The 121,581-nt window shown below is 41.7% G+C and overlaps 8 protein-coding genes across 10 annotated transcripts; all 8 read right to left on the bottom strand.

Moving 5' to 3' along the window:
- Positions 1-9,573: 9,573 nt before the first annotated feature.
- On the bottom strand, positions 9,574-13,931 carry nrarpa (NOTCH regulated ankyrin repeat protein a). Its single transcript, XM_068574266.1, has 2 exons — positions 13,787-13,931; positions 9,574-13,539 (listed from the first exon to the last, which is right to left on the bottom strand). Exon 2 carries the CDS (start codon positions 13,029-13,031, stop codon positions 12,693-12,695), a length of 339 nt encoding a protein of 112 aa, XP_068430367.1. The 5' UTR covers positions 13,032-13,539; positions 13,787-13,931; the 3' UTR covers positions 9,574-12,692.
- A 5,703-nt stretch (positions 13,932-19,634) lies between these two features.
- On the bottom strand, positions 19,635-56,972 carry exd3 (exonuclease 3'-5' domain containing 3). Of its 2 annotated transcripts, XM_068574127.1 has the most exons (22): positions 56,861-56,972; positions 55,343-55,402; positions 52,094-52,158; positions 50,980-51,141; positions 50,205-50,390; positions 50,051-50,104; positions 49,759-49,898; positions 49,560-49,666; positions 49,394-49,467; positions 48,385-48,423; positions 48,097-48,263; positions 47,697-47,850; positions 47,378-47,576; positions 47,167-47,276; positions 46,422-46,605; positions 46,114-46,268; positions 45,395-45,613; positions 45,219-45,272; positions 44,972-45,103; positions 20,751-20,817; positions 20,542-20,641; positions 19,635-20,345 (listed from the first exon to the last, which is right to left on the bottom strand). In XM_068574127.1, exons 2-22 carry the CDS (start codon positions 55,368-55,370, stop codon positions 20,219-20,221), a joined length of 2,523 nt encoding a protein of 840 aa, XP_068430228.1. In that variant the 5' UTR covers positions 55,371-55,402; positions 56,861-56,972; the 3' UTR covers positions 19,635-20,218. The 2 variants fall into 2 exon arrangements, with proteins under 2 accessions (XP_068430228.1, XP_068430227.1); XM_068574126.1 differs by having other exon boundaries at positions 19,635-20,641.
- An 831-nt stretch (positions 56,973-57,803) lies between these two features.
- On the bottom strand, positions 57,804-62,088 carry LOC137784054 (protein AMBP-like). The gene is made up of 10 exons (XM_068574476.1): positions 61,969-62,088; positions 61,063-61,205; positions 60,259-60,335; positions 60,038-60,154; positions 59,730-59,831; positions 59,523-59,578; positions 58,944-59,028; positions 58,429-58,596; positions 58,062-58,235; positions 57,804-57,963 (listed from the first exon to the last, which is right to left on the bottom strand). The coding sequence occupies exons 1-10, from the start codon at positions 62,086-62,088 to the stop codon at positions 57,938-57,940; spliced, it is 1,068 nt and encodes a 355-aa protein (XP_068430577.1). The 3' UTR covers positions 57,804-57,937.
- A 1,099-nt stretch (positions 62,089-63,187) lies between these two features.
- Positions 63,188-64,621, bottom strand: LOC137783838 (protein AMBP-like). Its single transcript, XM_068574175.1, has 7 exons — positions 64,502-64,621; positions 64,221-64,366; positions 64,057-64,133; positions 63,802-63,921; positions 63,624-63,725; positions 63,414-63,466; positions 63,188-63,298 (listed from the first exon to the last, which is right to left on the bottom strand). Exons 1-7 carry the CDS (start codon positions 64,619-64,621, stop codon positions 63,188-63,190), a joined length of 729 nt encoding a protein of 242 aa, XP_068430276.1.
- Positions 64,622-65,239: 618 nt separating this feature from the next.
- ptgdsa (prostaglandin D2 synthase a) lies at positions 65,240-68,295 on the bottom strand. Its single transcript, XM_068574677.1, has 7 exons — positions 68,133-68,295; positions 67,455-67,594; positions 67,237-67,313; positions 65,958-66,068; positions 65,770-65,871; positions 65,653-65,684; positions 65,240-65,561 (listed from the first exon to the last, which is right to left on the bottom strand). The coding sequence occupies exons 1-6, from the start codon at positions 68,226-68,228 to the stop codon at positions 65,653-65,655; spliced, it is 558 nt and encodes a 185-aa protein (XP_068430778.1). The 5' UTR covers positions 68,229-68,295; the 3' UTR covers positions 65,240-65,561.
- A 1,069-nt stretch (positions 68,296-69,364) lies between these two features.
- On the bottom strand, positions 69,365-87,672 carry slc27a4 (solute carrier family 27 member 4). Of its 2 annotated transcripts, none has more exons than XM_068574115.1 (14): positions 87,540-87,672; positions 83,433-83,594; positions 81,165-81,375; positions 80,814-80,997; positions 79,242-79,400; positions 77,944-78,013; positions 77,701-77,792; positions 77,394-77,503; positions 76,953-77,162; positions 76,507-76,633; positions 75,853-75,990; positions 75,558-75,722; positions 74,472-74,618; positions 69,365-73,837 (listed from the first exon to the last, which is right to left on the bottom strand). In XM_068574115.1, exons 2-14 carry the CDS (start codon positions 83,591-83,593, stop codon positions 73,680-73,682), a joined length of 1,932 nt encoding a protein of 643 aa, XP_068430216.1. In that variant the 5' UTR covers position 83,594; positions 87,540-87,672; the 3' UTR covers positions 69,365-73,679. The 2 variants fall into 2 exon arrangements, with proteins under 2 accessions (XP_068430216.1, XP_068430215.1); XM_068574114.1 differs by lacking the exon at positions 87,540-87,672 and adding an exon at positions 85,089-85,498.
- Positions 87,610-91,257, bottom strand: swi5 (SWI5 homologous recombination repair protein). The gene is made up of 5 exons (XM_068574116.1): positions 91,097-91,257; positions 90,823-90,871; positions 90,601-90,704; positions 90,212-90,306; positions 87,610-87,733 (listed from the first exon to the last, which is right to left on the bottom strand). Exons 1-5 carry the CDS (start codon positions 91,192-91,194, stop codon positions 87,669-87,671), a joined length of 411 nt encoding a protein of 136 aa, XP_068430217.1. The 5' UTR covers positions 91,195-91,257; the 3' UTR covers positions 87,610-87,668.
- A 5,342-nt stretch (positions 91,258-96,599) lies between these two features.
- On the bottom strand, positions 96,600-118,433 carry fam163ba (family with sequence similarity 163 member B, genome duplicate a). Its single transcript, XM_068574638.1, has 3 exons — positions 117,360-118,433; positions 102,276-102,391; positions 96,600-99,419 (listed from the first exon to the last, which is right to left on the bottom strand). Exons 2-3 carry the CDS (start codon positions 102,366-102,368, stop codon positions 98,979-98,981), a joined length of 534 nt encoding a protein of 177 aa, XP_068430739.1. The 5' UTR covers positions 102,369-102,391; positions 117,360-118,433; the 3' UTR covers positions 96,600-98,978.
- Positions 118,434-121,581: the final 3,148 nt, after the last annotated feature.

Here is a 121,581-nt window from a genome sequence, read left to right as displayed (position 1 = left end):
AAGAATAAATACTGTTATCACTCAAGCAGAAGTAAGATTGCTCAGGTTGAAAACTAACTTCACGAGGGACAAAAGATTCAAATCCAATTAAACGGCATAGGCTCCAGACAGCATATGATGGCACAAATATTAAGGGATAAAAGGGTTTTAAGTTGCAACTTATTGCTGTGTCAACCCAGATCGCAAAGCTACGTATAGCTAATCCAAACGCTTTATCCATCTCCAGTGGAGGCAAGCGAATGTTCGCTCGCAGCAGATTCTTCCTCCGTCTTTTCACATAATGGTAAATTAGGTGAATCCATGAGAGAAATCTAAGTGCAAATGTTACGAAAAACCGCTGTCTAATCAGTGATAAACAACACATTTGTTCACCAAAAGTTAATCTGATTTATTTTGCAAGTTTATCTCGCTGTGTAAAATAATGTAGGTGAGGGGTCTGCTGATGTAAATAATAGGAAGGACAGATTCCCATAAACATCCATAGAAAACACATAAAAAATACACATGGAAAGTTCTCGAAATGACACAAAACCACAATTCTCATAAATATTTAAAGAGGTCCACAAACCAAAAACATAACTCACTTACACAACTGCATTCATGATGTCTTGAAAGAAAATCATGAACAAAAAGTCATTTGTTTCATCACATGGCATATTGTTTATATATACAACATTAATCAGTGATTCATTGTCTACTAATAAAGCTGTAATTTACAACTTATACACCCCTTGTAATGCACGTCTTACTCCAAGTCATCCAAACTCTACTTTAGCGAATGCAGAGTTTCTGATTTAAGACCGTTTTTTGTTTTTTCTTTAAATAGAAGTGCATGAAAAAGCTGCCTAATTAAATGGACAAGAGTGCTTGTAATTAGTTGTTTTCCACCCATGGATAAGTTTTATTGTTATAAAGAGGGATGCTTTATAAGAAGAGGCAATAAATTCAGCCAACTAATAGAAACAGCTATGAATGAAGCTCCTTTCTTCCCTTTGTGTGTGAGGCGTGTATGTATGCGCCTCACGTAGTCGCCAAAGGTGCTGAGCTCTGCATTATCATCTATCTACCTCCCTGGTGTTTCAGCCACTGCTGCTCATGTTGTGTAAGAATATTAAAGTGTGTTTGTGTCCATGTGCAGTCAGTGTGAGTTCATAAATGTTTACAAGTCTTTTTTTATAATTTTATTTTTAATGCGTCTTCATTTTGGCTGCCAAATCAATCCAGAGCAAATGACCCTTGACCAACTGACCTCAAAAATATTCAATCGTCCACTGTCTCTGCACAGTGTGTGACACTCTGGTCCATTCTGCTTTAATTGACCTCTCTTTGACACGCACACTCACAGACAGACACAATAGGAGACCCGGCACATTCCTTTCCCCAGGTGGCATAAAAGACACGGCCAGATCAATGGCCTAATGGGCTCCAAACCAATGGCCGCCGATCATTAACCCCCGACAAGTGTGGGTTCCTCATACCCCGAGCCAGACTATTGTGTGGCCACTGTGTGTTCGTATACAGACTATTGTGTGAGGGGTTTTTTTTTCTGCCGTGTGGAGCTGGTTAACTGCTGGACGAGGGGTCTAAGTTAGGGCATTAGATGGTGACAACATGTGTTCTCTTGACCTGGAGAAACGGAGAAAAGCTGGACATTAACATGTGCCGAAGAAGGTGTCCCACAGAGAAGTGATAGACAGGCAGCGGTGGAAAAAGCACTCAAGTACAATTTGATAATTGTACTTTATGTTATTATTTCCATTCCATGTTGTTTTAGACTTGTACTCAGCTGCATTCCACAGCAAAATATTGTGGTTTTTATCTCACATTTATTTAACAGTTACCTCTCTGATTTTGGTGTAAAATATGAAAGCATGCATCTGTAATGATAATCCAACAATGTATATATGATAGTCCAGTAATATATATGATAAATACAACACTCTTTTTTGCATGTTTTTACTGTGTGACTTTGTCCCTTATGTGCTTTGACTTTTGAATAGACGCTGTTACTTATATTTGAGTGTTTATACAGTGGTGTTGCTACTTTTTTCTGGATGGAAAATCAAACTATTTCTTCCACCACCAAGTAATTTAAGTAACACCCAAACATTTAGAGTATTTGCAATAACACCACTCAAAACATGACATTTCTGCATCCTTGTTATACCAACTCAGACTTAAACATTACATTAAATAGATACCCAGACATCACAATTTCATTCCAATCCCTGAATTACCTTCCCTTTCTCACTTCACCCTGAAACAGCTCTCAGATACAGCAGAAGCTCACTCCATCCCTCTTTCTCCTCCAGGCCTCCACTCCAATCCCACTGTGTGCCCTGTGTGTGTGTTTGTGTGTTCATGTGTGTGTGGTGTGTGGTGTGTGTGTGTGGAGGGCTGGTGGTGGGAGGACAATGGGCAGAAAGGGGGCTGGCTGAATGGGACCATTGAGTCTGCTCAGCCAAACAGAAAAGCATCTTCCATCTCACTTCAAAACCCACAGTTTCTCTCTGTACAACCAGGCCTTTATTCTCCATAATTACTCCCTGACACACATGTATACGCACATGCCCGCACACACATGTACATACACATATGCATGCACATACATACATAATTGCAAATATAAATGATTGTAGACAATAATCCCCAAAATAATACAGCCAGGCTGACTCTTGACAGTTTAAAATGTCAAGTGTCAGTTTAATCATTTGCTGTATACGGCTCAATGTTTCATCACAACAAGTGAACGTTACATTTGGAATATTCAGAATGTTTTAACAAATGACATTGCTGCATGTCCACACAGATGTTGTATGACTCTCAATATGAAAAGGATGATACAGTTAACTGAGTTTCGTAAGAATTTCATTTAATTTTTATGAATAAAATGTTTTCATTGAAGTCATGATATTATGTTTTTATACTGGTCGTCCTATAACTTTAATTAACATGTATCAATACAGTTCCTATATTTGGAGAGGATTTTTTTCTTCCCTTTCCATTGTTTATTGCTGTCTTCTATGAAATGTAAGCCATCTGGCCCATGAAGATCTGGCTAGGTGAAAATGTTATTGCAGTCATAACTTGTCTCTTCCCCTTAATTTTCTGCACACCTGCACCTGACCTAAATATACAACAGGGTGTGCATGCTCTCAGTCATCCAGCGAGAAAGAAACATTTTAGCCAGTGCATATAGATTAATTTCCAAAGCCATCCAAGCCTCATTTTCTTCACTGTTATAGAAAAATAGCTGCAACAGATGTGTCACAATATGTATTAACAACCTAATTCACTGTAAGCCCTTTAACAAGAGGTATTATCGCAAACAGCCTGTCAGACAAAGGCAGCAGGCCCTGACAGAGAGAACACGCTGTCACAGAGTGCAGTATCACCAACAGTTTTTTGTCAGTCTTGCGCTGGGCCATTTAAACTCGACCGAGCTCGTTAGCCTAGATCCAGCCCTGCGGCCAGCCTGCTCATTGTACATCCAGCACACTGAATCATTGTGTGGGAGGATAATCCATACCGGGTAGTTGGTCCTCCCTATCATGCAACACATGAGGACAGCAGGATTTAGATGAGGGGAGATGGGTGGGTCCATCCATATAGTGTCCATAGTTAGGGAGTACGTTAAACATATAGAAGATTATGTTACACAGTATACACAAACAATGAATCCACCCACCTGTTTATCTATCCATCTATCTATCTATCTATCTATCTATCTATCTATCTATCTATCTATCTATCTATCTATCTATCTATCTATCTATCCATCTATCTAGCCATCTATCATCCATCTATCTATATATCCATCAATCCAGTCATCCATCTCTTCAAAACAAACACAACCCTCAGTCCTCCGCCTTCCACCTGGCTTACAGGACTGTGTGTTGGAATGGCATGACATCTCTCTCTCTCTCTCTCTCTCTCTCTCTCTCTCTCTCTCTCTCTCTCTCTCTCTCTCTCTCTCTCTCTCTCTCTCTCTCTCTCTCTCTCTCTCAAACACACACACACACACACACACACACACACACACACACACACACACACACACACACACACACACATAGAAACAAAGGGTGCAGGCAGCAGGAGATGTGGTGTTTGAGTTCTGTGTGTGTATGGGATGGGGGCAGGCTGGGTCGGGTGGGGGGATGCGGGGAGGTGGAAGCTCCATATGGGCACCCCACCCCTCGTACCCTCCACCCCTCCCTCCCCCTGCAAACAGGCAGATGTCAAATGGGACGTGCCTCCCTGGTGGGGCACAGGGTCACACTGCACAGGGGTAAATAACAGAACAGGAGGGACAGAAAGAGAGGAGAGAGAAATGCCTTCCTGCCAACTACCCCCCATCCACCCTCCCCAAAACACAGAGATGTGTACACATGCTACCAAAGGAAAGCTGCTGACACAAACATGCCAACACAGCCACGGGCATAGAATTCCAATCAGTCGAGCAAACCACTAATATATAAAGTAAATTAGTAAACCTGGTGTTTGTTCAAACTGAGTCAAGTTTTCATGAAGAAGAAAATAAGAAATAAATTAAACCTAAGCCTCATAATATAACATTGAAGCAACTTTTTATGCAACATCCATGCTCTTCAGATTGTATTATTTTATGTATTTTTATTGCACTGTCAACCTTCTTTTCTTTTTTTACAGGAAAACTGTGGCGGAACAATCTAGTTTAAATCATAATTTCAATACAATGTGGCATTAGTCCATTCACTTCTAACATTGAAGCCCACTGCAAATGATAAAAGTGGGGTGGACAAAACATTAGCAACACCTCTCTCTGTAATACCTCAAACTAACATCCAAATGACAGTTAAGTTTCATTATAGACTGTAACTTTCATTAAGTTAGCCTTTGATGCAGCTGTTGTATAAGACTTCTAGCTTTTTAGACTTTCTAGTAAATTGGTAACTGAGTGTACTTAAGCATAAATCGCTTAATAACAAACAGTGATTGGTGGATCTGTCTGTTCGTGTGTCTCTAATGTGAGTATGAAGGGAGATGCAACTTGACTCAAGGACAGGTGTCAGTTTGTGTGTGTGCGTGCGTGCGTGTGTGTGCGCGCATGTGTGTGTGTGTGTGTGTGTGTGGAGGTATGGGCTGCAGTTCTAAACAAAGCACGGGAATGGGCATCCACACACACATGCGCACACACACACACACACACACACACACACACACACACACACACACAGGCTGTTCTCTGTGTCTTGAGCCCTGAATGGTTACGCCCGCGGGGCAGGAGTAAGGTTACTTTACATACTGCACTTACAGCTCCCTTTACCACTGGGGTATAAAATGGATTTGAATGAGAAAGAGGGGAACAGAGGGGTGGAAGGAGGGAGGAGAGGGGGGGGGAAGGGAGGGCCGGGGATTCCCTTTGTGTAACAGGAGGCGAGCTGCTGCTCTGGCATGGCCATGGAGATGGAGGAGCAGGGTCACTCTCCCGGCTCTCCCTCCCTCTGTCCCTGTGCTATAGGCTGGCTGCTCTGTCTCTCCTCCTCATCCCTCCCTCCCCTCCTCCCTCCATCCATCCCTTCCTCCCTATTAGCATAGCAGCTGCCTGATACAGGGCGTAGGGTGGGGAATGGCCAGGTTGCTGTGTGCATATGTGTGTGTGAGGGTGTTTGTCGGAGGGAGGGATGTTAGGGGGGAGGATGAGGGGAGTCCAGTCAATGGCGGTCCGTCTGGCTGGTGAATAGCAGCTAAAGCAGGCCCCCGCGAGCTAGACAAAGGAGCCAGGAGGGAGGGGATGGGGTCGGGGTGTGTGAGGGAGATGGAGGGAGGAGGGAGGGGTGGAAGAATGAGGCAGTGAATGGAGCGCCTTGTCACTGGCGCTATGGAAAGAAGCACAGAATGAACTGGAAGAATGAAAGAAAAGTTCAAAAAGGAGCGGAGGGCAAGGAAGAGACCGGCCCGACCACCTGTCTCTCTCTCTCTCTCTCTCTCTCTCTCTCTCTCTCTCTCTCTCTCACACTTTATTTCTTTTACTCCCCTTCTTACTCACAGGCAGACTTTGGGCAGGGGGTGTTCACTGGTCGTGTTGAGCGGCAGACATGTTTTTGGAGAGAAAATGTTGCATCAGCAGGATTTCAAGCTCACTGTCATCCTCCAGCATGACACTGACTGGGCTAGTGCTGTGGTTTAAATGATTGTTGTGCTCCAATCTGTGAGATGCAAAAAGGAGGAACCCGCAGAAAATGTGCTGATTAGTTATAGAATGAGACAGTAGGGTTTGATCGTAGACACCATAGCTTTTGCAGGATCAAAATAAACAATCTCCTGTGCCATCAATAGCACTTGTTTGACATACTTGTTCTGCTAAATGATCAGAGGAAAACTTCCTGTTGCTAAAATGAAGCAAGCCTGAGACACTTTTAAATAAAGAAATGGAACATTACAGAATGCATTGTCGTCTGTTGTACTTGTTAGGGTATAGACTACCGAGTGGTTAATGTTAGCGTTTGCTAACTTGAGCTGGATGGCAACGCAGCTTGCAGCTAACAGTGCAAACAACGGCAAAAGTGCTGAGCTAGCACTGGGCACCCGAGGGGGAACCGGAGGATGGGTGCATCGCTTCCCACAATGATGCCATCGTTCTGTAACTGACTTACGGGAGCGGTGCAGGACGCCAGCCATGAGCTGAACACTTGGGCACGCTCACATGCACAAACATGCACTAAAAGCACTGCGGTCGGCCCGACTATGTCAACAAAGCAAAGAGGAGCTCGGATGACAACGTACAGAGGGAGAGTAACTTTATTTTCTGCTCAGGTCCAATATATCTTTCCATAGATAATAGTTGGTAACTGCTATATTAATGTTGAGAATGTTAAATACATTTAAAAGTTAAGTATGTCGCAAGTAAAGCTTTTCATGATTTTATTACACCCACAAAACAACTAGAAAGCACACACAATATATTTTTTTGAAGTTTTTTGCTGTTTCTACTTCACTGTTGTCAAACTTGCAGTTGAAGCAGTGTCATGCCGGCTTTCGACACAACATTGCGCTCAGGACTGAATGTTACGTACAATCACAAATGAATACAACTTCAAAAATAAACATCTTCTAATTTCATGTCATCACTCAAAGGAGTCGATCACATGCAGGATCTGAGAAAAAATAATGTATGAACGAGGCCTCGGGCACACAGATGTGCACTTCCATGAACAGCTGTGATCACTAATGCCATGCCTGATATACCTCTGTGCCTGATATACCTCTGTGCCATAGCTAATTCATTATGATAAACACATTTCAAGGGGCCGCAAACCCACACTGATATTTTTAAATTTCTGCAGCTGATTAGACCTCCAGTCAGACGGCAGCTTTGTGGAGCTGCGATGGGAAATTACTCACCACACCCAACTCTGTGCACCAATAAGCTAAATGTGGACCTTAACAGGTGCAACAAAGCTTAGATACTGGAAAGCCTGTTAACCGTTTCTCTACGTTCCTCTTTACGCGGTTGCACGTTCCTGCAGCAAGTCTAACGGTTCCTCAAATGTGTTCTCATCGTAAATGTAAAACTTATTCAAACCCTTCAAAGGAGCCGTTTGTATTACATTATTACCTAATCAGACTGCAATCATGTCAATCCCGAAGCACTTTGAGGAAGTCACACACAGGCGCTCCTGTCATTGTACACATGCTGAACAGAGCCGTTTGAAAATGAGGAATTCAGTGTTGCAAAACCAATTAAGTTGTGTTTTACACATATCACAAGATGTTCAGTTAATCTTGTGTCTTACAGATCAAGTGTAACCATTCACATGAGGGGTGTAAGCATGGATATGAATATTTTATGAGATGCAGAACAATGCCCTTTTGAATGGAGATGGAAGATTATCACACAGGCGCACTTGATTGCAGCTGCTGTAACATCGACGCACCAACAATCTTTGACTCGATTTAATGCATGCATACACATGCGCGCTGTCACCGGTTAAATATGCCAATGGGGCCTGTCTGCTCTTTTAATAAGACAATTTCCATGCTGCTTTCCGTAGATTTATGGACTCGAAGCAATTCCCAAATCTCTTCTTCATCTGATTTCCTCTGTCTTCTGCTCCGTGCACAGGCCAGACCAAGACAAGCGAGGAAAGCCAAGGCACATGAAGAACCTATTAGGGGGCCTAGCAGCCAGCAGCAACCCTGGGAGGGCAGCCAGCTCAGTGTGCGAACAATAGGCAACCCAGCTCAACAAAAACATCCTGCAGAAGTGAGAGACTCAGGGGGGAGAGAGGAAAGGACGGGCGAGCGTCAAGCCAGATAGCCCGTTCGGCCTGCTGCGGCATCAAAACACAGAGGGGGCCGGTGTTTAGAGGAGCTAAACGCATCAGGTCGGACGCAATGTGGTCAGTGCAGAACATCTGAGGTCAAAGATGGTTCAGCTGCAGCTCGGAATACAAGTTTAACAGCTGCTCTAACTATACAACCTTTTCTTTCACTTTGAGTTTAACTTCAGGATCACACTGAAAGGAAAACTCTCAATTCACAAGCATAATTTCAATCGCATTAAATGGTAACTCTCCTTACTCAAACAGTTGCAGCTAATGTTACAACACAAACAGGTCCGACATGCAGGAAGATGTATTGTAGTGCTGCTTTTCCCACGGCCCTCCCAAAGCAGCGTAATATCAGTTGCAAAGCAGCACTTCCGTTGAAACGAGGAGGTGACTCAATGGAAGGTTACTCATGAGCAAAATGTAACCGCATTGTAACTGTATCTCACACTTTTAGAAATGCTACACGTAGTGAAGGAGGACAAGAACACTTCAAAGTGCACAGACGAGCAGTGTTTCTTCATCTTTTTGGCTGAAAATACTTTTTTTTAGGCTAAGGCCGACCTATATGAGGTGAGAGGGCTTAGCAGTAACCAACCATTATCAGGGCCATTGCGTGCACCACCACAGAAAGATTCAAAGTACATATTTCCCCACAAAGAAATCACAAAATAGTACAGAGTACATTTTCCTTCCCCTCCAACAAAATCAGCTGATTGAAAACTATTTTCTTAGAAGCAGTTGTATGGCTCGGAGGAAGAGGTTAGTATAAAAGAGGAGAGATGATGAGTGAAAGACACTCAAGGGTGTGCACAGAAAAAAGAAGTTGGGGAGCGCAGCTTGGGCCTTCATCGTCAGAAAGGGAGCACAAGAGAGGAGTGTGTGTTGGAAATGTTTTGAGTGTGTGGATGTAACATAAAACTAGCTCTCCCGCAACACACACAGGGGAGGGGACCCTTCTTTAAACTGAGCCTACCCACAATGCACTGGGCTCTTTTATCCCGGCAGTGAAAGGATGAGGCCAGATGAATGACAAAAGGAGAGAATGGGGATCTGGGCTGGGCCCGGCTGGGAAGACAGGGAGGGAAAAGAGAGAGAGAGGAGGGCATGGGGTGTGTTTCCCAAACCAGTCTTTTCTATGTAAAATGCAGGAGGGAGGATGAGGAGGAGGGCTGAGTTAAAGGAAATGTAGCTTTTTGCTTGAGTGCTGAATAAGAAATGTATGCATACACAGATTTTTTGAGTTTAATGATTTCTTTACTGGCTTGTACACAAACGTACAAAAATAATACAGCACTCATCTCCACATGACATCACGTCATCATCACAGTGTTACAAACGTTCAAAAATAAAAGAATACAGACAAAATGAAACATGATGGAACATCTGCATCACTCATGAAAAATCTGCAGTTTCCTCTTGCTTGAAATGAAGCAAGACCAGAAACACAACTTGGTCCAAAGAAGTCAGCACTTTAAAAAAAAAAAAAAAAAATCATCATCTCACTCATGTACACCAATCTGGCAGCTGGCCCCTTACGTCATAAATGTTATGACCCTGGTAAGCCAAACAACCACACAACCGTGCAATTTTTAACCATGTTACAATGATCTTACCATCAAATGTATTATTCCCCTTTCAAAAAAACAGGAAGACAGCACTTCAAAAAAGAAAGTGCTCCCAGATATCATGATCAGCGTTGATATATATATATATCCATATGTATATATACATACACCCAATCACAGAGATACACGCATCTTTGTGGGAAAAAAACAACGTTTTTCCACAAAGTAACACACACATTAGGACTTTATCACCTGGAGCATATATTTATACAATAGTATTTTGTTGTGTTTGTTTTTTTTTTCTATTCAGAAAAACAATAAAATGTCGACACATAAAAGTCAACTTTTCAACAACAGTCATCAGTGCAATATTCAAAAAGAAAAAAAAAAAGAGAGAAAACATCAAGTTTAAGACAAGTGATGCATATTTAATTTGTTGCCTGACACCAATCTATATCTTGATGTGGTGGATCAATCGGTTCAGATTACTTGTGGTTGTTCCGGGGGAAGTTGGCAGTCTGGAGACTGTTTGAACAACACAGGGCCCACATGAGAAGCTCAGAATCACACAAACACACTTCAATTTAAAAAAAACACACTCTTTCAACAGCTTCTCATGCGGTGAACCAGTGCTGCTGTGAAGCTTCTATACAACTGTTTGAGCAGTAGGCTTTAAAAAAATAACATCAACAAAAGAAAACTAAAAAAAAACAACATACAAGCAGCATTGATACAAATGTTAGGGTGCCATGACTTTCAAAATGCAGCAGGCAAGTTTATGAAACCATTTTATTTTTCCTTTTCTATTCTGTGACATCCTGCAATAGTCATGTGTTGTTGCTATTTGAAGTCTTCATCGTCCAACAGTATTAGGGTCCTGCTCAGTAGTAGTAACAATTCCAAAGCCTTGGCTCCTGCAGTTACCCCGTAAAAACACTGGGGGCGCACAAGGCTCCGCATTTTTGTGCAATAAAACTCCCTGCATTTATAAGTCACGCGATACAATTCCATTTTTTTTTGTATGACTGGAAAAAAAAACAACTTTAAAATACAGGCTGGTGAAAACAGAGATAGAGAGGGAAGAGGAGGCTTATAGGGACAACAATGGCAGTGTGTGTGTGTGTGTGTGTGTGTGTGTGTGTGTGTGTGTGTGTGTGTGTGTGTGTGTGTTAGAGAGAGAGAGAGAGAGAGAGAGAGAGAGAGAGAGAGAGAGAGAACCACAAACTCTCCCTCTCATGCAGAAAGGCAAAACAATGCATTGCTCGACAGAATTGGTTTGGTTGTAGTGTGAAATAAACTGCCCCGACTGAGGATGCAGGAATGGGTTCATTGCATCTTCTGTACTGAAGTCCATCGGTCTGGTAGGCGACAAAACAAAAACAAAAAAACATACTGGCATGCAGATGATCACAGACAATCTCCTCAGACTGCAAACAATGTGGCAGAGTGGTGAGAGAGCTGAACAACTTGAGAATACTTTATAGTCGAGGTAGCTGGCAAAAGGCAACCAAACAAAAAGTCATTTTAATGGGAGAAAGTCCTCTTGGGTCAACAGGCTTTAACAGAGGGGGTTCTGGGTAGGGGAGTGGCAGGTCTACCTCCACACGGGACAGTTTATACCTCGAGTCTGAAGCAGCTTGAGTCACCCTAGATATTCATATATGTGTTTCAGAAGAACCACAACATGTTCAAAAACGCATCTTCTAAATGTACCTTCATAAATAAAACCAAAAAAAAAAAAAAGGAAAATAAAAAATCCCAGCCTGCTTTCACAGTGATGACAAGGATGTTAATAAAATACTGAAAGGAGATTATAAAGTGAATTCCAAATGTGACTTTTTTTTTTTGATACAAAGCGAAAGCAGCGTTTTTTTGTGTTTTTGTTTTTTTGTTTATACACATTGACCATCGGCAAAGTGCTCGCAACCGGCCTGAAAAGTTGGACGCCAGCATGGCAAGATCTGCACGAGCGCATTCAGCTACTGTCTCTTCCTTTTCCTCTTAAAAAAAACAACAAAAAAACAAAGTAAAGCTATTGTGTACAGTACTTCACAACAATGATGGAGCCACTTGTTGTTACATAATGATTACACATGTGAAAGCGTGTTGGATAGCCATAATGCCGCTCTTTGAGTAAAACATAACTAAACCTCTGGTAGCCAACAGAGGGCAACCCTTCTTCTCTTGTTCGTGCGTCTTCCCTTTCAGATATTCCAGCATGCAGCCATTTAGCATCAAGTGCCGTGTTTCATATAAAAAATAACTTAAAACGGGTGAACAATGAGGAGCAACAACCAACCCTCCCTCACGAAGAAACTATTCAACTGTATACTGGAGATGGGAAGGTAGAAATAAAACCGGGCCGTCTGCACTCTGGAGTCCAAACACACACACATGTGATACACAGACACCGGCTTCTTTTATATTGGACGACAAGATCTAATATACACATTCAAGAGGAAAGCTTTAGTACCAACAAACTCACCGAAATGGCGTTTCTTTTGTTAAAAAGTCGTGTTGAAGCGCTGTGTATGAACCATGCGATACTTCACTCAGGAGTGCAGAGAGGACCCCGTTTGGTTTACAATGAGGGAAGATTATTCTGCAGGTCTATTTTGTATTTCTTTTCAATATATATCTATATCCATAGCTATAGATATAGATGTATAATTTGGCACAACTATGTAGATGATGGCAGTTTTTGTTGTTGTTGCTTTTCGTTCAAGAGCCTGGCTTTCCCGTGTGTTGCAGCTTTATTTTTCCACCTGTTGTTATTTTTTATTCTCTTATTTTACCTGACAGCAGAGACAGATCACCGGGCGCCAGATGAGTACTTGGCCTTGGTGATGAGGTATAGCACAATGTCTTGGTGGCCCCCGAAGGCGGCGATGTGTAACGCGCTCCAGCCTTCCCTGTTGGCCAGCCGGATGTCTGCGCCAAACTTCACCAGCAGTTTTACCAGCTCCAGGTTGCCGTCAATGACCGATTGGTGGAGGGCCGTCTGCCCTTCCGGCCCGAAGGAGTTGACGTTGAACTCGCAGTTTGTCATGTTCTGCAGCAAAGAGTGCAGCTCCTTGGTGTTGCCCTTCTTCACCGCCTCCTGGAAAACCCTCTGCGGCGCGGAGCAAGTCGACACATCCGCCTGGCTCATGGTTGCAGCTCGCTGGAGGTTTTTTTGGGAACCAGTAATCCTGCCTGGGCTCTAAAACTGAGAATAATCGTCTTCTCCCTGTTGAGCGTCTCTGGTCTGGTGACAATGCCACAGTTACACTGGATTATAACCAGTTATTAAGGCACTTTTAAGTACTAAAAATAAAAATAAAAAGATCACTGTATATATCCCAAAAAGGACAAGAGAGGAAATAACACACTTGGTGTGCAAAAATGTTAATATTTGAGAGATCCTACAATCCCTAAAACACAAGAAGGATGCTTTCAAGTGATCCAGGGGTCTCTGGACGTAGTTCCTCTCCGGAGCAGCAGCAGCAGGTCGCCGATAGCTGGGGATGGAGAAGAGGCACCTCCGACTTCACTTTGGGAAATTGGAAGAATGGCCACTATCTCCACTGGAAAGTCTCCGCAGGTTTCCCTTGAACGACCCGACCTGAATCCTGGCAACACGTCCCGGCTATATGTCGCTGCTCCTGTGGCCAGGGTGTCTGGGAAAGACATAAAAAGACAAGAGAAGTCCACATGAATCCCGAGAAGAGAGAGAGAGAGAGAGAGAGAGAGAGAGAGAGAGAGAGAGAGAGAGAGAGAGAGAGAGAGAGAGAGAGAGAGACCCCCACATTCCGCCACATCCAAAGCCCGATAGAGCCCCTCCACGCGCACAGGTTCACGCACAGTTACCCTGCTTTGCCACTAAACATGTCTGAAAGTGTGATCTGCTGCACATGTGTGACTTACCTGTGACAGTTGGACGGGTCCGTGGCGACGAAAACGATACAAATCCACCGTGTGGCCCGGTCTGTGTCCTCCGCGCGGTCCGTGTGAGTCTCTGCTCTGCGCTGCGCTCTGGGAGAATATTTTACGCGTCCTTTATTTGCATGACAATGCCATCCCAAAGAATCAACTGTGGAGGAATGGGCGGAAACCCGGGGAGGTTATAGGCTGCCGGCTCGGTTAGGGGGCGGGGTCAGTGCCCTGTGAATCCGCAGGGAGGAGGCGTGGTCTTCCGAGGAGGGAGCCAAACGTTCGCTGCAGAAATATTAAACAAGCCGCCCGCAGCAATGGTGAGCTCCATATCCGATCTCCTGGAGCCGACCCCCAGGAAGCGGACTGGAAGCCAGAGGCGCGGAGCTGCCAGAGCTGTATAGTGCTGAGAGAGCGGGCAGGTTGTGAAGGATCATCCACTGGATTTAACATCAACAGGAACTCCAAACAAAACGCCAATAAGCTTCCTCACAGTGACAGCGACGTAAACGGGGACTAGAGGGCGTCGGGCAGAATGTTCATTATAGGCAAAGAAAAAAAAAAGTCTCATGAGACAAATTGAATGGCCACTTTGACTTGTTCACATTGTTGAGATATTTTACGCAATGAGACATTCGGGCACACTTTAAGTTTGACTCTCAGATCAACTTCATTTTAGTCAAACGGTTAATTCATATGTTGTGTTTTTGGAGTAAACGAGTACCTGGACTCATTCCTCATGGGGGGAGAAAAGGTGCTGATATAACACCCCAGGAGAGGGTGTGGTTTACAGCTGTGCTGCTGTTTGTGGCCCAACTTTCTCTTTGGCGACTGTCAGTGAACATCACAGTGATTTTGTGCAATAACTGTGAATTAGTTAATTGGCGCAATGCTGTGTCCAGTGTGCGCTCTGTCGCGTTACAGTTACAAGCTCTCCTCTCCAAATGGTTGCGGCTCGAGGCAGACATAAATACACGGAGGTAGGTTTATTGGCTGTCTGCAGTGTAAACTTATCTAAAACCTCAAGACAGTGATTATTACCTCCGAACCAAATGGCAACGACCGTAAAGTACAAAACCCAAAACGAGTCTCTCAGTCGTACATCCATCTAAAAACACCCCCGAGGAGGGGATGAGAGGTGGCTGCTCGAATCGTAAACTGCGGATATATTCCAGTTGTGTGGGACTGCGAACAACAAAAGCCCTGCGCTACTTCCTTTTTGTAAGTAAAAATAAGTGACGCTGTGTGCGGATTGACACGCCACTCACTCACCCCCCCCCCCCCCCCCCCACACACACACACCTCCCTCCCTCTCCCCCTCTACCGTGGGAACTGGGTGTGTGTGTGAAAAACAGGGTAAACGTGGTGATAGATATTGATAGATAGACGCCGGGTTTGACAGAAAGAATGCATGTGAAAGTGACAGCGCTGTAGAGAGATGTGGAAACCACACCAGGTATAGTTTACATCTCAGCCTCCCTCGGGGCCGTTTGCTCCGTTTGGCGGCCCCGCACTGCATCTCATCTGTGTAACACTTTATAAACCCGCTCTCTCCGCGCTGATGGTTTGGTGGCTTTCACACTGTCCTCGTTTTCCCACACTCTCAACTGTACATGTGGCGCGCGTCTGTGGCTGCATCTGTCTGCGCGAGAGGTGTCACGGTGCATCTGTGCGTCCGCGTGGGAGAGACCCCACATATGAAGGTCGCAATCTGCTTTGTTTAATCTAAAAAAAAATAATGTTAAAAAACAAACAAACAAGCTGTCGACTGACTGACTGACATCCTTGCATTAGCATGCTCATGTTTGCTTGAGACTTTGACCGACAGGTGTCTATTACAGTCATATGTGCAATACCTGAAACTGGGTCAATCTTCTACATCAATGCAGGCGTGTTCACAAACCACAGGTAAACAACCCCATGATATGATTTATTAGTTGTGTTATGGTATAACACAGATGTTAATCTTCCCCTATCGTTTGGTCATATAGGGCGATCGGAGCTTGATGCAGCACTGCAAAGGACTTTAAAAAAAAAAAGTTTGGTCATATAGTTTCAAGATGGAAGCTGTTGTTTAATGTACAGGCTGTAATCCATGAGGCAAGTCTGTGATTTTGGGCTATATACATATATATTTTTTAGCATATTATTATGCGAGTGAACTGGTAATGTACAGTATGTTGCTCTTGGCTTAAATCACGTTTAAACACATTATGGAATTTAAAAAAAAACACCTGCCAGCCAATAAGAAACAAGTATAGTTCCGCTGGACTGTTTAACAATACATGATGAACAATAGCCAGAAGAGTTTGTGCGGAAGACTGTGATTCAGCTGTTTTCGAGACTTTTCGGTGCTTCTGCAAGTGTTCTGTTTGCGCGTCGATCTGCTGTTTGTTCCTCTGCAACAAGGCGCCCACAGCTGCACCAAAACAAAGAGGCTGGCTCTGACTCATTCCTAGAAATATGTTGAATACCTCAGCCAGACCTTTAAGATAGGAAACAGTAACAGATGTTCCCCTCGACAGTCCCTATGTGACACAGCATTGACCTGCCTGGGCATACCGAGTCCAAAACCCTCACAGTATGTTAGGAAATATAAAACGATCCATTATGTACACACACACACACACACACACACACACACACACACACACACACACACACACACACACACACACACACACACACACACACACACACACACACACACACACACACGTCTATATGCGAGGGTTGTCTGAGGGTTAGTGAATGGTGTAGAACATCTTTTGGAAAATCCGGAACATCTGTCCGCTATCAAAGCTTTTGGCTGCAGCGCGTCTGGACGCTTGGAAAACATTTGCACAGACCGCAGGAGCCAAACGTTTCTCCGATTGGAGGAGTTTCTCCCCCAAACTCTGTGGCATTTGCTCTCCTCGCTGCCTTACCCACCACTGCGCTCAAGAGTCGTTCTTGGTAATGTGCGTCTGGGAAGCAGCCAAAACCAGATGCAATCATGCGGCTGGTGTGTAGGTACTTCAAGAAAAACTTTAAACAAGTATTTAACAATCTCTTATTTTCCTTTTTGACATCCCCAATTAAGCTTAAATTCGGTTAAAATGAGAAACGACGCGTGTGCGACAAAGCGCGAGACAATCACAGTAAGTACGACTTTGCAATAATCGATCGAGAAAGTATTTTTGGACAATCTTCAGTGAGGACAGTCTGGTTTTGTGTATAGTCTGCCTGAGGAGTCGCCTCGGCACGGAGACTGTGCTGGGGGCCAATTCTCCACAAACTGCTCGCACAAAGATAAAACAAGTAATAACGTGACTCTGTTTCTATTTATGCAGCCATATCTATGTTCCTGTGTGTCGATAAACAAGTCGTGGCTTTTTTCCTTTTTTTTTTTTTTTTTTTTTAATTCAGCGACCCAGAGAGAACCCAGAGCCGTGCAGTGTTGTGTGTCGGTCTTGTAAACGGACAGATCGGGGACAGCCGGGGCCAGACGAGACGGGAGGAGCCTCACGTCCCGTCCGGGGAGGAGGTGCGCGCGCATCTCGCAGAGAGTCCCGGACCGGGGAACCGACACACTGAGACACAAGAAAGAAGCAGAACCATATACAAGTGCCGATTTGTTTTCATCATTAGGCTTAGGCAATATTAGTATTTTACATTCTCAGAGAGATGGAGAGAGATGAGGATGAGAGGGAGAGAGAGAGAGAGAGAGAGGGACGTTTCACCGGGAGGGAGGGTCTTCTGAATCCAATTCATTCCGGGCACCACGTGTCCTCAGAGCGTGGGAAAGAGGCGAGCTTTTCTTCCCAGCAAAGAAAGAGCAAGGATCAAATAACACGGTGCTGCAGCAGAAAGCTCGCGCTCTGCGTAGAGGCAGGGGCTGCGACCACCCGGACGAGGACAGGAGGAGACACACAGAGAGCAGCTTATTGGAGAGTCAGGGTGTCGACTTCACCCACAGCAATAACGATACTTCAGGGTATATTAATGTTGGTTATTATACAGTCTGCGTACAAGAAAAAAGGCAATATGCCAAGACGTTTCTAGTCTTGCTCTTGCTTTTGTCTGCGTGTCTATTTAGTCCTAAAACAATATCATTAGGCATGTATTTCAATGCTCATTTTGATGATGGATATTTTTATTTCAATAGTGAAAAGTCCGGCCGATACGAATCAGGCCATTCTCCCCTACAGATGGATGGCAACGTCATGCGCCCAGTTCATCAACCCTTTCCCACATTAAAGTCTTGAAAATAAATAAATAAATTGAGATCAATAAATACAGTTGGAAATTGGTCTGAATACATTCATGAAGCAGCAATGAATAAATAGAGCTGAATGAAATGCAAATCCATATTTTCTAAAACCAGTGTGAGTGTCATTGAAGGCAGGTGTTTCTCAGGCTTTTCTTTGTAATTGGCTCCATTAACATACCATACAGGTGATACCTTGGGGAAATATTACAAATTACTCCAAACAGGATTATCCTAAAACATCCTAAAATGAAAGATGTACAGCTCAAGAATAACCAGTAAGCATATATAACTTCAGGATGCTCTGATTGAGAACCTCAGTCTCAGTCATGTCTGGGACAGACCGTAATCACAAGATCGCCTCTGTCCAACAGTTTCTTGTTGTCACTACGACACAAAAGAAGCGGGTTCAGATCCGGCTCCCCCAGCACTCACAACAATGGACAGTGAACTTCGCATATTAAGCCATGGACACCCACTTTTGTAACACTAATCTTCAGAAGTGACAATACTCATGAAGTCCTCAGAGGTAACGGCATTACTATCACTTACTTACTGCAACAAAAAGCCCAAATCCTTCATTTTGAACTGCACCTAAGGTTATACAATGTGGTAGAGGGTGTTCCATTACTCACATGTTGAGGTCCTGACCTGCTCTTCACACGTGTGATGTTAAAATTGTTCTCTTCTTCCACAATCATTTGGTTAGATAACACCTCTTTCCAAAGTAACTTCTCATTCCACAACTTGCTTTGATTAAGATTTGGCAGCAGATGAGTTTGCTGTAAACTGACAGCTTGGGAAGTTAGTGGACCAAGAATTTCAGCTTTAGTACATTGAAGACTTTACATCTGAAAATTCCATATTCATGGTAGTTTAGGTTATTGTGTGTGTGTTCTGGAGACATGCGTTCACTTTAAACGCTCTGAGGAAATGTTAATCATTGTCCAGGGTCACTGAATCATCCGGAGGTTCAAATCTCTGACTTCCTTCTGCAGCCGCTGTGATTCAAACACACTGAAAACACATTTACCTCAGTGATTCACAGTCTGACCTGTCATTGGAAGTTACTGTGGCTTTGTGAGGCAAGTTAAGTGATCAATTAAATCAAGTGAAAATATGTCGGTGGTTATGGTTTCTTCAGATTTTATGAGTGTAAACAGTCTTCCAATAGTTTCAATTTGATGCATGCTATGAACAAAACACCAGAACATATTTAATTGCATAATTTTCCACATTAGATCCCTTGAAACTCTTTTATGCGATGTTGTTTTCTGCCAAAAGAGAAATCCAATGTGGAGTGCACAGGAGGAGAGTTGTAAATAAAAAGGTATGAGAAAATGTGAAGAGATTCAGGCGGTGTGTGTGTGTGTGTGTGTGTGTTGGGTTACTCTGTGACCAGCCTGCTCTTCAGCCTCGGGACACAAACCCCCACACTGTCACTGTTACACCTGACAGACATCAGTGTTGATGCTCATGCCGTCCTCTCTTGATCCTTTACCACCCGTCCTGTGAATTTATAAAATACCTGCACTCTGCCCGAAACAAATGGGACAGATTAACACATGAAATTAAAAGCATTTTATTCCCACATATTCAGCTTTTAGCTAAATAATAAAAAAATGATACAGATGAAATCACAGAGAATGTAAATATACAGTACCAAAGACTGCTAAAAAATTCCACAGAACTTGACCCAGCAACTTTAAAATCAATAAAATAACAGAACAAATAAGATAGCAACAAACTTAATAGTTTGATGATAAGATGAAATTTGTGGTAAGGGGAAAATCCTTGAGTAACAATTTAAACAATCTCAATATAATCCAAACAAAAAAATCCCCCATGAATGTGGTAGAACAGTGAATACGATCAACAACAAAAATTACCAAGTCACAACTCAATCACAGCTTGACCCGTCTTTGGTTCACTGAGCTTTAAACTTAAAACTTTAAACACAAAAGGTTGAAAACTATTGAGAGTATTAAAGTTTGATTTGTGGGATGATACATGTTAAAACCAGATGCTGAACAGAAAATCCAATCTTTTCGAAAAGTTTTGAAGTTGGTGTCTCTCTCGTCAGATGAATTCAGTCTTTATGCCTCTTATTACACTTTTATCAAGTCAATTAGAAAAGGAAAATACATTATGCAATTTGATTTGATGAATACTCAGTTCTAAAAGTGTAAATTATTCCTATGGAAATAGTTGAGGTCAGGTAAAGTGCAGTAGCTCGACAAAATGTCAGTTCTGCTGTGCAGCCGCAGCTGCTTCAGTGTCCTCGTCTGTAATGTGTAAGACATCCTGAAACATGGAGAGGACACGGCCAAAGTGAGAGCCTTCCCAGAACACCTTGCCACATCTGGTGCAGACATAGAAGAGCGATATCCTCGGCAGGAGGGCAGGGGGCACGGCGTGGAGCTGTACGGGTGACCCTCCGGGAAAGGTCAGGGTGTCGGGGTCCAGCCCTGAAAGGGGGGCCCATTGACACTGAACATACCTGGGGATTTCAGGGGTCACACCCGGGGTCAGAATGCGACCGAGCTTCTCCTCTTCCTGTTGTTGTGTGTAATCAATGTTGTCCTGGCCCTGCAGAAATCCTACAAACAAAATATACAGACATCTAATGAATTAAGTAAGGAGAGCCATACCAATTTCAAAAGGACATTAAACCAAAGACGTAAGAAGTGATGGTGATGTTTGACTGACCTTTCTGTTTCAGCATCCTGACCATGTCCTTTCTGGGCACCGCTGCATACTGATCACTGTTACACGCCTGGACAAACGGATAAAAACAGTCATTAGCAAGAGGAGTAAAACAGGAGGAAATATGTTAGACATGCTGCAGCCTGAAAAAATTATCTCCTCACATTAGATGAAGAGTAAACTAATGGTCACGGGCATGTCAACATGTCAGAGTTCATGCAAAGCATCTGAAGCTATAGATACGGCGAAGGCCGGGTTATGCTTGAAAGAAACTAGTTGGGCGACGTCTGAAGGCAAAGGCACATATAGTCGTTCCAAAACGGCTCCAGCCTGAAGGCAAGGTGATAATCTGTCATAGAGAGACGGGAGTCACAATAACACCGTTCAAATAGGAAAAAAAACTGCACATTTCTTTAGGCAATCTTCCTTCCAAGGACTTTACGGTGGTGCGCTTGGTTGAGCACATGAAAAGTGACAGGCTTATTAGTTTGTGTGGGAAAAAAGGTTTGAAAGGCGAAAATTAAAACTCTGCCTACAATCTCACTTCGGCACACCTGACCCATCGATGCATGATGTGGGCGTGTTCCAAGATTGCATTTCGGCAGGTAAATGTGTACATTTACCTGCATTCAACTAAAGCCTGCTCAAACCTGATTTCTTAAGAACGACCCGACTACAAACGGAAACCAGAGCGCTTCCAATACTAAAATACCAGAATCTGTTTATGGAGGTCAAGCCGCAATGGGTGAGAAACTGCAGGTTAACTTTAAGAACAACAGTGACCAGAGTTCACCTGTCGAAAGGTTTCACGCCTTCGTTGAAACAAGGTGAAGTTGACACATTCACACAGACATCTTCCTTCGTAGTTGCTTTGGTGTGAAAGGGGCTAAGTGTTACAGAAAGATCCGATCAGTGTGTGTGAGTGTGGACAGCGTTTACGCCTCAGTAACGTTCACATGTCCGTGCTGCCCTGACTCTCCATGGTAAAGGTCTCTCCGGCGGGACATTAGTGACCTCTTGTTTGCCGGCCCTTACGAGCGCGCGCACACACACACACACACACACACACACACACACACACACACACACACACACACACACACGTCTGTAAGCCATCCTGACAGCATGTCAGTGCTAAAAGCCTTGTCAACACACCTGAGCTCCACCCAGCAAACAGCATTCCACTTAGAGGTGGTCTGTAAATCAAACCTCACAAAGCAAGATTCTTGACAGGCTCGCTTCAAGCCAGTTTGCTCTCTCTTCATCCAGAAAAACCTAAATGAAGACTGCGACTCAGAAACGCAACCCTATGTCCCCCTCCTCTGTGTGCATATGCAGAGGGGTGTTTGCCTCTGTGGTAAGTGAGCTCGGGACAGGAGAGAGCGGCTAGACAGTGGAGGTGTGGGAACAGCAGAGGTGTCATCTCCTGTCGTCTGTGGGAATGAGGAGCATCCCTCTGTCAGTGCACTCCGTATTTTCCTCTTTTGTATTTTGCCCTACACACACACACACACACGCACGTACACGCGCACGCAAACACGCACATGCACCACATACACATGGCTCACACATAGAAGTGTGGCGACAGCCAGGAAAACAGACCCAGCTATTTGCTCAGCTCAAAGTTTCCCAGAGTAGAGCAAGCCAGAACCTGCACTGAACTCTCAAGGCTAAGCCACAGACAGGCAAGGCACACACGCACAGCATCGCACACACACGTAAACCTAGATGGAAGTAGGTCCATCTATAATTAATCAAAATGCAGCTTGTTAAGAATGCAAAAGATCCTGCGGAGATCGATAAGACAAGTGTATACAAACAAAGACATTTTTGAAGAAAGTAAAATCAAGCAACGTTAGAAAATACATAATGAGAGACGCAGCAGTGACGTTAAAACCTACTATAGTGATATTAAAAGATATGCATTCACGGTTCTCATGAAAATGGACGTGACAAAACGAGCCTGGTCACAGTGGGGAGGTTTTATGGTGACTTAACACAGATGGCCTTCATTTAAGATTTGAAACCCGGTTGAATCAACTAATTTCTGTGATATTTTTCTGTTTTTGGCATGCTGAAGGTTATGACTTTTCCACAGTACTTAACTACTGGACTTTTCAGTCATGCAGTTGCAACAGAGAGCTGAAGACGAACAAAGTATGAAGGTGCGTCCTCTGCAGCTCCTGCATGTCTAGCAAAACAGAAAGCATTATTACACTGACAGGGATGTCAAACCCATCATAGTTTGGCGTGTTTACACAGGAGAATAATCATGTTTGTGATACTCAAGAAGCACAACATGTCAGTCACCACAGTCTGGAAAAGGTTTTTGGAGAATTGCTGCATGCAACTGGTTCACAATGTTATGTAATTAATTGTGTTTTGAACACATGCGTCTTTTGGATGCATGTCTTCTCTGACCGCGACTCAAAAGCTTCTCCCCACAGCACTGAAAGTACCGACCAAGCTGCACGGATATTGTTTTTTTTCCCCTCGAAGTTCGACTGCATTTGCGAACAAATGATATTTCCCAATAAGTCAGTGTTCTCACCAGGTTTTTTTTATTTTTTATGTCGTGGTCCTAAGATCAAAAAGGACACTAAAAATGAAATAATCAAACATAAATTGAAGAGTTTTTCTTATTTTGTATCATACTCCATATAGTTTTGGGAAGTTGCTACATTTTCTTACTCTGTTAGTCTTTTGTTCTCTCTGTTTTTCAGGGAACCTCCTGCATTCTCACACTCCGTGTGGCCGCGCCAGAGAAAGAATGCTCCTCGGCGTGACAACAAAGGCTATCTAAAGTGTGATACTGTGTTTCAAAGGATGGGAGGTGGTGGAAAAAAAGGAGAAAGGGGGATAGTGGAGAGGAGGTAGGAAAGAGAGGGAGGGGGAAGAAGGAGGCAGGGGGGTGGGAGATTTTTCCCTAACGTTCTCACACACACACACACACACACACATACACACACACACCCACACGCACACACACGGCAGCTCCCATGGGAAAATCCTCGACCAATCTCAAAAGGCGGTGCTTTTAGGGGCGATGTAGGTCACATGGTCAGAGTAACCAATTGGGCACAAGTGATTTGATTCAAATTGTGGTAAGTCAGGTAAGGGGCAGCGTGGGAACTGGAGAGAAGGAGAGCGAGAGGGGAGGAAAAACTGCACCGTCATTTACCTTTAAATGTTGTCTTTTCAGGCTCAGTGTACATTTGATAATATAAATTGAGGTTTAAAAAACATTATTCCACTGTTCAAGGTTGATGTAGTCTGAAGAATATACACAACACACGAGAAAAAGTACATTTTCTCTATAAACTTCAGTGTCCTTTCCAAGAAAACCTCAGAGATTCTTTGTTTGCTCCCATCGTCCTCCTGGACATTCTGCCATATTTTGTTCCCTATCATTCTGTTATAACGTTTTGCTGCCGATGTGAAATGATGTAGATGGCACGCTGAACTGGAAAAAGCAGCCTCATACTGCCATAAAAATGATGAGTAAGGAAACGCTAACTGGCTTTTTTTCCCTCTGCTTTCCCACACGGTCCCAAGGTCATGCTAGGTGACTTGTTAACCGTTCAACATTTGACAATCTCACACATGGATTTTTACTTGCGGATGTAAACTGTGGCAAAGTGACTTTTCATTTTCTTTGGCTGAGCAGACGGAAGCAGAAAGAGTGGAAACATCTTACTTCGTTTAACACTCTGACATCATGTCAGTGTCAATCATTAAATCGAGGGATGTTTGAGTGGAGAATGAAGTCTGAATACAAGTTTGCGATCGGCGATGTAATGCTTTTGACCAAAGAGGTGAGAGAGAGTTATGACATTCTCTCTACTGATAAAAGCTACTGGAAGGCATAAAAGCATTGATTTGTAAATAAAAGAGGTCGAGTAGCTGCAACATCTTACGATTAAACTAGGTCTAACATTTTGTGGCCGTTTCTATGTTAAAAAAAACTAAAGGAAATAATTGTTTTGTATCCCTCAGACACCATAACATTTTGAAATGCAGCCAAAAATGTGAAATTAGATGACTAAAACTGCCCTTGGAAAAAAAAAAAATCTAAATCTAAATTCAGAGCTATTGTTCATCGGAATTTACACAAAAAGTGGCTTACTAAAAAATATAATAAATAAAGTGCACAATTTAATGAACAGAGAGATGGGATTCCTCTAAAACACTGGGAAATGTAATTAATCAACACGTTAGGTCAACAAGAAAGAACCTATTCAGGCAGTTTTTAAAAAGAAAATCCTTCCTGTACATACTGTATCTAGACACCTGGTGCAGTGCCCCTTTTCTGCTGCAGCAGGAGTATGAGGGGAAACACTGCAGTGACCTCCAAAACACATGTACTTTCCCACAGTATCCTGAGGGTATCTGGCCAGTGTCTCAGCCCAACAGTCTGAGGTAATTACCAGCGCTGTTAACTAACCATTACCACCTGACAGCAACCTGAACTTGGACCACAGCACAGCCTGTCTGGGCTTGACATCACGCACACCTTCCTCTGACTCACTTCATTGCACACATGAACAAACATATACACTCACACTTACTTCGCAGGCATGCAGAAGATGTAAAAACACACATGCAACTCTCTCACACGCGCACACTCTTCCCCTGACTCACCCGCTCATTTTACCTGCAAGTCCCATTATGTCTTCCTTTGAGTTTCCCAGGGTTGCATCCAGTTGTGGTGCAAAAACTATGACTGTGAAAACCTGCTGTTAATTAGAATGTGATGCAGGAATGCAACAATATTTGAAATGAATGCAGGACAATTTACATTTAGTTTACATTCAATGTAAATTGGCCTGCATTCATTACAAATTCAGTGGACTTCAAGTCACCTGAGACAGATGTGTTCTGGCCTCCATGTCAAGTGGCTTTATTATTTCAACACTACCTAATTGACCCTTGTGCTCTACTCTTTATTTTTCTCTGGGGGTTTAAGGACCAGGGACCTTAGTGCACCAACAGCCATTTATTATTGGCAATAATAACTTTTCCTTTTGAACTACTAGGTTAAGAGTTTAAATCTATTTATTTTCCTTTATATTATGCTTTAACCTCTTCTCAGTAAAATGTCCTAAATTTATAATGCAGCCTCTACTTGCATCTACAGTAAGATTGTCATCATTGAAGTGGTTGTACTTTGACTTATTTATATGTTCATGAAAGTATATTTGTCCTTTTTTTACACGATATGTATATAGTAACAGGATATATTATTTACAACACTGCGTAATGGTTGGCTTTTTATCTGTTTGATCTATTCATTTTATTGTGTATTTTACTGCACAGTCTTTTAATGTGTATATCATTATGCTTTCTTAACTGTTGACTCCTGTTATGGTCAATTTGGTTTAATTTACATTTTGTTATATGTTCTCGACTCCTGTACAGCATTTGTGACCTTTCTCTGTGATAAATGCAAGGTAAATAAACTTTACTTACTGAGGTCAAATACCATGTGAAATGTATTATATTGGTTGTTTATTCGTACCATCCCATTCTAATTATGCATTAAAAGCTGTGACAGGTCATCAGTAGCCACACAGGATGTGGCACAGCGATGCATTCATGTCACTGCCATTCAGAATATGGAGAGGAACCTTTGCCTTGCTCGGTTAGTCCCGCTCCCTCAGTCTGTTTAACTCCTGCTTAATGCCTTTTAGTTTCTCTCTCCCGTCAACGTTGTTTTCCACTTTCGACCGTTTTCTCACCCTTCACTTGGCCTCAACATTTTTGCCTTTTCTTTCGCCCCTTAGTTCCCTCTTCATTGGAGCTTACTAAAAGGGGTAATGAAGAAGATAATAGTCTGGAGTCTAGCAGATAACAGTCTAGCCGTCACACAAATAGCACTAATGCTTTCCCTTGGCTTGGCACAGTCAATTCATTCTGGGTTTTACCCACTCAACCTTCAACCTCGACCTCTCTCTCTCGCTCGCTCTCTCTCTACACTGCACCTATGTCTTCTCTCTTGCTCCATGTCTTGCTTGAAACTCCATCTACCCCCTTCCAGTGTTCCCTTCAATCTCCTTCTCTCTAGTTGTCGCTCACCTCTAACCTCCTCCTTTCTCTCCATCTCCAAGTACCCTTTTTTTCTCTCTCTTGAGACGCCGGATAGCTGGGGCCGGTTTAAGCCAAACAGCCGGGGAGAACAACGTAGTGAAAAGGTCCGTTGACAATGCTGCTCGCTGGGCAGTGGGGTTTGAAGAGGGATGAAAACAGCTCATCTCGGAAACATAAAAAGATGGATTAAACAACCAGCCAGCCTCTATTGATATGTTGCTTTTTTGGATTATGAGTTGAAATGAAAACAGCCAGACTAAACATTCTAAGTTGGAGGGACAATGTGTTGGGTGGCACATGACATTCAACACTTGCCCTAATGTGCTTTTCAATTGTAGCGGTCGATTCCAATGTCAGTGTCGGGTTCGGTTGACCGGCCAAAGGTAAAACGATAAGTCTAATAATGGATTTGACAGAAAATGTATCTGTAACGATTTCTGGATTTATCAATGTTTATTTTGTTGTTTATTTAGCAAAAATTACAAATGTGTCCAGTAGCAACCAATTGGATTACTCGTTTTTCTTTGTATTTTAATAAAATAAACTGAATGTCTTTGGATGTTAGACAACATAATTGTTATGGTTAATTGATTAATCAAGAATGTAAACCACAGCTATGGTGATTATGACGATAATCGTCAGTTGCAGCATTAATCACATGAAACTTGCCAAGGATCCCTGATCTCTTTCTAGATGTGTAATTATCTTAATTCACATTAATTATATGTATACATGAACCAAAGACTCAAACAGTGGAAAAGTCATTCAAAATCCAACTGACATTTGTAGCAACGCAAATGACTATAAATCCATCCTCATAATGTGACTTTGGAATGTGGATAGTAAACACCACAAAAGGCTCACTGAAAGAAACTGTAAATGAGAAATTGCCTTAAGTTACACAGGCTAAAGAAACACGTCACCATTCTTTGGTTTTAGCCTGAGAAGTCATAAATAATCTTTACTTCATACATGAATTAAAACAGTACTCTCAATTGTTCTCACAACCTATTGAACACAGAGAAAACGCCACAAACCCTGTGATCCTTCCCAGCCTGTTTTCATTGAGAAAGCACCCTTGTTGAGGAGACAGATGGTGGGTGTTGTGCTGTTATATGTGCATTAAAGACAACTGCGTCTCAAAAATAAAGCATCGCTGCAACTGTTAGCATTTGTCTTTTTGAGGCAGACATGGTGCTCCAAATGTCCACCTGTGCCTTCAATGCACCCATTCAACCCAATATCATTACGACATGCACAGCTTTCCTCGACATGCGCTAACAGTTCTTAAACTGTCACTACACCCACACACATCAAACTGAAATTCCAACCACTCAACCTGAATCCATCGACCTGAACTTCATCTGCGCGCACACGCACACACACCTCGGTCATGGGAGAGCCATCGGCAGATTCCTTTGCTCAACGTTTATCGCTGCTGGCGCATACTTCAGTACTTCCAATACATCCCTCCCCCCCTTCACCCATTCGCTCACTTTTCCTTTTTTTACCTCAGCTCTTTCTGATGTAAAGGCATGCAGGCATGCAGGGAATGTTATTGTAATGCAGAGTGATTCATCCACGATAAATATTGACAGTGGTGGCTGCCACTGTTGGTCCGCTCTGTCCTCTCGTGAAGAGCTATCAGGGAACGAAGAGGAAAAGACTCTCACATGACTTTTTGACTGACAAGGTGTCAGCTTTGGGTTGGGGTGCCCACAGTTCATTTTACAGACTGGGTGACCGTCTAATTGGCTAACTCTGCAGCTTGAGGCATACACCGATGGCCAGATTCACACAGGTGGGCGTTGGTTTATTTTCTTCATGTCTCTTATTTATGAAGCAGCTAGGCAGGAGCCCTATGAAACAAATATGGCCTTTAATTTTGTTGCCATCTGATGAGTAAGTGGGCAGATGAAGGGAGACAACTTTGTCCTATTCTGTGGGCAAATAGTTGCATCATCTGGTGCATAATAATTTCAGATACAGCAACAACACCCCAAGCAGTATGCAGCAATTTACAGTTTCTGCATGCGTCTGTGTGACACACATTTTTATCTGCTCATGTCCTTGGACTGTAAGTTTGGACTGTACACGTCAACAAACATGTGGACAGAGACACCCCATTTTAGGACAAGATCCACCAGCCACTACAAACTCGACCAGTGGTAAACCAATCCTGGGGGTGTTTGACATATTTACAATAACACTTAGCAGAGAAAGATCAAGGAGACCATTCGTATGCAAAGCCCAAACCCAGGAGTTACGATGTCCCCTCCATATATGACCACCCGTTATTCCGTGACTAAAGTCATCCTCAGGCTCTTGCGCTGAATGAAGACCATGAGAAGTGGTTGAGAGCACCGTTGGCTTGTAACAGACCTGTTAACTTAGATTATTTAGTTAATATGTACCCACTAAGCTTCCATGCTCACATTGTATGATTACAACCTTAAACAAGGTCCATTTGTTTGCCAGAGCAAATATATATATTTTTTTATCCAATTCATTATGGGCCATTAGTAGTTTTAAATAAGCATGAAATTCCCAATAGGTGCATTTAGCTGAGGTTAAGAACTAAGGTTCCTTACAACTAACTCGCACCATAAACCCACATACAATTTGGCTCAATATTTCAGCTGACCAGTAAATGGGTTCAAGAAGAGAAAACGTCTGTGCATACTTACAAAGCTGATGTTTGTCTTGTAAAAAACGGGAACTAAGCAGAGTGACAATGTGATTTACAGGGACCACAAATGAGCAACTGGTCCACCAGACAATAAAGAGAGATGCTGAGCAAGATAGACACATCATTACGGCTTCAAACCGTTATCAAACCACCGCTGAGCTTGTGGACCAAGACAGACAGACACACCCACTATGTCTATGTCTGTCTTACGAGGCTACATCCGCACCAATACTTTGGCATCGTTTAAGAAATTATCTCCAAACTAAAACGCCTGAAAACAAATTTCACATAACTATTCACATACATGCATACGGGTACCGGTGTAAACAGGAAGTAGATTATTATCGTGCCCTTTACTAATGAAAGGTGGTGCTTGATACTTAGGTTCTTTTTCTAAAATCTTCCTCTCTAAACTCAAACAGACAAATTCGTAAGGAGTTATATTTTTCACAATAGAACTTTAATAGGGCTTTTCCTACAAATAAAATGAAGTAGTGTTTCCCATGTCCCCCACACCCACACACTTTACTTTAAAATGAACACTTAAATCTAAGTTTAACTAGATTATTGGTCAATAAATCAACACACGTCTCTCACTGATTTCTTCTTGGTTTCGCTGTTCTCACACTGGTCGCTCTGCTGGTGAATGAAGTCCCTGTTGTAATGGAGAGCAATTCATGCTTTTGTTCCTCGACAGTTTTTGTGTGGACTTCACAATAGTTGTTCAAAATAAAATACGCATTAATAAGAAAAGGAAAAGGCCTCCGTTTAGTGTACATTGCCTTCCTCGAAGCCGCAAACTGACTTCATACGTCCGCTTCGTAGGACTGGATACGCCGCTCGCTAATCGCGCCAATAACAGCTGCCTCCTCCGCATGTCGGCAGGAGCAGAATTATGAAATGCAGAATGTAACTGCACAACAGCTGCTAGTCTAGAAAACAAGGTCATCAGTGCCTGTAATCGGTTATCCATGTTGAATTAACCACTGGTAGTCGATCCCAGAATAAAGGCTGTTGTTGTTTGTGTCCTTCCGGAAAAGGGTCACGTGAGGCATGATAAATCAGGGCAGGACACGCTGGGACTGCTACGTCATCGTTTCCAAACGTATGCGTCCACACTAGGAGGTAACCCCAGAGCTTTCAAACGTATTCGTCCTCTGGAGCATTTTTAAACTCAACCGTTTTTGGTGCTCTAAAACTCCGGCCTAGTGTGGACACTCAGAAGATAGAGCAAAAGATATCCATTTTAAAATGGAAACGTAGTGATGTGGCCATGGCTTTTAGAATCATCATATATACTATCAGGACACATGCACACAAAACTTACATCGGACAGGCTATGGAAGGGTGAGGTAAAGGCAAATAAAAGAGCAAACAGGCTTGGGGTTAAGTGGCAATAATGATGCAGAATAAGACAACAGTGTGTGTGTGTGTGTGTGTGTGTGTGTGTGTTCAAACTCACATCAAAGAGTCTCTGGGAGCCTTGTTCATGTCAATAGGAGACATGGGAGAAGAACGCAATAGAAACGCAGAGAAGTAGAGGGGGAGGTTAAAAAAAAGGGGTGCAGGGGTAAAAAGGAAGCAGTACATGATAGCGAACAAAGGCTGAGGGGAAAGAGAGGACCGAGGTGGAGGAGGGTAAGGGAAGGTTGAGGAGAAGTGGGTCGGAGGTGAGAGGTTGGGGGGTATTAGCGCAGAGGAAGGGAAGGGACTCGCAGTAGAGGGGTTCACCTCTAGTGTGAATGCAATGAGGTAAAACCAAAAGAAAGGACGATGGAGAGAGTTCCTGTGTCATACACCCTCTTTAATTCCACCCTTCCTTCCCTCCCTCCCTCCTCCGCTCCTCTGCCCCCTTCCCTCCCTCCACCGCTGCTCCCTCTCTGCGACCGGTCCCAGCAAATTCCCTAGGGCCAGGGGCAGTCCCCTTTCAGTCTCCAGTGACACAGTAATTAGAAGTGTGGGAACTGAATCCGTCCCTCTTTCTGAGCCCCGCACTCCCACCCGCACCCCTCCCTTGCTCCCTCCTTTCGCTTGCCCTCACCCCCCTTCACCCCTTCCCAGGTCCTGGCTCCTACCATTCCCCTCCACTTCCTTTGCCACCTCTCTTTTTTCGCACCCCACCTAAGCTAAGTAGCATCTACCCTCAGAAAGAAGTCTCACATCAGGTCAGAAAGACATTATTATGTCCACATCTGAGGCCTATTTTGACCGCACATCATGAAAAGTATCTGCAAGTCTGCATCGTCCACATCAAATATGACGGATGCCTTAAAATACACACGACATATGTTTTTAATTGAAGATATGAATATCAACTCACAGATTAAATTTAAATTGTGAATCTAATGAGATCCCATTGGCTTAATCCCCACGGGCCACCTGTGATGTTCATGGGAGCTACACATCACACACACTCTCAACCCCATACACTTCACCCCCCCAACCCCAATCCACCCCACCTCGCCCCCCTCCAGCCACAGAGTCCCCTATCTCCTCGAACAGAGCAACGCTGTCTCTCCCGCTCCCTGTCAAGCCCACCACCCCAACCCCCATTCGCTATCTCCGCGGCGATAACCATGGGAACAGCAGCACTGTGGGAACGGGCCACCAGTTGACCAAAATAGACAGCAGGAAAATGGAGGGAAAGAAAGAAAGAAAGGGCTCGCTGCTGCATCCAAGGAGGCCTGTGTGTGTGTGTGTGTGTGTGTCAGAGGTCCATGGGATCAGCCAGACAGACAGGTACTCAGGCACTCCAGTCACCTCTGGTTTCCATCGTCACAAAGGGGACGCTGGGTGGCTTGAGTTGCAACATTAATTGATCAATGGATACGGCAATTTGATTTGAGTTGGTGGGACGTACCGTGAGCTTTCCTTCTCACACGTACGTACACTTTTAATGGTCCAACAGTTAAGACACAAGCGTCCTACGCAAAAAGGCTACACCCGTAACCACAAACACTCACACCCTAACAACACACTAATATATTACAACATCACACACCCAGTATCACCCACAACCATCAACCTCTGAGAGCACACAAACAAAGCATTTAGTCTAAAAGTTTATACAAGTGAAAAGTGAGATGACTGGAATGATTGGTATTTGAACATTAAACATGTTAGCAAATAGTAATGGTAACTTTAAACAAATATCCGGGCGTGGGAGGTTTCACTTCAGTCAATGAAACATCTTGATTGTGATGTCACAATTTCATATTTACTTTTCTTTTAAATCATGATCACTCTTCATGTTCATCATCTCATTGCATTTATCTGTACCTTTGTTTTTTTTATTAATTTGATTATGTGTATTTGGTATCATAGGATTTTTCATTGTGAATGTACTTTTGACATTCGAAAATATGGAAGGATGTCAGAGATGTGATTCCCACCAATGACAACATCACAGTTAAAAAAGAGGGTTAGAAAATACAAATAAATACTATGACAATGTATCAAAACTGCTCATACTCGTTTGGCATGTTTGTATTGATGCATTGGCAAAACTGCACACATGCAAACATACTTCTCAGACTCCATGACATTAGTTAAAATGCTGGACTGCAGTTCCTGTGAGAAACAGACACTGGCCTGAAAGGGGAGGAGGAGGAAATGGTGAAAAGACGCAAGTTGCGCATCATCATTTTTCTTTTTTTTTACCTACTTTGGGTCAAATTTTCCATCCCATTTATATCCTGCGTGTCTCTCAGTAGCTTGCTTTGCCCAGGGGACTATTTTGTAATATGAAAGAAGGCTAAGGGGGGTAACATAAATCATATTTATCAATACAAGGATGAAGAGTAAAAAATAACTCATCTTTCTAAAAACATTTTTTTTCAAATGAACTTATAAACTACATTGATAAGTTCATAATAAGGACAAGGTTTGATACAAGGTCTATAATTATAGATAAATTAGGTATTTCATTCAAGTATTTAATAGCTGCAACTGCATGGCATTTTTAGAATTTAAAGACATCCTGGACCCAGACCTCTGTATCATCTGGCACTCCTTTTTGTAAACAAGCTGTTTTTGTAATTGTATGCTTGTTTAAGCACAGTGGCACTTTTTTTTAGACTAAAGTACAAAACTAAATGCCATTGCGAATTAGAAATGGTTGTCAGGCCACCTGGCGCGTATTGAATTGAGTATCATAGGCTTACAAACCCTAAACTATAGCATCCATCCGTTTTTTCTTTCTCCTACTTTCCCTCTGTTGTTTTCACCACATTTATCTCTTCTCTGTACTCTCTCGCGCCTCTTTTCTCCTCCGATTTCTATCAATCCAGCTATCTATCCCCACAGCCCCTTTTGCTCTTTCAGGCCTTTTCCAGGTCAAGCAGCCTGACCTCTCCAGCCGTCTACCTCTTTGCTCCCTGAGGTGGGGAGGTGGGAGGGAGAAGGTTCCTGGCTGTGACCATTCCCACCAGCAAGGACTTTTGCTTTAATCTGACTCTGTGAGTAACAGAGGAGGAAAAGAGAACAAAACACAGAACGTGTGTGTGTGTGTGTGTTTGTGTGTGTGCGTGAGTGCGTGTGTGCGTGCGTGCGTGTGTGTGCCTGCCAAGCCTGCAGCTCCCAAAGCAAACAGACTTCTAACCTCCTGATAGCATCACATCACGCAAACCGCAGGCTTTGGGAAGAACCACGACAAGACTTAGGTTAAAAGTTTTAAGGCCGAGTCTCACATTCCGAAGACCTACACATGCACGTACAAGCAGTACCACTAGATGCGAACGCAAGTCAGACATTTAAAGAATGTTCACAGAATGTATAGACCTACACCCAGAACATAAACTGTGAAAGCAGAGTTGCAGTGGTGATGTACGCAGGTCCACACATCAGAGACAAGAGAAAAAAACCCTGCATATTCCAGGAGCATCCACACATACAAACCACAGACTATGTGGGGGGCGGGGAGGGGACAACCATCTATTATCTATTATCTCTGTCTCCATGAGGTTTAAATTGAATCGTTTACACAACTCATTCTCGGAAACTGCGCACACACACACGTGTCTGAAAAATAAACTCACCCCACAAAGAGTGCAGGGTTATTGTTGTAAAGCTGCGTAGGTCAGAAGTTCCCACCTTGCTGGTTTTCTATCCCATCATTTGCGTTTAACACATTCACGAGGCACTAAAAGAGTAAATCACTTCTTGATTGATGCTAGAAAATAAACCTACATTCAGGGCTTATGGTTCCTGTGGATCAGAATCGCTTGCTTTTCAGAAAGTATACGTTTTGCACACACCAGTGTTTCCTGCACATAGATTTTATTTTACCATGTATAAGTATATTTGGTTACCCACTTTCATAAAGGATTAACTAGTGGATCTCCTCTTGTGCTACCCTTCCCGGCCATGTTTGTTCTGCCGTCTGAATAGAACCAATCCAGAGTTTACAAATTGTCAGTATCATAAACACCTCGAAGGAAATTTGTCCAAAAGTGATGGATTGAAGTGAACGCTGATCTGTTAGTTTATCTACGTTCTTAACGATGGTGCCAATATTGGAGAATCACTTCTTCAAATGAGTCATTAAGAAGAATGTAAGAAGCCTTAGAGCAGAGGGACAGCTTTAACTTAATGTTAGAATCCAGCTGGGTTCAAAATGGTTAGCTTGCTGTGCGCTGGGTGTGCCTGCTTCAACGTACACACAATGCCTGTATACGTTGAAGCAGGCACACCCAGCGCCAATCATATCGTCACGAAACTCTATAAACAAGGAGACAGGAAGACACATTCAACCACAGAATTTCAATACCCCTACTCTTGTGTGACTCTAAGCACATGCACAACAGACCACACGCATTCATCACAAACAGAGGCAGCAATCATGGACTGAAAGGTAGCTAAAATTATGAAGTTAATAACCTAACATTAGCAAAACACAGCAGGGAAGGATAACATGACTCGCTTCCTAGAACTCCTTTAAGCTGTTACTGTAAGCACCAGCTGAGGACGAGGGATCTTTTATTCTCAGATATTGTCTTTTTTTAACAATAAAATGCCTACAACAGCTTAAACATGGGAAAATATGCATATCAATCGTAAACTTTTAGTTTTGCACCCTAGAGCTGGGTGCAACAATGCAGTTTTGTCACGTAGTTAAAAAGAAATAAAATCCTAACTTCAAATTTGGAAGAATGTCAACAAAAGGGTAATAAGCAGTCTTGAATCAATCAGTAAACAGAAGACTGGCTCCATGTTAGCCTGTAAAGTGGTTTGCCTCCAGACAAACTGATGTAACCCTCATATTCTTGGCTCAAACCTACAATCAAGTTATTCTCTCTCTTGAAAGTCACAGAAAATAGAAGGTACAAAAAAAAGAAGAAAAATTGGGTTTCTGCCAAAAGGACCCATTTGTAATATCACATGTGAGCAAGGATGGCTGCCTCTAAAGCATGACTGCATGTGGAGGAGTTACCCAAGCTACTAAAGTGGGCCCGTGTGCCACAGGGTTGTGATAATAACGACCCTAAACCTCTCAGCTATTTCTCACTGGCAGGTATTAGCACGGCTGACAAGAGTTCTTTATCATCCTCGCTGTGTGCAGCGCAGGCAGAATGAGTATGGATGGTTTGCTATGTTGCACAGCGTGTTGAGTGTGGGAGAATGATCTATGATTCACTAAGCTGCAAAGACCGAAGATCACATTTCACTATCGCAAGGGAAACCATTATACCATGACCACAGACACAAAGACAATCACACCAGCAGTGTCTGGGAGAGGAAAACACGATTGCTGAAGCTAGTTCCCACAAAATGTTTCTACGGTTACCTACTTGATTTCCGTCTCATTGGTGGAAGCACATTTTGTGGGTAATCTTTATTTGCAACAAGATAGTTTGTTAGCAAGATAGTTACATGGGTTCACACGCTTTTAGGGGCTTTAACCCAATTGTTCACAATTATTTTTGTAATTTCTAATCAACAGATTTTGACCTACTTTTGCAAATGGTATCATATATTGCAGCACTCGGCATGCCCTAATTAAGGTTTCAGCCTGATTTATGGACCTAATAAATGCACATACTTGCCAAGAATTCAACAACAATAATGCATTTTTTGGTACTGTTGTCATTTGCTGACCAAAGCTTTGTTATTACACTGCAAAAATTTCTGCCTCGCAAAGGAGACTATTTAGACGCAGAGGGCAATATCACTCTGCGCAGCGAGGTCTGGCTGCGCAGCTACTGTACTCTGAAAAACATGAGAAACTTCCTCTTTCTCCGTGTATGTTTGAGAGGAAGGCATCAGTAAGTGGTTCCCTCTCCCTGAGCGGCAGGGGAAAGTAGACCCTCTCGAGTGCCTCTCAGCTTCCCCACCTCCCCCATGAGCCAATAACGCAGTCAGACAGACACACACACATTCATGCTCACACACACACACACACATTCATGCCCTCTCTCTATCACACACACACACACACACACACGCACACGCACACACACACACAGTGTGGTTTCTCCTCTGGAGGGGAACATAAACAGGGCTGTCTGTCTGCGAGCGGAGAGCTAGTTCTCATGACATCACCACCCAGCAGGAATGCTCTGCTCTGTCCCGTCAAAACCCCTCCACCGGCCAGCAATTCGCTCGCACACACACACACACACACACACACACACACACACACACACACACACACACACACACACACACACACACACACACGCCAAACACACATAACCACACACACACAAAAACACATGTTGAATGATTTATGCACGTCCACATTTTCACAGGGAAATATACCACATGCACAGCATGCACGCAAATGTAATTTTGAGCTATTCTCCTTTGGATTTTTCTTTCTCCGCAACCGTTTTTCATTTCTTGCTGCACAGACATTGTGTTCCTCTGCCTCTCTTGCCACATCTTCATCACACCGTTATGCTCATTCTTCCTTATCATTTCTCATCCTCTCTGTATCTGAATTGCCTGTGCTGTCTACAGACCACACACAGACCACAGAAACAGCTCAGGCATGAGAGAAAAATTATAAACACTCAAGTACAATTGGCTGAATATAGGGAATACAGCTATAACACCACTGAGAAACTTTGTGTGCGTCTGTGTGTGTGTCTCTGTGTGTGGGTGTGGGGGACATGGGAAATTACGCACTACTTCATTGTATTGGTGTTTGGAGGAAAAGCCCTATTGAAGCTCTCTCTCCCTCCTTCTCACCTCTCTTCCTCCCTTTTCCATCCCTCCATCACTTCCTCCCTCATCCTCCAAGCCATCTACCCCCCATCGCGCCTTTCTACTTTCTCCCTCTTATTCCACCTTTTTGCTTCTCTCTCTCTCTCGCCATCTCAACCTGTCCCTGCAATGTATTCCCTCAATTTCTTTCCCTTTTCTTTTTCCTCCTCTCTGTTTCTCTCGGGCTTATGGGGAAAGCAGGGGCAGGAAGCAGCTTGGCTCTCAGACAATGGAACACATCAAAAAGCAGCACCAGCCTCACCAACTTCACACACCACACGCACACACACACACACACACACACACACACACACACACACACACACACACACACACACACACACACACAGCAAGACAAACAGGACATTCCAGCTGCCGGCTGCACCGGATTCCTCGCCTTGGCTAATCTGAAACGGAGGAGAGTGAGACTGGGAGTGGAGCGGGAGGCAGGGTGAGAACGGTGGAGAGAGAAAGAGAGAGAGACAGAGAGAGAGAGAGAGAGAGAGAGAGAGAGAGAGAGGAGCAAGTAGAGGGTGAGACGGAGAAACTGATACCAAGAGGGAGCAATGTTGGGGTGAAAAAAAGGGTAAATTGGAATAGGGGGATCAGAGAAGGTGAGGCAGAATGGAAAAAGGATATGTGAAGAGCAAAATGTTGTATGAAATAATGTGTTACTGTAAAATCTATGTTTTTATACAATTATGGCCTTGTGTCTTATAAGAAGGTAAATGCTTATTGTGATGTGCATACAAATTGTGATATGCATATATGATAGAAGATTGTGAGTACCCGCCAAGAGACCGCAAATGGAAAGTCTATTCTTTTGTTATTATATGATATTAATGTTGATACATGAAACCTGATACCTGAATGTGAATCATAGATTCAAAGATAGTGTTTGTCTGTGTGTTGAAATCAGGCACAATTGTGTTGGCATGAAGGCTGTGTATAAACTAAAAAAAAAGGGTAAAGAAACCAAACAGGAGTGAAAAGATGTAGTACAACACAGTGGGGAGGCGAAGAAAAGACTGAGATTGGAAGCGGAGAGAGAGAGAGAAATACTACGGCCACATCTGTAGAACAGAAGGTCAATGTTAAAAACACCGTTCACAGTATATTCAAATGGTGAAAAGCAATGCCGTTTTCCGTGTACCTGTTCTTTTAGGCAGTTGAAACAGATGTTGTTTGAACATGTTTCAATATACAGATTGCACAATAGAGGTGCTTAAATTGGCATATATTTCCATTGCTGGTTTTACAATGGCGCAACTGTAAAAAAATAAATAATAATAATATATGATTGACAGGCTACTTATCAAGCCTAATCAACAACATGTTACATTTAAGTGGAGCTCAAAAATACCTGTGTTGTGTGATCAAGTGATACATGCATACAGTTGGGAGCAGCAGAAAACTGTCCTCTGAACAAATGATCTCTTCATGTATGATTCCTAGATGTGTAATTAAATATTCTAAAAGGAAAAAAAGGCAACCTAACACGCATTCATCCGCCCCTCTGAGCGGCAAGAGAAGCCTCAGTGGTGCTTAAGTAACAAATTCACACACAAGCATGCAGATACATATCACGCATGCACCCGCACACACAGGTGTCATTGCATCGCTATTCTATCCTGGGGCCAACTAGACTGTGGGAAAAAAAAGGGAACTGACTAGATTTCATAAAGACCAGATGCTGGGTAAGTGATGGCTCATCTTCCACCTTATCTATCTGTGTCTGCTCTGTCAGCCATGAGAGTCAACTTAAAAATGAGTCAGGGACACTAAAGACGCATCTCACAGGTTTCACGCTGCAAATAGTTTTTCACACCATTTCCCCCCCAAAAACTGCTCTGCTTCTCACAATATCAACATTTATTTAACAGCAGACTAATCACAATGTGCAGCTATCACATGTTGGTATCCATGCGTTTATCTTAAGAAGGATTCCTAATCATTAAAACAATGTGATTTCACATTCCAACTAAATACTTTTTCTTTAAACATCGTTCTTTGTTTTTGATTCTTCGTTCACTGTTGAGGCGTGCGAGAAACACAAAGATTTCTTTAAGCACTCAAGGTAACACAGGGTGAGTGATTTGTATACGAATGGTCTTTTTGTGGGAGAAGTATTTTGTTAAGACATGCACAACATGCACAGTAGTTTTTATCGTGTTACTATCAATTAGCAACATTCAGCATATTGTGATATGATCTTTTGATGACATACCTCTACCTCACCTGACCTCATGTAAGGTATAACACTGCAACACAATTGACTACTATCAGTTTGTTTATATTATATGATTATTACAATATGTGATCTTGTATTTATTTATGCTATATCTCCATCAGCAAATGTATTTAAATAGATTCCAACCATATCACCCAGACCTAATATGTATATCCAATATGTATATTATAATAAATGTGACTTATATTTACCTTTGCATAGGACTTTTTAATTAGTGTGAGCCACTATTCCCCTTTCCTTGAGACTGTTTCCAGTGAAGCATTTGGGAACACTTTCATATAACTGATGAACTATAACTCAAAAGAGTCAACGTTCCATTCCACAGAAAAAGTTACAGCTCTGAGCAGCAAAGGGAAAGCTTAATATCTAGTTATAGTTTATGAATCTTATTCATAAACTCAACACAATGAAGTGACACAACAGTCACAATGGCCTTTACTGATTTGGATCAGACAGACACAGCGACAGCCCTTTGCCCTCCAGACAAAAAGACATTCAGGCTGCTCATCAGTCTCTCATAACTGCACCCACTAACTATCTGAATGTGTGTGTGCCGGAGAGAGTGTTTGTGTCTGAGCAGCGCTTTCACCAAACGTGTGTGTGTATTCGCTTTTAGTACTTTCTGGAACCGTATGTGTGTAACAGGAGACACGAAGCCCTCGCCACACACAGTGGGAAATATTTGGGATGGTTTCCCTCGGAATGTCTTGGCGTGCCTATGGAATGCCCCCCCCCACGCCCCTTCCCTCTGTCGCGCCCCTCGCGTCTCCGGAGAGGGGAGGGAGAGGGGGAAAACGGCGGGACACACAAAACCTATTTTGTCACCACGAAAAACGGTACATGCCCAGAGATGGCACACAAATGCAAATGAAGCCACAGAGCTGAAATGCACTTCTCGACACACAACATGTGTACAGGTTTATATATCTGTACGTCAGGGTTTCATGGCTTGTGGGAAACCACTGTGCACATTTGTGGTTATCTGCAAATGATAGCAGAATGTGCAACCTAATGACAGCCATGAATTAAGATGAGAGAACTTATGAGTTGAAAAAAAGGGGTCTTCTGTTTTCTATTGCATTTTAACGCATACGTACAATCTGATACTGATCAACCTGATTTCCCTCACATGCACAAATATACACGCACGTGCACACACAGCCAGTGGAGGGTAACTTTAAACGTGTCTCAACCTCTCACATTCCTCCTGTTTCTCAGCCCGCGGCTCTCTTTGTAGATCAAAGGACAGACAACAAGTCTTTCTATCGCCTCCTTCACCCCTCCTCTTCCTTTAATGCCACCTTTCCCAGTCACTCTCTCTTCCTCTCGCTCTTCCTCACTCAACCAACACTCGCCTCTCTTGCACACACACACACACAGATTATTTCAGACTTTCTCGCACAATCTCTCTGTAATTCTGTCTCAACGGCTCTGTGTTATTTTTGTCTTTCTCCTCTACAGGGGTCAACAATAAGGATTGCCCGCTTAAACCAGTGCAAGTAAAACACCAAGACGGGCGAGTAAATCTGGCATCTCGCTTGCATAAATCAAAAGTTAATCACTTTGAACTTTAAGTAAAAAATAACACATCTGAAGCTGATGATGCAACCAGCGAAGGAGTGAGTCATCTTGCTTTCTTCTTATCTCTGTTGAGTTGCACAATACCAATTTTGCGATTGTCATATGAAAAAGTTGGGGAGTGGCATGAAACATGTTAATTAACTTTGGTGTTTATTATTTGATACCTTCTGATAAGTAAAACAATTCGTACATTTCTGACCCACATGCCTAAACCTGACCAACTGTCTCCTTTTTGGCTTTCACTGCCGTTCCGTTTCCATGTCGGTCTTTCTACCTCCCTGCCATCACCTCTAGTCTCACTTCTTTTCCTCCCTCCCTCCCCTTTCCCTCTCCCGAGCACCCTCATCTCTCCCACCCCTCCCTCTCATGGTGTGGCGGTTCCTGTTGCTCTTGTTTTCACTTCCCCAGTAGTCTGGTGCGTGGGAAACAAGCGTTTCTGCTGCAATAGTGTCTACGAATGATTCTGAGTGTGTGCATCTGACCGGGTCTGTGTGCTCTCAACTGTTGTGTGTAAAGGTATACGGAGGTGACTCTAGGTGTGTGTGTTTATAAGTTTGGCCGTTGATGATTGTATGCCTATCACTAAATGCAGTATGTGTGTGTGTGTGTGTGTGTGTGTGTGTGTGTGTGCGTGTGTTTGTGTGTGTGGCTGGCTTCATGTCTATCTCTCAGGATATCTCTGCTATCTCAACATGTCTATAAAAGGCCAGTATGGGACATCTGATGAAACTACGAAACGGAAGCCCAACGGAAGTGTGTGTGTGTGTGTTTGTGTTTGTGTTCATGGAAAGTATAGATGCAGCAGGATTAAAGTAGGGATAGGATATAGCTGAATAAGGAAACCGTAATGGAGCAATAGCCAAATCCACCTGGTTACCCAACCCCTTGCAGGAATCCACACGGATGAAAATGAAAGACTACAGACTTTGTTAAATACTGTGACACAAGTCAACATCTGGACACAGTCAAATTTAGATTTCTTAATATATTTATTTAGGTATTTTTTCCAAATGTATACATTGCGAGTAAACTACAAATTTATATATTTTGTTTTATTAAAGTCAATATGCCATTTATTTGCGAGTGATAAAGCTATATTCTTCTGAGCTAAAAGTATTAATTTGTTCAGCAACTATGTTTTTGAACAACAAAAGTTTTAACCTGCTACTGACTTCATGAAGAACCAATCAGTCATTTTCTATCAAAAATGTTATTAATTTGGCTACAAACCAGAAACGGGTGTATTTGATTGCATCATAAAAAACTCCAGTGTTTCTTATTGTACTCAAGTACATGCAAGTATTAGACAAGGGCAAACTTAATAGGAGGCCTTTCTCCATCTCCTTTTCCCTCTTGGGGTCTCCATAGTGGACACACATTCCTATGCCTCTAAAATCTCTGTTGCACCTATTGATACACAGAGACAAACATTAACCCTTTCCCTGCACAACCTTAACACACACGTACACAAGTCTGTGGTTAATCTCCTCTTTCCTGTCTTTTTTTTACATCCCTTTCCTCATGATATTGATCAGTGGTGTATGTGCAAGAGGGAGAAACAGAGACAAAGCGAGAGAAACTAACCCATCCATTGCTAATCAGAGAGCTTTACAATCAGACAACAAAGGGGTTAACTTCGCCTGGGTGGGCCACAGAGCAGCCCCCAGGGGTGAAACCCTCTAAAACTCACAAATACACAATCTAACAAAATTTGAATATGAACTTCACATTGTATTTTATAGCCTGCATCTTCAAGACATTGTACGTCGAGATATTTTTTGAGAATCTACAAAAATTTTATTCCAGAAAACTGTCATTCATTAGTTGAAAAGGCAAAAGGTAGGTTCTTTTTAAGTTATCTGTTATTTCCATGAATTAGTCTTACAGTGAAAGTTATGGACAGGTTGAGGTTGGAAAATATTACCCACATGCTACGACAAAAGGTTTTTCAGGTTTGCCGTCTAAACTGCTGGGAAAGCTATGATGCAATAACACCACATTTGGCCTTTCTTGAGCCATAATATATCAAAGTGGCTTTGCCTTGAAGTGGTGTCCGGAGTGACCAATAAATAGGGAAAGGCAGAAGACCATTTGGCCACTGTGTATGTGTTAACGTCATCATTGCATCATCAAGGTGGTCCAGGTTTTTCACATCTTGAGCCAAATGCACCCGGTGGTGTATCTTGACACATTTAGAGTCCCCCAGAATGACCAGTAAGAACACCCAAGTTTAGAAACTGTCCTGCAAAGATACCCCCTCCCAATCACAACCGCCTCCCCAGACACACAAACAGCACCGTCAAAACACACACAGGTTTCCCTAAACAGCCACCCATGGAGATATCTAGAGGTCATGTACCGTATTGTCAACATTGATTGGTGGCAACCAGCTGATTAACAAACTCCAGGCTCCATAAACATCATCAAATAGGAATTAGAAGTATGTAGAGTATTGCACAATTATGTGTATCCGTATGCAAGTAACAACAATTCTGTAGTTAAGGAAAGAAGAATGTGAAAATGAAAGGATCCAGTTTAATTTCTCCTCCAGGTTTAACTTGTTTACATCCTGGTTTCCGAGTGGTTACATTAGAGAAATACAGTGTTTCATTCTGCCCACTCATTCGGTCCATCCAGCTATTTATCCCTTATTTTTCCACCACTTGCACAAGTCCAGATTGTGGTGGCAGCAGGCTGAACAACATAAACCCAGACATCCTCCTCCTCAGCATGCACCTCCAGCTCCTCCTGGGGTCCCTGAGGCATTCTAGGGCCATATGGGACATGAAATCCCTTTCAGCGTTTCCTGATCTCACCCCGAGAGTCTGGCCATGCCAAGAATACCTCACAGCCTCAACTGGCCAACTTCAACAGGAAGGTGCAGCAGTTCCACTTCAAGCTCCTTCCTCATCCTCGCAGTAAAAGTTGAGACCATTTTTGGCTAACCACCAACGCAATTAAAGTTAAACAAAACTTACTTCTTTTTTAAAGCCTCTCTTCCCCATAACATATATTAATTTCTTCCCCTTTTTCTTAGTATTACACACAACATCACAACTTTTTTCCCAGATATCAGGAACTGAAAAAAACTCTGCAGTTTTTTAGAACCAAAGAAATATTGCTTAGTATTCATATTGCTTGTACTTCTCACTGATATAGGAACTCAAACCTTTTCCTCTTTTTTATTGAAAGCTCTTGTGTCTAAACAGCTGATGGCATAAAACGGAAATGGAGCTTGTGCTAAATAAAAATATTGTACATATGTAATGATTTGTTTTTGCCTGTTTTACTTTACTGGTGTTACTTAAAAAAGTAGTACAAAAAAAATTTGTAACAACTGAGATTTATATTCATTTTTTAAAATGAACTGTTCAATAAAAATACATTCAGAAGCAGCGTGAATTTTCTTACCTGGCAGCGGCTGAATATATCACTGGGAGTGAGCTGGACATTGAAGTGCCTGAGGACTCGCACAGCCTGGTCTCTGGCCTTTTCTGAACAGTCTAGGGACAGACAGCGACCCTCACCAACCTGGGACCGCAACTATGTGGGGAGACAGAAGTAACACATGTATACAAGCAAACAAGGAACATACGCACGCACTTGCAGCGTTTGTAGATTTGGGATCGTTCAAAGGTTCACATTACTTAGTACTTACACTTTGGAACGGTTGTCCACATGTGAGAATGAAGCGGCCTTCAGCTTGTGCTAACTGACACACAACAAGTACACATCAGAAATAAAAGGAATATGGTTATGTTGTTTAAGTTCTTATTGTACGTGTTTATTGTGTATAAAAGGTTTGTGTGTCTTCAGTTTAGACTGCAGACTAACCGTTGCTGCTTCTCTGTGATCATCAGTGTTCTCCAACATAAGCACATCAACACCTAAACAGCGCAGGTACCTCCCAAGTCCCTGAAGCATGTTGTCACACACCACCCGCAACTGCTGGGGGGCTATAGGGGGGGTGTCTTCTGAGGGCTTCTCGCCACACAGGAGGCCTTTCTCTGTGTTGGAGCTGGGGGGACTGACCCTTTGAGCCCCCTGACATTCCTAAATGGACAGAGACAATAATGTGATACTTAACTGATCCCCAAAGGGGATTTTCTTTTCACTTGCGCCACAGTGCAGGGAGGTCAAAGCACAGGGGGAGCCATACAACTGCACCCCTGGAGCTGATAGAAGCTGCTGAAGTGTCTCGGTCAAACACATATTGTCCCTCCCTGCAGGTTGGATGCTCAAACCCAAGTACTTTAGTTTTTTCAATATTTTATTGTGTAACATGAAAGCTCTAAACTCTTCGAATTGTTAAAATGTAATAGCACAATTTATATTAATTTAAAATTTAAAAAAAGGGTTGGATACAAATCATTGCAGTCCAAAATGATATCCCTGACAATGTTTAAAGGACAAGTCTAAATATTGGCCTCCTTGAAAATGTATTTATTTTACCACTGTAGACCTAAAGGCATTTGGTATCAATTAAAACCTCCCTAAGTATATTCCCTACCAATAACAGGAATTTTGTGGAGAAATATTATTTGACTCTTGACCTGTTTGCCATGGGCCTGTTTATCCTTCTGCTTCTTGGTTCCACGGTTCTCTGATTGGCTTGATGAGATGCTGCGCAGGTCAGCTGGTAGCCCAAAGTAAGCTGGGTTACTGGAGAGGGCAGAGTACACATCCAGCAAACAGTAGGCATCTGCCACTAGGAGGAGGTTAAGAAACAAGATAGAGAGGAAAAGGGGGTGAATTTATTGGTTTGCAGTTTGACAAAATAATCTGTGGTATTCTATATTGAAAAGAACTGCGACCATCTGTCTCCCTGTCATTGTCTGTGTGTGCATGCATAATATCTTACCTGCATATCTAATTTGGCTGATGCGGAGTGGCCGTTTTTCCCAGTTGGACATCTGCTCCGTCTTGTCGAGGGGCCTTCCCAGAACCTGTTGTACCAGTAGACTGAGGCCTTTCTCTGGAGAGTTCTTTCCTACCAGCACTTCTTGAGGTCCATTGTGAGTCCTATTGACCTTTCGCCGCTGGATCTGCAAAAGACATTATAGACATTAAATTGAGAATGAAATTGCATAGTTTAGTCATCGTCCCAAGATCCTGTCTTCATGGTTGCAATTAAAGCAAGTCTAATTATTTCAAAATATCTAAAACTTTTTACATTGTATGCAATACATATTTTTTACTTGTAAACAGTCTCACCCATTTTATGTTCTGTTGCAACATCCTGTTTCTACCACATTCCTTGTGATGTTCAAAAACATTTCTTGGATTCCTCACATCCTGCAACATGCATGCTACTCCAGCAGATGGTGAAGCAACTTCATCAGTTAAAGACCCATGTTGCCATTTCCACATTCCTGTCCACCACAGAGACTGCGAGCGTATAGCTACATATATCTCACAGACTACAGGGCACAGCTGCAGCATGTACCTGAGTTATGGCCATGCAATGAAACACAGACCCAAATGTTACAATCCTCATGTCCTGCAACCCTGGTTGACTAGGGACCAGAATCTTATCTTTTATCGCTAAAAGACCGACTGTAGGATTAAATTTAGAAGTAATTTGTATGAAGTTATGTGAATGTTACCTTTTGGTGCACATTAAGAAGATCAAGCATTGCCTCCATCTTCAATGGCTCTTCTAAAAGCTGATGCCAGGTGGCTATGAGACTCTTGAGATCCCCTGACATACCATAACCTAAGAGAGAAGAAAGGAGCAATGTTAGAGACAGAAGTATAAACAGAAATACATAATAAATAGATGAATTTGATTTAACCTTCGGCAAGTTCTCTTCTTACCCAGTTTAAGGATGTTTCTTTGAGAGAACAAGGTCTTGATGAAGTTAATAGTATCTGAGTGTTGACAGAATCCATTTGCACAAAGGTCTAATAAGAAAACCTGGTCCAACACGGCAAGCTGTATCAGGGCAACCTTCTGAGTTGAGATACAGCCAAACGTAGGCTGCCACTCCATGTCAACTCCTACGATACCACCATCCTAAGTTAAAGACAGTGATAGGCACAACAGGAGCAAAAAATAAATTTAAAAAAATAAATTGTTATCCACTGGGTATATCGATTTTCATAAAATGGATTACAATGATTTCGTTTTCTGTACCTTCAGGACAATGTTTCGACATTTCCGAAGAGCTTCCGGCGAGTTCACAAAATGAACCTTGTCTTTGGTGAGCGGCACCTGGTAGAAGTTCTGACAGTGAGACCGAGATGGTCTCCACTCCTCAGATTTTTCTGAACCAGTCGGACCTATCTGTCTGAGCAGAGGCGACAGGTATGTGTGTTTTTGCGGGTGTGCACATCAAAAGGAGACAAAAAAAAAAGAAAACGCAATATCAGCCAATGCAGAATGAAAGTGGATCAATGACATTAGAGATACAGAGAAAGACAACAGAGTGACTAGAAATGTGAAAGAAGAGAATGTAGCGAACAAAACTTGTGCGTAAAAACTCTGAGGCTGTTGCATAATAGGATGTGTTTATGCATAATCTGAATCAACGCACTGTAGCTCAGGTGGTAGACTCTGCTGTGTTTCCCATACGCCAAAGGGAAGTCGATTTTTGGGGATGTTGTATCTCAGTGACCACTGAGACGCTTTATCAAAGCCACAGTACTTCAGCAACATCTCCACCAAATTGATCTGCAGCTCAGAGTCATCAGCCACGACGTACTATAGATACATCATACACATACAAAAAAACTGACATAAAAATCACATAGAACACATCCTAAATATTTTCTGTACACTTATATACACACAGTACAGTACACACCTACAGTACAACACATACCTGTACATGGTCACTCCAGTTCTCATCTGTCATGCTTTTCTAAAATGAAAATTGAGTACAAAACACATATAAATAATCATGAATACATAATGGGTATTTGGAAAATCTGACTCCAATATTGTCTTTTCCATATTGGGACATTATTGAAATAAACAAACACCTTGCTCAACACATTTGACAGTGAGACTTCATTCATTAAATAATTGTTGATTACAGCAAAACTCTTGTTAAGTACCTGTAAAATGTATTTACTGGTAAAGTTAGTGAAGTAAATACATAATACTGTATTGTATTTGTTCTGTCAACCACAAATGTATGAAAACCTTTAATGCCAGCATCTGCTCATGTTTTCAGAAACAGTTCCTCTTTCACACCGTAAATTCACTTGTTTCCACTGAAATCTGTTACCAGCTTTTATTGGCTTAAATGGCAGAAAAAATACTTTTGACGAGTGATTAAAGTTGACATTTGTGTAATAAAACAGAAACACGAGATCTGAGTAGAAAAACATAACACTGTGAATAAATACTTTTAAGACAAAAAGTTTGCCCATTCTTTTTCTTTCCTTTTTATATTTAATAAAACTGAATAGACCTAATACAATAAATAACTATGCAATTCTCACTGTATTGATATTGAAATACAGCTTATCTTATTTTAAAATGGTTTTGTGGTAAAATAACTTCTGCAAATATTCATAGTGTATTTCATAGCACTCAAATGAACTGTCTATGCTTGTATTAGCCCTGAGATTTATATCTGAGGAAGTGTACTCCTTCTATGTATAAGTCTCCACTTTTCTTTCACCTACATTTTGTATTATCTAAGACATTCCACCCGCGATAAAGTATGAAAAAGTGTTTAAAAGGACACAAACCAATGAAGGACATCTGTCCTCGTGATTAATTAGCAGTAACTAAAAATGCATGTTCCTGACAAGAAGTCTGATTTATTACCTAATATATATTATGATGCTGAAATAAAAAATAAAGCCTGCTTCATTACTTGCCTCCACAAACCTCTTGTACATGAGGAAACGTAAAGAGTCCAATCTCCTCTTGTGCAGCGCGTTGGGACACAGACCTGAGTCAGAGAGACAAAATCCTGAAGTGTACACCCACAAATTAACCACTCCACTCCACTCCACTCCACTCCAGTCACGCCCATTCACACACCTTGGTCTATGTTGAATCTCTCCACAAGTCTGAAGACATGTTTGGTGAGAATTTTGGCCTGGATCTGGCTCATGCCATGTTTGGTTACAGAGAAGTGAGGGAACCGCCTGTGGAATACACACAAGCAGACACAACCATTTGAGTTCACTGCACACTGATGCTTACATGCATACTACAGGTTCCAAGATATGATCCATACTTGTATATGTCTTCCTCACGGAAGTAGGGGTGGCACCATGAGTCTAGCAGTGTGACCAGTTGTTGTTCTAGATCATTGTAGCCTGTGACAAAGGACTCTGCCATTGGCAACTGGTTTTGCAAGATCAGAGGTACACACATCTGCAATAGAAAAATGAAGATGAAAACTGGTTAGAGATTTTAGAGATTCCATTTTGAAAAGTCCCACCTCACATGTCTTAAGTATGCTTATGTATTCACTGGTTGTGAATAAAGGTTGCACAGACATGTCTGCAGAAAATATTTGGTCTTACCTCCTCCATATTCAGTTCTTTCTGCAACTTCAGCTTCATGCTGAGCACTGCCGCCTGTGGAAAACATAAAGTATAAATCAGTCCAGTGATGAATGTTTTCTTCTGAAATCTTTCTGGCATGTTTAATAATGTTAACATCGAAAAAGGGACTCACCTCCTTGTAGCAGTGGAGAGCATGCAACCGCATAACGCTCAATCGGAGAATGGCTGGATCCAGGGAATTGAGTTGGTAGATGTTAATGAGATTGTCTACAAAGTTGGTCTGGGTATCTGTCATTAAGCTCAGAGCTCGCTGCTGAAGTGCCAGTGCTTGGTGTTCTAAGAGTGAGTTCAGAGTCACCTGAGAAGAAATATATACATATATAAATAATATCTTGAAAAAAAAACAACTAGATAATAGAAAGAATAGCCTTGAACATAAAGCAATAAATTGTTGCTGACAGAATTCTGGAAAAAGTTACTCATGAGACTGGTGGCGACTCTGGCTCAGTGGTTAGCATGCCCGTCTTTCAATCAGAGGGTTAATGGACCGCTAGTCCTTGTTGTTGGGTCATTGAGCAAGACACTTAACCCCTAATTGCTCCTTGTTTCTGTGTCTACGGTGTATAGATCAAAAATGTAAGTCGCTTTGGATAAAAGCGTCAGCTAAATGAAATGTAATGTAACTTAGGAACTATTGTAGCTAATATTGCTGTTGTAGGAGGAAGTGGTTATATGTGTGTAGCCATGAAGGTGGATCATCGGGATCATGTTTTTGCCTCTTTGGAAGAGGCAAAAACCAAACTACTGAATACCAAACTACTGAAGCCAGTTAGACTTGTACTGTACACAGGCTGATGTGTCTAGAAATGCAGGTCTGACTGATGGAACTGCAACTCTGCGGTACATTTCTTTACTTTAAAAAGGTTTGGTTGATGAATGTCGTTTACCTGAGGACGTTCCTTCATCCATGTTAGGAATTCCAATAGGATGTGAAGGCCAAGGGTGTGGCTCCGACCTTTCTGTTTTCCTGGACAGCCCTCCAGGATTGTTAGCAAAGCCTCCAGAGGCTCGGACAGCTTTGAAAATCCCTGGAGGGCTGCCAAATGTAGCTATGGGAGAAAGGGGAGGTAGTAGTGTGAATTAAAACCAAAAAATACGAGAAGAGAAAGGTAAATGTATTAAATATCACAGCTTAATCATGTTTTTCATCTTGATTTTAGGTGGATGTATTTAAATCTGAACCATGTGCATCATTAATATTACAGCCACACGGTGTTCATTGACAATTACACGCAACCTTTGCAGCATGTCAAGCATGATTGTGTCCCTGATGTGTGTGCAAAACAAAGTTGTTTTAGTTCGGAACTAAAACGTGCTTGATTGACATTATTTAAATATAACGATTTATGTGAAAATTGTGAATTTATTAAAGAACATTTTAGTAATTATAGTCAGGGGAGTTACCATTTAAAATCATCAGTGACATATTTATGCAGAACCAACTGTGGAACAGAAATGTACTATAAATATGAATAGTACATGAGTCAAAGTTGTTGATAAAATTAGGTAAATGACAAGTTCATTTTTGGAATAGCCAAAACACAGTAGCCGGTGAAGACAAATGGCTAACTTCCCTCACTGCACGCCCAACAGACGCAGAGGCTTGTAAAGAATGCATACTCTGGCAATAGAAACTTCCGACACAAGAAAATAATATCTGTGTGAGAATGGCTTGCGATCAGTCTTAATTTGCAAAACAGATGTCATCCACTCAATATCCTCCTCACACAGATCTCAAGTTCATTCAGTGCAACGCAAATTCCTTCCTCCTACTGACAGACACTCTGGTTTCTCCATTAACACACACACACACACACACACACACACAAACACACAAACTAAACATGCTGGTATGCCATATCTCTCTCTTTCTCGTGTGTGTTCTTTACTGTGCAGGTGTTTCTTGCAGACACACACGTAATCCATCTCTCTACCTTGGTCAAGACACACACTCAAAATTGCATGTGTGGAATTGACACACGCTATGAAAGTGACCCTCACCGTCTGCAGATCTTTCCGGTTCCATAGCTCGAAGAGTTGGTCTCTTAGCACGGTAGGGTCAAGACCTGGGGGGATCACACACACGCACACACACAGATGAGGTGGGGTTTTACTCTGACCTTTGACCTCTATCAACCTGTCAAGGAATCAAGTATTTTTTTCTTCACCATATTAAGCACTTGATAGCTTTCTATTCAGATATTTTGAGCCTTAAAGTAAAGGGTTCTGATATGGGAAAATGAAACTTTTGCAAGATCCAAATCCTCTAGATCTAACCCTTAAGGCATTCTTAAATTATTTGCAGAGGGTATGCAAGTGGCACATTTTGCCAACAATTAAAAACTATTTAATTTCTATACTTGAACCTTCAATGCCAAGACATTCATGTTTTCCAGTTAACACTATAACCTGCCTGAACAATCATTGTTTAACTCTTCCATGCAATGTTGCCTGGCTATAATGGCTTTTACCTTGTAAATAAAAGTTTGGTTCCAGAAAAAAACACAATGCTGATTTGATTTGCTCATTATTACTGGTCATGTTAATAACAAGTAAAACCTTTTCTTGACATACCTAGTTTTGTGTCCAAGCTAAATCTTAGCTTACAGGTAATGTGATACACTGGAAATATTGTTTTTTAAAACAGGCATAGCTGAGTAGTCATAATGTCAAATATTATTTCTTTAACAGGCATAGCAGAGCAGCCATAATATCGGATTAACAGCTGAGGCTGGTTGGATAGGAGAGGAACCCGGCATTAGCTCTGCATTCCTGCTGAAGTTGCAGCCGAAATACTCAAGAGAAGACTCTCAGGGCAAATTTTTTGGAAAGCCATGGTGAGTAAAGAAGCCCAGAAACAAGAGGAGATGTAAGCATGCATCCACGTTTTGTGTCTATCTGCCTATGCGTGTGTTCCACTTGGACTTCCCAAAAGCTCCAGCTCTTTCTCTGTCGCTCATGCTGTGTGGGCTTTATCATACCTGCCTCCTACCTCCCTCCCTCCCTCCCTCTTCCCAGGGCTAGTTTTCCTGTTCTCCTCTCCCTCCCGGCAGCAGCCTCTCTCAATTTTGTCTCGGATTTCCCCAGGAAAGGGCTATGTGGTGGTCATGGTGTAAAAAATACAACCTTCCTGATGCATAGCCTGGGAAAGCAGACCAAAAGACCTCTCCCTCTCTCTGTGTTGGCCTCTTTCTTTACTGCCTCTCTTCTGGCTTGACCCTTTCGGTCTCTTTCATGTTGCCTCTTCAACAATAACTCTACCTGCCTAAGAATATTTTCTCTACATTTATCTTACAGCTACACCCTCTCTACTTCAACTTGTCAATTCAGTCACTATGCTTCTCTTTGATTTACCAACTTGATTTCACTCCCACGCTCATTATTTATCACTTGTTTCTGAATTTGGCCTCCTCCCTTGTTAGATTGGCTGGTCTTTGTGTGTCATTGTAAAAACGCACAGTGACTTGATAAATAGTCTCTTCTTTGCCAAAACCAGAATAATTTCCTCTGTCACTGAGTCTCAGCACTTTACATTTTGCACATTTATAAATGTTAGTTTCTGATTTGTGTCAACGCATTTCCTATATTCCGGACAATAAGTGCTTTTTTAAATAGTTTCTTCTTGATAAAAAATATATATTTCAAGGTCAAAGAAGTTGCTTGAGAAGTTGCTTTTCAATCCATCTTAATGGCTGTAATATCTGCTGTCATTTTGTAAAATATGCTTAGTTGTTGCATGGCAATGCAGCACAGGCTTTTAAAATCAACCTACTCTTCAATATCTCACCATGAGGCCGCAACTTTGACAGCAACATGACAGAACGCAATGGAAAACTGCCAACAGCATGGACGACTGGATATGTAGCAAATGGGCGAAGACATGCAAATACACTGCAACGGTTCCCTGAAAGGTCCTTTAATTTCAAGAATTTGAATAGCTACAGAGTTTCCTTTGCTTTTCTCTGTGGTTCTCCGATTATACACCCCACTCCAGCCCATTCATCCCACTGACGAACACGCGTATGTGCACAGGGACTCACACAAACAGCACAGCCCACTTCAGTCTCACTGTTTGTGTGAGGAGAGGTGAGGAGAGGAGGGGAATGTGGAGCATGCAGCTTCTTTCGAGTTTTGGCTGGTGGATGAATGACAGAGTTGAAGACTCCCCATTCATTGCAACATAATAACCTCCATCATCACCATATACAAATACACAGACACACACATACAGTACATGTACTCATCCACCTTTGGGAGGGTGATTGTTTGTTTTTTGGCATGAGATCCTTTGAAATATGAGAAACCACTGTATTTAAACTAAGTGGATTTTAATTCTCACATCCTTACAAAACCATAAAAATGTCACTTAAATTTCAGTAAAATTAGATAGAGATTAAATCCACAGGCAGGTCGAACCGCCTGTTGCCAGGCAGCTGCCAAAATAAAGGAAACACAAAGATCAAGTGTCTAAATGGGGCATTTGGTGTCACTACAGCCACCAGAACAGCTTCAGTGTGACTTGGCAGAGGTTGTGCATGTGGCTCAACTCCACTGGAAGGATGCCACAACATTCTTCTATAAGTACTTCTCTCCTTTTGTATTTTGTAGTAGGAGCTGAAAAAAAAACATTTCAACAGGTGCTATGACAGAATCTTGAAAGTGAAAAGAGTACAAGCACTTACAGAATTTGATGCTTGTTAAAGCAGTGTTTACATGTTAATTACCTCTCCAGAATTAACTAAAACTTCTCCAAATGTGGACTGGCACATACCTAGAGCCTGAAAATGAGTGACGCTGATATCATTGGACTTCCCAAGAGCCCCCTGTGTTAAGCCAACTAATGTTGCTAAGAAACGTATAGATGTAGTTACTGAGATGAGTCAAAGTCAGTAACGACACAGTGGCAACACATTTATACTTTAGAAAACTAAATTGAATCTATCAAAAGACCTTGGATTTGTTTCATAGTTAACTAAACTTTAAATTATGACATACATTATCCACAGGAGTGATAACACGGTAGTTTCAACACAACAACCAGCTTATCAAAATCATCAAACTGTCTGTCTGATATAAAAATGTACTTATTTTGTAAGTAAAATATAGTTTGGATAAAATGTATGTGAATACACTTGCCTTTTGAACACTGTATAAAAGCAATATTACTTTTGGTGTTTGTACACATATCAGTCCACACTTTCACTCTGCATTTAACTTTGTTTTAACCACCACCAAAACTGTGATACATACCCGCCGCCCCCGGAGTCATATGGTCCATTTCTGTCCACAGGATGGTGTGCTGCTGTCACTCTGTTGTGGAAGGCACAAAAACAACATTGCTACGAATAAGACCACCACATTTGGTCAAATATATTACTGTCATAACATGGAGAGGAAAGATAATTATATTAGCAAAATATGTATTCATGTACCATGAATGTATTATAAAGCAACTGTCCTAATCCGGTATGGCAGGACACAATATCCTACACACAACGTGTTAGTCCATGCATTTGCCCAAAGGTAATTTGGGCACCAACAACTTTGCAGAGTCTTGAATTATGTCAATGTACAATGGAAATACCCCAAAATCAGGGAAAACTGTTCAGCATCAAATGATTATGAACCAGTTTTGCTGATAATCACTCCAGCACACACACAGAGAAACCTTTGGGAACAGCAGACTGAGAAAGGGCAAGATACCAGCTGGCTACGAGACTTGATTTCAGGCTGAGGATGTTTTTTTAGGCCTGAAGTGTGGTTGTATATCCCCATCTGAATGCCTGCAGGCTTAACTCTCTGAAACCCAAGAATTGATTTCACTGATGGAGAACGCTCCCTCCTTTTTAAACTGCCTGTTTAACACCTCTGATCAATAAAATTATGGAGGTGCTTTTTTGTCGTCATTCTTTGGAGGATTTCATGAAAACGTTGCAAGTTGCAACAACTGGTCTGCAGACTTAAAAATATCACCACTTACTGTAAATGTTAACAACGGCAATAGATTATTGGGCATTGAAGATTAATGTCAATCAATTGTATAGCAAACTAATTGTATCTCATAACAGGATTTGATACAGTGCATTGAAAAGTCAATTAATCTGACAACAGTACATGAGAACATTCTGAAATAGTCAAACCAGCCTGTCTGGCACCAACAAAATATGCTTATCTATGACTAAATATTTTAAGAATGTAGTTGAAATGCTTGGAACATTGTTGGAATGAGTCCAATAGAAAAAGCTGGGTCAGTAAGATAAAGCCATGTTGTCGTTCTCGTTACAGTATTACTGTTTACTGATCTGAATGTTGCTTTGATGCAGCACTATTGGGGATAACCTATATTTAAAGGTAAAAGCAACTTCTTTCAGGGGATGGAGGAGGACAAGAACTAGATTGTGTTTTGCGTAAATTATCCTCTATCGCCACATAGTGGCAACACAACACATATCACTTCCCGGATGCTTGATTTCATGCTATGTGTTAGCAAACATGAGCTCGCCTGACACAAATAAATCACGCCAGCAGAGTACCGACACGTGTTGCTGCGTGTTGACCTCAGAATTGCTCGGCTGTTTCTGATTGTAAGCGCGAAACCAATGTCGCTAGGTTAGTTTAGCCAGGGACGTTATTCTGGTTAGCTCGTGACTGGCTAGCTCGAGCCTCAGTAGCTCTCCAACACACAGCCGACTTTATTTTGAACTGTGTTGACAAGCGAATTCCTATTGAATTACGCAAATCAAACACTATCCATACGAATGAACTCACCATGTGTTACTTTCTCCCAGTTTACAGGCTATCGTCAGGTAGACTACAATTACGTTACCTTAGCTAGTTTATGGGTAACAGAAGGGTAATTTAGGTGTGTGCTTTTTGCCCTGCAAAAGCGTTTGCAGGAAGATCTGGGCTCTCAGACTGAACGCAAACAAGGATTTATTCTCAAGGATTTACAGCCAATGACCACTGAAATATGTCATACTCAAACAGTAAACCTTGATATTTACACTTTCAGAAATTTGTTGGATGGAGTTCATCAGTAGCAGTAAACACGGTGTAGGTAAAGCTCCCTGTAATTCAGTACTGAGGGAAAATAAATCCCTCTATTATTTGGTTTTCTTTGGAGGCTGTCATGGAGACGAGAAGTGCACTACTGCCGACTGCTGGACTATGAAGACGGAGCACACAAGTTGTATTTCCTTTTTTTTTTCTTCCACATATAAAGTTTTTACAACTTTTTTACGATTTTAAAATCAAGAACCACAGTCATTATTTGCTTTTTTCCGTCAACGAGTGGTCACAGTGATTTGATAATGTGTATCATTTCTGAAGAGTGTGAGAGAATACAAATGTGCATTACGTGTGATACATTGTGTATATTTCCCTCCTCACCTTCAGTATAAGATTGCTGCATGCACTCTGTGATAAATTAGCAGTTTTAATATAAGTATCCATGTCTATATCTAAGATCAGAGCATGTTAACTTTAATGACCGTCCATTCGTCTTTGCTAAAAAACCTGTGAGGTCATGGCTGTACAATAGTCTACTTGTACATGTGATGATACAACTGATATATTGTAGCTGAAAAGGGAGAATGTCCAGGTTTTGGTAATTTCTGTATCTATTTAGGGTTGCCAGGAAGCAACTGCACCAGAAGAACCGAATGGGTTAATAACAGTAACAAAAAAGAAACACAAGCCAAACAGAGTCAAGACTTGTTTTATTAGTTGTGATCTGTTGTGATATGATGTCACATAAGTGCTCGACAGAATCATGCTTCTCTAATGTTTCTCTAATGTTTCTCTGTATGATAAGTTCAGATGGCCTGCAATGTTTCCTCATCTCACTCAGTTTGCCTTCAGGAGTTCTCCATCTGGAAATGGGTGAAAATACACAACATGTTTTTATCTTATGCTGGTGGAGATGTGGTGTGTTTTTTTTGTGGGTTTTATATTTCCTGCAAAAACTCACCATCATTCATTACCCCGCAGTACTCGTCACACTCTGCTTTTTTGTAGAACTTGTTGGCGTTGCCCTGGCAGAAGCCTTGTTTGTAAGGCACGCACAGACCGACGGAGGAGTCAAAGGCCCAGATGGGTGGCTGGCCTGTGCAGGGTTGGGCCACCATGGGCAGACGGCACACAGCTGGGGAGACGACACATATTTGCATGTATTCAAAGAGTTTTCTTTTTTGTTTTACAGTTAACCAGTGAGAGTAAAAATGATAAAATGTATAAAAAAAAAATAAAATAAAAAAAACAACTGCACTGACAGAATAATCTGGCATTGGGCAACATACTGATGCTGCATGCATTGCACAATTCTCTCCATTCCTCACCCTCAGTGCGACATCTCTGCAGACAGTCTCTCTCATTGTCAAATTTGTTCTGGTTGCCCATACACCCTCCGTAATTGAAGAGTTCACAGCTCATTGAGGAGGAGTTGTAGTAGTAACGCTGGAACATCCCAAAACAGGGTCCTGTATCTGGTGCTGCGTTACAGGACTCTAGAGAGAGAGAGAGAGAGAGAGAGAGAGAGAGAGAGAGAGAGAGAGAGAGAGAGAGAGAGAGAGAGAGAGAGAGAGAGAGAGAGAGAGAGAGAGAGAGAGAGAGAGAGAGAGAGAGAGAGAGAGAGAGAGAGAGAGAGAGAGAGAGAGAGAGAGAGAGAGAGAGAGAGAGAGAGAGAGAGAGAGAGAGAGAGAGAGAGAGAGAGAGAGAGAGAGAGAGAAAGGATGTATACCATTAGTTGGAGCATCAGACTCAGAATCTTACATTAAACATACATACATTGGTATATCTGTGCTATGCTATGAAAGTAAAAACAGCATAAGTCAATACTCAGCAGATCACTTACCAGTTACATTGAAAAGAACGAGAGAGTCACCAGAACCCTCATCGTCTTCAGTCACCAAAGAAGGCACCAGGTTTCTCTTCATCCGCTGTACCACCAACAGACTCAGTTAGAGATACAAAGACACCTGAACCCTAAATATTCCACTTAAATGTGTTTAAAAATCTTTTGAGAGAGCTGCACAACTCAGAACTACATTATACATGTAGCATTTAGAATAGTAACATTATAGATGTCTTAAAAAAGCAACAACATGAAAAGCACTCTCCACATTGAGGCACTCTGAAAGGAACACTTTTTACTCTGAGCACTAGTATTTATTACTTGCAGAATGTGTAGATTCTGGTGTGAATACATATGTAGTTTTACTTGTTACTCCCAACCCACAGCATTGACTCAAAAATGTAGCACCCACCCTAAGGTTCCCCTATCAGGTCACACTGCTTGCTATGTCAGTATTGTTACCATTGCTGCACAGTTAGCATCTATAGCTGCTGGCTCAGCCACTGCCATGTTGATAGCAGTGTGAAAGCAATCCCTCACTCATAGTTTGTTCTGAATTCTCTACAATAGCTTCATTACCTGAGGCTCAGGCTGAACTGACGGCTCTGCTACCACCTCTCCAGGAACACAGTCTCCTGCAAAGATTATAAATTAAAACACATCATAGATACCCATGCATATTATTTTCGTTTTATTGTGCTTACGTTTTATATTTCTATGCCGCAAAAATAATTTTCATGTTTCCCAAACAGACAAACGACATGTGTGTGATAATCTCTGGTGTACCTTTATCCTGCTTAATGATAACAGTGTCATCACTCATTCCCTGTTGTCTGACCAGTGTTTTGAAGTCATCCAGCACAGTGTCTCTCACAGCCATAGTTCGACCTGAAGAGAAGAAGTAATTCAGATGAATGTTTGAATAAAATGTATTCATGTCCAAGTGGTCTATAAAATAAGATAAGATATAACAATCCTTTATATATATACAGACAGAATAAAAAGTATTAACATAACATACAAGATGTGGGTACATGAGGTACAAACAAATGTAATCTAATACATGAGATGTTAGAAGGAGAGCGTCCACTCACTATAAAGCTTTATGGAGGTGCTCTTCTCGCCCGATGTTTTCTCTTTGCTCGTCATCACTATCGCATACTCATCGTAGTTTGTGTGAACCACGTAGGCGTCCACGTCTGCGTCCCACTCTGTGGAAAGGACAGAGGAGGTCATTATATCTGTAAACATGTATTGGACAAAATAAACTGAACAGAGAGCTGTATTACTGCGGGTTAAACAGAGGGAGACGTACTTTTGAGATGGTAGCTGAATCGTCCTGGTGTGGTGGTCAACTCATAGTCCATAGTGACCTCCTTGCACGATCCTTGTCTGCACATATATAAAATATAAGACATGTATTGATTATATTGGATGTGTATACTAGACAATATAGGCACTGTCATCTTTACGTTTGACCAATGTTGGAAGAATAGTCACAATTTTGAATTAAGTAAAAGTAGCACCACCACAATGTTGACATTCTCTGTTACAAGTAAATGTTCTGCATTCAAAATGTTACTCATGTAAAATTACAGAAGTACTGCAAATAAAAGTTCTCAGAATGCAGAATGTCTCTTTCCAGAATAATATCTATATCATTCTAATTCTACTGCATAAGTTTCATTAATGTTGTGGGGCTAATCTGAACCATGTTACATAATATCCAGTAGCCAATCTGTAATAAGTTATCATCCTTTATTAAGTAACTATAACTAAAACTGACAAATAAAAACAGTGAAGTTGAATACGACAAAACTATACTTGAGTACTTTAGTTAATTTCCACTATTGGATTTTGCACTTTGGATAGTACTGAGATATTGTTGGATCAAAACACTGCCAGAATTAGTCAATGTGTGTTTAGTATGTGTTACATAATATGTGTCTTTGTTTTTACAAGCGTTTTTTCAAACATTTTATAAGGACACATTTTTTTATAGAGTTTTAGAAAGTTCAAACTGTGTTAAAAAAAAAAAGGTTTGCACAAGTCTGTTGGTGTGTCAGTGTGTGTTTGTGTGTTAGTGTGTAAATGTGAGATGTATGCACTTCCTACAAACCTCAGCATTCGTCGAGTCGCCTTGAGTTGGCCTTCAGTGGTGCCGATCTGCAGAACTAGTGTACCAATGGCTGCATCTCCCTTTCTACGTTGCACATCAGGACATGTGCTTGCCATAGCAACATCATGCCATGTTCCCAAAAACTGAGAAAAAAACCCCCATAGAAATAGGTACTGTAATGTGTTAATGGTAATATTTCACCATAGACGTAAAGCTCATTAGAATACATCTCACAATAACATTTAACTTCAGTATACAATATCTCCCTCCACACAGCTTTTGTAACACGTACTCATGTGTGCTTAATAACTTATACTTGACTTTTCCTTGATGCAACTGAAACTGTCGTCTCGAGCTCAAACTCACTCAATATATTGGGATTTACGTTTTTAGCAAACATATGTTGCGGTGGTTTACCTTTGCTTTTGACGTATCACAAATTAGCTAATAGTTAGTCTATTGAGGGTGATGTAAAAAAACAAAAACAAACAGGGCTATCGCCCAAGAGACTGCTGTTTGTGTTCTGTTTAAATCACATACTTGTGTTGCTTTTTAGTTTAGGTAAATTTCAACTTCGTAGTAATTTTAAGCCAAACCCTAGGGTTTTTCACTAAAGCGGAATTTTGTTTTGTTTAGAGTAACAATGTTCAGCATGTATTTCAAACTGTTTAAAAACTGACTGTAATCCAGGAGAAAATACATGTGTATATATATATTAATGGAAAATTAATATTGTAGGACACAGGGTTGGCTTGACAGATGTTAAAAGATTTAATCCCCAAAATATTAAATAGATGTTATTAATGTAACGGATGGAAAAAAAGAGCACATACTGCGCGTGAGCCTTTTATCTCTTGTACTGAATGTATGAGTTTAAAACAACACATGCAAGTTTGTAGCGCTCACCTGGGCCAGATCAAAGTTCTCCTGCGTGGGGTAGAGAGGCTCTGGGAGAACAGGGACCCCCTGAAGGGTCCCAGACCACCCCAGGACCAGCAGCGAAACCAGAATCATTGCTTCCTGCATCCTATCAGTCTATCCAACTCGTCTGTGAGGACTGATGACCGAATCACTGAATCCCAGGAAAAGTGTCTCCTCCTCAACTCTTCAACTGGAGAAGGTCATTGACCTCTGTGTTGTGTGCAGTGCACTCGCTCCCACAGCCAAGCAGAAAGCAAACAAGCGAAAGAGCAAAGTGTTGCTCTCTTTGTCTCACTTTGCGCTCTGACCTTCCTGGGCTGCTGACCAGGTACACATTGGACCTTGAATTGTTTTTTGCAACATCAATAAATCAATACATGCCACTAATGAGTAACATGATATTGCATGTATGTGTTTTATTCAGGTACTTTTTTTAGAAGAAAGAACAATTCTCTCAAATACTATAAGCACATCACATTTTACAATGCTGTTGTATGACTGGACAAATCCTGTTCACATTTTACACGTAGTAATACCCTGGAGAAGAATTGCATTCTTTTACTATAGGCCTCAGATATTGCTTATATCTATATAAATATATATATATATATATATATATATATATATATATATATATATATATATATATATATATATATATATATATATATATATTTATCATGATGAAATTTGAATTCTCACAAGTTCAATTTGCGTACTAAACATTTTATTTATGCCAATCATATCGTAGTTTATGGCATATGTGCTGTATCATATGGTTTGTGTGATGATGATCCTCCTCTTCCGTTAATCCACATGATCTGTAATCAGTAAGCAAGCATTTAATATTATGCTAAAACTGGACAGAAATACAATGAACGTCATGATTGTTTTTCAACACAGTTGTATCTTTTGGAGTGTGTGAGAATGTGATATTCAAAAGTATTGTTGAAAAGCCTGCTGTAGTTTTATTTTCAACATTGCTCTCCCCCCATCTCTATATTTACAAATGAAGACCAAAAATACAGAAAGGATTCAATGTCAGTGACTGGGAACAAAAACATATACAATACAAAGCATTAATATAGCAGCAAACAACTATTTGCAAAGATATAGTTTGTACTGTTAGCACTGTGAGAAGCTCAGGCGTCACCATGTTGAGAGCCATAGAGAGACAATTGAAATGCTCCCAATCTCGTATCATTTAAACAGTGAGTTGCTTGGCTTCACCTGGTAGACCATTACCAGCGTGCTCCTCTTGTGCAGGAACCACAGGTGTCACCGGATTAGTTTTCCACCTCTTGGGAAGAAGATTCTGGATGATACACATGCATGGTAACCACAACCAGTGGCTGATTCATACAAATCTAGATCTGTGGTTTCAGTATGCAAATGTCATTTCAGCACGTCACTGTGTAAAAAGCACGTACCTGAGGCTGAGCAGTGACGGGCTGTGTCACTCGCTCACCTGGAACACACACTCCTGCAAGACAGTAAGTTGGAGAGACTGGTTTTCTGTCATTCATAGAGACAATATGTGTCTTTTGTGTGACTGAAATGTCCTACAATAGTAAATGTAATTCATGTTTCAAACTTTGAGGAGGGCTTTAGTTAGACCTGGTATATCAGTAGTGTGTCACCTTTGTCCTGATTCATGATGATAGCGTCATCCCTGCCACCATGTTGTCTCACCAGCGTTTTGAAGTCCTCCAGCACAGCAGCCCTCACACTCATACTTCGACCTAAAGATGACACCATTACACAAACTGATCCGCATATTGAATGAAAATCAATTTCATAGAGGCAATTGTCACTCACTATAAAGCTTGAAAGAGGTGGTTTTATTTCCTGATGGTTTCTCTACGCTCAGCAGAAGGATCATTGCGTACTCATCGTAGTTGGAATGAACCACGAAGGAATCAACATCAGCCTCAAACCCTGCAGAATGGACAGTGTTCACAATGCTTTGCATGACAGATTTGGTTTAGTATTACATTGTTTATGTCATGTGAAAGGAATAGACCGAACATAGTAAGAGCTTCTTTTTTTAAAGGATGGGGAGAGAAAACATACTTGCAATATGATGGAAGAATCGTCCCGGAGTGCTGGTCAAATCATAATCTGTGGACATCTGCTGACATGAGCCATTCCTATATGCAGGCAAACATGCATACACACAGCACTGGTTAGACTGAATGGTAGCATCTTAAAACTTCTAGAACGCCTGTAAATCTAACCTGAAACTTGTGGCTGTCATTGTGAAGTTGTCATCAGAGGCCACATGTTGCAGCTTCAGCGCAACAATGATGGGGTTTCCCCTCTTGCGCTGCATGTAGTGAGGACAAGTAGAAACCACTGCTACCTCATACCACTTCCCCATGAACTGCAGGGGACACAGACATATTTACTCTCCAGCAAAGCATTGAACAAGACAACAAATATGCAAGGGGGAAATATGGCAACAGAATTTCTTTCGTTCATGAATGAAACAATAAAATCTGTATTTACGCCGCCTCACCTGGGCCAGATCAAAGTTCTCCTGTGTGAGGTTGAAAGGTTCCTGGAGCACAGGGATTGTGTGCACGATCCAGGCCGACCCCAGAACAAGCAGAGACACCACACGCACCCCTCTCTGCATCCTGTCAGGCCTTCTGGAGCAGACTGACCCTCTGTGTGTTTGGGTTTTGTAAATCCATTCCAACAACAAATGGATTTGTAAATCCATTCCGAGAAACACAAAACAAGCTCGAAGTTCACATGATCTTTTTATCCCGCCTTTGCATGTTTTTGCCCGAGTGTGTGCAATCCAGTCATTGGACTTCAGAATTTGAAGCTTAAACAAACAACCGATCAATACATTTTAGAATTTAACAGCTGGTAATTACTGGGAAAAAAGACTGGTTGCTGCCTCCCACAATGTCTCTATTGAAAGTCAATTATTTCCTGATTCTACACAAAGTGGCTCCGACCTGATTCCTCACACACAGTGTCCTGATTGTCGTATGTGCTGCGTGATAGCTGCTGTGTGATATGAGGTGACGGCTTTATAAAAATAGCTGGTTTAGAAAACTTTGGGTCACAGTAGAAAGATACTAACAATCATGTGTAGTACCTGCCCCCTGGTGTTCAGAAGGAAACTACACTTCATCATGGAAGCACACACTGGATTACACACACACACACACACACACACACACACACACACACACACACACACACACACACACACACACACACACACACACACACACACAGAGGTTAATATGTTTTTTTTATTTTACTATGTCAATACTGTGAAACAGCACATCTGATTACATTCAGGTGGTGAACATTAAATTAAAAAAAACATGTAGTTAGTTAAATAGCCTGAGGTAAATATTGTTTAATTAACTATGAATAATGGAAAATAATGTAAAACACTACATAACAGAGAATGACAAATGCATTTCATCAGCAATATTTGTTATTTCTAATTTTGTTAGCCTCAGTGATGATGTTTGCTGATGGAAAGTTAAATGCTGGAAAAAGTGAACCGGCAGCACGTCAGGAATTGCATGACACCATCATCTTCAGAGAACCTACAAGGAGATGCGCATACTCATTTACACTGAAGATGTGAAGTCACTCAAAATGTTAATATTTTAAAATACAATTTGGAAAAAGACTCACCTAACGCCCAGATCTTGATGGTGGGCAATTTTCTGTTGGCCAGAAAACATATAGGACAACTTCAGTGTCATTTAACGCTTCTGTGTGTGCACGGCATATGTGCTCCCTCTACTTTACCTGCTGGAGGAGGAGTCAGAATAGAGTCTCTGGGGAAACCTTGGGACAAGGCAAAGGCTTTAAACTTCCCAATTATACCGCTTGAGACCGTTTGAGTACGACCTGCAAACAAGAATAAAAACACATGTTGTGAGTGCGGTCTCTGCACGCTAACATGGATGTGATGTAAAAATGCATGTGTGTCTCACCATAAAGCGCAACTTGTGTGTACTCTCTGTTAAAAACCTTGTTTTTGAGAACGACGGCGTAATCGGTATAGTTTGTGTCCACCACGGTGATGTCCTTCACGATGTTGTGGCCTGACAGAAAATACAAAGACTTCCTGTCACTCAATATTAAATAGTAACTAAACCAGAGAAATGTGAGGATGAATGGAAATCCACGTGAATGACACTGTAACACACTTTGTAAAATATTTAATAATATCTGAAAAGTAAAATAACCTATTCAGAGAAGTAGTTATATCTATATGAATTAGATCAAACTGGATGTCATATACTAAGGGCAACCATATTCAAATATTCTGTTTATAAATGAAATAATAATAAAACATTTAATACGATATTCTAATACAGTATATGTCCTGCAGTATGTCAAAATAATAATAATACTATTAAAATAAATATAAATACATAAATTTAAGATGAGCATGTATTTAGAATATATATATGTATATATATATATATATATATATATATATATATATATATATATATATATATATATATATATATATATATATATATATATATATATAAATCAAATTTACTGTACAAATGCAGGATTTACTATTATGTGAATAGATGTCCATAAAGTCAGATATAACACAAATGAAAAACAGTCAACAATTGTAATACATTTTATCTGTAAAATAACAAATTATATTTCTGCTTTGCTTTTATTTCATTTCTTACGTTCTATAATATAAACACATTTTTTGGGGGGACACAGTACTACAGCAGTTCTGGTCACATGTTCCATACGTCCTTTAATTAAATCATATATGTCCACCACCTCTCTCTCGCAGTAAGCGGTCCATATAAACATTTGTGGCTCATTCAGTCTGCATACAACCACTCGGAGCTCTGCATCCTCGCTGCTACACGGCTTCCTACTTCCACACACGTGTGATTTATAAACTCAGATGAAATATGATCGCCAGGTTTGATCATTTATTCAAGAGCATCACATTACAGAGACACACCACTAAAGTAAAATGTGTATTGACTGAAATGTTAGTCACATGTCATGCCTGGGCACCGAGGCTTTTATCTGTGTGCTTGTTGTAGTTGTTTGCTCAATACTGTTGCAAATCCAGAATCCAATTTGTCCTCCTGCTGCGGGCATTTACTGAGTACTCGGCAAATATTTACATTGTAATTGAGCAAAGTCACAGAGCTTACTAAAAAATCCTTTCTCTAACCTCTTGTCAGGGCGATAATAGAGATTCGAACGGAGCAGACTTACGCGTGCTGAAGTAGGTGAACTGTCCAGACACGCTGGTCTTCTCATAGTTGTACACCTTCCTCTGACAACCAAAAGGTCTGAAGCACACAGGGGACACACAGTCTTTATCTCTCCTAAACATATCTCAGTTTCCTCTCTTCTTTGAACAGCACATGCACTTTTTGGCCATCCATTTACACAAACATGTACTGAACTATGTCACGCGCAGACACACTCACGTGGCGTCCCACATCGTGAGGTTAACGTTGCTGTTTGGCAGTACTGTGACGATGCCCATGGAGGCCTTCACTTTGTCTCTGAAGGGGGCAAAGCTTGGAGAGTCATAGGCCAGGCCCACCCGGTACCACCTCCCTGCAAACTACACACACACACACACACACACACGCGCACACACACACACACACACACACACACACACACACACACACACACACACACACACATGTAAGTGTAAGTAAAGATCTTTCTGTTAATTTCACTCTCTGACTTAAGTTTACATTAAAACTCATGAGAATGGCAAGTAACGAACCTCTTGATAAATATGGAACAATCACACAAAGGATCTTTAAAATGCTTCTGGGAGAAATCCAGTATACAAATCAAGAGGCTATTTCTGATGATGTGTCAGGCTGACGTCTCTCAACCTCTTGTGTGTGAGGTAACCAGGAACATGAGTCACACATTTAATAATCACGACAATTTCAGCTGAGGGCGAGTAACCGGGTAGCTGATCTCAAAGGGACACGGACACACACACACGGACACACTAACACAGTGTTTCCTTATCAATGGAGTCTGTGGATGAGCAACAAACAGTGCCATCAGAACTTGAAACTGATTCAAACACATTAATGCATTAAAAAAAAACACGCTGGACGCGTGTGTGCCTGACTCACCAGCCGCAGGTTGAAATCTCTCTGCGGCTTCACGTCTGCGTCCACCATCATTGCGCACAACATCACCATGACAACAGCGGCCTCAGTGGTCCTCATGGCGGCGAGCAGAAAGTAAGCGGCGAGGTGGATGGGCTGAAAGTTTGAGAGAGGGTATCTGACCCGAGTCGAGAGAGAACTGGAGGCAGTCAAACAGACAGGTACAGAGTGGCAAAGCCTGTGGCAATGTTTGCTTTTCTCCTGATCCACCCACCTGCTTGTCAGCCAATCATGGCTGGAGATCAGATACAGTGGCCAAGTGTTGAGGATGTGTGGTTCCAAAACAACCCCGACTTAGATTTCACTTCCTGTAGGTGCAGCAATATCGCATGCTTGTGGTCTCTCAAAATCAGCTGAAGCTCATGTGCTGCCCTCACAAGCACAGACACACTGGTGTGCCACAAAAACAGATAAAAGAGGAAACTTAGAGGGATCAGTAATCTAGAGCTCCGGCACTGGTGGAAAATGTCTGCAAATCATTTACTGAAGTAAAAGCATGACGCACTATAAAAGCTCGACGAAGTACGGATCCGGCATTCAGAAGTATGAAAGGTGTTCATGATGCAGAATGGCTTCTGTCAGTGTTACATTGTTGCATTTTATTTATAGTCTATCGATGGTAAATAAATGCAGTAGAGAAAACAACATATTTCTTTCTTTCTCTTAGAAATACTTCAAATGTGTACTTATGTCAGCTGTGGTATTTTTAAAAAGAATACTGCCTTAATTCTTAGCTTAAAGTGAAGTTTGACAATTCAGTAAAGTTAGATACATTGTATTTATGAGCTCAGCTTGACTTTGCTAAAATGTATTCCATAAATGTCTTAGTTTTTGTTTTTTTACAATACATTGAGGTTCTCTATGATGCCCCTTTCTTTACGAAATAAAATATGTGAAAATGTGTATAGTACTGTGTAAATTAGAATAAATAGGGCCTGCTTGCTTTTTGTAATTTTATTTATAATATGAATCCATAATAAAAATCTCACAGGAAACCATCCAGTGACCCAAAGTGAACTGCTTAAGCGAATGATTGGTTCATTAAACAGCTGGCTGGGCTGTTAGTGTTTAAACTATTGAAACTCGGGTTAAACTAATGTTCAAATGTTTTAGGTTTTGAAACTCTCTGGATCCACTTAACACAACGGGCGTCGATCAAATTTGATCAATCACAGCAACAATCAGAGCACACGTGAACAATTTAAATAGGTTTTTATTAATAATGATTTTCCATTTGCAGCACTGCTTTTATCTCATTTTCTTGAAATGCATGATGTATACAGCTAGCCTTCAGTGGACAAGAGGACATCAGTGTGTGTGTGTGGGTCTCACACACACAGCACACCTCACACACCTCCCCTACATACTCCGCACAAGGCAAGAGCTGTCGCTTGTGCAATGAGACAACAAAATAAAGTAATACAAAAAAAAAAGAACTTTCACATATAGGCAGTCGCGTACACACTCGTTTCCTTCTCTAGCATTGCTTGATGTTCCTGAGGACCACGACAGGGAAACAGACAAACAAAAAGTGCAAAAAGCAATGTGAGAAAATGTTGATCAGAGGCATGGGGGACAGCGGTACAGAGACACAGCCAGGGATTCTGGATCTGGTGAGTAATGATCGCCTCATGCCAAACCTAACCAGAGAGGTGACTGGTTCTTGGATCACCTTGTTTTTTTTACAGTGTAATCAGAGATATCTTGACTTCAGTATGAGCTACTGGTGACAGTTTGATGTCAACTGAATAAACTTATATTTATATCGATTTTCGTGGCCCGGTAACATTTTTAGCCAAAGTGTATTTTAGGGACTGGGTTTAAATTCTGGGTTTAAATTTTCCAACGAGTTCAAAACATGCAGAGGATCAATAACAAACTGTTAATGTGTGTAAGATGATTTCATATGAAAGAAACAAGTGAAGTCAAGTGATTTCAACCAATAATAATAATAATAATCATGTGTGGTTTAATTTTCCCCAATACATTGCCATCTACAGTCGTTTAAATAGTAGTAGTTTAAATAGTCATTAGGTCTTTTCATTTGTCGTCCACAGACTGGATTAAATGATGGCATGGAAACGTTCACTCTCCCTTTTTTGAAAAAAGACACAGCGCCCCCCTCTGGCCAAACAGAGGTCACCAAAACCTCAATAAACCCGGTCCCGCAGAGGCTTTTTAAAAACAGTATCTATTAGCTGACCAAGACATTGTCTTATCTTGGTCGATATCTATTATTCCACCAATTGGATCCAGTAAAGGTTGCTCCCTGGCTGTTTCCTAGTTCCATTTATAAAAAAGTTAGAAAAACACAACTGCCCTTCGATTGTCTTACACTCATGCATGAAGCCCATTTTTTTTTTTAACATACCAAAATCACAAATGCTATGATTTCACGCAAAGAAAACAAAAGCAAATACACATAGCAGGAAAACAATCAAAGTGTAATTAACAGATCCTTCAAAAAATAATAATTTAAATTCATTAAAATAAAAAAAGGGGAAAATGGAAACATCTTATCCAGAGTGCTCTGCTGTGGGACTGGGTCAGGGTTGACAGCCCTCCGCCACAAGCATCATAACAGCCAAACTGTGTTCCCTTAGATACGTAACCTTTACTTCACAACACCGTCATACTCATTGGTCACTCATTTGCTTTTACAGACATTCATGAGCACATTTCACACTCATCATTAAAGAATAAATAAAAGTGAAAGCGCGACACGGAGGAAACAGAGATGAATCTAGATGTCTGTCAAACGGCTTTGTTGGTCTTTCCTCCCCTCTTCCCCCAAACAGGGAAATGATAAGTGAGAGCAACTTGGACAATCACTGCAGCAGACTGCAGCTGTCAAGGTCGCCTGCGTCAGTCAGTGCAAAGTTTGAACTAAGAAAAGCCGTTTGAACATATCAAGAATCAGTCTGCAGGAGACAAAATAGCCAAAGCATTGGCGGAATACAACTTAAAAAGGACAATAATAAGTCCTTGACACTGCAGCCAGTTACACAACCACTGTTGGCAATGGCCAGACTGGCTGTACTGTAGATGACTTTGGATGTGGTCAGTTGCAAAAGCATGACAAAAAGTCACGGGGTAATGGCAGACTACGCACAACACAAACATCGGCAAAAGATACTCGAGAACAGTTTTGACTGGGTAGTTGGAGCTTTGTCACCAGACTTCTCAAAGGTTCTCAAAAAAAAAAGAAACCTCCATCAAACACTAAATGACCTCCAAATAGGAAATATCTGAGATGTATTTAACTACTGTTTTTACCACCTTCTGAACATAAGGACAGCAAGATGAAGCAGAAACGGATAATGGAGAATGGAGGCTCGGTACCCGACAGAGACAGCGAGGATGGAACAGAAGTGCCAGCTCGAAGGGTTGCATCGCCAAGGGCAGAGAGGAAGAGGGACGAGGCGAGAGGTTTGAGATGCAGCGAATGGATTGGGCTGTTTGGCAGATACATGATGAGCCTCAACTGTGAAGATAAAGTAAAGATGCTGACCAATAGAAACTTGGGTGAACAATATCTATAAGACACCCAAGAAACAAAAAAGAAAGCCCAATGACACATCAACTTAACCTCTTCCTGCACCCGGCAGGATGAAGGTGCCAGTCGCTGGACTGCCATGTACCCTCCAGAATAAACGTATAAGCTCCCGTGATTTAGGCCAGCCTTGCGATACAAACTTGGAGACTATAGAAGATAGAAGCTGAACAACAGGTCTAACATGGGGAAGCACATGAGATACTATGTGTGGGCCAGGGCCTGTGAATCTGGGAGTGAACTCACAGTAAGGCACAGTGCTCTGCTTGCGTGGTTGATGGTGCGCATTCATGCTACTACAACCTCTGATGACAGCTTTTGCAAACAATGGACAAAACATCGATGACAAAGCACATTTTTTTCTTCTTCTACTGTTCCATGTCCTTCGCAACAATGTCCTCGCTCCCAACTTTGAATCTTTGGATCTTTCGGCTCTCTTGAATCTGGCAGTTCATCCGTCCTTAGCACCAGAATGTTGTTGAAAACACGAGTCCCCGATCAGATGATTTGGTGCTTCTCCATCTTCAGTCTTCTTCATAGGTTTCAGAAGAAAATACACTGTATGATAAGACTACCTTTGAGGACACAACCTGCACAATACAGCCACACAAACATACTGCATGTCAGCTCAGTATAAAAGTCCTGTTTATGGAAATAGCCTAATGTATTTAGCCCAGGGTTGAATCAATCAGATCATTTGACTTTGTGTTCCAGCAGCTGGTATAAAATGCATACTGCAGCTTGCTTTTTGAGGACTCCAAGAGTTTCTGAAGTGCGGATTTGGATACACGTAAAGCAAAAACAACCTGATACATTTCCACTAAAACAAAAGAGAAAGCTTTTACAACAACATAAAATAACACAACTTTAATATCATCTTAAATATGTAAACAAACACTACAACTTAAATATATTTGGTGTGATGCAGACATATTTAAATACAAATCTTTGTTTTATATCAGCTCCCATGTGGTGCGGCTGATTATTGCACTGCAAAAGCTGGAGCCCAAATGCACTTTAGTCAATATTTCAGCTTCAACCACTGGTCCAATTTGACGTCTGCAACCGCGGGTTACATGTCAGAGGCTTTCTGAAATCCCTAACATCTACATGCTGTTCCAACAACCTTGGTGTGCTTTGCTTATGTCCATCTCACGCTCTGTCGAGCGTGGTGGAAATTAAGACAAGGGGACCAGAGACATGCCAGAAATATTATGGTAGAGTTAACCTCAAAAAGCTGGAGTTGACATGCAAGTTTGTCGCTGCTGATTGTGCAGGAGAAGTCGGCGGTGGAGCCCCCAGTGTTTTAAGAAACAATCTCGCTGACAAAAAGAGAGACAGTCGAAGTCCTCATAGGTCCCTTCGTTGTCCCACACACACACACACACACACACAATTTTTGTACTGATTCCATTATCCTTCTCAACATCCTTTAAGTCTGTGGATATCTGTAGTTAATAGTTTTTTGCATTCTGGACGCCAGGCAACTACAACTCCACACATCCCTCCCAGTTGTGTCCCCCAGCAACACATGGTTCGGTGGACCAGGATGGATTGGTGCGGCTGCTTGAGGCCTGTGCGGGCAGGGATGGTGTGGCTATGAACGGTGGTTTCAAGTTACCAAATACTAGGTTTTGTGCCTCTCTCTGTGTTTGCTGAGGTAGCGAGAGGAGTTGCTGGGGATGGATGGATGGAGAGGTGCTGTGCGTGTGTGTGGCGTGCATAAGTCTGCTTTTAGGGATTTAAAAGAGCAAAGTGGTTTCGGGAATACAATGTGTGTGTAGACGTAAATGGGCATTTGAGTATGGATGCTAGGGAGTGTGTATGGCTATAACTTTATATGTATTTTATTATGGTCCTGCTTTCTGCTATCCTGGTGACGCAATATTGTCTTCTTTTCTGTATGTGTGTGTGTGCATCTATATGTACGTGTGTAGATGTAGTGGTCAGCCTGCGCATCACAACTTGTGTTTTCCTGACAGTATGGAGCGGTAAAGCTCCTCGTCCAGCTGCACATAAGACCCTCTTCTGGAATCCAGGAAGTAAAGTTTGTCCGACACCGCGTTCGGGTCAAAGCTGTCCCGACGCAAGTCCATCTTCTGAAACTTAAACGTTCCTAAGAAAGAGACAGAGAGATTATGTAGGTATTTCATTTTGCCAATAACGTTGTCATTAACTGTCTGAGGACCTGTGTTCACGTAACGTAACAGCGTCTTTTTTCAATCGTTCCAAATGAGGAGAGGAGCATACGTATGTATCCAAGTTGAAAATCTGAAATGAATTGAGAAGCTTGTTTTTTCTGTGCCGTCTAGCCGGAGACAGACAGACAGATAAAGATTGTTGCAGGTGAGCGTATGATTTTATGGCCATTGTCTCCAACATAATTAGAAGGACTTTGCTTCACTGTCTTACTGCTTTTCGGAAAATATTAAACACACCAATATTCAATCACATTTTCTTTATATGAGCAATATTTAGTGCACAAAGTAGAATTTAATGGTAATATCTTAAAAAGCATTGTAGTTCAAACAATATTATAGAGCTGCAATAATAGTCAATGAATCATTTAGCTCAGAAAATTAATCGCAATTATTTTGTTCAGTTAAGTCATTTTTCAAGCAATTTTTTTTTCTACTTTTCTTTTTTTTCTACTTTCAGCTGCTTACATCTTAATAATATACCCTTCGAAATCAAAATTATAGTTGAATTCAAATCAAGAGTGTGAAAGAGCGGTAAAAATAAAATCCTACCTGTCTTGTTGACCTCCGGAAGGAATCGAAGGAATACAGGTCTGGCGTATGGAGGAAGAGCTTTCTCCATGTCCTTCACAAACTTCACCAGGTCAGTTGATTGAGATGGATCAGCGACGGCGGCCATTCCAGCCTTTCCCTCTGCCCCTGTGCACGAAGAAATGTCCAAGTCAGAGGACTAGTTCTGTGGAACACTGAGGTTGAAGGTCAGACAGATGCTTGTGTTTGTGCAACGAGGCCTTGAATGCTGTGCAGAACATTCCTGGTGACTTTTCACTATCTCACATGTATAGTGCTGGGATGGAAAGAGACACTCGAAACCTTTATACATTATTGATTGTATTTGTGTATGTTTTTTTTATATAGTGTCCAGGCGAGCTTGTGAGCAACACTAATGGTCTCTTGAAATGTCTGTTGGTCTGTGCGTTATTTCTATTGTGGCAGTACGTCTTTCATATGCTGTTGTGATCTGTCTGACTTGCGTATTCCTCGTTATTCCACAGCGATCCTGCAAAACTAGCTTTGGGGATTAGTAAAGTTATCTAATTATATCTATCATTTAATCTAATCACAGTTACAGAAAGGTGGCAGCTGTGATTTTTCTCTGCGGAGCCTCAACTATGGTTCTGCTATATCTGTAATGACATTTAAAAATGGTACAATTCACTTAATGCCACAGTAAATTAAGAGCAAGCCAAATTACTGCAGCTGTACTTACAATAGATTGTACTCAACACGGTATGGTTCTTGTTATATATATATATATATATATATATATATATATATATATATATATATATATATATATATATGTATATATATATATATATATATATATATATATATATATATATATATATATATATATATATATATATATATATATATATATGTTCAGTTTTCCATTCACCTCTCTACACACACTGCAGGGACTTATCTTAAGACAAGCACAGGAAGCAGACATGTTTTTCGTGCCCACTCTTGCACAGCTCCAAATCAAAATGCCAACTTTCTTTGGACATGTGTTGAGGACATCACGTCCCGAACTAAAACAAATATTCAAGCATGTGTATTGACATATTTTACCTGGTACTTCTACTCCATAGACAACTACATCTTTCATGTCTAGCAGCCTGCTGAGAGTTCCCTCCACCTCAGTCGTTGAGACGTTCTCTCCTTTCCATCGGAAAGTGTCTCCTGTACGGTCCTTGAAGAACATGTGGCCGCACTCATCCATGATCAACACATCACCTGGTAAGAGAGTGGGGGGGGGGGGGCGATATATATCATATTAATTTAGTCAGCCAGCATGGGGTACAATGAATAACTCAAAATGTGTGTGTGTGTGTGTGTGTGTTGTGTGTGTGAGAGAGAGACTAACCAGAGAGATAGGCACTGTCTCCCTTCTTGAAGACACTAGTCGCTATCTTCTTGCTGGTTGCTGATTGGTTGACGTAGCCATCAAACCTCCGAAGAGGGTCATTCTGAATGATCCTGCCGACCAGCTGCCCGGGTTCACCTGGAGAGAGACAGAGAACAGAATAATGAAAGGATGTATATAACTGCCTATTATTCTGGCCAATCAAATGCTTTCCCACACATTAAATGGACTGTTTGAACTCCATCAGGGGTTTCAGAAAAGACTAAGAGTGTGTGATTGTATGTCTACAACGCTGACACTATAAACACAATGCAAGGCAATCATTTGGAGAGAGTTTGTTTAATCCTTGTTGAGCTGTTGAGTGTTTAACCCACTTCCTCAGCCAGTACCTTTGGATGTCAACATCTCCAGAAAAACAACTGCAGTGTGTGTGACTAGAGTAGTGATTTGTGGTAGATGTAAAATCAGAATGAGTCTTTGGGTTTCAATATCTTTATTCGACAAGCACATCGTACATACAGTACAGATGTACACCTAGTACAGACTATGTGTCCAGCTTTATTTCACTGATAAATGGGAATCGATGAACAGCTGCACTTTTAAGCTTTTCCAGGTTTAACGTTGACGTGTAATAGGTGTACAGGTTAAACTTACCAGGTTTACAGGGAATACAAACGCCATCAGATCCCCTAATGAGCTCCATGGTCTCCTCGTCAACCCTCACCAGTCGGATGGGGTAGACGAAGGGGAGGATCCGACTGTTGAAGCCACACGCTCCAATCTAGAGCACAGACAAAAAAACATGAACAAGGCGGACCAGTTCCAACGAGCCGGACTGCAACGCTGTGTGTTTGTGTTGACGAGAAGCTACCAAAACTGAAAACGACATTTTTAGAATAACTGATGGCTTAACATGAAGAGGATCCGAAAGAAAAAGCCAGTGAACGTAACGTGAATCACACTGAGGTGAGTGGGTGGCGGTAGTCGTGAGGGTTTCAGACGAGCCTATTTCACAAAGAAAATCGAAGCAAAAAAAAAAAAAACTAAACTGAAAACCTGTTTGGTCAGAGCATCATCACCACTTTGTCGCACATTCCCACCTTGTTATCAAAGTTGCCCAGGCTGCAGTTGCACTCTGTGGCGCCGTAGAACTCTGCGATCTGTGGGATATTGAAGCGGTTCATGAACTCCTCCCATATGGACTGGCGCAGGCCGTTGCCCAGTGCCATGCGCACCCGGTGCTGTTTCTCCACGTCCCGAATCGGTTGGTTCAGCAGGTATCGGCAGATCTCACCGATGTACTGCACAATCTGGAGGAGAATGGAGAAGGATCATAGTGAGAAAAAAAGGGTTTAGTGATGAGACAGAACATAGATATGCTTTAATATGGAGCTTAGAATAATGAAAAGGGGATTTAGAGGGATTTACTAGGGAAGATCAGGAAATATTAAGACTATCAAGAAAGAAAGTGTTAACAAATTCATCGTTTGAGTAACACTGAGATTGTGGTGTTATACTCTGCTCGCCACATTACTACTTACAGTGCAGTTGTATTTGGCACAGTCGTCCCAGAAACGCGAGGCAGAGAACTTCTTTCGTATGACTACAGTCATGCCATGTATTATGCACTGGCCCACTCCCACAATGTTACCTGTGGGGAAATAATTATGAAATATCAACAACATGCAACTTGTACCCCATTCTATGTCAGCAGATACAGTCAAGAACAACAAGACTAACTTTGCTGATACAACAAAACAAAAACAGACAAACTTACTGACATGAGGGAACGTTGAATATTTTAATTTGTAAAATGTCAACTTCAATCCCACACATTTATAGTTTTACCTGCAGAGTGGTAGAGTGGAAGGCAATCATACAACACGTCATCTGAGGTCATCCTGAAGCCATAATATACCAGGGCTGCCATGCGATAGTACCTGAAAACCAGGGTGAGGCACGGCAAAAGAAGAAAGTCAGAAATTAGTTTGATATTAGTTTGATATATTTCTCTTCGAATAGTTTATACTGCGCATGAAAGCGGCATGCATCAACAAAGAGAGCAGCTGCAGCCGCATGGCTCCTTCCTACCTGCTGTGCACAACAATAGCAGCTTTCGGCATCCCAGTGGTTCCTGACGTGTAGATGTAGAACAGGCGATCTGAAAAAAGACAGCAGGGTGAGAGGGAGAAGACTTAAATGTCAACAACTCTATGTGCTGTGACTGGTGCGCACTTCGGGGACTCAAATATGAAGCTCGGTTATGTTCAAATGTGTTATTCCTTTTGAAATAAATGTTGCTGAATGCTTACTTCTGATTAGCTGTGCAAGGGTGTAAATGGTCGGCTTTGATTCTTAAATAAAGGTCTGAGCACAGTTCTATTTGAAAGCTAATTTTGAATGAGCTACTGCTATACTATACTATAGAGGCAGAATATAGTTAAATCCCTGATTAAATATTGTAAAATTACACAAACAAGTTTCTTTTTTTTTCTAGGATAGTAGGATGTGTAAGCAAAGTGTTCAATGCTTAGACTCCGCGATGCAGTTCAGACCCAAACTCCTGCATTCTTGTGCTTGGATTTTGCTTTCTTGCTCTCAACCAATCGTATCTGTCATAAACTCCAACCGCTAAACAGAAGAAATACACAAATTTCTGAGCTTATAGCAAGAGATCTGGATTATGGTGTCTGTGTGCTACTTTATAATCAATGTACAAACTTTACACCCTTCACTGAGTTGTTTCTATATCAGCGGATCGGGTGCCAAGTATTGCCAAGTGTGAATAGGAACAAAGGTCACAGGTTTTATTGCTGCTGCAGTCTGCGTGGCTTTCTGTGATTAGATATAGTGTTCAAGAGCAGAAGTGAGTGAGCAGGTCTCCTCTAGCTAGTTTTTCCTTATGTGAACCGAGGCTTTCAGGAGAGATTGTAGTGTATGCCCTACAGATTGTAAAACCCTCAGAGGCAAATGTCTGAAAGAAATATGATTTACATGATTTGATTGTTAATGCCGTGGATTCAATTTGTACTCCCTTTAACCAATGTTCTGTATACAAGTTGCCTCAGAAACAAGAAAACCAATATAATCTCTCGTGATGAGTCCTCAGTAATTGTAATTACTCATAACTTGTCTACGCTATTGCTGTATCAGTAAATGCACACTAATCCACCTAAAATCCATTTAAATTGCTGTATTACGTAGGTTTAAATAAGTACTGTAACTAGATTTTATTACTCATGACCAGCACATCTGTTGTTTTATGCTGAATTATTGTTAATACACCACAGAAAATATCCTCTAAAATTACACCCAAACTGTAAAATGAGTTTTTGTTTAACGTACATCTTGGAACTATTAACATTGTTGCCATCTGTTCATGCTCTTACCTGTGAAGCAGCGTTGCGGCCGGCTCGGCAGGTGAGACGGGGCATTATCCAGCAGGGGCTCCAGGCACTCGGTTCCCTGTGGGACTCGTTTGGGGTCCCAGTCTCCCGAACAGAACATCTGCACTTCTCTCCTCATTAAACTGTGGACCTCAGACACCGCTGTGAGTGGAAGAGAAACACATTAAAATAGGTTTAATACATTTTACCATCCCAAACGACAAGTGGATTTCATGAGGCACAACATTTAAACACCTCCAGACAAGAGAAGAAGGAGGTACATGGCAGAGTAACAAGGCTAGAGTAGGTTGAACTAACTTGGGGTGTCAGGTGGAAGGTGAGGGAGTGAGAGAGAAATACCTTGACATAAGTGTGCAGTGTGACAAAAGGGTATGAGAGTATCAATATGTTAGAAGGGAGCTCTCATACTTTCCCCCTGTAAAAAGAGTGTAACTTAATGTAAAAGCCTTATGTCATGCTGGCTCAGCATTTATGCTACTGGCTTGACTTTGGCCTGCTCTGTCGCAAAGAGGCTGCATTTCCAATTACTTAAAGGTAGAAAGCACAGGACCAGTTCACGATCCAACGCAAACACTGTTCCATCAATCCCGGGATGAACAGCTCAAAACGTAGTCACTCTTTATCACTGCTGAGATCAGGGAGGAGGAGATTGAACCAGATCCGCAATTCATTTTTTACCATGCAACTGAGCCGCTGCAATTCCACATCATGAGTGTCTCCCCAGTGCGAGCAATGTAATAATACACCATGGGTTAGTATATTAGACATTAGAGCAAGGTTATGCTATGTTAATTTGTTTATCTATTATGTTTCTGTGGGTTCTAAGCTCTGACCTCAGGGTTCTATGGCATTGATCATTACATTTTAATCTTGGCATCGTGTGCACTGTGAGATTGGTTTTATTCGTATCTCTGAAATAAGATATGGTGATTGGATGTCTTCCACAGACTCTTTGATGCGTGGAGTACCTCAGGTGTCCGTCTCTGGCCTCCTGCTGGCCCTTTTTTCCCCTCTCTTTCAAGTTTCAAAACCACTTCATCACCATCAGAACATGCCTTAACAAAGTTCAGATCTGACTGTCAAAAAAGGTGCTATAAAAAAAAAGTCAACTTTTTTCCCAAGATTTTCTTTTCGGAGACACTGTGATTTCATTTTAGTTTATCATTTATCAGTTTGGTTTTCTGACCAGCTCAGTCCTTGAGCTGCAGATTGATGATGGGGATATTTCTCCAACTCCCTCTTTATTACGTCTTCCCTTCATCAGCCATTTAAAGCTCCATTGACGGATATTGAAGAGACACCTGCTCTGAAACCCATCTATCTTTTATGATCTCTGTTGCTTTCTCTCTGCACCACTCACTTCTCTCATCACAAAGGAAACTAAAAAAGTACTCATCAGCAGAAATCAGTGCTGTACAGATTGCAAAGGCCTTTTAGAGGATCTTCAGATTTCAGGCTGTTAAAACTCGAAACAAAAAAAAAGATCTGCCTACATATGGTTCAGATGCTTCTCTAAACCCTAACTCTGCAATCCTCAATCCTCCTAGCTCTTACCTTCATTCAGCTCTGAGCCAAACACCACAGCCTTGGCATTGGAGATGGTGACACAGTGGACCAAGGCCTCTAGTCTCAAATTGAAGTTGATAAGTGCGGCTTCTACTCCAATTTTGGCCATGCCAAGCCAGAGGCCCACATACTGGGATCTGTTCTCCATGAAAAGAGCCACCACGTCGCCGTCCTGAAGAAAGAAACCACCAAAGGAAGGGCTTTTCATCAACTGATCGAGTAAAGTTTATTATTATTTAACGTGAGTCTAAAGTGGCCATGTCATCCCCTATCCTGGAAGGAAGAAGCCTCTTTCCCCCCCCAATTCCTTCAGGAATATTTTGTTTTGTTAGGACCTACCTTGAAACCTCTTTCCAGCAGCAGGTTGGCCACTTTGTTGGAGTACTCATCCAACTGTCGGAAAGTCCACTTTTCCCCAGTCCCCTCGAAGATCAGTGCCGTTTTGTCCCCGTGGCGGGCCACCGTTTCGGCAAAGATTTTGGGAATGGTGTTCTTGTCTCTGAGGTGGCGTCTGACATTCATCTTCACCTGCAACAGCACACCTGCCGCACTGAAGGAGCAAGAGAAAATATTATTAAAATGGAGAACTCCATTACAACTCTTCAGTTACCATAATTCTGGTATAATTTGGTTACAATTCTTGCAGCTTGTGTTGTTTTTGCACTTTTAGTGACAGGTATGGTAACCAGTCACATCCTCTGCACAGTAAACGCATTAACGGTGAGAAATTAAACAACAAACTTAGTATATTCTTTGGATAATGTTCAGCAGTAATATAATGTGTGCATAATTTGCAGCTAGCAGGCCCACATTTGCCAAAGCACTGGATATGCCATTTAGAGTAAATAAAAACATTTATAAATACTTATTAAATAGCTCATTTACATCTGTAGTGGACCAACTAAGGTCATCTGTTTCCTATAATGTGCAAAAAACACAGGACATAAAACATTATGACAGAGATAACTGGGTGGGTCCAAAGTCTACCAAAAGATGTCACTTGGTAATTTACATTTATGGTGCAAATGCGCAGATAGTGGGCAAACTCCAGAGCACTGTATTACTACACAAACATCATACAAATCTACTGAGCCTAGTTACCTCACGTCTATAGTTGTCGCTGTCATTAGTACACTTAACTGTTTGGGGCTCATTCTGTGGCAACAGAGGAGCTGCATAACTCCCTTCATCATCATCATCATCATCATCATCATCATCATCATCATCTTTCTCTCAAGATACTTTTTTGCTATTGTTGGCAAAGTGACTTTAGGAAAAGATCTTTAATGAATTTGATATTATTAAATTCTTCTAAATTCTTCTTTCTTTATTCACCTCCATGATTTTCATATTGGAGACAAACTGCACTACACCATTGTGAAAAAACAACAACACACAGGCTCTACACCAACTAAACCAGCTGGTGACAATCACCAATACTTGCAGGGACAGAAATGTAAATACTGGAGGTTGGTTTAGCTCACAAAGGCATTAAGGTGTGAACAATTGTGCTTCTTACAGTGGAAATACCTCAGCCTCGTCACAGTACATTACAAAATAAGAATGTATGAGTCACTGGGGAAACGGCATACTTTGACAGGGTCAGATATGGTACAATTTTAACCTTGTGGCTTCAGGCATTATCAACATATGGACAAATAATGACAACGGTATCAGAACTGCACTTAAGAGCGCGTGAGTGAGGGGTATTTGCATATGAGCATGTGCACACAACTAGGTAGCTGAAGCGAGTAGCAAGTCTAAAGAAGAGGAAACAGTTATGGCAAGCTCTTATTGTGATAATTCAGCAAAAGGCTTTTAACATACAGCTTTGGAAACTGTGATTTATGACTCTAACCAATGAAAGAAAAGAAGCTCTTTTTTGGACACAATGGGTCACAGAAGCGCTGATTACTTCTGGTTTCGTCAGTATGGCTTATATGTCATGGAGAGGTCATGAACACTTTTACAATTTCCTGTTTTACCATACTTAGAGCTGTAGAAGAAAAAAAGGAAGTTAATCACAAACCACATACCATGGTAACCCCCAAATGTAAATATTGGCTTTAGGTAAGACAGTTAGAAGATCTGTTCTTTCTCATTCCTCTCTATTGTCCTTTGTCCTTCAGTACAGGCTGCCTGACATATCATTTTCAAACCTGAAACAGGAGCATGCAGCTGGTCACTATAAAAGCAGCCTTTTTGCATTGTTAAAGATGTGAGAACACGTAACTTGCCAATCTTCCTCCGATGGACAAACTTGTTATTACAGTAACAAGTTCACAAGTCCACTAAGGAAACTGCAATCATCACTGCAATGTCCTTCTAAAGCGTAATGACACTCAAATGTTAAAAGTTTTAAACTGTACATTGAGATAATGATAGGCCTACAGTTACACAGTGTAGTGACACTGTACTATATTTTGGTCGTGACTCCCTTTAACAGCAGGCAAAACCTGGCAGGTTGAAAAAAATGGCGACATGAATAAATAAATGTGAATCAATAGAAATGATTTCAAACGCGAAAAAGAAAAACATTCAAATGACGTGACTTTTCTGTGTTTCTTTAACACAGGAACCGTGCCAACACAAATTCCCCACACTTACTGTAAGTCTCTGCCAATTGTTTTGGCAAAAATCTTCAGGAAGCTCCATCCTCCGCTTCCCAGGTAGAAGATCAGGATGGCTGGGAGAACCTGGTACCACGGCAAGCCCACCAGCAGCCTCAGCAGGAACAGCAGGGCTGTGGAGCACGCTAGACGCATCATCCTGAAAGAACGCACAAGTACGAATAAACGTAAACACACAGATAATGGCTGCAGACCGCCGCAACTATCACAAACATTTCAGACCAAACATCAGTTCAGTAGGAGAAAGGTTAGATGTGGTTAAGGTAAGCAAAGTCAACGGATGTTGAACAGTCCCACGATGGTATTGAAAGGAAACCGCTTCAAGAATGTAATCTACTATGATTTTGGTGAGACATCCTGTGCCCAAATGAATCAACTGACTCAGCTCTGGTACACCGCGAGCTGGCAATACAGTACATGAGGAAGAGGTTACCCATATGAAACCAGTCATATACTGTATAGTGTCATGCAAGTGTTCTTAAACATGTACAACTAAATTCATGTTGTCTCACATCGGCAGAATAAAACAGAGAATCCTTGATATTTATTTTCCCCTCCAGTTGAATAACACCCAAGGCTACGGAGACCTTGAGGGAAATCCTAACTCAAAGCAAAGTGTCTATAGTGGCAGCTGAGAGCAGCAGACGACAGTGTGTGTTGACATTAGTGTTCAGTGCCACCTGATAGCTAGGAAGATGATCCTAAAGCAGTAAACGATCTACTTATTATATATTATTTAACCTATGCAAAAAAACAAACCCTGCAGGATTTTTATTTCACAACAACTGAGCATATTTGAAAGATGTCCGTTTAATGGCAGAAGGCCTGGAGCTCTTTTTCAAGAGCCAAGATGCTGACTGCTATGTCTATCTCTGTCTCCCTGCACGAGGATGTAATGATGATGGCTTCATCATAGCAATTCAATATGTCTGCGGCTATAATATAAACCCCACGCTGTGTTAAGACTAGCACTCTGAGTGTCCCACGGATCGACAAAATCGTGTTTTTTTTTTTACAAATCTAGGGGAGGAATATATAAATTAAGAGAGCATGAGCCATTCACACTGACAAGAAAAGAAAAAAAAAAGCTTCATCATTCGCTGCCGCTGCACCCGGAAATTCAAGAAACGCGTAGCATCATATTGCGCTAGTGGATGGAGGAAACGACAGCGAGGCTCTTCGACTACGCCTCGCTAACCAAGCCATGTGCGCCTTCAGAACCAGGGCCGTCCACCGTTATTGGACAATATGCATCGTGCTAACCTGATGTAGGTTATCACGCGAGCAGGCGCGCCTGGGGAGCAGGATGCGCACCATATTGCGGCTGGACAATGTGAGAGCAGCCTCGTTCAGGGAGACGATGCATGCTGAATATGCAGCCCACGTTCACATAAATCACCTCTCCGTGGACCGGGTGCTGCTTGATATTAAAGCGTCACCGAGTCCACTCAGTGGGTCGATCGCCCACAAGGTTGCCAGAGGACAATAAAGCCGGGTCTCTTTCCCTTTTCTCCTATAGCACGCAATAAGCAGAGCCACCCGTAAAGTTGAACATCGCGGGGGCGCACAGTCATCTCTGTCTGTGGCTGTTTTGTGTGTGTGTGTGTGTGTTTTTTTTGTGTTGCTTTCATACCTTGCACCTCGTCCACACCGTCACAGCATGTAGGTGCGTAGAAATCCCCGACGTGAAACCCGTTATGTGCGATCTCGCCCTGATCGGCTTACAGGCTCGCCTCGTCGCCCTGTCCGCTCCTCTCCGCCGCTCGCTTGGCTTGACAGAGGCTCACAGAAACGCACGAAGAGACAGGCACACGCACCGGGATCCCCTCCTGCTCTAATACCACAATGAGCTGCTTGCTCCTCTCCTCCCGTGGGTCGCGAGTCAAATTCGCCTGACTGCGCGCGTCGACTTTGGCCCCGCGATCATCATCCGTCCATTGTCGCAATTATTGATATCATATCTGGGATCATTGTAGCCGATAAGCTCGCTAGCAAGCGTAATTCAAATGACCTTATAATTTTTCTTAGCGTTGCGCCCGCCCACCGCCGTCAACGACCCATCAGTGCATCAGGAATAAGCGCAGACGGACAGGTGCCCGGGCCAATCGGCGACGGCGGTTCTTCATACATCCCATCCGGCCGGGGCGGGGTCTGCGGCTCTGGCGAAGAGGAAATGCGGTGCTGGCCTGCTCGCCGACAGAAAGCGTGATGGGTTTCCACCCGCTTGTGACAAGACCCTGATGCGGATCCGTGTCGATTAAAAGGAGCGCTGCGCTGCCGCACATCAGCCCGCGCCCGGCCACGAGATGCGCAGTGATTGCGCATAGAGGGACCCCCGCAGAAAACTGAGGAATGAGGAAGAACGGGGTGTCACAAAATAGCCTGTTTCCTATCTTGTTGGGGCCACCAAAGCCAAGATCTACCCTAAAATCCATCAGCTTGCAGGTTTTTGCTGCATCAGCGGATTACTTTAATTGAAAAGCATAGCTGTGCAAATACAAACCTCCAGTTGTCTTTGCACTCACATGGTTGGCATTTAATAAATATGAAAATACTGTGGGTGTAGCTTCCATATGCTTAAAAGTACAGTAAGATGAATATAACTGCCACATTACTGTCGGTGGCTGTAAAATTAAAACAATGTGTCTTGCCAATTGTGCTGTCAAATTCCTTGTATGTGCAAAAATGTTGCCAATAATCGGTGATTGTGATTACTTCGAAGCCAAGGGGAGTCTTGTAGAACACAATAATGCAGGATCATAACTTAGGCCTAGTTTTGAATGGCAGCAGGAGGCTGACACTTCCCACAGTGTTCATAATAGCAATGTGAAACATCACCTTATCAGGGAACATTGCAAAAGACATAAAACAGAACTGTGGGTAACTGTTTCAGATTAAACAAGGTTACTTCCCTAATGATCTATTCAAGTGAGCGCACATAAATGCAGATATATGTTTAACAATACAAAAGACTTATCAGATACAACATTTATCATTTGGGCTCCACTGATAAACAATCATACTGTGTTCACCACACTGACCCCAGCATGTGAGATGGTAAATCAAATCATAAAACACGATGTAAAAAATTGGGATGAGCTTTGACCCGCGAATGAAAGATTAAAGAGCAGGCACACCTTTTATCATTCACTTACAACTCCAAACGAAGTGACGGACACCCATATACTCACAAACACACAGCCAAGCAGAGCACCATTAGGGCCCGGCACTATCAGTCCAAGAAGATACATTATCAGTGGTTCCCAGACGGATAAGAGCACGCCTAGTATAGTCTGCTGTTAGCCTGTGTGGTATGTTCGGCATACTGACATTTACATGCAAGAGGAGCAGAATTGTGGAGTCTTTTTTCTTGAAATATTGGAAGCAAAAATCCAATGCTTTTAAGTTGAACTTCAGATGGTACAGTGGAGAAAGGCAGGAAACACCAGTGTGATAGTTACCCAATATCCTTTTCCCCTTAACAGAAAGAAGGAGTGATTAACAGGACCGTAAAAGGGCAAACTAATGTGTCATATGTTGGGTGGAATTCAGCAGGCAGGCAAGTTATAAAAGTCAAAATAAGCTAGATGTATCCATTTCAATATCTGACTTAATGGTTGGACTAATTCATGTTAAATATTGTCAGTATATCGTTATACCTTCTGAGAGTTTATAACACAACTACAGGTATGTCATTCCACAAAATGTATGCTTATAGCTATGATGCGTCCAACTTAATTTTCATTGTGGACAATGAGGTGACAATACAAATGGGAACATAGTGTCTGTGGTGGTCTGACAGCCTTTATTCATTTCATGTTATCGTCAGTTTACAAAGCATAATGTATCAAGAGCTAGTGTATTTTATTTTAACACTCCAGCAATCCCTCTTTTGATAAATAACAAACCAAAGTCAGAAAAGTAATAAACACTCATGCAGTCATCCTCCAGTTAATGGTTTGAATAGATGGCCTCTGGAATATTATGTCTGAATGCAGGGCAAGCTTTATTCTCGTCGTATTTTGCCCATTCCCACTTTTGAAACCTTTCTCAGTGAACAAAAATACCAAGAAAATGTGCTAACCCGTGTCTGAAAGAGCAGGCTGATGTCAACACAGTTCCTCCAAATCAATCCTCCCATCTGAAAGGTTATTTGGTCTTCTCTCCTCAGGAACCAGTCTCACCACTGTGATTTCAGAGTTGTTGTTTTTTTTCAATCATCCAGTTCGAGACCAAAGTGGCTGTAGAGATCCCGCGTGGTGGCCCCCCTCAAAGTAGCTGCAAGATATATCAAAGTAAGGGTCAACAGGGTCAACAATCCTTAAAACACTGAACGAAGATCTCAGCCCTAACCACTTTAAATACAAGGCGTGCACTTGATGAGAACACAATATACAGTAGCTTTGAAATGCCATGAAAAAATAACCAATCTCCATGTTAATTTCTAAAATACAAAAGGAAAAGGTTAAGTAAACACACTGGTGATAAGACCTCCATTTATTATATATACAAACTGTATATTACAGGAATGACAATGTCAAATGTGTCATAAGGGAAGGTCTTGATTAAATAAATATCTCTAAACGTCTGAAAATGTGTACATTTTTAAGGTTTGCTGGGAGATGTGACAATGGCTTTATTGGCTCAGAGACAGACAGGGTAAGAGACACAAGGGGCAGTTGTCTGAGGGGAGTACTGTAGGGCATCTCTTGCCTCCTCTAACTCTCTCCTCTCAGATCGGCCTTCTCCTCCCTCTCAGAATAACCGCATACAACAGCAAGTGTTTTAGCATCGACTCTTTGTGAAAGTGTGTGTTTGAGAGAAAGTGCAGGATGGGAGGGACATAGAGGATGATAGCAAGTGTTTGTATTTGACAGTTTGTGACTGTATGCATGCGTCTGCATGGCAGACAGAGATTGTAATTGTGTTTTTGTGTGTGTGTGAGTGATGTGAAAGACTGCCATTGTGATAGAGGGGAAACACCACCTCCATTCACTAAGAGGTCATTATCACCCTGACTCGCCTCCGTACTGTACTGACCGAGAATTTAAAGAGATAGCAAGCTTTTAACTCACAGCATAGATTTAAAACCAGATAGCCCAGTTTTTCTTAACTGACAACCGCAGAAGGGGGAAATAAGTGACATTAAAGCATTTGAGGATAGTATTACTGATCCGTGTTGTTCCTGTGTACATAATCCACAAAGATCAGTCAACTAAATCAGAGGGTGTCCAGATTTTATTTGACACCTCACAAACAAGCAACTGCATGTAAAAGTAGGCAAAAAGTCATGTTTGTTATGACGCATGCACAGACCATAATTTGACTTGGCTGTGACTCATCACAACCTTCCTTCACAAGAGTGTAATGTGTGACCTCCACACTTCTTCCCCCTTATGCCGTTGCAACACATGCACACAAATATGTTTTAAAAAGGCACAGACTTACAGTTGTTGTCGCCTATTTACTTATACTAGTGTGTGCATAGACCGAAACAGGAATTAAGACAAAAGTTATAGGGAGAAGATGTGATCTCTCTGAGTAAGTAATTAGTAATTCAAATAAAGCGATTAAAAATAGGACCAAAAGTATTGCAATTTCAACGATATTATTATTTATGTCATCCTATCATGGATGACAACAATGCTTATCAATATTAGCCAACATATTGCTGGACACAGACCGTGAAAGCACTCTCAGTGGCTTTGGGAGAGGCAACAAATGACATTTTCCGGTGAAGTGTTAATCTAATGAAATGAAGGCTTTATGGGCAGGCCAACAGAATCTAAATGTCAACATAATCAGCGTTGCGGGATTAAATACTGTCCGGCGTTTTAATTAAGGGAAACAGAGCCGTGTCTTCGTTGCCCTCTGGTACGGGGCTGCACAACAACTTGACTACACTTTCCCTACAAGCTATAGTGACAATACCTAATGAGATAATATATTTTTCAAATGTGCTTTTAATGATCTACTTTGAAATGACTTGAATGTCAATTTGATCACATAAACATGGGCATGGCTACATATCCAGTTTTAGGATTATACTCCCATTTATTTTCTCCACAAATATAAATCTAAGCTATAATATATTATTGGTGCGTACCTATCAACATAGCATGAGGTATTAGACTGTGACAACAACAACAACAACAACTGTATACGACCATATGGTAATCATAATGTTGTCTTCGTTCAATATTTACATTCATCTCAGTAACTTAAGTAGTTTTAAGGATGTGATGACACCTTAGTACAGTTTGTTTTCTTTGGACTAAATCACACCAGAAAAAAGACATATTGTTGTATGTCTCATGTATTCTGTTCAGGGTTCACACTGCCTTATCATTAATGAGCCAAGAAGTTTAAAACATGAGTCAACTCATTCAACAGACAGTTTTGGTGAGCTGTCTTCTTGCAACACTCTTTTATTTTCGGTGTGGAAAATCTGCAAAAAAAATAGTTTAAAATGTCTTACATGATCATAACTGCAAATAGACATAATCTGTTATGTCCAGATGGAGGAGAGGATGCATCCTATAAATGGCTGCTACATTCAGCAGACCAGTTGCGTGTATACTGTGGGTGGTTTATGTTACCATCATACATACATTTTCCACACCTCAGTTCACTTGGAAGAAACATTAAACCCCTTACTACACTCCCCATGTGACCAATATGCCATTTTATTTGCTACTAAAAACTAGTGACATAAAATCTCGACATTTGTGACAATGTGACAAGTATTTCTCTTACCAATACGACCCAGGAGTGACTGTCCAATGTCTTTGATGTCATTGTATTCATGCAGCATATCAATATGATGCTCCAGTTCCTCGACTCTGCATCCCCTGGAAAAACACACACACACACACACACACAACTGGTTTCACAAAAAAAGGTATGCAGTTACACAAACTACAAAGAACTTAAAAAATACATCAGATTGACAAAACTATGCACAGGCATGAAGAGCACACAAACTTTAAAGGGTCATTCATAATATTATAGAGGAATTAACATGATGGATTCCCGGCCCTCCAACACTAAACAAAATCACCAAGACTACATGCATATAGCATATCATGGAAGTTAGACCTCAAGGACTGAAATACATGAAGATAAAAACACACAGCTGTACTCACTCAGCCCCCAGCTGTGCTATCTCTGTGTCCAGCTGCTCTCTTCTTCTCTCCAGCTCAGCTATTTCCTCTGCGAGGCTAATGTTCGCATTCTCTGTTACTTGAAGCTGTCAGGTGCAAAACAAACAACCATGATGCTGGGATGCACATGGATGTATGTGCACGTGTGTGTGTGCGTGTGCGTGTGTGTGTGTATTACAGAGAGAGAGATGGGGGTTTACTTACTGGTGATTTAAAGTTGGAGTGCACTCTCTTAAACTTGGAGGAGGGAGTTCTAAGGAGAGAGTGGAGGGAGCCATTGTTGAAGGTAGGATGTGTTAAACTTGATCAGAAAATACTAAATTATATTTGACAAGACAATATATTTAACAAATAAATAAAAAGGCATTCAACAGCACTTCAACAGATACAGATAACATATTCTATTAGCAACGTAACAACATTGACGTTACAGCGACAGCACCTATCATGTGACGGGGGCAACACTACAGAGCGTTACCTTTTCTGTGCTTCTTTCTTCGAGTCGTACCCCTCCGGTGTCGAAACTGGACAATTGCTGTGACTATAGTGAGTTTCATCAGGCTGCTCTGGGTTCATACTGTCTTTAATATAAAAGTGTGGTATAGAAGAAGCAGCAAATGGTCACCGAGAAAAGTAGGAAGTTCACAATTCGCGGCTGAGGTAAACAGACTGTTGATTGGTTCTTGAAACCAAGAGGCGGGACTTCCATAAATCCACTCTTCTCGCGAGAGTTTTGGGAGACTTCGCTCAAGATTTGCAAAATAAACCGATATTAGAACTAGTTCGCTCTTTTTGACACTTCTTAAACTATGAAACATCATGACTGTCCATAAACGACCTACAATATAATTATAATGTTTACTTAGTAGTCAGCCCTGAAGCTCAATTTAAACGGACTATTCTAGTTATGTAGTTTTGACATGTAGTGCTTGGTGTAGAATTATAGATTCCGTGACTCTAAAACAACTCACAACATAAACTATTTTGTGACCATTTAAATTAGGTTTTATTATTATGGAATATTTGTCTTCAAGCTGAATTTAAGAGGGTTTGTCTGTTTAATTATTATAACCAGAGTCAAATCATGTGCTTGTCTGGGATGTATCAACCTCGCCACTATCTTTATCAGACCACCAGATGGCGACAAAGTACAATTTAAGTTACCTCTTATATTCTTACATTTCTGTCAGCTGATTTCTCTCTCTCTCTCTCTCTCTCTCTCTCTCTCTCTCTCTCTCTCTCTCTCTCTCTCTCTCTCTCTCTCTCTCTCTCTCTCTCTGAAACAACCCACTCCCTTGTTGATTGAGGAAAGAAAATGCAATAAGAGGGACGTGATGGCATATATTCATGTGAACGTCTAAACTACTACTCTGAACTGCTCACACCGACTAAGCTGCCACTCAGACTTATTCAAAGCAACCAGCGGTCTAAATCCCAATCGGTGGTGGATTTTAAAAAGCAAAAGGTTATGTGCAATCCACATACAGACACACTTTTTCATCACATATGCAGGGCCGGTACAGTTCACGGGGGAAGTATCAAAGGAAGAGGAACACAGCAGCAGATTTAGCTCCTAAAACAGAGAGAAGGACAGAGATACAGGGCTCATCGAGACAAGAAGAGAGAGACAGACAAAAATGTGTATCCAGGGGAGTTGGTGTTGTGGGTGAGGAGGACATAACATTGAGTCTATTCTGTGTTGTGTCCTCAGGATTCATTGCTTATTTATTAGTTGTTATACAGAGACAGAGGGTCTGGAATGAAAAATTCAGACAGGAGGCATGGCCTTTTCTCCTTTTAGAAATCACAAGATTACACACACAAGGCGGTAATGGTCCTGCATGCAGTCATGTGTGTGTAACAGAGAGAGGGAGAGATTTGTGGAGGATCTCCATTTCTCCACAAATCTGACACAGCAATATGCATCCCTATGCATGTGTGTGTGTGTGTGTGTGTGTGTGTGTGTGGGTGTGTGTGTGTGTGTGTGTGTGTGTGTGTGTGTGTGTTACATTTTCTGAATGCCTGCTTTACATCTTAGGGTTTTATTAATCATGGACACAAAGCCATATGTTACATTTGTGAGTGTAACGATGACAGGGACAATTTTTTTCACAGCAAATGTTACTTACATCTGCTGTTATTGCTAATGTGAGTAGGTGTCTGTTTGTGATGTTGGTTGTACTTTGGTCTTTAGTCTGAGGAAAGTGCTCCTTCCTACTGTGCTATCAACCCCTCAAAGCTTGGACTCACTGCCTGTGTTTATTTTAGGCAGTTATGTCCATATTGGTGGAGAGGAACGCCAAGATAAAGGACTTAAGTACTGGCAAGGGATGTTCTGTATGGCTTCGCTATGCTCAAGAACACTTCTGTGTGCTTTATACACACACAATTGGAAGTTGTCAAGTGTGCAAATGTGGAAGTTGTCAAGTATGCAAGTGTGGATGGGTGAATTATTATTATTTGTGATGTGACAGTTTGACGAAAAGCACAGGTGTCGCTAATAACATTAATTATGGCTCAGTTGTATTCAGGTGTCCCAGTAAGTCGTGACAGTGTGACAGTGAGACAAAATGCACCGTAACCAGAACCCTGAGCGTAAAGCACCTAAAGGGAATACAGCTGTCATTCATTTTCTTCTTTTCCATTTGTACTCAGATATCTTTCTTTAAGTCCATTTTCTAGCATTTTCTGAGCAAACTCCAACCACTGAGGGAGCCTGTTAGATGTGATTGTCATGTATGTAAATATTAAGTTGACACATACCTATTTCCAAAGTGAAAAATCAACGTTAATGCTCAACACATTTGCATTTTCTTGCATCTTGCGGCAGACTTAATTAAATTTCAATTCCCTTTCGATAGGGAGTTTATTGTTTGCCCACAATCTACACAAAAAGAATAAATGAAACAGTTTACCATGATTTTTTTTGATAAAGATGTCTAGGAAATCAATTACTTTTTCACAATCTGAAGAAAGTTGCATATGAGGCTTTGCATAGTGAAACCAAATTTGAAAGGGGTGCATAAGAGGGAGGAGGTGGAAGAGGAGGCAGTGAGAGATGTAAATATAAGGAAAATTAGTGCAAGAGAGGAGATAAGAATGAGAATCAGAGAAGCGAACAGGACAAGAGATTGTAACAGCAGGAAGAGGCGAGGAAAGGAGGAGCAGGGATGGTAAGCTTCGGTTTGCAGCGTTGGTTGGAAAGCCTCATATCTACCATGTTCATAATTCATGGAGGGCCAGCCACTCCTTTGTACTGCATCTACATTCCACTACTGGGAAATTATGACCAGGAACCATAAAATAGCCACACACACACACTTAGCATGAAGTACTAAAGAGTTAGAGCGAGAGAGTGCACAGGGGACAGACAGGGTGGGAGAGAGTGTGCACACTGCTGCAGGATGAGTGGTAGATGAGGGGGATGATTCAAAGCATGTCATAAAACATCGATACACCTCTAAAGGCCGAGCTATACAAGCTCTGCTTACACTGGAGGCGATTATGCCTCTAAATAATTCACAAAGCCTGCACAAGCACTTATTCACACAAATACAGTACAAACTTTTATGCTAACAAATATAGAAATGTACAAAACACATACATACACCTCCGCATACAAATGCATATGCATACGCCTGCTGTGCACCATACCAGTATGAATCATCAATCACATTCTGGAAGGTTGGCCGGAGTAAACTTAGAGGGTAAGATTGGCGTTTATATTATCTTTTCAGACGCACCAGGAGCCTTGGTGAAGGACTCTTTGATGGAAAGCGACTGATAGATTGTTACGCCGCTTTAGTTATGAGGCAGACTCTTGCTGAGCTGGACAGTGTCGGCTGTGATGGAAGGATGTCGCCACAAACCTCCGACCTCACTTACACAACAACGTCTCAATCAAAACATTATTGATTCTCACATCAGGTGTTTGGGACTAAATGTTACAGATGCCTTTGCTTTTGACAGAGCTATAAAATAAAGCAGTTGTTTCTGAGCCAGGCTACAGTATACACTAAATGGTTCTAGACATCACACTAAGATGGGATGTTATTGGACAAGTAGTATCATCATATGTAAATCATGGGGACTGTAAAGAGAAATGTAAATAAATACTACTAATAATAAATACATTTGCAGCACTTTTCCTTGCTTGTGAAACGCTAGTGTGACAGTAATTCCCTGTTACAGTGCAGTTCATGTAGAAATAAATGAGAGTTTGAATGTAGCCACATTAAACCGAATCCATCATAATCTGTAAGGTTTTTTTCATGTGAAGTGCTGTTGTATTAATGCCATCTCAAAATGGCTATTCATGTCTCTGCCAGGGAGGCCTCAGTTTGATATCAGCTCCTATACGCCTCCATCTGTCTGTGTGTTCGGTGGTATGTGCTATTTCTCATTCATTAGCTCTGACTCATCCTTCTAATAACCACCTCCATTTCCTCTCTAAAAAGAGTTTTCAGGTTTTTCCTATTGTATGATTAGTCTGCTCGCCTCTCTGACTCACTTTGCTTATTGTCGGAATAAAGCTTCCCATTTTCATCTTTTAGCCGGATGACTTTGCATTGTGGCTATCATCTCCTCGCCGCTGACTGTCAGGTTGGTTTATCATCGCACTTAGCCGTGCCATTCTTGTCTCTTAGCCCTCCCATTGAAATATGTTTGCCGTCACGCTGCTTACCTCGTCCCCTCAGGGCGGACTGGCTCTGTGTGCAAACAGACCCAATCGTTGTTGCTGTGGTTAGAGGTTTGTCAGGCGTCACTTTTCTATACAGTTACGGTCCAATGTTTGACCTTTCACACACAATAAAACAGATTTCTCTCTGAGACATGTTTAAGATAAGATAAGATAATCCTTTATTATTCCCTCAGTGGGGAAATTACAGGATTACAGCAGCACCGCTCACAAGTAATACGATAAAAAAATAATCAAGTAATATAAATAAACAGTAGAACGGTAATTGCCCAAAGTCACAAATACAAGATTTGGCTCGGAGGGCTTTACAATCTGTACACATGACATCCCTGTCCCAGGACCTCACATTGGATCAGGAAAAACTCCCCCAAATAAAGATAGTAAAAACCCTTTCACAGGGAAAAAGGGGAAGAAACCTGAGGGAGAGCAACAGAGGAGGATCCCTCTCCAAGGATGGACAGAAGCAATAGGTGTCACGTGACCAGAATGAGCAACGTAACAGAGTTCTGTTACTGTAATAAACAGATTAAAAATGAAAAAAAGCAGTAAATAAAAAATATTAAATTAACAGAGGGATTAAAATAAACAGATGGAATAAAAATATACAGATTTACACCTGTATGCTGTTAGAGAGACACTTATGGCTGCCGCCTGACAATAACAATTACTTTCACTGTGAGTTGAGATGACGAACAGATGTTGGCTTATTAGCTTCATCAACAACAAATAGCCAACATATGTGCCAAGCTAAACAGAGTTGAATTGCTTTTCATTATAGGATGGGCCATTTTTTCATTGCATTTCTAAATCAGCTTATGGTGCATTATGGTCCTCTCTGGTGTCCTAGTTTACTACATGAACATAGGTCTGCAACAGTGTCTCCTGCAGATTCACACTCTTATTTTGAATCAGTTTTACAATTGATTCCTATTGTATTGTAATATCTTCTTATCTTATATCTTTCTGTCAAATTGATCAGTAAACCTTTAGGTTTAACTTCCACGTTTGCTCTGCATGGCTCTGCTGTTTATATTTACCCTGCATTTAGCAGTTCACTAAATAAGATAATCCAGGATGATGCAACATGCTTTAGGTTGAGTCCACTGTTCAACATGTGACAGCATGCAGAAATATAGTCCGGGGAGTCCGGCTCAGGCACATTCTGGTCCAAACGTCCGTTGATAAACCTTTAAATCAAGAGGCAAAAAAGGTGTGGCTTATGAGCCACAAGAACATTGTAATCAACGTTTAGTTTCGGTGAAATGAACAGCAACAACAAAACAGATGAGAAGGATTTTCACACCATTTTATTAGCAACAATGTGTCTGTTAGTTATATGTTAGAAACAAGGACAGAAACATTTCTGCTGTACTGTACTGAGTCTGAAAAAACAGTTGGATCATAAAATAAAGCAAGTAATTAAAATACTGTAGGGAAAAAGCAACACTGCATTTGAATATACACTTGTAATAATATTAATAATTATAATAATACATTTCTCTCATAATTCTTTATGGCACAACATTTCCTGTGCAACTGTCACATCTGTTTAAAGGTAAAAGCAAAGCATTGAGAACTGTGTGTGTGTGTGTGTGTGTGTGTGTGTGTGTGTGTGTGTGTGTGTGTGTGTGTGTGTACGTGCGTGTGTATTACTCATGTTGTGGACATAAATCTGTTCATACAGTCACATTGTGGGGACTCACCTTCCCTTTGGGGACAAAATTCATCTTGCCATAACGTACATTATTACATCATAGGGTGAAGTTGGATAAAGTTAGATTAGGTTCAAGATTAGGATAGGGTTTAGGATTAGGCTGGTATTGGTTATAGTTAGGGTAAATCTCCAGAAAATAAATGTAAATCAATGTAAAGTGAAACCATGACAGTGTGTGTGTGTGTGTGTGTGTGTGTGTGTGTGTGTGTGTGTGTGTGTGTGTGTGTGTGTGTGTGCGCGTGTGTGTGTGAGCATGTATGCCGTAGTGTATTTGCAGGAAAGCACATGTCACAAGAGGATAACTTAAAACAAAATCACTCACTGTTTCGCCCTTTGGGAATAGAAATGAGTATGGTTCCTGATAAAATAATCAGAGAGACAGAAAGAGAAATAGAGAGGGAGTCAATCCAATAAGCTTCAAGCCCCTCACACTACCACAAGCATTTCTTCTTAATATCAAGTATTGAATAACTTCATTCATTACACGTGTGTCTTGTGTCCATAAAAAAAACCCAGCAACTGCTCCTCCAGTCAAACTTGTCTAGCCCAGCACAGGAAACCAAAACAATCCCAAAAAGGAGCTCTCTGAGTACCACAGAAGAAGAGCGACTATTCCTTAGTCCAACGAGTCGGGAGAAGAGAGAGACTGGAGTGTATGCTATGGCCTGTTAAATATTTATAGATGTGCCTTTAAAGGTGAATTAATCTTGAGTCCATGTATCCATATATCAACAAACACAGAGACGGCACAATGAATGAAGAGTCCACAAATTGAAATTTCAGTGAAGAACTTAAAGTGAATATATTTCACTGTAAAGTTAAACGTGTTACTGCTCGGACTGCCACCGGCAACTTGAGTCGGTGTTATAACATTTATCAGTCAAATAAATAATGACAAAAAAGGGTTTGTCACGTCATCTGGTTGGGTCATTCTTTGCATCAGCATGGATTTAAAGGTAAAGTAGCAAATTAATACAATCCCTTCACCGTTTACAATGCATGTTTAAAATGTTATTGCAACCCACCTCTGGGTTCGGAATACATATATTGGTGACATACTGTTTAATAGTATGGAATAAGAGTAATGGTATAACAATTGATCGAGTTACACACACACACGCACACACACACATGCATGCAAGAACACAAATGCTAGAACCCACCCCCCTTTGGCACCTCGTCCACCCTGCCTGCAAGAACACAGAGGTCTACCTCTGCTGAATACTGTACTTACACTTTGTGTTGTCAGCAGGCGCTTAGAGAAACCAGCCTCTCGTCAAACTGGAGACCTCTATGAAAGGATGTGGAAAACAAGCAGGGATTTGTCTGTGAGCCCTTTATGTCGTAAAATATCATGGCCGAAGCTAAGTCTATCTGAAATGTCAGTTAAAATCTCTATAATCTGTAGATGGAGGAACAGACGGATCATCTCATCATAGGAGGGGAACACTGGACTTCTTTAATCATATTAGCAGCTATGGCAGAGAGAAAATCCCTGCCGATTATGTCATTTTGACATGGCAGGCATGTGTATCTTTCAGGCCACGGGTACAAGAGTCCACAGGAAGTAGGGCTACACAAACTTCATCAAACCATAACACAAAATTCATTGTTATTATTACAAAAGAGCTATTGAAAAAAGAAAAGAAAAAAAAAATCAAGAAGTTCACGTCATTAGTAAATTAACAATTTTTAAAGTACTTTAAACTCTATAGTGGCCCAAGTGTAAGGTCCTGGACCTGAGCATAGCATCTTTGAAAATCCTGTCCTGAGAGCCATCTGATTCCTCCATTCCGCGAGAGGTGACCAGTAGAACGAGACCAGACTAGATCAGACCATACTAGACTGGACGAAACTGGTCAAGATGACAAAAAGTCTGACTCGAGCCCAGTTCGGAATGGGCCATCCCAGTTCATTCACGCATGAATTTACACCGAGCTCACCCAGCTAGACATCAGTGCTGATGCTACAGCTGCGGGTGAACATGTCCCTCATGGTGACCGAACGGCCGAGGTTTGGTTTGCGGTAGTTTGAAATGTTCACAGGCACTGGCAGGTCCAGATCCTGCTGCTGGACGCTGCGGTAGCTGATCCGGTCACCTCCGTTCCTCAACCCATCTGGTTGATGGTGGATCTGCGGCTGAGCAGGAGGCTGGAGGTAGAAAGGCATCTCATAGTGCGTACAGGATGGACAGAAGGTCTGTGAGCGTGTTAGTTTCCTGGCCAGTGGAGGGGTGGAGAAAAGGGCGGGGCCATTCGGGATGGAGGATGCGGCGGCCGTCGCCGCCACAATGTTGTGATTGGAGTGGACCGGTGGGAGGCGTGACGTGACAGCAAAGTCTGGCTCCTCCTCCTCCGACTCGGACTCTTCCTTCTTACAGCAATAATACTAGTGGTGGGAGAGAGAGGATGCAGAGCAGAGATGAGGTAAAGGAAGGGAGAGAGATGGGGCAATAGTTTAGGTAAAAAGGTTCCAAATTATGTAAATTGTAATTGGCAAGGGAGAGAACAGGGTAGTTAAAAGGAGACATAACAGAGTGTTAAGGAACAATGAAGAGAAAAATAAAAAAAGGAACGGACATTTATTTACCTGAAATATTAGCATGGCCAAACACAGCCAAACAAATGCTTTGCAAATCAGTTTACGTGCACTATCCGCCCAATAAAGTCTATGCCAGCCTCTATATTTTAATAACTATGGTAATGTGGCACTATTTCACACTGCTTGTAACCACAACTTTAGAGGTTTTGTGCACATTGAGTAGAATTAATGTCAAACAACAAACACTATAAAATAAATGTTGTTTAATATCATGTATCCACACATTTATCAACATGAGATTTAGGTCTTTAGAGCGAGGATGTCTCATAATCTAACCCCAGTTAAGCCTAATTCCCTATCCCACATGGCCCTATAAATGATCATATAGGCACGTGTGCTACAGTATGATGTCAGAAAGGTTTTGTCTCTCGATTATTTATTTTCGTCGTGCCAAATCCAGTTCAAATTACAGTTCAAACAGTGGAAAATTTGGAGTTGCTATTTCTGGTCCACGAAATGTAGCGTACACATTCCTGGCTTCCTGCCAACTAATATGAAAGTCGAAAGGATTATATGATCTCCACTGAATATTACCTTAGTCTTTGTTTGATCTTGGTTTGTATAGTGCTTTTATCCAGGTCCTTTACAATTTGCCTCTCATTTATTCATTCACACTTACACATTCAACCTATTAGCCTATGAGGCCCGAGCCTAACCTTTGGGATCAATTTGGATTAACTCCGTAATTAAACCTGTTGAGCCACTTGCAGGCACCACATGCAGGTCTGAGAGTAAGTTTTACATCCCATAATTAAGGTGGAAAATGTCTCTGGCCCCTGTTCAGAGCTCTTGAATCCCTGTGTAGGACAATTATTTTGCCATAGCCAGATGTTTTTGACATGCATATAAAAGTACAAATCATAACATCTTTTTTTATTTGTTCTGTTGTATTTAAACTTCATTAAGTAATATGTGTTACATTAAAATAGTTATAGTACTGCTCACCCTATTCTGCAGTATTCACTGCCAATATCAGCCCATGTTTTTTTGTTTTTTTTCGTTCTTGTGTATACTAAAGCTAAATAAACTGTCCCCTAAAATGTTTTAAAATTTTAAAATTCAAACCTTTGGTCTGAGTGGGCGTAATGTAAATACACTGAATGTGAAGCCTAGAATTTACACTACAGCTTGTACAGCTACAAGAGTGTGATGTTTCAATAGAATTTGAGTTTGTCAAGCATTAACACACAAAGCTGTTTCATTTATAGTTCCATTTCATTACGGGGCCTGTCTAAGACCGTGCTATAAACATCATAGCACAGTCCCAAAGAAATATGGGCAGCATCATGAGTTTTAAAACACAAAATAATCATAAAACTGAAGTCTGTAAAAGACCTAATGTGAAAAAGGTATTGGATCATATTAATGCAAGAGTAGTCTTGGACATTTTATTCTGGCAGCTTTGGTATAGATAATTCCCCCGAAGTTCCTATTGATCGGTTCATAATTTGGTTCCAAAGATCAAGATCAAGAACTCCTCACTGCCGTTCAGTGAGTTTTTCCGTCATTGATGTTACTTTGAGGAACTTTTACCTGGTCGTAGAAGTTTTAATGTAATACTCTATATGACGTAAACAAGACCATCAGTGAGTGAAACTGGTTATCCTTAAGGTTTGTCATTGGTGCTACCGGGTTGGATTCCCCACAAAATCAGAAAATCATGCAGGTTCACTATAAACTCCTTCAGATCAGGTCTCCAGCAGTGACCAGTGCATCGGGACAGGTCCAGACCCAGACCCAGACCCAGACCCAGACCAGACTTCACTGCTGCCCTCAACCTGCAGTCAGCGCTCGCGCAGGATGTTGAGAGCTCCTCTAGCAGGAACAGAGCTTTTCCTCGCTGCCCGTCCCACCGAGGAGTCAACATCGATACCACACTGCTGGAGACTCAGGTCCTCAGGTCTACCAATGTAATTTGATGCACTTAGATCACCAAAATCAACAAAAAAATCGAAGTTCCTGACGGTAGCTTAAAGTATACACTCTTTATCCACGCTAGCTCGAGCTGGCAATGTCGGTCATTCGGATGGTCTGTCCACCACTTCGGTCCAGACTATTAGTTGGATCACCAAGATATATTTGGAGCAGGCATTCATTTTCCCCTCAGGATGAAATGTATTAGCTTTGGTGAGCCCCTGACTTAACCCCATCATGAGGTCAAAACATTAATTTAGATAAAGAGCTTGGATATAGATTTAGCTCGAGATGCACGCATGACTCTGTAGACTCGTAGCTGTGTTGAATTCTACTTGGTGGGTTTGTTTGTAGTCTTAAAAACAATTCAACAGACTCAGGGGAAATTTGGAGTGTTATGTCTACTATGGGACAAGGAATACACTATTTGTTTTACGTTTTGTCAGAAGATTCTTCGACAGGCTTTATGAGTCTTACAAAAAAGATTTCCATCATTCTCCAATCAGCACGAATCAGACACAGACAATGAATGCTGCTACACTCATCAATGAAAGGTTTTGGTTGAAAACAAATATATATTATTCGAGGTAACTGAAAGTAACAAACCCACTTTCACAGAAAGTTATAAAGCAGTTATATTTATGACTATGAGCAAAGTGCTATCTTCAATGACATCCCTAACTTAAAGCTCTGCAGACTTTCACAGAAAAAAACTGTCTGTGGCCTCACCTGCAGCCTACAGTAGCACAATACTGCGATGATAAGGAGTAATATAACTGTAGCTAGAATTCCACCAGTGATGACCACTGTCCCGGCTGTCATTCGAATGGCTCTCCATCAACACCCTGCAGAGAGCAAGAGGAGGGAAGGAGAGGAACAGAGAGAGAGAAAGAAAGCAGGGGAAAGAGGGGAGAGTAAGAAGTGAGTGTTCAAGGAATGACGGTGGAAAAAGCACACAATTCATCAGCACAGTGGCTTCATTAAGTAGTGTGTGTCATCTCAGTGGTGCTTATTGAATTATCCAGCAGTTAGGAGACATGTAATAATATAATCCTACAAATGCTGCTCATTACATTGACAGGATCTCAGGCTGTAATGTAGAAAAAAAAGGAAAAGTGACAGAGAGGGAACTCAGCACATGATGAGAGGGATATGATGAATAGATATGAAATGGAGAGACCAAATGATGGAGATGATGAAGACGGTGGTGTGAGAGATAGATGGGCAGAGGTGAGACAAATACAGTGGGTAGCTGGAAAGGAAGAGGAGTAGATCAGAGAAAGAGGAGAAAAAGGTAAAACGAAAGAGAAAAACAGGCTGTGCTTCCTAACATACTATTGGTGATGTAAAATTTAGTTTGTTTCAGCTGCATAGTATTGGGTTTTGTGTCAAGGAGAAATGCCCAAATGCACTAAATGGCAAGTGACAGTTAAAGAGAAAAACATAGGAGCATACATACATATATATATATATATATATATATATATATATATATATATATATATATATATATATATATATATATATATATATATATATATATATATATATATATATATGTATAAAACTATTCTCAATTTTGCTCGGATTTAACAATGAGCAGATCGAAAAGAAGTAATAAATGTAAGGTACAAAGTGGACAGAAAGAAAGATCATGACCTTTATTGCATCAATCATCAAGAAACATTTAACCGGACAGCTGGGTGACCTGTGAACTCTGACCTTACATCAGAGGTCACACAAAGACAAATGGAGTTGTTGACCTGAGAAATTTGAGTGCGTATTCAACAATCTCTGCAGAATTACATGGCAGACCTACATTTACTGTCATCTGGATATCTATGTTTATCTTTTTTTTCATGCGATTACATCGACTATTTTTGTTACTGCAAAAATTGCATGTTTCATTTGTTTTTACATATAATTTATTCCAGGTAGTGTAGCTGTCCTTTGTGTGTCCTTATTGTTATTCGGGTGGTCAGAGATACAGTTCAGTTTTACATGCAGATAGAAATGAGCTGGGGTGAGCGCTGCAGACGTCCTAAGAACATTTGCAGCAGTGTGATTGACTTGAGACTGAACTGACCTCATTCTCCGTTTATTAGATCAATGCTCCCCTTTAATTACCTCTTTTCAGTCCCTGCAGCAGCTGGATTACGGGAAGAAGCCTTGAGCCTATTCTTTAAATATCAATTTTACTCCTGAAAGAAGCATAATCACAAACTTTGTAATGCCATTGTAATTGTTAAAAGTAATTATTTTCTCTGCCTTCTCCTTCACTGTTATGTATATGAGGCTGCCACCTAACTGAAGAGTTTGAACACAAAATGTGGTACATTTTGAACGGATAAAACAATGACTACTTAGAGTAACTCATAATCACATTATAACATGAGCATAATTTGCTACTACTGAGAATTATGTTAATTATAAAACACTATTATCTGATACTTGACCTTATGTCATTATAGCATGCTTTATAATGTGCATTACTTTTTAATCTTGCAAATCCACAATGTCCCATATTAACCACAGGAAACGGATTCTCCGAGGCTTCAATTGCATTTCATGCATCGTAATTTGACTTCATATGACCTCCATTCTAGTATTTATTTATATTAAATATTGCTCATCCTCAGGAATTAATTCCAGTTATTCTGAACATTCACTGAGAAATCACTTCACCAAAGCCGTGAATTGTGCATTTCTACAATCCCATAATCTTATAAAGTTGAATTTCCTCCCATCATGTAACCTAACATTGTTGGTGTTGCCATGCCCTTTTGCCCTCATCTTGCAAGCGTCTATATTTTTGTGCAACAATTTCCCCAGAGAATGTTAAAAAAATGTTTATGTATATATATATATATATATATATATATATATATATATATATATATATATATATATATATATATATATATATATATATATATATTTTAAAAAGTCGTCACTTTGTTGCCAGGTTTCGTAACATTCTTATCTATTTTGGGTAAACCCTGCGGACCCTTGACAGATGTGGTCGGAGACTTTTTTCTCTCTTCATTACATCCACAATCTGGAAGTGTCACAGGCCTCCACCATCACACTGCATTGTGGATAATTGCCCGAAACCAAAAATAGGACAGCAGGCTTGTTGCTAAGATATGACTCAATAGTGCAAGCCATTATCAACAGCAAGCACACAGCAGTATGGACCAGTATTGTTCAGATGCAACTCAACTGTGTCATGGACACCTCCTAAAATAGAAATAGTGGAAAAAAAAGAAGCAGGACTGCCTGTCATGGAGCATTGTGAGGTAAACAAAGTTTTGCTACATATCAAGCGCACATTTTTTATCGTCTCTGTTCTAGTTCCCACTATCCATCAACATCCCTCAGCCTACTCACATACACTTTACGATAGTATAGTGTGTTCTATTCACCTAGTGACTGACCACTCTGACCTTCTCACCCTGAAACACCTCGAAACCATGTTGAATTCCTCTGTGGCTAACTTGTCTAAACGATATTAGCGTTCATTGTGATATGTTTCTCCAGAGACGCTCTATGAAGTTAGAATGGATCAGACTGTCTCTGCGGGAGCTATTTGCCCAGTCTACACAACACAACACAGCTCCTCTCCCCTCAGGCTGGAACACAGCTGGACTCTAATCCAATCCGCCGGCCTCACAGTCCACCAAGCAAATCAATATGAAGAAACTGCGAGGACGGAGCATCACCGGGAAATGTGGTGATTTGGGAACATTTCTTGCGTCAGGACAAAGGGAACGGGGATAAGGAGATGCCGAGTTTAAATGTTTGTCTGACACTTCGGTGAAGAGTCATTGATGTAAGAGGCCCTTTTCACAGCAGCCATTTTGGCATGTCATAGCAGCGTAAACACAGGTGCAATTGATAACACTGATTATCATCCCGTTCCATTTAGTGTCACAGCTATTCCAGCGATTCAGCATCTACAGGGCCCGCCCCAGCTTAATGGAACCGTGCGAGATTTGTATCAATTACACCTGTGTTCACCCTGCAATGACATCTACAAATGACTGCTAGGAAAAGGGCCTATATACTGCAGACCTCGAATCAAGTCTTCTCTAATTGCTAAATTAGAGTTTTGTTAAATATCAATAATCCATCTGCTCATAATGATTAACCTAAAGCTGCACTAATCCATACTTTATCCATTTTTTAAATGAACAGTGAATCAAAAACCCCTAGAGAATTATCACCCAACTGTGCCATTGCCCCCATCTGTATTAAGGGTTTAGCATCTTTTAGCTCTTTTTTAGTTGCAGCTGTCTGCCACCTGCTCAGCAACAAACTGATTTAGTGAATAGCTGAGGAAAAAAGTGGAGCATTTAGCAGCAAGAGAGCCAGACATTTACCTCCAAATATTGGATTTATGGCCAAATAGATGGCCAAACACATGACTCCGAATGAGTGTTGTCCTGTTTCCGCTTGATGATATAACGTGAAATAATGTCAATATTGTGTTAACAAATTATTCTACAGTTTCTAAATGGAGAAAACAATTCCTGATTTACAGACACAACAATACAGTCAGATACCCTAGCATTTCTTACCCAAAGCAGTTATTTCCAAACAATTAATACAACCGATGAGATAAGTTTTTGTTGATACTGGCATAGAATTTCAAAAAGACCAAACATGGTGGTGGTATTGAAATGTTTCTCTACAAAATTGGGGCTACTCCTTAACGCCTAGCCCTTCTCTAAGAAGTGCACACATAGAATAGTGTAACGAAAACACACACGATACATATTGCAGAGATACACCACACACACAGCAACGTGGGAGAATATAGAGCGTGCATATGATGTCTCCGCATTACAAAAAAAAGACTCAAAATCTTGACTAGCTTGTAGATACAGCCAATGTACACAACCAGTGACACAAGAAAAGTAATTACTCCTCTCTTAACCATTCTCCAGTGGGTGTATACACACACACACACACACACACACACACACACACACACACACGTCAGAGACATGTACAAGCAGCATTAGTTACTTTACAGGGAAGGCAGACAGTGTTTATTCTCTCAGGGCTCCCTTAAGCAAGAACAGTGTGTGAAAGATGTATTGCAGCAAAGCAGCACACAGTGTTAATTATTTAACCACACAAACACACACACACACACACACACATACACGCATACACACACACTCACTCAGGCTTGCAAACACGCATGTCAGACTTCATCGTGACATAAAACTGGAGAAAGGCAAGCATGTCTGTTCAGCTCCTTTAGCTGGTGTTCGTTCACAGGAATGACAAGAGGTTAAGAAGAAGAAGAAGAAGAAGAAGAAGAAGAAGAAGAAGAAGAAGAAGAAGAAGAAGAAGAAGAAGAAGAACAAGAAGAAGAAGAAGAAGAAGAATACCAGTGGGCACCCGCACACAAAAACACACACTAACACTCACATGCAATAATTTTAGTACTCGCTAACATGCTCAGACAGTGGGCTTTGGAATGAATTGCCACGCTTTGATGAAACATGGCAGGGATCACAGCAGAGGTCTTGCTAGGAATAATGGCTGTTGACAGGCTTTCAGTAGAATGGGGGAGAAGCACAGAGTAGGTGGTGGATTCGAGTCGTACACAAGAGACAACAACATGCCCCGAGAACAACGGGATGAGCCTTATTACCGCTGTCGCTGTCAAAGAGTGATTTCACACATATATTTGCCGCCATATCCAAAGACACAGTCCACATGCATGGCTCGCTAAGGATTGACACAAGCGCCACTTTTATTTTATCTGTGTTTAAAATGTTTAGTGAGTGAGGTCCTTCAGAGTGCTACGGTTTCTCTGCCAGGTGTTAGTTTTCAAGCTCATGAACAATCTTTGATAATAGAGCACCGAACTGATAATACCAAGAAACCTTCTTCGGGACAAAAGCAGTTTGATTACAGCTCTTTGTCCTCGATTAGTCTCCTCTCTTAAAAATTGTGCAATCAAAGAGTATTCAACTAGTGTTCGCAAAAAAAAATATTAACAACATCCACCTACAGTGTGTATCATCTCATCAGAGGACATTTTTAATTGAATACAGATTTCCATTATGCAACATTTATCACGTCTACCATCACTTACATGTTGATGTGTGATCATGAGGGTGATGCACCATTATGAAGACAAAGGAGCGCCACTGTGACCCACTTTGTACACTCCATTAATGTTCCTTCAGAGCACAACCTGTCCTGCTGTGATATGCTGGCGATACAGATGTGCAGATTTAAAGGAATAGTTTGTTCCTTTAATTTGTTGCCTGTTTGCGTTCTTGCTTTGAGTTAAATGAGATGATCATTGACACCACTTTAGTGTTTGTGAGTCAAGTGTAAATCTACTGTAAAGCCAGGTTGTGGTTAGCTTAGCTTAGCATGAAGGCTGGAAGCAAAGGGAACCGGCTAGCTCTCTGAAGTTATCTCTAAGGTTCACAAAAAATCGACATATCACTAGCTGTCTTTATGCTAAGCTAAGCGAATAGCCTCCTGACCCAAGCTTGACTACGGTTAGGCGTATTTATCTTTTCATTCGTGACGTCCCTTGAGGACTTTTCGAATGGAAAGGATTTATTTTCAGAGGGTTTTCACTGGAAATTGTTTAGATTCTACATTAGCACAAAAACAATTAAGAATTGTTATTGATGTTAAAGTTCTAATCCAGTTGATTTGCTAAAAAATATATATTCTGAACGCATACATACAATAACATTTTGAGTACAAATGATACTAAAGCCTGAAGTTACAAAATGAGCTGAACCACTGATGTGATGGTGCAACATTGATTTGACTGGATGTGTATATATTTATTTTGTTTTTAACCTACACTAAGCCTCAATGCAAGCAGTAATATAAACCCGCAAAAGCGTACAAATTCCTCCTTAAGCCTTGTCATAATATTGTCCTGTCTGGCTGCACTGGCCCCGGCTGCAGCAGCCCTTGATTCTTCCTCTCAGGCTCCTGGCTCACCCTGTTCCAGCATAATGTTTCACAACGCATACAAAAAAAAAAAAATCTCTTCACAGCCGTTTCTTTGTGTCCCTGCACTCAACTCCTACCTCGTTCCTCCACTGAAAAGCACTGACAAGCTTAGCTCACCCCCAACTCCGACCTTGAATCAGGTACCCGGGAAATCCCAAATGCTGTAGGAGTTAGAGAGAGTTTGGGGTTGCAGATGCGGATGAAGCAAACACAAGAACCAGTTTTCTCGTGTAGCCATGATTGGAAACAAGGAGTAGTTTTATCCCTTTCATTACCCTGGAAACATTTCCGTAATTAGTGCCCCTCTGTGGATGATACATCATACAAATGGCTCTCGGCTAGTATGAATATAGCACCACGAGGACATTTGAAAAGAAATAAATGGTGACCTGGGGGTCTTTTCATTTAATTACACAGCTCACTAAATGTCCCTCATCCATCTGAATGACCTTGCTTCGTTGCTCTTCCAGTTCAAATTGCATGCTGATGTAATGTAACTTTAAACGTGATATGCATGCACTGGAGCCGACGGAGCATGCCCTTCCCTTGTCCACGACATCCTGTATTTTATCCTTTTTTTTTCCCCCCCTCTGCAGTCCCAATCTATTTTTAGGAATATTTGATAATGTCATGGCACTATGATATTGTAAAACTGTAGAAAATTAAGCCTGTCCAAAAGTTCTTCATGTGCAGAATTTCCCAAAAATGCCACTTTAGGTTTTGTCTCAGTTTGGGATTTCACCTCTGTAGTTAACAAGAAATAACAGTGCAGGCAAAACCAAACGTGTTCCAAATGCAATATTTCAGTGAAGAACCTCTGCAAGTCAGTTCTCTCAAAGTTACAATGTCCTTTATTCTGCCCCCTTTCCCTCTCAGCTATAAATCTCTTTGGACTAATGTAAAAGGGATTTAGCATGCATAATCGGTATGGGATGTACTATAGCTGTCACCTGTATTTACCCGAGTCCCTGGAGGAAGTATAGTCAGCTCTACTGTTTTGTACAGAAATGTAATGGAAGATGGATTGTTTCCCAGTAATCGACTCCTGGAGAAAATCAAGTTAGGGGGAAGCTTTTCTGAGTAGCCTCAGTGCTCACATGATCCCATGCAAAAGAAGAGATGTTCATGTGTGTGTGTGTGTGCAATGTGGCAGCAGACAAACTTCCCCATTTCGCTGCACTTTTAAAAGGGGACAATGCCTCTTTCACTTTGAACTGTCTAATTTTAAACTGTAGATAAAAATATAACACAAACATATTTTTAAAGGTTGTCAGCTATCGATCCGTCAGTCTGCGGGTACATTATTTTTTGACAAAATTGTCCTCTCCCCGGAATGATGGAAGAAAATGAGCTTTCACTTTCAAATCATCTCAAAATAATTGCATATAATCACATTTTGTCAGTCTGCCATTGCACTTCCTGCTCCTCCCCTCTGCCATGTCGTGTTCCACCCTCTGCTGTGCAAATAATACCACTAGTCTGTGTGTGACAGGCTATAATCTTGGCACCAGCAGGGGCCGAAGTTGGCTCAGAGATATAACCGTTCTTTGAACTTCACCGTTGATGGATTGAACGGCAGTTCTTAGCCTTGAAACTGAGTGATGCAAGCAGTGAAAAAGTGTTCTCAGCACACTTTAGCTTTTGTCGTGAAAATAGGTGGACTTATGGGCTGATGTTCGAGGGTTTTAAAAGACATTGATTGTTACTATATTAAATTAATGAATATTTACATTTGTCCAGATATAATGAGCGAGTTTAATCACTGACAATAACAATGCTGTTTTACAGAGCACACAGACATTCTAGAGACGTAGGTCTGTACACAGTATCACACTGCTGTGATACTGTGAAGAATCAGCCGCTGATCACTCGTGTCAAGTGTTGGAATCACCGCAAAAGCTACAGCCAGGTCAGCTGCACAGGCTCAATGATGGATGGCCAAGCGGCAGCGGATGGATGAGTGTCAGCGTGGTGCATCGAAGCCATTAGATACACATGGTAATGAAGCAACAATTGCAACCAACGCACTGCATGGAACAGAGGTAGTGGAGACTATAGATACGATGTGTGCAGACCTTTGTTTAATATGCAAGTCATAGTTAAGGCAAGTCCACAAACGTGTTTGTCTGTGAGTGAGTGTCCTTTTCAGGTGAGCAGAGAAGTAATATTTTATGCCAGAGAGCAAACTATGTATATCACCTCCTCCTAACACACACACACACACACACACACACACACACACACACGCACACACACTTCCAACAACTTCACTCTAATAGCATGGATAGTTGCTGTTTCTGCTTAGCGCCACATAAATGTAAACGACAAGAGCGGAGCTACAACTCGACAGCACATTTCAGGGCCCCGCAGAAATTAACTGCTGTTCACGACAGAATATCAGTCTGTCGAGAGATGCAAACTCTCTGCACTGTTTTGTTCTTTCATATTAAATAATAGCAATAAGGCACGCCATCTCTCGGCACGTTCCGCTCACCCTCGGCAGCATGTCAGTTTGTGCTCAGAGTGCATTTTATTCGAACTGAACAGGATCATAACAGTAGCAGCTGCCTGCCACTGGTCCACTCCTGGTTTACAAGTTCAGTGTCAGTCAAGTGTGCGCCAGAGAAATTGCAGTGACAGAGCAGACAGTCTGTTGTGACACTCAGAGCTCCGTTAGGACCTTGTGGTATGAAACACGCTAACCATGATACCGTGCTGAGTCTCCCCCTATGACTGCTTAAGACGGTATTACAAAACACTCCAAAAATAATGAGAAGCAGAGCCCTACACTGCATGCACGCTCTCTCTCTCTTTCACACACACACACAGACACACACACACCTTTCCTCAGGCTACATGGTCTGCTGAGGGTAATACACTTCCCTGAAATAAATGTAATTCCTTTACGTCTTTCTGAATTAGATAAGACACCATTAAATTACATTTGCTCCTTGACACTTGACAATGAGATTATTCAAATGTTCCTCACTTTGCTTACTTTCCCCAAGCAACAGCATGTCACACATCATTTTAGCTCTGGGTAGACGACTGGTTGGCTTAGTTAGGTTGGGACGTTTAGTGGAAACGCATTTTGAAATGTGTCTCAGATAATCTGCCAAATTGACATATATGACATAAAGGCGTGTGAGGCGTAAGGCCATGTTGACACAAACCAATTTTGCTTTTCAATCTGCACAAACAGAAAAGTGGGCTTAAAGAATGTCGTTCTAATAAGCAGCTTGTCGGGTTTGCAGAAAAGTGAATCAAACTAAGATTGAATGCTGTATTATGAAAGAATTGCACTAAATGTCCTTGGTTGCATTGTGTTGTACCTTTCCAATGACACGGTTTGCTTTGGGCACATCTCCATGTTCCTTTAGAGTTCTCATACAGTAGTTCACATTAAAAACCAGAGTCATACTCTTTCCTTTTTCAACGTTTGCAGCCAGTCCACTCAGAAAGGACAACCTTATTGGCACCCTGCCAGTTGCATACTTTTCTTTTATCTTTCCCTGGGCCCTTTCTCTGTCTTTTTAGCATCTCCTCCCATTTGCTTTGCCGCCTTTGTCTCCCTCTCTGTTCTCCGCCACTCTTACTCTCCGTCTGTCCAGCTGAAGTCGGCTGCCTTAGGGGGCACAGGCAGGCCTCTGTTTCAAACACCGCTTTCAGCGGCAGTGCCACTCACAAGCCAAGACAGCCCCTCTGACTTAGGGACTGATGGATCCCGCTGTGCGTCACTTTGCATATTCAAAGCCAAGTGTGTCAGGCAAACATAGTATTTACAAGAAGTCACACAACTCACAAGAGTCTCAGGAGAGTCAGACTTTACTACGTATGGGAGGCCCTGATGAAATAATCACACAGCTGTAGCACACTGTGTAATGAAATGTGATAGATTATATCCACAGATACATAGAAACATTTGCACAAATGACTAAAATGTTTACTTTTACCTGACAAAAGCCTCTAGTGGCAGTGCAAATTACAACAAATGTCTTGAGGAACAAAGGGGCGGATGTAATGTTGTTTGGCACATCCTGTTTTCTACGAGTAGTGAATGTTGGCTTCATCTGACCTTTCCCTATACATACTTATGTATATTTTGTAACAAAACCTTTAACAAACCTCTGCCAGTGAAAGTCAGAGCGAGAGAAACAAACAATAAAACATCAAATGCATGATATTTCTAGGATTGTGCTTGATAGAGAGATACGAAGATATGACTCTTTGCATGTGTCTACGGCATATGTGTGTGCTTTTAAAGGTCTAAAGGTCCACGCAGGAGCAGCACTAGACATGCATGTCAACATGAAGGACGCAGGTAAGACAGTAGAGAAGGCTGAGATGGAGCGATACAGGGAGTTCACAGGGGGGGAAAAAAGCCACAAAGCCAGAGAAGATGCTGAAAGAAAGGATGAAAAAATGGAGAAGTGGTTAACAAAAGGCAGCAGAGGGCACCTTTGTCCTTGATGAAACGTAAACATTTCATTAAGCTTACATTACGCTTTTATCCGAAGTGACTTGCATTTCTTGCTAAAGGACACATCAACATGGATCAGCAGAGCCAGGATTTGAACCACGACCCTCTGACAGAAAGACTGGAATGGTAACCACTGACTCACCCCGTAAAGATAATTGACCAAAATATTCTAAAAGCTCAAAGCTGATGATTGTTTGGGTGTTTGTGCTAATGGTCAGTGCTCCAGAGGCAGAGGAGTGTTTTAAAGTAGGAACAGGTCTTCAGTTACTATGGCGACAGGGCTATTACAGACTGACATTTAACCGTTGCCTTTTCTGTGTCTCGAGTGGGCGGTTTACGCTTGAAAGTTCTAGCCGTATTGTACGCGAAGCAACTTTCCCCGGCTCACTCACTGTATGCTAATCTGTAAGCTGATACGACATAAAGCACAAAGCAGTCATGCAAGATGCAGAGATGCATAATGAGATACGGCACATTGGAAAAAGAGGAATTTATGAATGAGAATCTCTCCCCTCATGTGCGTTTCTGTTGCGATCAACGCTCATGGCAGAGTACGCCACGACCTTGCTGAGCTTGCTCGTTCTTGAATTATTTTCGCTTCATCAATTTCCAAAGGGACCATGTCAACGTTTGCGGCTTTTTAGTCTCAGATTTAATATTATACAGTTAAACTAGGCTGTTCCCGTAATGAGCTTGTAGGTTTGGGTTATAAAGTTTGTAATGAGAAGGCCTGGAGGCTCATTTGGGATCTACTGCATATCGTAGGTTCTACTACAAACAGACGTAATGCAAATAGTAAACTCTTAGCCATGTGTACCATTTCTCTTTATAAACACACAGGCCATTTTTTTTGTAGCTGACAACGTTTTAGCAAATCCAATAGGATATGTGGAAACACAGCAACAGCTTGATAAGGACTTCCACACTCTCCCCACATTTTCTTACATATTTAAAAGTTCAAACAAAAGTCACTCTTTAAATGATTTTGTTTTAAACAACTATTACTCTTCGCAGTACTACCTGTAGGATGAACTTTGTCCTCGCCTTCTGGCCAATGAAAGGATCGTCTATCTTGGACATTTCATGTGTTTTCACCGCCTTTGAAACTGATTAATTACAATCTTTTTGATGTTCTGACTGCTCATTTGCTTGCCCTAATTGTGAAGTGTGTCTACCTCGTGATGTCATTTGTGCAATTAAGTTGCTGAGTAAGATGTTGTAAACATAATATAATGATGACCGAAGCATGACGATGGAAATAAGGCCCATCTTCAGAAAAATAACACAGTTCATCATGAGAAGCCACAGGAACATGCGATAATGAAGCTGCCATGGATGAGGTACAACAAGGGATGGACTCCCAGCTTGTCTTCTGCTGCCATTTCTCCTCACCCTCTTCCTGTTTGTCTTCCCCGCCTCCCTCACCTCCCTTACTCTTTGCACTGAGCTTCAGTTTTTTTTACAATCACTCATTGGGATGAGGGCGTGTGCTCGCGCCAAGCAGGCGTGTTTTGGTTCTGTTGTGTGCGTGGGAATCCATCTGTGCGTGAGCGTGATGTGTGAGCATGTCAGGGTGTAGCTGCGATGGAGAGAGCGGAGCATGTTGCCGAAGAGGGAGGGGAGGAGAGACGGGTGGAGGAAGGGACAAACGGGTGGTGACTGTTTAACATGATCATTGAGCAGCCGTATTCCCTTCCCCCCAGTCTCAATCCATCCACTCCGCTTCTCCCATTTCCTCTTTATCTCGACCAGCTGAGCTATCATGACTCCCTTTTCCCGGTTGTGCATTTTAAAGGTAATTAGGCTGATATGTGAGCGCACTTTAAATGACCAGAACAAAAAAAAAACAGGAGTGGATATGCTGCCTCCGTAATTGCATTCACTCTTATGTGGCCGTGCTGAAACCTGCATCTCTTCCTCCTCCTCTTCACAGCCCCTCTCTCCCTATTTCACATGCCTTCTTCTCCCTACACCTTTCTTAATCTTCTTTTATCAGCCATCTGTCTTTGAAATTTGCTTTCTTCCATCCCACTCATCTGCTTGTCCTTCAACTCCCTCGCTCTCTCTCTGTCTGTCTCCTCCACATCTCCCTCCTGCTGTAATGAGTGAGAGGCTGGGAGACCAGCAGCAGCAGCAGCAGCAGCAGCAGCAGCAGAAGCAGCAAGCAGAAGAGAAACACACAGTCACTCATAGTCACGCTCCAACGGACACTTGAAAGAGTGTGCGTGTGTGTGTGTGTGTCTCTGTGTGTGTGTGTGTGTGTGTGTGTGTATGACTGATCTCCCAGGGGGCCAAGGTTGTTTCGAGGGTCACGGAGAGGAAGTCGCCATGGGAACACAAGTCCTGTCTAGTCTTTCATTGTTGTCGGCCCTCTAAAAGCACAATATGCGTTTGCATGTGAATTCATGTTCTTAGAAGTGCACAACATGAATGAAGTCCCAGTTCTTATTCCCTATACCCGCGTTAAGCCATACTTACTGTGTTAAACTATATAATATGTTACGATATGCGATGATATGGTATGGAGTGTTTAAAATGTTGATGCTACAACAAAGGCAACAAACTGACCATGACTTAGAAAATCAGCAGCACTGACATAGGCACATAATTCTTCGTAGCTCAGTGAACAGCCACACAGCAGAGCACTCCCTGGTATCAATCTGAGTAAATGTGCAACCTTCAGCCCTCTTTGCCCGCGGGAAATTAAAGGGAAGACCTACATTAACCATCTAAGGTGTTGGGACACAACGAGCCTCCAGAGCCCTTCTCTAACTATACTGGAGGGATGAACACCATTCTGCCAAAATATATATCCTCCACTTGGTGTTTTGATGATGGCGCTGGAGAGCATTGAGATATGGCGACTGTGAGGTCTTTAGCAAAAGGGTCCCATCATATCCATGCCTCCAGTGACCCCTCGTGCCCCGCGGGGAAGCATCTGCATCGATGTTCTCCGCTCATTTCTACTTTGTCATACAGCTGTATGTAATGCTAATAATTGTTGAGATCTGGTAAGATTTGATTTCCAACTTTTTAGTGAATTCATTGCATTCAGGGAGGTAAGCTAAGGGAAACAGTCGCAATATATGACGTGAGAATAATTCACCCCAAATCACGTCTGCTGATACACAAGCACAGTAGAGAATAATACACATTATACCTCCATTGGTAGCTTAAGTGCACAATGGAGCCTGAGCTGAGGCTTAACTTTGCCCTGAAACAGCACAGAGGAGTTCTGCTTCTCTCACAGGAAGGTTTGTTGTTTGACTCTTGTAGTAAAATAAACAACACATCATCAGTAACTTATCCTAAGAACATGAATATGTTAAATACAATGTTTGGACTTTTTCTCTCTCAGCAAATGATCCCCAAGAATCTTAAGATCCATCCTTTTACAATAACACCTCATAACTATTCACAAGGTTGCTTTAGACACATGAACTACAGAGGTCAAGAGTTATCACCAGGTGGGTTGTGCTCCCTCTGTCTTCTACCCTTTAAATACGTACGCAGCGATGATTTGATCTTCTGAGCGGCTTGATGGTTCACATGTGAGCTGAACAGCGATTTCTTCCTCCACCGAGTGTTTATTTGTGTTTCCAAAACACGCAGTAGGTGGTGGGTTGCATCCGGAAATATTTTTGTCCTTTCCACATTTAGAGGTATGTTTTCTGGGTGTTGTATGGCCGTAATGCTGCTTGAGATGCATTTCCTTCCTGCCTAAAAATATCTGGAGCGAACGGTTTGGATGTGACCATGGCTAACAGTTGGTGACAGTAGCTGTGGCTCACGAGCCATGCTGTTTTGTCAGCATGTGGCAAGCCAGGCGAGCCAGCGAGTCTGTCATACAAAGCTCTGAACCTCTCCCTTCCTCCTTTATCCTCTCCTTCTCATCAATCTCTGCGCCTATTTGTGTATCTAAAGCTGTTGCATATCCACTACTGTATCATGGTGTAATTCAAGCTTCTCGAAACACACTCTATATATCAATATTGGGTACATGGATGTGAATTATCAATGTTCTGGGTGAAATAATGTATTAAGAAAAGCCGGCTGTATGACAAGTCTGGATCTGTCCATGGTGCTGAAACAAGAAACTCATACAGCACTTTGCTTCTTAGCCTAAGTCTGTTGGTCAATCTGTCTCTCACTGTCTCCACAATTAATCACATTTATTTTCTAACAAATATAACAGACAACTTCTCAACTGCATTCATGACTCAACAAGCAGATGTATCCGTAACACCGGCGTAACAATAAACAGCAGATGGGTGAATGAATAGACCATGAAGACAATACGTTTTTTCTTTAAAAGGGAAGACTCTTACCTCCAGAGATAAGTGGAATTCACCGGGTCACATTTAGGGTAGTGGCGGCTCCGTGGAGCTCAGGTCCCGACCTCTGCTGGTTGTAGTTTGTGTCGACCTCAGTCACTGAATAATGAGACCAATAGCAAAAAAAAAAAAGCCCCAGTGTCAGCAAAGTAATCAGCAAAACACTGGAGTGCCAGCTATCGAAGTAGAGATGGAGCTGACTTGAGTCGAAATAAACCAAGCTGGGCCTGATCCTCTTTAGTTCATCAAAATAAAAAAAAGGCAAAATATCACATGTGTCCTTTGCAAAATATTCGTATTCTTTGTTGCCAGACTACTTTTCCAGACACATTCTGGATATTCGCATGCCAAACATTCTCTGTCCAATTCCAGACTCGCAGAAAGACAACTGAAAAAACACCCCAGAGACGAGAAAAACGCTCCGACAACAATCTCTTTGGAAAGATGTGCCGGCCACGCGCAGTTCCATCCACCGCTTGTCTGGACTTGTTTGAACAGCAGAGACTGGTTCACCAACGCTGCCCGCAAAATTCAACACTCCTACGCAAACATCATCATCAGCCTCAGCAGCGTGTGTGTTGGAGGAGGAGACGGGGAGATTGAAAATCTCGACATCTTCATTTCAACAACCAGTTTCCCCCCCTCGTCCGAGGAGGTCGAGGTCAGATATTTGCTGTAGCGCTGCTCCGGGTTCCGCCACCAATGGACGCGCGACTTGTTTCTTCTTCTTCCGTTTCAATTCTTCCTATCAATCTATTTCTCTATCTCCTTCCTCCCGCCAGCGCGTTTCTCTCTTTGCGCCCCATGTTTGGCGAATAGCAAAGCCCGGCCAGTCGCTCCGGGGCTCCAAAGTGTCTGCAGTTTGCTGGTTGTAGAGAGAGAATAACGGCTACAGCATATTTCACGCACGGTTGTTGTTGGAGCTTCGCTGATTTCCGCAGAGCGACGTCCGGAGCGCTGCGCGAGGGACGAGTGTCTCATGCGCTTTGCATTCAGAGGTGGCTCCTTAGTGGCTGCGGAACCAGTGAGTGAACGCAGCCTGGAGTGTGCAGCCAGAGAGAGATGGCGCTTTAGTCACGGGCTCAGAGTGGCTGGAGGTGCTAGAAGAGAGAGAGAGAGAGGAGACAGGGGGGTGGCTGTGTGTGAGTGTGTGCGGGACTTAAAGGCTGGATCTTTAGTTCGGGGATGTGGCGAGACATTTTCATCACATGAAGAAAAAATAGAATGCTGTGTCAAAAGGTCAATATCACAAGTTTGGAGAAATAGCAGGGGGGGGGGGGGAAAGTGCCACAGGGATGAAGTGGAGAGAGGAAGAGTCTGTCCTCAGTCAAACTCTGCAAATCAACCGCGGGCCGTCAGACACTGCAGCCAAAATCCGAGAGATCACTCTCTCCTCATTGCTGCACTGGAGACCAGAAGCTGGTGCAGCATTTCATGAAGATTCATTAAGCTTTCCTCTTCCAGTTGCAGCAGTGAATCACCTAAGGTATATGCATGTGTGACAGCCAACTCTATAAAGATAATTAAAATATTCCACCTGTCCTCTGCCCAAGGTTCGGCCAAGGTGGAAAAACAAACTGTCCCTCTGTCTGGCACAAAGGGTTCATTGAATCCCATTAGCACCACGGACGCAATTGTCCCTGGAAGGATACTTTTTCACTAGTTTATCTTCATCCATCTTTCTCTCTCATCCATCTTCATCATCTCTGGCTCTTTACTCATCATCTCCTCTTATTATCCAATCCACCCGTACAACGGCTTGCCTATCCCGTTCAGATCAGACGAGGGGGCAGTTTGAGGCAACGTTAAGAGTAGCAGTGTGAGTTTTTATTGCATTCATTATTCAAACTCTCAGAAGTGGAGATTAGTGCACTTTGAGAGTGTGCTACAATGAAATATTCATATCAAGAGAGAATGAGATGGTTGGATTTGTCATGTTGATGTGAACTCTGCTTTTATCCTCTTTCTCCCTTTTACACACTCTCGCTCTCTCTCTCTCTCTCTCTCTCTCTCTCTCTCTCTCTCTCTCTCTCTCTCTCTCTCTCTCTCTCTCTCTCTCTCTCTGTCTGTGTGTGTGTGTGTGTGTGTGTGTGTGTGTGTGTATACACACACATCCAGTTGTGTGTCAGAGTGGCCAAGAGGTAGCTCATATTAGATGAGAGTCAACAGCTCATTTGAATTCATAATTTAATAGGTCTATTGTCAATGAACAGTGATGCACAATAACATCAACCACTGCAACAAGCCAGTTTACCAAACAGGGAAAGGGAGCATCTGCCTTGGGCCCCTGACCTCCAGGGGTCACGAATGTTCAGTTTCAATAATATAAAAGTCGCAGGGCACACATTTCTGGTGTGTTTTCGTTACTGTGATGTCATGTTGTCGCACTATTAAGCAAAACTGATCATTACTTAAATTCTGTAAGAACTTACACTTAAATGTTACAATAAAATTGAGCTAAATCCACACCCTATCTCTCTGATGCAGTTTCTGAGATGATGAACATGTTGCTTTGTATTATACTTGTAATGTAATGCAATCAGACTCTAAATGCAATACAAACAATGTGTGTATAAATAAAACATACAACTGTGTTCATAAGCTACGGATAAGTTGTTGCGTTCCTAATTATTCTTGGCATCTTTTTGTGTTTTTGTGTTAGTCCATGCGTCAGCTCTTCTCAACTGAAAGCAAAGCATGATGGGAAAGTTTGGGGAGCAATATGTGGATTGTTCTGGGCAGGATAATGTCAGATAGACCCCCAGGCTTTTTGCATAAACACACACACACGATTACACAAAGGACCATCATTCTCTCCCTAAATCGGTTCTTCCCGACCCCTCCCCCATTCTCTCCCCCTCTTCCTCCATCGTTCCCTCCAGATCACAGCTAACTTTATGGCATTTATGTTTGCTGACACGTCAGTAGCGGCGGCAGAAAGATAAGTGTGCATCTAAGAGAAATTACATGGCAGGAAGACAGTTAGAGAGGCTGATCAGCAGAGAGCAGTGCACAGAAGAGAGACACACTGGTGAAAAGGTAGAAGTGCTGCGGTGCAAAAGATGGAACGAAACAGAAAGACAAATAGAGAAAGAGAGGATTATTGAGCCTCAAGTGAAGGCCAGACACACATCTTGCCTGAGGGACTAACAGCCTTTATTACATTAACCAGTCGGTGCCTCTCTGTTCTGCTCTCTGCGCTTTCTGCTTGGATCCAAACCTTTTCCTTTACGGAAAATAGATTAAATGGTTTGACGTCATGTTCAGCCTATAGCACATTTGATGACGATTTGCCTTGAAATGTATTGAACCAGCCCTTCATGGCATGAGCTGATGAGTGTCCATCTATCCATCCATCCATCCCGTACTTGTCCAGATCCCCGTGATGGCTGAAAAGCAGAGCTTCACTGCCCTCTCTGGCTGAACGCCTGTTTCACTCGGGTGTGGTCAGCATGGTCTTTTGCAGCCTGTGTAAACACACCCATCAGTGATGTCACTGGGGTACACCTGTACATCCCTGCAGCAAGGACAGAAGTTGAACCACTGTGGTCGGTTTCTCTTGAGAGATTCATTAAACACAATTTTGAGTGTCCATGCCTCAGATAACTATCTTCCTTCAAACCTCTTCTTCTTACAAATGATATGCATTGATTGCTATTTCTTTGTGCCTGATGTCTTGTTACTTTCTCTCCAACTAAAGACTTCACCAGTCGACAGAAACCCTTCAAAGGTGTTCAATATTAAAATCAGAGCATATTTATTGTAAGCTTCTCCTCGGCTCTCAACATGGCGACGGCTGAGCCGGCGGCTCACAGCAAAGCTGGCCGAGCATGTAGACAAAGCACAGAGAAGCTCAGATTACATCACAGAGAGGAGAGACTTCATTCTCCGGTTACAGTGACGTGCAGTCAGGGGAGGCAGGTGAGACTGTGCCTCCCCTGTCATCATGAGAAGAAAAAGAAAGGAAAGAATAAAAGAATAAAATAACATAAGTATTAATATTTGTCCTCTAGTATAAGATTTTGGTGTGGTTCCTAATGTACTTTGACCATTTTTATAGTCACAATTGCGGAAATTCTGTATTTTCCTGTTCAAATACAGCGGAGACCAGAGGTCAGATTGCGCAATCACTCAAAAACTGGATTGAGCGCGTGCAAATGGCGCGTGCTTGTTCACATTTCTGTGTATGTTTCCCATATGCTGGTTGAGGACACTT

Source organism: Clinocottus analis, unplaced genomic scaffold (genome assembly GCF_023055335.1).
Source record: "Clinocottus analis isolate CAN_PGR_092001 unplaced genomic scaffold, fCliAna1.0.p SCAF_13, whole genome shotgun sequence".
Taxonomy (NCBI): domain Eukaryota; kingdom Metazoa; phylum Chordata; class Actinopteri; order Perciformes; family Cottidae; genus Clinocottus; species Clinocottus analis.
This window is presented reverse-complemented; position numbering and strand designations above follow the sequence as displayed.

What these genes read in the sequence shown, in the direction of transcription:
- LOC137784054 (XM_068574476.1), bottom strand. Translation starts at nt 62,088, where the DNA reads ATGCAGGAAGCAATGATTCTGGTTTCGCTGCTGGTCCTGGGGTGGTCT. An exon ending in GCAGAGATGTCGCACTGAGG is followed by an intron (nt 58,236 to 58,428) that starts GTGAGGAATGGA and finishes TCGTCTCCCCAG; the next exon opens with CTGTGTGCCGTCTGCCCATG. An exon ending in CTGCGGGGTAATGAATGATG is followed by an intron (nt 57,964 to 58,061) that starts GTGAGTTTTTGC and finishes ACCCATTTCCAG; the next exon opens with ATGGAGAACTCCTGAAGGCA.
- nrarpa (XM_068574266.1), bottom strand. Translation starts at nt 13,031, where the DNA reads ATGAGCCAGGCGGATGTGTCGACTTGCTCCGCGCCGCAGAGGGTTTTC.
- swi5 (XM_068574116.1), bottom strand. Translation starts at nt 91,194, where the DNA reads ATGAACCCAGAGCAGCCTGATGAAACTCACTATAGTCACAGCAATTGT. An exon ending in AAGAAAGAAGCACAGAAAAG is followed by an intron (nt 90,872 to 91,096) that starts GTAACGCTCTGT and finishes CTCTCTCCTTAG; the next exon opens with AACTCCCTCCTCCAAGTTTA. An exon ending in ATAGCACAGCTGGGGGCTGA is followed by an intron (nt 90,307 to 90,600) that starts GTGAGTACAGCT and finishes GTGTTTTTCCAG; the next exon opens with GGGATGCAGAGTCGAGGAAC.
- slc27a4 (XM_068574115.1), bottom strand. Translation starts at nt 83,593, where the DNA reads ATGATGCGTCTAGCGTGCTCCACAGCCCTGCTGTTCCTGCTGAGGCTG. An exon ending in TCCACTCTACCACTCTGCAG is followed by an intron (nt 77,504 to 77,700) that starts GTAAAACTATAA and finishes ATTTCCCCACAG; the next exon opens with GTAACATTGTGGGAGTGGGC. An exon ending in TGGGCAACTTTGATAACAAG is followed by an intron (nt 76,634 to 76,952) that starts GTGGGAATGTGC and finishes TCTGTGCTCTAG; the next exon opens with ATTGGAGCGTGTGGCTTCAA.
- ptgdsa (XM_068574677.1), bottom strand. Translation starts at nt 68,228, where the DNA reads ATGAGGACCACTGAGGCCGCTGTTGTCATGGTGATGTTGTGCGCAATG. An exon ending in GAGATTTCAACCTGCGGCTG is followed by an intron (nt 67,595 to 68,132) that starts GTGAGTCAGGCA and finishes GTGTGTGTGTAG; the next exon opens with TTTGCAGGGAGGTGGTACCG. An exon ending in TCTGACTCCTCCTCCAGCAG is followed by an intron (nt 65,685 to 65,769) that starts GTAAAGTAGAGG and finishes TCTGGCCAACAG; the next exon opens with AAAATTGCCCACCATCAAGA.
- exd3 (XM_068574126.1), bottom strand. Translation starts at nt 55,370, where the DNA reads ATGGACCATATGACTCCGGGGGCGGCGG. An exon ending in AACAGGCCCATGGCAAACAG is followed by an intron (nt 45,614 to 46,113) that starts GTCAAGAGTCAA and finishes CTGTCCATTTAG; the next exon opens with GAATGTCAGGGGGCTCAAAG. An exon ending in ATCACAGAGAAGCAGCAACG is followed by an intron (nt 45,273 to 45,394) that starts GTTAGTCTGCAG and finishes GTTGTGTGTCAG; the next exon opens with TTAGCACAAGCTGAAGGCCG.
- fam163ba (XM_068574638.1), bottom strand. Translation starts at nt 102,368, where the DNA reads ATGACAGCCGGGACAGTGGTCATCACTGGTGGAATTCTAGCTACAGTT. An exon ending in TGTGCTACTGTAGGCTGCAG is followed by an intron (nt 99,420 to 102,275) that starts GTGAGGCCACAG and finishes TCCCACCACTAG; the next exon opens with TATTATTGCTGTAAGAAGGA.
- LOC137783838 (XM_068574175.1), bottom strand. Translation starts at nt 64,621, where the DNA reads ATGCAGAGAGGGGTGCGTGTGGTGTCTCTGCTTGTTCTGGGGTCGGCC. An exon ending in ATGACAGCCACAAGTTTCAG is followed by an intron (nt 64,134 to 64,220) that starts GTTAGATTTACA and finishes GCCTGCATATAG; the next exon opens with GAATGGCTCATGTCAGCAGA. An exon ending in CCGTCACTGCTCAGCCTCAG is followed by an intron (nt 63,299 to 63,413) that starts GTACGTGCTTTT and finishes TGTATCATCCAG; the next exon opens with AATCTTCTTCCCAAGAGGTG.